The following is a 126,190-nucleotide window of genomic DNA, read 5'->3' as shown; positions in this document are numbered from 1 at the left end:
TGACTATTGGTACCACAATTGTTTCTACCTGATGTATTCACCGAACTTCAAATACAAGATCTTGGTACCTTTCTATCTTCCAATTGACAGCTGTTTTGATGTTTTTGTTGTCCAGCACTGCCACATCTATCATGATCCATTTGCGCTCCTTCAAAACCAACACGATGTCAGGATGGTTATGATCAATTTTCCGATCGGTTATGATGGTATTGTCCCACATCAGTTTCACATCATTGTTTTCAATCAAAGGCATTGGTCAATGTTGATACCATTTCTCAGCACATTGCAGCCTGTGCTTTCTGCTTAATTCCCACTGAACTCTCAGAGCAACCTTGTCATGGCGACATTTACCCTATACTCCCGTTGAGCCAGTTTCGAGCATCCACTAGCTATATGTTGCACACTCTTCAGAGGTTTGGCCACAGAGTCTACAAATTGGGGAGTCAGATGTTTTGTCTATATTGCATTTAACAACATTTGTTCTTAATGCTTGCTCCTGCACTGCAAGAAGCATTCCTTCTGTTTCCTTCTTCAGAAATCCATTACTCAACCATCTCCAAGATTCTGAATCTGCCACTTCTTCAATGTCCTTCATAAACTCTCCATGTAATGGTTTATCTTTCCACTCGCTGACCTTCTCCTCATAGACCCTCTTCTGGTAGTCGACTAGTGATTCCGTCTCGACAGTTACTTTCTCTTCCAATGCAGCTTGCAGCATCCATTCCTCGCTATCCTTGAGGTAGCCATAAAGGCTCTTGCATTCCTTCTCTACACACTCAGTAATATTCATCAATCCTCTACCGCCCTCCTTTCTCAGTAAATACAATCTAGCAAGATTGCCCCTAGTGTGCAAACTGCCAGTCATGGACATAATCTTTCGAGTCTTCCAATCTAGATTTGCAAGTTCTTCCTTTGTCCACTCAACAATCCCAGCGCCATATCTTACCACTGCCAACAGCCAAGCATTAATACCCATCACCAGATTCCCCCCATTCAACTTGGACTTACATAACTTCTTTATACACTGTAAATACTCCTCCCTGATTTTTGTTTTCATTTGGTTGTTCTGGACTTGATTAAGTTGAAGAATTCCCAGGTACTTGTAACTGGCTTCATCAATCTGTCTCATCTGAGTATTGTCTGGGAGTTCAATCCCTGTTCTAGCTACCTGTTTTCCCCATTTCAGTTCAATAACAGCGCATTTGTCAAGTCCAAAAGCCATCCTTATGTCCTGAAATAATTTGTGGACTTTATCCACCAGCTCTTCCAGTTGTTCTTTGCTCACAGCATACAATTTCAGCTCATCCATAAATAACAAATGATTGATAGGTTGGCAACTCTTACTGAGTTTGCACTCATCATTCATCTTTTTCAGAATGAGTGTCAAGGGCAACATGATGATGATAATGATGAATAAAAGTGGGGAGAAAGAGTATCCCTGAACTATTCCACGTTTTATATTAACTTCTCCTAATTCCCTCCTACCAGCAGTTAGAACTGTTCTCCAATTTTCCATGCTGTTTCGAATGATGGCAAGTATGTTTTCTTCTTCTTCTTACTATTATTTTGTACATTCCTGTGAAATATTGTGCTGGGAAAGCAAGCCTTTATTTGTCTTTAATTTCATAGCTGAGAAGAGAGGCCATGGGTAAACCAGAGGACAATGGGATTGTCCTGGACTTTGAACAAGCACTTATGCAACTCGCTTGCACTTCCTTTAGGCATGCTTTATGCAGTGTTTATATATAGAATGTATATTGTGTTGTTGGCAGAAGGTTGTTTCATGTGTTCCAAAATGTACCTCTTGCATGAACATGCCTTATCAGATTGGCAAATTTGTCTTCAATGGAGTTGCAGAAAAAGTCATTTTTCCTCTGTTAGGATTTGGATGCTACTTATTCCTTTTACATTCTTTACTGTGATATTTTATAGTGGTAGGAAAGCAAGCCATTATGATGACGTGAATGTTGATTGTGCTCTCCAAGTGATGTTTGTTTGTATGTATACATACATACATATCACTATCAAGTGGTTTTTGGCTGTGATTCCATTTTCTTTTATTTGCATTTTATTTATTTATTTTTTCTGGCATACTTTACAGTGAGGGGGGAGATACTATTGTCTGGATTTGTGGTCCAGTGCTAAACTCTTTGACACAATACAGTCATGTTAAGAGATGTTTTTCTTTATTCCTTTTTGTTTTGAATTTTGCAGTAAATGAGAAGAGATCAGCTAGGATGTTCAAAATGCATTTATTTAAATATAAATTGGTGTACAGAAATAATTTCAGCATGGAGAATGGATTCACAAAGTATGCAGAAGTTTTAGAACTTAATAGTGTGAGACTTACTTAAACAAGTTAGGTTAATTTACCAGAACAACACTGCATGTATTTTTGTATAAAAACTCATGTTGCTTTAACAGATGTTAATTGAATATACTTAACATTAAAGAAAAGCTTTAACATAATGTAGGGTGACCAGATTTCCCTAGTCTGAAACCGGGACACTTTTGCACGCGACCATGCTCATGCACGCACACCTTTTTTTTACGTAAACGTGACGCTCAGAGAGGTGCTCTTATCATTTTGTTGAAGCTCACATTTATCAACATCTCACATGAAATAAAACAAACAGGCATTTTGTTATCTAGTAGCATGGTGGTATACAGATCAGTTAAATTATGGTCAGACAACAGATTTTGTAATGGCTGAGAATAGGCCAGGCTATGTCCATAGGCCAAATTTAAACTGATTTATTTCACCTGTTTGTGAGAACACCAAGAAGAATGCATATGCACATGTAGGCTATATCTCTAAAATTGTATGCACTATAGCATGAACTTAAAAAGTAGATATGTGACCTCAACATAGCCTAGGTCAGAATCAACCTTACTAACCATTCCCCACAGCTGAATGAATAAAGCAAGAAGATGTGTACAAAAGTGAACACTTTAATGGAAGGTGCAACAAGCTGTTCAACACAGCAATATGGCCAAACTGTCAGAATGGTATGTTAAACAGAAACAAAAAAGAGACAAGTGATTTGAGAATATATACGGAAGCCGAGAGAGGCCCTTCATATAATCCTTTTTTTTTATTCACCTTGTTATCCCGAGATAACGACATAATTAATTCAGGATCTCGAGAAAACAACACAACTAATTCGAGATCTCGAGAAAACAGCTGAGAAATGGTTCATTCAGGTACGCCAAGAGACTTGTGATATGCTGACTTTGGGGCTATTTCTCATTCTGTATAGACGCAACTTTGGCCATTAGAATGTCTGGAATAATCGATCACCTCATAAGGCAATATTTTGATCAGGGGTTGACACAGGGAGAGATTGCATTAAGTCTTTTAATAAGGGATAATTTCAAAATTAGTCCGCGGCACCTCCGCAGAAGACTGGCACGGCTTCGTCTCTACCGACGGAGATACAGTGATCCAGCTGAGATCATGAAATAATTGTTTTGTTTTCTCGAGATCTCGGAGTAACGGTTTTGTTTTCTCGAGATCTCAAATTAGTTGTGTTGTTTTCTCAAGATCCTGAATTAATTATGTCGTTATCTCGGGATAACAAGGTGAATTAAAAAAAAGGATTATATGAAGGGCCTCTCTCGGCTTCCGTAAATATACACTCAAACAAAACAGCAATAAAGGAAGAGAGGGGCGACAGCCCGAGGAAAGCCCCCACAGGAGCGCACAGCATTTGCAACATAGGCTACCCAATTCAGTACAAGAACAAAACACTTACAGTGTGTGCAGTAGGCTTCGTGCACATTGTTCTGCACCTCTCGGAAGAAGGGGTAGGTGCCCTGTAAATCTTTGGAAAAGGTACATTTTCTTTTCGGCATAATTGCTGCGGCATTACTGCTGCTAGCTGCTAGACAAAGAACATTCGCGCCAGTTAATGTTTATTTTATTGTTGCATGGCAACATGTTCTGTTGTCTGGAATAATGTGGCTAAATAAACACCCATGCCACAGGGCCAGGGGGCAGTAACCAGGAAAGTTTGCGATTCCTGTCAATTCATCAAAATAGTAAATGCAGACATTTCTCCGCTAATGATTCTCACGCTGCTCAGTCGCAAACGTCGCGAGTGGTGAAAACCGGGACATATCCGTGTCCTGACAGACTTTTGTCGGGACTCAGGGCACACAACCCCAAATCGGGACTGTCCCGGTAAAACCGGGACGTCTGGTCACCCTAACATAATGTCATGTATTTTAAACATGAGAATTCAACATATTGAATGTGTCATGCTCTGCCCCGGGCATCCACTCCGGAGATTAAGGATCTCCCACATCAGTGCTGATCCAAATCCGGGACGGGAATTCCATCCTGCCTGCTTCCCTGTTCAGCGAGCGCTCACCTGAATTCACTTCCTGGTTTTTACCGCAGCCTATTTAAACGTCGTTCTCAGACTTTGTCAGAACGTCTTGTTCGTTACTCTAGCCCAGGGGTTTTCAAAGTGTGGGAGAGTCAGCCCCCCCCCCCCCCCCCCCCCCCACACACACACAATTTTTGTTGTTGCTATACTTAATGTTCCATTCGTATTTTAAAAAAAATGGTTGTTGTACATATTTTTTTTTTCTTTTCCACATTTTAAACATCTGTGCTTTTTTAAAACATCTTGTTTTATACATTTTAAACATCTGTGCTTTTTTAAAAACCTCTTTTTTACACATTTTAAACATCTGTGCTTTTTTAAAAAAAAACATCTTGTTTTACACATTTTAAACATCTCATAGCATCGTTAGCTAGCACCTCTTGGCAGACAACACACTGTGGCAGTGGAGCATCTTCAGATCCAGTCCATGAAAATCCAAACTTTAAATAATCGTGGTCATACTTACTTCTTTTTTTGCTTGGCCCAGACTCTGTCTCCTCACTCACTGTAGCTTTATGTACTAAAAATCGATCCATTTTGTCTCTGGCAAAGGCTAGCGGAAGTTTGCTAAATGTCCGCAATAGTAACTTATTCTGGTTTATTTTTCCTCACGTTGCGCCCCCCGCTTAAGAACTTTGGCGCCCCCTAGGGGAGGCATGCCCCACACTTTGAAAAGCCCTGCTCTAGCCGTTCTATTTCATACTTCCAGACCGCCAGAGGCAGTTCTTATAGTGGAAATATCATGCGCTCGCGCATGGCAACGAGAACTTATTGATTTGTTGTCATCTCGTGACGTCATGATGCCCAATGTAACAAAACCTGTCAACGAGTCATGATCTGTCTCTTTTTCATTCTCGCAAGGCAGAGAACTATTTTTGTGGACTTCGACAGCTTTTTCTATTGGGCTTAGCTAATTGCTTCCCCACCTAGCTGTTGTCTGCGAACTGGATTGGAGTTAACCGGCGAGTACTTTGGTTGCCCAAAGTTCCCTCGTTCGGTGATACAGACACACTTGCAACACTCTGATTGGATTTTATCAGGTAAGTTATTTACTTTGAATCTACCTTTACCGGCGAGTACCTGTTGGGTTCCAAGGTTCCCTCGCCTGGTGAATTATCTTCCCAACGAGTACCTCTTGGTTTCCAGGGTTCCCTCGTTGGTTGAGTAAGAGTAGGCTAACCCTCGGGAGCGGTTGCCTCCATAGCCGACTGGCTCTCTGGCCTTGTCCACTTAACAACATAACCGTCGTGTCGGCTCTGCATTGTTCGTGGATATATCCTGCTCTCTGTACGCAGTGCTATGCTGGGATGGATATGTTAGATGGGCATGATCGCTGCCCATCCTGCTTGGGACTACAGCATCTGGAAGATGCGTTATCTAATCCTTGCCCCGATTGTAGCATTATGCCGTTCGAGCTCCCCCAGCAGCGTCTTGCTAGCATCTCTCCGAGCGCATCGGAGTTTTTAACTCCTGCTGCAGTTGATACTCGCGGGACTAAACGTAAACGTCCGGATGTTGAGGAGCATCGGAAACTGAAGCGACGTGCTTCTTCTAGTAAGCTAGCGAAGCGTATGGACGAGCTTACTACAACTGTACAAAGACTACAGGCGCTTTTATCAGGTCCTACTATGTCAGCGGTTAATGATAGCATGGATCAGACAGACAATGCAACGCATCTCAATGCTCACGTTCCTCTTTTAACTGAGCATCCACCTAATGTGGAACCAGAAGAGAGCGATGCAATTTCACTGGCAGCGACTGACTCTCTCCTTTCGGAGAGCAATGATCAGCAGGCTCATGTAGCACAACAACCGTCTCGGCCATCCTCCTTGTACACAGTAAGTGGCAGTGGATCTGAATCAGAGAGCGGAGCCTCTGTTGCTATGTCAATGCGTGGTAACATTAAAATGGCGCTTGCAAAGTTGAATTTGGATGTTCCAAATGCTCAGTCAGGCCCTACCAACCTCTTGTGTTGCTCTGTACCTGGCTCAAAAGAGGTGATTATTCCGCATTGTAAGGACTTTACAGAGGTCATGTCTGCAGCTTTCCGATCAGCTCTTTCATTCCGGCCTGATCGTGTTGCACGCATGCTATCTGATATGTCTGCACCAGATACTACTGGCCTTGGCTCAATGCCAGCATTAGAGCCCTGTGTGGCATCCCTCATTGTATCACCAGATGAAGCCCTACGTCCGGACGTGCGATGCCCCAATAAGGAGTGCAGGCGCACTGACAATGCACTGGTCAAAACCTACAACACAGTTGCCAGGTTGGGCCGTATTGGCAATTCTATGGGCCATCTTCTGTCGGCTTTACCTGCTACCTTGGATTCCACTTCCACAGATGACTCTGTCTCTGGTCTGCTGGATGCTTCCCTTCAAGCTCTTGGTGCAATGGCTAGTGATTGTGGGAGGGCTCTGGGCCTCCTTGCTCATGCCAGACGCCAAGTGTGGCTAGCACAGTCGTCCTTACCAGAAGCTTGTCATAACAACCTGCGCCAATTGCCGCTTACGCCGGGCCACCTGTTCAGCCAGCCGCACAGGAGGCCCTGGAGAGAAGAGTGCGGGTTACAGAGTCACGCTCTCAGCATGCTGCACGGCGTTCAGGCTTTGACAACCCTCGAGTAAGTGTACGTCCGAACCGCCAGGCTCCCCCACAGCCGGTGCCAGCACGCAGTCCTAACAGGTTCTTCCGTGGCCAGCACGCCAGGCCTACACACTTGGCCCATCATGGCGCTTCGAACCAACGCTCACGCCCCTGGCCTGCACGGCAGCCTCCACGCCAGCGTCCCCCCAAAGCCAATGAACCAGCGAGCAGACGGCGCTGACTGCCTGGGGTCGACGGCGACTCATTTTTCAGTGGTCCATATTCAGCGCTGGAGAGAAATAACTTCCAACGAGTGGCTTCTCGAGACGCTCGAAAAAGGTTACCGCCTACAGTTTCACCGTCGACCACAACCTTGTGCCCGCGTTTGTCCTACGGTAGTAAAGGACCCAGGGCAAGTTCTAGCGCTTACTGCAGAATTTCAGCAGTTACTGCAGAAAGGCGCCATAGAGGCGGTAGACCCCCAAGTTCAGGTGGAGGGTCTCTACTCCCGTTATTTTCTAGTTCCAAAAAAGGATGGCGGGTTCAGGCCCATCCTAGATTTAAGACATGTGAACAGGTTCCTCAAGCGTTTACCTTTCCGGATGTTGCGCACTATGGATGTTGTTCGAGCCATAGAACCAGGCACATGGTTTGTGACGATAGACTTAAAGGAGGCCTATTTCCATGTGCCCATTGCAGAGGAGCACAGGCAGTTTCTCCGTTTCAGTTTTCAACACAAGGCCTACCAATACAGAGTTCTTCCATTTGGACTCTCTCTAGCCCCCCGGGTGTTCACAAAGTGCGTCCAGGCTGCACTGGAACCTCTCCAAGCGGAAGGCATGTTAGTCCTGCCGTACTTGGACGACTGGCTGCTATGTGCAGCAACCCCGGAACAAGCGATGGCGGACACCAGCCACCTTTTGCGTCATGTCACAGAGCTTGGCTTCAAGGTGAATTGGGAGAAGAGCTGCCTAACTCCTGCCCAATCAGTGAATTTCATTGGCATGCACTTAGACTCCAGGACCATGCGGGCCACTCTCACCAAAGCCAGACGGTTGGCGATTCAGCATGCCCTGGCAAAAGTTCGTCCAGGACGCAGGATCTCATACATTCAGCTTCTAAGACTGGCAGGACTGCTTACAGCAGCAACCACAGTCATTCAGTTTGGCCTACTGTACCTACGGCCGTTTCAACGGTGGCTGATAGAGCTGTGCCTGTCACTGGTTCACAACAGGCATACCTTGGTACAGATGACAAGGAGCTGCAGCTTGCACCTCCAGCGATGGAAACAGGAAGACTTCCTACGGTCTGGAGTCCAAATGGGCCCACCCCCCGCTCGCAGGGAGGTAATCACAACGGATGCCTCTCTCACAGGCTGGGGAGGGGTGTGGCAACATCAGGGGGTAAGCGGTCAATGGGATCCTCACATGAAACGCTGCCATATCAATGTTCTCGAACTACAAGCTGTTTTCCTGACTCTCAAGCATTTCGAGAGTGTTCTGAGGGGAAAACATGTGATGGTGAGGACAGACAACACCTCTGTGGTGTTTCATATAAATCACCAGGGAGGCACAAGGTCCCTTCCCTCTCTTTGTCTGACACAGGCACTCCTGACTTGGGCAGAAACACGTTTCCTCTCCCTCCGTGCAACACACATTCCAGGTCACCTCAATGTGGTGCCCGATGCACTGTCCCGGAGGAGACAGAGGGCAGGAGACTGGCACTTGCACAAGAAGGTTGTGCAGAAAATTTGGAACACTTATGGCACAGCGACAGTAGACTTGTTCGCGTCCAAGGAGACAACACATTGCCCTCTGTGGTATGCAGAGATGGCAGAACCGGAGTCACTGGGCAGGGATGCTCTGACTCACGAGTGGCCGGATGTGCTACTGTTTGCGTTCCCACCTATTCCACTGATCTGGGGTGTGCTCAATCGAGTACGGGAAATGGGCCACAGGGTGCTCTTGGTAGCGCCCAGATGGCCGAGCATGCCTTGGTTTCACTTACTACTGACTCTAACCGTGGGGCCTCCCCGGCCATTACCAATGAGGAAGGATCTTCTGTCCCAAATGGAGGGGCAGCTCTGGCACCCTTGTCCAGACAGGCTGAAACTCTGGGTTTGGCCACTGGGGGGAACCAAAGTGTCATGGACTGTTCAGAAGGGGTTAGGCACACTGTTCTGAATGCTCGTGCTCAATCTACTAGGACAATGTATGAAAACAGATGGAAGCTTTTCACTACCTGGTGCACTACTCATTCTTTGAACCCCCTTGAATGTCCTGTGGTAACAATTCTTGATTTTCTTCAACATCTGCTGGATAATGGTCGCTCTCCTGCCACCTTGAGAGTATATGTCGCAGCACTGGCTGCCTACAGGGCACCAACTGAAGGGGTTTCATTGGGTGCTCACAAGTTAGTGGTAGCTTTTATGAAGGGTGCCCAACGACTACACCCGCGCCCGCGAACGGATTGTGCTTCTTGGGACTTGCACACTGTTCTGAATGGATTGTGTTCTCCACCATTCGAGCCTTTAGAGCAGGCAGAGATTAAGTGGCTTTCTATCAAGACTGCGTTCTTGTTGGCTATCACTTCTACCAAGAGAGTTAGTGAACTTCATGCTCTTTCTGTTAGTGCTCAGTGTATGCGTTGGGGACCAGAAGACAGTCAGGTGACATTATGGCCTAATCCTGCTTTTCTACCAAAGGTGCTTTCCCCTCAGTTTGCTAATCAGCCGATTGTTCTGGCGGCATTCCGCCCTGATGATGAGCCCCGCTCTGAACTGTGTCCGGTGCGTGCTTTGCGCCAGTATGTTTCTCAGACTGCTCAGTGGCGAAAAACAGACCAGTTGTTTATCCGTTTTGGGGAGTGTGGGAAAGGAGCACCCCTTTCAAAACAGAGACTGGCACACTGGGTTTCGGAGGCCATTACCAGTGCCTACCGCTTTGCTGATAAAACAGCTCCTGCTTCTGCAAGATGCCACTCAACGCGTGCTGTTGCGACATCTTGGGCTGCATTAAGAGGAATTTCTCTTGTTGATATCTGTTCTGCGGCTACTTGGTCATCACCGTGTACCTTTTCCAGGTTTTACCGTGTGAATGTGGTGCCACTTCCGCCAGTTTCTTCAGCTTTGCTCCCTAGTGATGTCTAGGTGTGATGCATGCATTGTTTATCAATAAAGGTTTTGAGTTCAATTGAAGGACTGACTGGAGTGTGTTATTCCTCGTGACTTGGTTGTATAAGTCTTCCACTATAAGAACTGCCTCTGGCGGTCTGGAAGTATGAAATAGAACACTGGTTACGAATGTAACCGTGGTTCTATGAATAGTGGAAGACCGCCAGAGTCTTGGGTCACTCGGAATTGCGAGAATGACCATTAAGACAGATCATGACTCGTTGACAGGTTTTGTTACATTGGGCGTCATGACGTCACGAGATGACAACAAATCAATAAGTTCTCGTTGCCATGCGCGAGCGCATGATATTTCCACTATAAGAACTGCCTCTGGCGGTCTTCCACTATTCACAGAACCACGGTTACATTCGTAACCAGCGTTTCTGTTTTTCCTGGTCGCCCCCAGCTGTTTTTCTCGTTCATGGATTTTTGCACTAGCGTTTTTCTTGTCCTTGTCTGCCTCGTTTTTTGTCTCCTTTTTCACCTGGATTATTTTTGCTACTTTTTTCATCTTTTTTGTTTACCTTTTTGCCACGCCCTTTTTCCCTGGATTAAACCCCCTTATTTATTGGATTACTGTCTGAGTCGTGTTCTGCTTTTAGATCCTATTTCACCACATTTCCACCACCCCAACAATGTAAATAAATAAATAATGTTGAGTGAACATAACTTTATGTGCAACTGATGTACATATTATTTCATGTAAATCCAAAAGACGACGACGCCCCCCCCCCCCCCCCCCCCCCCCAAGTGCAGTGAGTATGAGGAATGCAGGCAACACAGATGTAATAGCAGCAGAGAGTTTATTAAGGCAGGGGTTCTCAACCTTTTCTGCTTTGAGGCCCACCTGTTCATACAGTACCAGTCAAAAGTTTGGAAATGCCTCTAATTCAGTGGCTTTTCATTATTTTAAAATTTTCTGAATTATAGATTAATACTAAAGTCATCAACATTATGAAGAAATATAGATAGATAGATAGATAGATAGATAGATAGATAGATAGATAGATAGATAGAATTATTTGGTAAACAAAAAAGTGTTAATCAAACCAGAATATGTTTTATATTTTAGATTCTTCAAAGTAGGCACCTTTTGCTCAGATGACAGCTTTGCACATCTTGGCATTTTCTCAGTCAGCTTTACGAGGTAGTCACCTGGAATGGCTTTCAGTTTACAGCTGTGCCTTGCCAAGAGTTAATTTCTTGACCTCTTAATGTGTTTGAGACCATCAGTTGTGTTGTGAAGAGGTAGAGTTGGTATACAGTGAATAGCCCTATTTGAGTACTGTTCTAATCCATATTATGCCAAGAACTACTCAACTAAGTAAAGAAAAACGACAGTCCATCATTACTTTAAGAAATGAAGGTCAGTCAGTCCAAAAAAGTTTGGGATGAGTTGGACCGCAGAGTGAAGGCAAAGCAGCCAACGAGTGCTCAGCACCTCTGGGAACTCCTTCAAGACTGTTGGAAAACCATTTCGAGTGATTACCTCATGACGCTGATTGAGAGAATGTCAAGAGTGTGCAAAGCTGTAATCAAAGCAAAAGGTGCCTACTTTGAAGAATCTAAAATCTAAAACATATTTTGGTTTGATTAACATTTTTAAAGTTTACTAAATGTTTCCTTACGTGTTGCTGCATAGTCTGGATTACTTCAGTATTAATTTACAATGTAGGAAAAAAAATTAAAAATAAATAAAAACATAGAATTTGAAGGTGTTTCCAAACTTTTGACTGGTACTGTACTTGTAACAAGTCAGGGCCCATTAAAAAAGATCCCCAATTATTTTAGCTGATCTATTCTTTTAGAATCTAATAATCTACTATAAAGTGTATTAATGGGATGCAACATCACTCCCTGTTACAGATGGGAGTCTAGGAATTAAATAAATGCAATACAAATGAACTGTTTTTTAATTGTAGGTATTTAAAACTGTATGGATGTGCCAGAAGCCAACATAAAACCATGCATGCAGGACGCTGTCAGTCGAAAGGGATTAATGATCCAATAGTGGAGTCTGGTCCATTAACACAAGAACTTATTGCCATGTTTGTGTTCAGCAAACAAGCAAGTTATTCAAACCAAGAAGTACACTCAAAAGAAGTGGATATTGAAACCACTCGATGGGATAGATCCTTACACGCTAACAAAGAAGGATTTTTCCTACGAGTTGGAAAATTATCCATCTGTTGAGTTCCCTGACATCTCAAACTACCTAGTGCTGCAGACATCGTTCTGCATGGATAAACAGATGAAAACCTGGAAGACTATGGAGGCGTACAACTTTTTATACGTGGTTGGGTTAAAGATCTGGGGATCAGGACACTACAAGATAGATGGCAGTAGATGGATCTAAGTGCAGAAAACATGTTTATTAGCAGGCATGATATTTAAGTCAAGTTTATTTATATAGCGCTTTTAACAACAGACATCATCGCAAAGCAGCTTTACAAAAAATTAAAGACTTTAAATATGAGCTAATTTTATCCCTAATTTATCAGAATCAGAATTACTTTATTAATCCCTGGAGGGAAATTCTAATTTGCTACCAAGCTCCTGAATCAAAGAAGTAGTAAACCCCAATACCCAGTATCCCCAATAAGCAATCCTGTGGCAATGGTGGCAAGGAAAAAGTCCCTCAGACGACATGAGGAAGAAACCTCAAGAGGAACCAGACTCAAAAGGGAACCCATCCTCATCTGGGTGATAACAGATAGCGTGATTTATAAATAACTCGCTTCTATAACTGTGTCCTTTATAGTCACAAAGTATAACTGTGTAACCAGGAAATTCATTATAGTTTTAACATGAAGTCTGTTTTGTTGAAGTTATAAACTGTTCATTGATGGAAACTTGAGTGCAAAACTGTTCATGATAACTGCAGTCCTAAAGTTATACAAGTTAACTGTAGTCCTCAGCCATAGATGCATTACTCTAAGTGTCCAGAGCCATCTTACAAGTTTTTTTTTTCAAAAGCAAAACAGAAAGCAGAGTATTTAAAAAGTGTTATAAACATGGCTAGAAACAAACGTGATGGTGATAATAATTTGCAAAGCCTCTGTGAAAACAGCTTCTGTATCTGTGCGTGGTGATTGCACTCAAATCAGTATCAGGTGTTCTCCATAATGACTGGGTCCCAAGTGCACGCCCAAAGTGCTCTGTCAGCGTGCCCGGACGCTCGAGCTGTGCCAGACTGCTGCGCCAGCTAAAAGTTGTGGTCACACACTTGCTGTGTGACCACAACTTTTAGCTCGCATGTATGTCGCCATCAAAATATCTCATTTTCATTGGTAACCCATCGCAAAGCATCGTGAGCTGCAGTGTGACCGTAGCTTAATGAGGTGGATGTGATGTCGGATGCAACCCACATTTAAGAATGGTACCCTAAAAATTGAAAATTAGCTTCAACTTGAAAAAAAATTCACGGCCCACTAATGGGCCGTGGCCCGGTGGTTAAGAAACACTGTATTCAGGCAAACAAACCCAAATCGTGAAGGAATATCAAGGTCAAAGAGCAGGCAATGATCAGGTGAGGCCAGGGGCGCAGCCAAGGGGTGGCCAGTGGTGGCCAAGGCCACCCTAAATTAATCTCTGGCCACCCCTCCAGCCACCCCCCAACAGAGCTTTGTCGGCAACTTTTTTGCAGAACTATGTCTGTATGCAGTTGTTCCCATATGGATGCAATTCAACAGCACACTCTCAAACCAGTAGTTCTCCACCCAAACAGTAGGTGGTGGTAATACACTCAACTTGAATATCAGCTACCACCAACACAATTACAAAAGAAGAACAAGTAGCTGTCTATAGATGACTTGCAACCACATGATCAAAATGTGCTATGTCATGAGCGTCCACCATGATGGTGTATATACAAAGCAACTAGGGAGCCAAGATGGCGGCGTGAGTGCATGTTTGTTCGGGAGCTGAGCACCGTCAAACTTACAATTCAGTGAAACATAGTTATTATACCTCATATTACTTAAGGTACCCTAGAGCAGTGGTGAGTACATAGTGTTAACTTGGTAGTGACTTTATGTCGTGAAGAACTGTTGCCATATAACGACATACATTGAGAAAGCAAGTTTCAGCTAATTATGTTACTAAGCTAGTGCATCACAACGGCAGCATGGAGGCACCGATAGCGAGGGAAAATCCGCTTGTGCACAACCTACATGACTACTGCATGGCAGATACACCTGTGATTTCCCTTGTGGACTCACAGCTTCCCTCTCTTCCTATTACACCAACCATAACGCCATCCAAACCCCCTGCAGCGAAAAAGCTGAAATCGCAGTGCTCCCTGGATATGGATAGCGGGGGCATAGTGCAGAAAATTTCAGACATCTTAAACACCAGACTTGATAGTCTGGAAAAAAATATGGAGAAGCTGATATCTGACAATACATTGAAGATAGAGGGGCTTAAGAAAACAGTTGATTTTGCCTGCACTGAGATTCGGGAGGTAAAGGGGAAGCTGACACAAGCTGATGCTTGAGCCTGCGAGAAGGAGAAAAAAGTGACTCTTCTGGAACAACGAGTCACTGAGCTGGAGAACTACTCATGACGCTGGAACCTGCGTCTGTATGGAGTGGCTGAGTGTAAGGAGCAAGACACCCGCACAGAGGTGATACACATCTGTCAGACGATCCTGCTGGAATATAAAGTGAAATTTCCTGATGTAACTGATACAGTGCGTTGACTCAGCCAGCCAAGGAAAGATGTCTCTAAGCCTTGAGGGATTATTCTCCAGTTTACCAACCGTCTCTATTGCAATGCAATCTGGAAAGCTGCAAAGAAGTCCACATTCCTGCAGAACAAGGATCTGCACTTTGCTGAGGACCTGTCACCGACTGTCAGAGAGAGACGGATGCAGCTGTGGCCCCTGGGGGCCAAGGCACGTGAACAAGGAAAGACAGCGTATTTCATTGTAGGAAGAGCCTTTGCTAATGGGACTGAACGGTTCCCAACTACCTGAAGGTTCTAAACATCTCACTGTCTATACGGTATACACCTTTAACCGAGACAGACTGGAGTTTGCTGCTCACTGTCTTACTGTTATTCAATTTAGCTGCTCTAAGTTACATTTTGTTATGTTGAGGGGATGATAAGCACAGATAATAATACTCAGGTATATTTTGTTATAGAAGAGAAGCATATGTACTCTTCATTTATTTTTATTCTTTATCTTTTTACTTATTTTTTATTATGCCTCCGCCACCTGAAGGTGCAGGAGGCATTATGTTTTCGGGTTGTCCGTGTGTCCGTCCGTGCGTGCGTCCGTCCCGAAACCTTGTGAACACGATATCTCAAAGACTAATGAAAGGAATTTCACCAAACTTTCACCATTTGTGCACTTTGGGGCAAACATGAACTGATTAGATTTTGAGGTTAAAAGGTCTAAGGTCAAGGTCACTGTGAGGTCAAATGTCTATCCGAAAACCTTGTGAACACAATATCTCCAAGGCAAATGGAAGGAATTTCACCAAACTTTCACCATTTGTGCATTCGGGAACAAACATGAGCTGATTAGATTTTGAGGTTAAAAGGTCACAGGTCAAGATTACTGTGAGGTCAAATGTCCATCCCCAAACTTTGTGAACACCATATCTCAAAGACTAATGAAAGGAATTTCACCAAACTTTCACCATTTGTGCACTTTGGGGCAAAGATGAAACAAATAGATTTTGAGATCAAATGGTCTAAGGTCAAGGTCACTGTGAGGTCAAATGTCTGTCCGAGAACCTTGTGAACACAATATCTCCAAGGCAAATGATAGGAATTTCACCAAACTTTCCCCATTTGTGCATTTGGGGACAAAGATAAACTGATTAGATTTTGAGGTCAAAAGGTTTAAGGTCAAGGTCACTGTGAGGTCAAATGTCTGTCCGAAAACCTTGTGAACACATTATCTCCAAGGCAAATGAAAGGAATTTCACTAAACTTTCACCATTTGTGCGCTTTGGGACAACCATGAACTGATTAGATTTTGAGGTTAAAGGGTCACAGGTCAAGATTACTGTGAGGTCAAATGTCCATCCCCAAATCACAACTTAATAGGGCGTGTAGTCTACCAGGTGGAGGCATCCCCATCGATGCCGTTGGCATCGAGTTCTTTCTAGTTTATTTATTCTTTACTCTCAACTACACCCAGTCACTTTATATGCAATGCCCTGGAGGCTTGCGCTTTGTGTATAATATGTAAGGACTGAGAAGGCTTAAGTTGCCAAGTGAGAACCTCGGTGCCTCCCCAGTTTTACAGCTTTAATATGTTTCACTGTACACTTTATACAGAATTTAAGATGGTTCAGCTCTTGATAATGAGATTATACTTTCTAAGTTCATTTTATTTTTGTCACATATATTGTTCTGTTTATTGTTGTTAATATGTCATTATCTATCGTTACTCTCAATGTCAGGGGGTTCAGAAATACTGTTTAGCGCAAAGCTTTATTTTTGTTTGCCAAGCAGCACAAAAATGATTTCTGTTTTATTCAAGAGTCACATTCAATTCCTGATGATGGAAGATTTTGGAGATCCCAGTGGGGTAATGATCTATGGCAGGCTCATGGATCTGAACATTCTGCCAGTGTTACTACTCTAAAGGGATTATGTCTGTGATGTTTCAGGTAATTTTATTCTCCAAGTGTTAGCCATTGAAAACTTCCATCCATCCATCCATCCATCCATCCATCCGTTATCTACTGTATAGCTGCTTATCCTGTTCTACAGGGTCACAGGCAAGCTGGAGCCTATCCCAGCTGACTATGGGTGAGAGGCGGGGTACACCCTGGACAAGTTGCCAAGTTATCACAGGGCTGACACAGAGACAAGCTCACATTCACACTCACGGTCAATTTAGAGCCACCAATTAGCCTAACCTGCATGTCTTTAGACTGTGGGGGAAACCAGAGCACCTGGAGGAAACCCACGCAGACACGGGGTGAACATGCAAACTCCACATAGAAAGGCCCTCGCCGGCCGCTGGGCTCGAACCCAGGATCTTCTTGCTGTTAGGCACAGTGCTAACCGCTACACCACCGTGCCCCCCCCGAAAACTTCACATTGGTAATTGTTAATATATATGTCTATAACACGCACAATGAGATTGATATACTGCTTGAAACATTAGAGAAGCATATCCAAAATACCTTTAATAACTCTCCAATCTCAGGTATTGTAAGGGGGAGATTTCAACATGATGTTAAATCACAATTTGGACTGCTGGCCTCCGCATAGCTCTGCCTCAGTCAATGAAAACTTGAAATTCTTTTTGCAAAAATTTAACTTACTGTAGTTGATGTGTGGGGGAATAAATATCCGAACACTAATGCTTTTACATGGAGTAACAGAAATGCCACCAGGCAGTCACAGTTAGACTTCTGGCTGGTTTCTAATAATTTGAACATTGATAATATATCAGCTAATATCACAACACTGTTAAAAGATCATAATGCAGTCTCCATTTTTATCCCCTTGCACACTGCTTCTACTAAAGCATGTAGGAGTGCTTACTGGAAACTAAACAGCTCGCTACTACAACATGAGAAAGTAAAATCAGGCATAAAAAAGGATAATAATGGAATTTTGGAACAAAGCAAGGTCTGAGGATGCTTTTGGTAGCAATTGGGAACATTTTAAATTTAAAGCTGGTCAGTACTTGAGAAATTATGGCAGTACCTTCACCAAAAGTCATAGATTGGAAGAAGAGAGGGTGGTCTCTAAAATAATTTTATTCTCCTAGAAGAACCCTGCTGATATGTTAGAAGAGGAAAGACTAGATTTGATTTCGGAACAAATTAAACTAAACAAAATTTACTTAAATAAGGCTAAAGTTGCCTTTGTAAGGTCAATTAAGAAATGGATTGAAGAAGGTGAACAGAACTCAGCCTATTTTTTCAACCTAGAAAGACATCACAGGAAGCTCAATTTAATCCAGTGACTCAGTATTAATGGCAGTTACTGATGATCCAAGTAGAATAGCAGAATTCTGCTCCAATTTCGATAGCAATTTGTACAAAACCAAATATTGTCATCATTCAACAACTACATCCTTGAACTCTTTGAACAACATCGCTCAAATCACTGAAGATGACAGAGAAATGTGCAATGAAACTATAACTTTACAGGAAGTCATCTATGCAATCGAACATCTCAAAACTAACAAATCTCCTGGAGTTGATGGCCTCTCTGCAGAATTTTATCAGACCTTTACAGAAGATCTAGCTCCCTTTCTACTTAAGGTAATGTTAAAAAGTGTGGAACAGGGAACTCTACTTCCTACACTGACACAAGGCCTGATTACTTTAATCCCCAAACCCAAAAAGGATCCCCTACGTATTGATAATTGGCGACCAAGTCTTTGCTTCAATATTTGGTAAATGGCTTAAAATGTCTTAGACCCAATTATTGACAAGACCCAGTCTGGATTTATGAGAAGGAGACATATCTCCAATAATATTCGGCTTGTTTTAGACATAATCGATTACTCATTCTTATGTCCTGATGACAGTCTCATCTTCTTCCTGGACTTCTATAAAGCCTTTGATACTATAGAACCTTTGATACTTTATATTTCAAACAATTAAATGATTTGGATTTGGTGAATATTTTTGTAAAGCTGTTAAAACTATGTATTCCAAAGGCAATAGCTCCATCAGACTAAAAAATGGGACTTCCCCGAGATTTGAATTACAGCAGGGCATCCGGCAGGGCAAACAAGGCAAACAAGAAAGGACTCAAAGCAGATCCTTGATGAAGTCCCACCTTCACCTTGAACCATTCAGTCGTTCCAACTGCGCACCTCACTGCTGTTTCACTGTTCTCATATATGTCTTGCACCACTCTGCTATACTTCTCATTCACTCCACACTTTCTCATACAATACCATAACTCATCTCTTGGCACTCTATTGTATGCCTTCTCCAGGTCTACAAACACACAATGTAGCTTTCTCTGGCCTTCCCTGTACTTCTCCATTAACATTCTTAAAGCAAAAATTGCATCAGACATGCTCTTCCTTGGCATAAACCTGTACTGCTGTTCTGCATAAACCTTCACCTCTCTTCTCAATTTTGCCTCCAATACCCTTTCTCATAACTTCATGGTGTGGCTCATCAATTTTATCCCTCTGTAATTACTGCAGCTCTGAACATCTCCCTTATTCTTGAATATTGGGATTCTTTCTCCATTCATTTGGCATTTTCTCATTCTCTAGGATCTTATTAAACAATCTCGTTAGGAACTCCACAGCCGTCTCCCCCAAACATCTCCAAGCCTCAATCGGGATACCATCTGGTCTGACTGCTTTCCCAGTCTTCATTCTTTTCATGGCTGCCCTCACCTCATCCTTACTAACCAACTCTGCTTCCTGATTTGCTGTCTCCAGTGAATCTGACCTTTTCTCTCTTGGATTCTCCTCATTTAATGAATCCTCAAAGTACTCTTGCCACCTTCTTAATACACTCTCTTTGCTTGTCAGCACATTTCCATTTACATCTTTCATCACTCTTAACTGCTGTACATCCCTTGCTTCCTTGTTTCTCTGCCTAGCTAGTCTGTACAGGTCTTTCTCTCCTTCTTTGGTCTCCAGTCTTTCGTACAACTCCTGGTATGCATCTGCTTTCACCTTCGCTACTGCTCTTTTTGCCTTCTGTTTCATCTCTCTGTATAACTGCCTGCTGTCCTCATCTCTCTGATCGTCCCAATTCTTCTTTGTTAGCCTCTTCTCTTTTATAATTTCCTGCACTTCTTTCTTCCACCACCATGCCTCCTTGTCTTCCTTCCTCCTTCTCGATTACCACCCTACCACCTTCCTTGCTGCCTCTCTTACTAGTATAGCAGTAGTATCCCAATCTTCTGGCAGACTTCCATTACCACTCAATGCTCGTCTAATTTCTTCCCTAAACTCCTTCTGATGATCAATCTCTTTTTTAGTTTCCACCACTTAATCTTCAGCTCCACTATTTCACACTTCCTCTTTTTCACTTTCAAGCTCATCCTGCACATGACCACTCGATGTTGTCTAGCTACACTCTCCCCTGCCATCACTTTACAGTCTCCAATCTCCTTCAGGTTACCCCTTCTGCAGAGTATGTAGTCCACCTGTGTAGCTCTTCCTCCACTCTTAAACGTCACCCTGTGCTGCTCTTTCTTCTCGAAGTATGTATTGACTATTGCCAAATTTATCCTCTTTGAAAAATCAACCACCATTTGCCCTTCCACATTTCTCTCTCTTACACCATATCTGCCCATCACGCCCTCATCTCCTCTGTTTCCCTTGCCAACATGTCCATTGAAATCTGCTCCTATCAGCATGTGTTCCTCCCTCAGTATGCTTTCTACCACTTCATCCATCTTTTCCCAGAAACTCTTTCTCTTCATTCTCACATCCGACCTGTGGGGCATATGCACACACAACATTGATTACCACTCCTTGAATCTCCAACTTCATGCCTATCACTCTATCTGACACCTTCTTCCCATCAATCACGCTGTTGACCAACTCTCCCCTCAAAACAATACCAATACCATTTCTCTTTCCATTGACTCCATAATAAAACAACTTGCATCCACCTCCAATGTTCTTGGCCTTGCTTCCCTTCCACCTCGTCTCCTGCACACACAAAATGCCCAACTTCCTTCTTTCCATCATACCTGCTAACTCTCTCACTCTGCCAGTCAATGTTCCCACATTCAATGTTCCTACCCTCAATTCTAAGCTTCATCCCTTCCATCTTTCATGCTCTCTCCTAACATCCCTCCCCCTCTCTTTCTCCTTCTCTGTTTTGATGCAACAGTAGCATATTTTCCACCGGCACTCTGTTGACCAACAGTACCGGAGGCGGTCGTTGTTAACCCGGGCCCCAACCAATCCAGTATGGTATTTCTCTTTTCATTCTACATGTTAGATTTGGCACAGTTTTATGCCGGATGCCCTTCCTGACGCAACCCTCTCCAATTTATCTGGGTTTGGGACTGGCACCAAGAGTACGCTTATGCACCCCCAGTGGCTGGATTCGAAAAGGAAACTGAACAGTATATCAAAATAATCTCTGACTCTAAAAAACAAGAAAGCTGCTAAAACTTTTCATTTGTGCTCATTATTTAATATCCTAATTTGAAAACTCCCCCTGGCTCTTGGTTTGTGTGTGTATTAATAACTCATCTCATTTCATTATCTCTAGCCGCTTTATCCTGTTCTACAGGGTCGCAGGCAAGCTGGAGCCTATCCCAGTTGACTACGGGCGAAAGGCAGGGTACACCCTGGACAAGTCGCCAGGTCATCACAGGGCTGACACATAGACACAGACAACCATTCACACTCACGGTCAATTTAGAGTCACCAGTTAACCTAACTGGCATGTCTTTGGACTGTGGGGGAAACTGGAACACCCAGAGGAAACCCATGCGGACATGGGGAGAACATGCAAACTCCGCACAGAAAGGCCCTCGCCGGCAGCTACGGGGCTCGAACCCGGACCTTCTTGCTGTGAGGCGACAGTGCTAACCACTACACCACCGTGCCGCCATACACACACACGTACCATAAAATCTGGGGACCCGGGTTCGATTCCGACCCGAGGTCATTTCCCGATCCCTCCCCATCTCTCTCTCCCGCTCATTTCCTGTCTCTACACTGTCCTATCCAAATAAAGGTGAAAAAAGCCCAAAAAAATCTTTAAAAAAAAGCTTATTATGTAGGTCTTCATGATGTAATTCTACATGGCAGTTACTGCCTGCCCAAATTAATGAGTGACTGAGTGACCAAGAAACACCAGTAGACCTACAGCGACTTGCCACACAGAAAAATAAGATGATATCAGTTTATGTGCCACCCCTGTGTGAACAATGGTCTCAGTCTGGCTACCCCTAGAAAAATTGTCTAGCTCCGCTACTGGGTGAGGCACAAACAGAATATCAGTGGCAAAGAGAAAAAGGCAAAAATCCAAAGTACAACCCCGCTTCCGAAAAAGTTGGCATGCTCTGTGTACTGTAAATAAAAACAGAATGCTATAATTTGCAAATCATGGAAACCCTGTATTTCATTGAAAATAGTACAAAGACAACATATCAAATGCTGAAACTGAGAAATTTTATTTATTTATTTATTTTTAATATATGCTCATTTTGAATTTGATGTCAGCAACACGTTTCAAAAAAGTTGGGACAGGGGTATGTTTACCACTGTGTTGCATCACCTCTACTTTAAACAACCCTCTGTAAACATTTGGGAACTGAGGAGACCAATTGCTGTAGTTTTGAAAGAGAAATGTTGTCCCGTTCTTGCCTAACATACAATTTCAGTTGCTCAACAGTTTGAGCTCTCCTCTGTTGTATTTTGTGCTTCATAATGCATCAAATGTTTTAAATGGGAGACAGGTCTGGACTGCAGGCAGGCCAGTTTAGCACCTGGACTCTTTTACTTCAGAGTCATGCAATTTTAATATGTGCAGAATGCGGTTTGGCATTGTCTTGCTGAAAGAAAGAAGGCCTTCCCTGAAAAAGATTTTGTCTGGCTGGCAGCATATTGCTCTGAAACGTGTATATCATTCAGCATTAATGATGCCTTCCCAAATGTACAAGTTACCCATGTCATATGCACTAACGCATCCTTATATCATCACAGATGCTGGCTTTTGAACTGCGCACTGATAAAAAGTCAGATAATCCCTCTCCTCTTTAACCTGGAGGGCGTGGTGTCCATGATTTATAAAAAGAATTTCTAATTTTGATTCACCAGACCTCGGGACAATTTTCCACTTTGCCTCAATCCATTATAAAAGTGCTCAGGCCCAGAGAAGGTGGCAGTGTTTCTGGATATTGTTTATATATAGTTTTAACTTGCATTTGTGGATACAGTAATGAACCGTTTTCACAGACGATGGTTTTCTGAAGTGTTCCTGAGCCCATACAGTGATTTCTTCAACAGACATGTATCTGCTTTTAATGCAGTGTTGCCTGAGGGCCTGAAGATCACAGGCATCCAGTGTCAGTTTTCAGCCTTGTCTCTTGCATACGAGCAATTCCAGCGTTATGGACGTGACACTTGAACTCAAAATGGCAACAAATGACCCAGTGCATGTTTTATTGTCTCCCAGTATTTAAATAGGTGTTGCATATTTTAAGGCTGTACCATACTGGAGAAGTGATAGAACAAGAACAATTCCCATAGTACATCTAGGGCATGCCAGAAAATGCCAATAAAAGATGCGTTATGGATGTGACAGAAAAAGTATCACTTTTCTTGGGTGACTGTACATTTTTATCAAACTCTGTGAAATTGTAAACCTAATGTCGAAATGGAGATATCCATTTGATAGAGGGGTCCAAGGTGAATATTAAAAAATCTTTGTTTAAAATATTTTGTATTTCATGCAGAGTTTCGGAAGGAAAAGTCAGCGTTATGGATGTGACGAAATTCCGTTATGGATGTGACGTGTCTGAAATAGACATGGCATATGTTTAGAAAATCAGCAATTTATTTAACCACCATAACCCTTTGAAAAACTCTCTAAATATCAGCTAAAACTATCAAAGTTCTTAAATAATATTTAGGATGGCTATTGTTTTGCTGTTTTGTGGATTTTAGCATACATTTCTGTGGCTTGTGGCAATAATATAGAATTGTACATGATCAAAGTTGATTTTAGCTTGGGTTTTACATTATAAGAAAGAAAGATTGACAGTGACATATTAGGTTGGTTACAAATTGGTTCAACTTATTCACATCTGTAAAATACAGGCCTAGGTGATATCTCTGGGAGTGGTTTTGATGTATTACATGCTGCTTTATTTTTGCATGGTGAGGTTGACATTTACATGGAATTGCCCATACAGAGATTTCTCCAGATTCTCTGAACCTTTTAATGATATGTGCCATAGATGATGTGATCCCCAATTTTTTTTTATGATTTTACATTGAGGAACATTATTCTGAAATTGCTGCACTGTTTGCTCACGTAGTCTTTCAGAGAGCAGTGAACCCCTCCCCATCTTTACTTCTGAGAGACTCAGCCTCTCTGGGATGCTCTTTTTACATCCAATCATCTGATTGACCTGTTGCCAATTAACCAAATTAGATTTTTTTTAGCACTACACAACTTTTTCAGTCTTTTGTTACCCCTCTTCCAACTTTTTTGAAACGTGTTGCTGACATCAAATTCAAAATGAGCATATGTTTTTCAAAAAAAATCTCAGTTTCAACATTTGATATTTTCTCTTTGTACTATTTTCAATGAAATATAGGGTTTCCATGATTTGCAAATCTTCACATTCTGTTTTATTTATATTTTACACAATGCCCCAACCTTTTTTGGAATTGGGATTGTACAAAGTCAAAAAACAGAGTATGAACATGATAATAAAAGGCTTGGTAAAGTCAGGCAAGGGAACACTGACCGTTCCTTCTAGGGATGTTAACCGATGACCGTTTGACCGGTGGTTGACTGAATCAATGTCAACCGGTTAATTTTTTTTTTGGCTGTCGGTTAAAAAAAAAAAATTATCGTTTTGAAGCTGCCGATTTTGGAGCATGCCATGCGGTGTAAGGACGACAGCTGATGAATCAGAAACACCCATTCAGTCATGTCCCACCATCCCGCCCCAGTTAAAGACAGCTGACAAATCAGAAACGCCCATTCAGTCATGTCCCGCCCCAGTTAAAGACAGCTGACAAATCAGAAACACCCATTCAGTCATGTCCTGCCCCAGTTAAAGACAGCTAACAAATCAGAAACACCCATTCAGTCATGTCCTGCCCCAGATAAAGACAGCTAACAAATCAGAAACACCCATTCAGTCATGTCCTGCCCCAGATAAAGACAGCTAACAAATCAGAAACACCCATTCAGTCATGTCCCGCCCCAGTTAAAGACAGCTAACAAATCAGAAACACCCATTCAGTCATGTCCCGCCCCAGTTAAAGACAGCTAACAAATCAGAAACACCCATTCAGTCATGTCCTGCCCCAGATAAAGACAGCTAACAAATCAGAAACACCCATTCAGTCATGTCCCGCCCCAGTTAAAGACAGCTAACAAATCAGAAACACCCATTCAGTCATGTCCCACCCCAGTTAAAGACAGCTAACAAATCAGAAACACCCATTCAGTCACGTCCTGCCCCAGTTAAAGACGGCTAACAAATCAGAAACACCCATTCAGTCATGTCCCGCCCCAGTTGAACACAGCTGCCACTCGGCGAAAGAAAAAAGTGTAGACACAGGCTTTTTAGCTTACAAATTACTATTCTGTTTTTTTTTTTTTATTATTATTAGAAGGCACATCGAGTTTAGTCCTGCCTTGGCCAGTGCATTCTGAAAGTATGTTTCGGTCTAGCCAACAATGCATGTTATTGCAGATCATATCTCTCCACACAAACTAAAGGCGCAGATGCCGACTTTTTCACGGCTGACTGCACGATTCAGCCATGAAAAAGGCGGCATCCGCTAAAAGGCGTGCCGTTTGCATCCCTGTTTAAACTCATAGGTTAACCGACTTTAACCGGCTAATGAGGCTCGGTGGTCGGTCAAGATTTTTTTTAGTTTTCACCATCCCTAGTTCCTTCATAGTTGGAAAGTGCAAACTACAGTCCTTATATACACAGTGGTGATTATGCGAGATGGGGAACAGGTGTAGCGCTAATCAGTATTCAGTAGATGGAGGGTGGTGCAGGTTGGTTATGGTAGTCCATGGTGGCCATGTTTTTGAGTCCATTGTGAACTCTGAGAAGTGGAGTCTTGAGTGCGAGTGGGCTCAGAAATGGCCGCCTCCCCTGCAGAGCTCATGCTGGGAGTGTTGCTTTTCCTAGGACGGCCCCGGGGCTGGTTTGTTGGAGTGCTTGGCATGAAAATTATGACAGAGAAGTGGGTCTAAGATGTCTTTAGCTGGAAGCCAACTGCATTTCTTGGGGCCATAGCCCTCCCACTCCATTAGGTATTCTGGATTGCAGTATTTCGGATGAGAGTTGAGGATGTTGTACACAATTGTAGGTGCAATAGGCTTATCAAATCAGTCTCATGTAAAAAGGGATCAGTCTCATAAATTCATTAATCATTAATTCAAGTGTCTAATAGTTTATAGCTAAACTATTAAAATCAATGGAATAACTTAGTGGTGATGTTGCTATAGTTTATTGAGTATTATAGCTCTAATGTAATATGTTTACTCTAGATCTATAACATTCATATAACAACCAAATGGGCAAAGGCAATTAGAATACTTGTTTGGCAGAGGCTGGCACTCAGTGGATGTTGTAGCAATAAACAGGACACAGTTTATTCCAAAGATACCATTTATTGAAATAGCTGACATGAATTAGCAAACTAATACTGATCAGATATAGCAAAAATAGCAGCCAAGGAATAATTCAATATACGGTAAATGGTGATACAATGTATACAAATAAGAATCAGTAGTGTATATGATGATAATTAAGGCACTAATGGTGATCAGAAGTAATAAGCTATATGCCAGTGTTACAGTGTAGGGGCGAGTGGATGTTAAAATGTGAGAGGGAAATCACATGTTTGTGAGAGTGTGTCTGTGAGAGTGTGTGTGAGAATGTAGGCATGTGACACGAAAACACTGTTCTGTCGGGACAGAGAAGAGCCGCTGCGTGTGTGTGCGCTGCCATCTTGAACTTGCAAAAAAAAAAAATTTAATCAAACAACACATGGTCTAAGACCGACTTTCATATGAATCAAAATGTGTACATTTAAACCATAAATGAATTCAAATAAACAACACTCTTCACATTAACTAGTCACAACTAAGACTAACAATTGCCCAGATGCCAGCCTTACTTAAGATCGCTCTTGCTTGGTGACTGAAAGTGTGCCGTCTGTTATCTGAAGACAGTGCGGAGCGCAGGTCCAGGGAGAAAACAGTTCTGTTCCTTTCACTTTTACAGCTCGTCAGCTGAAGATCTTCGGTGTCCTGTCGGTCATCCGATGATCTGGAAGGAATCTTGTTTATAGTTTGTCAACATTGAGAAAGGGAAAAGGGATCTGGTTGCCTTTTCTCTTTGAAATACTGTGTGGGCTGCAGTAACTAACCGGTTCAGTTATTATTACAACTATGCGAAGATCAAATACATTGAACTTTGACTAAAGGTCCTGTATCAATAGCTTGTTATTTGTTCTCTGTTCTCCTGTAGCACAGATGCAACGGCTTCTCTTTCATGTGTGGAATCCACCGCCAGAGAGAAAGAATTTCGATTTCACCGCGGGTTTTAAGCACAGCCATGACGTCACTGTATTTGGTATCCGGTATCATCCCTGTATCCAATACCATTACAGGGAGTCAGAAGAATGGGCGGAGATAGAACATGGCATTGAGTGCAGGGATTGGTGTGTTCAATGCTGTACAGTGAAAGGGGGAAGATGGTTACTATGGTTACGGCATGGCAGCCCCCCCTACATCCCCCCTTTTGGTCTCAAGACTGGGGTACTTCCATAGTCCTTGAGAGCAACAGAAGACTGTATAGTCCATGTCCGTAGTCCACTCGCGCTCTTTCAGTCCTGAAAACATTAGCAGTTTATACAGGCTTTGGCATCTGGGCACATATAAGGCTGTCAGCATCTGGGCAAATGATACGTCTACTATTCGTGTAACAAAGCAACACTAACTATGAGGTATTCCACACTTTAAAAGGTTACATTTCAAATACATTTTCAAATACATTCAACATTTCAAGTATATTTTCAAGTATACCTGGAAAAAAAGAGGCATAGGCGGTTTTAAACGGGGGCCAGGGGGGGCCAGTGCCCCTGTAAAATTGCTCCTGGCCCCTGTTGTGGCCCCTGTGCTGAACAGATAATAAGCTTTATTAATTTCGACGTGCGCTGGCTCGAAGATCGGAACTGACATGACAGAGTGTTCTACATGGACTCCTTAAAGCGCTACACACACACTGTTACCTGCAGCAGAAAGATCAGCAGCAGCGTTAATTGTAAACTTCGGACATGAGAGATAACAGCTGCAGCCCTGCAAGAACTAGGCTATTGCAAAGGGGCGAAGGTAAGGAAAATTATTCAATTTTGTAACATCAGTGTTTGCACATATCCGTGTTTTACTGTTGTTGTTCACTACAATAATAAATCCGTTTTATTGCGCTTTCTTAAAAGTGCGTTGCACAGCAATAAGTAGCCTAACTTAATATTTTTGGGAAATGGGTAAAATAACCGACAGTGTTTAACCTTCTTGTAAAACTCGAATGGCCTTGTGATATGTAGAGGCTACATTCCTCTCCGTTTACTTTTTAGTATAGACCTACTGTAGGCTATCATCATGAAAAGGAGCAAGAAGGACATTATGTCCTTTTTTGCCCCTGTTGGCAAAAAGCAACATAGAGAGAGTAAGGAAGATGAAGATTATGAAAGAGGAGAGAGAGCCAGAGGTGGAGAGAGAGCCAGAGGTGGTGGTTGGAGAGGTGGAAAGTGAGGCATCTGAAAGGCAATCTGAGAGTGAGGATGAAGACATTCAGGATCAGATTGAGGGACAGAATGAGGGACAACCCAACAAGTCATTGGGACAACCAGATTCACCATGCATATCAAGTACAGCACCATCAGGTTTGTGATGTTGAACAAATGCATGTGTGTGAGCAGTGTTGGCCTACAATTCATATAGCCTACCCTGAAAGTGTGAAGTCTGAATAATAATTAATAAATATAAAATATAAATAGATATAATAATAAATTAATAAATGAATAATGATAGATAAATGTTGTTCTCAGTAGCACTCTCATTTACTGTATTCATCTTTCTCCAGATATCAGCAAGTGCTTGGACGACACTCCAGTGCAGCCACATCTGAAGAAAAGATTCATTGTATGCAAAAATAGAAATCTTATTTTACAAAAAAGAGAAACATGGTTTTAAGATTTATTGAGCACAATTTATTTTATGTTTAGGCTATTGAGACAATATTTCTCATTGTATTTATGCTCAATGTATTTTGTTTTGGTTTTAAATAAACTAAACTAAACATTGGTCTCCTATCAAAAGGATTTCTCTGCAGCTCATGGGGGTAATACTCTTCTTGTTGATTACTCTTCTCCTGGTGGGTTGGTTTCCTTCGTGGGTGACAGCCACCCAGCTTGCTCGGGTTGTGGGTACCATAACCAACAGCTCTCCTGGGCTCACCTTGCTGGCTCTTCCGCCCACCCTGTTAGTGGCTTTGGGTGGTTGGTTTTCCGGTTGACCCTTCTGACAGTACTTTGCAGCCCTCCAATTCCAACGGTGCGCTACCCTGAGATTGTATGTTGAGCACATTTACGTCCTCATCCAGTTTGTCGGTTGGGCGCACAACTGTCTCCCATGTCATCTGGGCCATCTGTCTGATTTCCTGCATTGTTTTCTCACCTTGTCAGCACGTTAGCATGAGGTGAGTGCACAAACATGGGTGAAGATTGTACAGAAACATGGATCTGAAACCTCAGTCTTCTTCCAGGCCTGGTGCATTTCTGCCTTGGAAGTAGGCGTTCCTCAGTCGCCTGTAGTACTCTTGCGGGGGTCTTGTAGTACTCTTGCTCGTTTATGCTTAATTTGAATAGCACTGATAGTCGCCAACGTCTTGTCTGTGTAAGTCGAGTACTCTTCATGCAGAACCTTGCAGAGTCTGGAGTACTTGTTGTAGATATGGGGCGGCTGGGTTTCGATGAACGCATGAACACTTCTACTGGTTGTCTTCCAGATAAGCTTCAATTTCTTCCTTGGTGTGGCCTGGGGCAGGTCAGAGAGGCAATGTTCCACTTCCCTGAAGTAATCTTCAATGTTGGAGTTGTGGCTGTCGGGGTCGAATCGCTTGATGTCCTTTGCAAAGGAGTCAAGCTGGCACATATGGAGGCTAGGGGAACAGTTCCTTTGGGTCCTCCTGGACTTTTGGGGAGGTTCGTTCTCTGAGCTACTTGATGATGAGTTTGATGGAGGGGGATACCTCACATGGTACTCATCAGAAGAGGAAGAGGAAGAGAACGAGTGTTTGTAGGTGGCAGTGTTGTTTTCGTTAACGATGACAAAATGATTTCATTAATGCACCTTTTTCATGACTAAAACAAGACAGTGACGAGCTAAACATAACTCTTTGATCACGAAAATATGATGAGATGTATCTGTTGTTTTCATTGACGAGACGTTAGTGGGTTGGCTATAGGACTATCAAAATGCATGGTGTTTCCTCCAACGGCGCGTGCACCCTGTCTGCCAAATGCTGAAAATATCAGCAATGCACTGCATCCTATTCTTGTTTGGCCACGCCCACCAGGCACAGTGCATGGACCATGGCGGCGGCAACGCCAGCACAAGGGCTTGATGGGTGGAAAAGACGCGATGATTTATGGACATGCTTCACATAATCCAGCAGAAATAAAATGGAATGCCTTGTAGTGGGAGACAGAGGTACATGCTGTAGCTATAAACTATGTGGCAAGAATACGACCAACCTCAAGAGTCATCTAAGGGCTCACCATGCTGCTATTTCTGTGACGGTAAGTTAACGTTACAAGAAGTCCTTAACAGATCATGTATACATTTGCTAGCTTTGGTTAATGTCACTCAACAATCGGTCTGTGATGAATTTCCTATTAAGTTTTCCAAAACACCGTGACCTGGCGAAAATGAATGGGACCGCTAGCTTCATGCTAAAGTTGGCTTGGTTAAGCTAACTTAAATTCAATTAATGTCATGAGTAAAACTTGTCCTGCAGGGATTATTGGTGGGACAGCAACTGAATTCTTTGTCATATATTGACCCATATTTGAGTTACTATGAAACATATGGGAGGAAATGTAGCTTTTCAGACCTGTTGCTGTGCCTTAATATATTGCGACATGTTAAACGGAGGCAGAAACACGAGTGTGAACAATGGAGCATGTGCACCAGCAGACATCCCAGCCTGCAGAAACTCATTTCAGGGAGGTGTCGTGACGCATGACTTTTTTCCCCATCAGCGAGGGGGGGGTGTCTATGGGTGTCATGACACCTCCCTGAAATGAGTTTGGATGTCTGTAAACCAATCAGGATGTTCTTTGTCTAGCATGCGCTACATGAACAGGCATGCACGCAGACTCTCTCGTGCTCCCTCGCGCACTCCGTCATATGCGCGATGCAGACATTGTTTCGTGTGCACGCGCTTGCTTGCTTGCTGTAGGTTCCGGGAGATATTATCCAATTTGCGGGCATCAGGGAGCCACTATCAATATGCGGGAGACTCCCGGAACTTCTTGGAGACTTGGGATGTCTGCACTAGACAGCGTTTATGTAGAGAGCATGCGCACTTCAATCAATCTTTTATTTCAATTACATATAAACATGTACTACACGAGTCTGCAAATAGCGCACTGCTAATCAAGGCAGACTCATGTTTACAAAGAAAAAAAATATATGAATTAATATAATACTTAAATATGTACGAAAAAGATAATAAAACATACTTGACAAATTAACAACTATTTGGTAACAAAAAGAAAAAGAGGAGACAATACTTGTTGTTATTCGATATAAAGGTACAGTAATATATCATTCAATAACACTGAAAAAAAATATATAGAGAGAGGTATACTTGTCATACTGAATTCATGTATGGTATTAAATAATATTTAAAGTTAAAACTAAGATAAATATATATATAGCTCTTAATTATATATAGAAATAAAGTTATGTAGAAAGAAAGAGTTTGGAGATGTCAACATTATATCCATATCTACTTAAATCAGAAAAAAGGTGGTGTCTGACTTTTTTTCTTGAACGACAATTTAGATGATCTTATAGAAGTTGGAATCTGGTTCCATACCCTAACACCAACATGGGAAAATTAGTTCTTTTGTAGATTTGTACGAGAATACTGAGTATACAAGTTTTTGGAGTAAGATGACCTAGTGTTATAAGAATGGATACTAGAAATAGAAGAAAATAATTTACAAATGTTTGAGGGTGCACTTTAACAACGTCATACATTAATTTAGAAATACATTCATAGAAAAGAATATTTACTGATAAAATATTGGTTTTGGAAAACAATGGAAGGGCACTTTCTCTATTATCAACAAAATGGATTAATCTTAAAGCTCGTTTTTGTAGGATTAATACTTTATTTATATGAGTTTTACAAGCCTGCCCCCAAGAACTAAGGCCCTGGTCACACCGCCCGAACTTTGCTGGAGCGTTCCTTGAACGGTAGGGAGGGGGGGGCGAATTTCGACAACGCTCGTCACCGCGCACAAAATGGGAAAAAAAATCGAAAACACGGGCGTTGGCTTAGCGGTGCACCGCTGAAGCCGGCGTTGCTTTAGCGTTGGTTTAGCGGTAGCAAGCGGTAGTATAGCGGCGTTCTGCGCATGCGGGCTTTGGCTTGGCGGGGGTATAAAGTTGGTTTAGCACCAATCATAGCAAGTCTCTCAGCATCCACGGTGATACAGTTTTACTGTAACTTTGAGCAAATTCGATATAGATGAGGTCTGAACTCAATGGCAGCTCGATTCCAAATGAGCTCCTGGTCCATTTCTCCCCGTATTCACGGGCGCAGATAGAGGGGGGGACGAGGGGGATTCGTCCCACCCAGATTTAAATTCACTTCGTTCAGTCCCCCCCACTTATAGGGAGGAAAAAACGTCTATGCTGTTTTTCTTTGCATAAGGCAAACCTCACGGAAAAATCAAAAGACTAATTACCATTCGGTTTATTGAGGTGCACAGCAGTGTATACATAGTTGCAACAACTCACATAAAACAAAACAAAGACTGATATTCGGTTGGTTGAGCTGCGCAGACTGCACAGGTTGCGAGCTCGAGCTTGGTTGCTATGGTAACCCACAAGCAGCTTGACGGGCATATCGGGGTTGGGGTTGGTTTGCTGGCAGCTTTGTCCCCCCCCAGTTTTTTGTCCCCCCCAGTTCAAAAAACGTATCTGCGCCCCTGCCCGTATTTATAGCCAAATTCTGGTCCCGCTCCGACACCTCTATACCAATGCCAAACCAAAGTTCATCGCCGCCATGGATAGCTGCTTCAATGCCCGACACCGTTCCAGCAACCCTGTGTCCGCTCGTAAAACGCTTAGAACCGCTCCACCGAAGTTTGTGCAATGTTTAATCACCGCCCGGGCAACGCTGGCGAAGCAGCGGTGGTCCAGCGTTCAAGATTTCTGCGTTGGCCTAGCGGACCCAAGCGTCCACGAACTTGCGTCTAGCGGTGCCAAACTTTGACTGGGCGTTGGTGGAGCGGGGGTGAACTTTGCCGGGGCAGAAAATTGCCCCGTCCTCACCACTCGCAATATTTTGTGCAGCTCAAAACTTTCGGAGCGGTAGGAGGGCCCTCGAGAAACATCAGCGGTGGCCGAGCGTATACGGCGTTGCTTTAACGGGGGCCAACTTTTGTTAAATGGTGGTGAACGGTTACGAGCGGTGATTAATTTTTTTCACCGCTCCAGGAACGCTCCAGCAAAGTTCGGGCGGTGTGACCGGGGCCTAAGACCATATGTTAAATAAGGTTGAATCAGAGAGCGATATAATGTCATAAGGGTATGTAGTGGAATAAAACGTCTAAGCTTGGCCAAAAGGCCAACAACCTTGCTTATTTTGTTGCAAATAAAATCAATATGAGGCTTCCAAGAAAGATTGCCATCGATTATTAAACCCAAATATTTGACATACTTTTTATGTTCAAGTGAAACAAGTTTGTTTTGAGACACTGTTTTGAGAGTATGTTATGCACAACCTGTCAACCTCGATTACAATTTCCTATCTCTGTATTGGCCTAATTTAAAGTAATTACGTATTTTTTCGACTAAAATTAATGACTAAAACTGGACTAAAACCCTTTTAGTTTTTGTCGACTAAAACTAGACCAAAACTATCAAGGATGGAATTGACTAAAATGTGACTAAAACTAATAAGCATTTCATCCAAAAGACTAAGACTAAAACTAAATAAAAAATGGCTGCCAAAAACAACACTGGTAGGTGGGGTTTACTGCTGAATACTACTTCTTCTTCTTCTTCTTCTCCCTTTTAATGGTCAGGAGCTTTGGGGGCCCCTTGAGTGCAGGTGGGCATGATTCCACTCCACCAGGATTGCGAGAGGGGGCAGCAGCCTGGCGCTTTGGTTTGGAAAGGGGGGGCCTTTGGTGACCGACTAAGAAATCTTCGGAGTCTATGTCAGACTCGGCCCCTCTCCCAGCTCCTGGCTCTATTTCTGCCTTTGCCTCCATGGATGGTGCCTGAAGCACCGCTTGGGCCCTGGTGCGCGTTTTGCGACATTCTTCCTGAGCCCGGTCATTGGCAGCTTTCCTGCTAAACCATTCAGCTAGCTGGAGTCTATTGGCAAACTCCTCTAGCAAATCGTTGGTAAGCTTGAGTTCATCGTGCAGGGTCTGATTCATTGCGTCTAGCTGGTAGCGGCTAGCGCTCAGCTCCCTGTTCTCCCCCGGAGTGTTTCCAGCTTCAAACAGGTACGTTGGTGATGGAACAGAAATAACTTGCGTACCACCTCTTGGATGATGACGACACCGCGTTGGGGATTCTGCACGTATTTTATCAAGCTGTCAATCTCTGTCTGACACTCATCCTGGGTTAATTGCCCAAGTTCTTCCCTTTCCTTAGGAGAGATTTTGAGGAGATCAGAGACGAAGTCAGAGAGGGGAATAGGTTCCAGAGGAAGAAGGCTATCCTCCTCACCTCTCGACGTATGTGGGGTATTACGGTGACTCATCCTGACTGCCTGGTTCAGGCACGGACCTATACCTGACAAGCTAGTGATGTGGGCACTATTTCTCAGTCTACCCCTTTTAATGTAAGATAATGTTGTGGCTACGAGGCGATGACAGACAGGCTGTGCTCAAACAGCGAAAATAAGAAAATGCACAGGTGAGGCTTCTAACCTGTGGCTCTTGTTTACTATCACTCTCTCTCAAAATATGCCAACTATGGCAACTGTACTTGTTTCTACCAATGGCTATTGGTGATACAGTCACTTACTCCCTACTAGCTGTGTTTACAGTATGACTGACACACAAGACTGTTAGTTAAATAACACTGTCACTCACACAAACCGGCGAGTGGGGTGAGTGGATTTTAAAATGTGAGAGGGAACTCACATGTTTGTGTGTGTGTGAGAGAGAGAGAGAGAGAGAGAGTGTAGGCGTGTGTGCATATGCGCAGCTGTGCACTAATGGGATGAGGATCTAGGGAGAGAGAGAGAGAGAGAGAGAGTGTGCAGGCGCACGACAAGGGGGGGGAAGTGAAGGAATGAGGCGGTGCGCGCGGGAGAGTAACAAAGGAATCTGTAGCTTAAACTAGTCCAGCTAGGCCTTAAACCCCAAACTTCTACTCAACCCATAGCTACCCCTGAAATACCAATGTTGAGGGGTGTAGTGCGATGGAGGGAGTTAAAAAGAGAGAGAGAGAGAGAGAGAGAGACAGAGAGCACATGCATGATCTAACTAAATACAGATAGTAAACAAAGTAAATCAAACAACACATGGTCTAAGACTGACTTTCATGTGAATCAAAATGTGTACATTTAAACCATAAATGAATTCAAATAAACAACACTCTTCACAGGCGGCATGGTGGTGTAGTGGTTAGCGCTGTCGCCTCACAGCAAGAAGGTCCGGGTTCGAGCCCCGTGGCCGGCGAGGGCCTTTCTGTGCGGAGTTTGCATGTTCTCCCCGTGTCCGCGTAGGTTTCCTCCGGGTGCTTCGGTTTCCCCCACAGTCCAAAGACATGCAGGTTAGGTTCACTGGTGACTCTAAATTGACCGTGGGTGTGAATGTGAGTGTGAATGGTTGTCTGTGTCTATGTGTTGGCCCTGTGATGACCTGGCGACTTGTCCAGGGTGTACCCCGCCTTTCGCCCGTAGTCAGCTGGGATAGGCTCCAGCTTGCCTGCGACCCTGTAGAACAGGATAAAGCGGCTAGAGATAATGAGATGAGATGAGAACACTCTTCACATTAACTAGTCACAACTAAGACTAACATTTGCCCAGATGCCAGCCTTACTTAAGATCGCTCTTGCTTGGTGACTGAAAGTGCGCCGTCTGTTATCTGAAGACAGCGCGGAGCGCAGGTCCAGGGAGAAAACAGTTCTGTTCCTTTCACTTTTACAGTTCATCAGCTGAAGATCTTCGGTGTCCTGTCGGTCGTCCGATGATCTGGAAGGAATCTTGTTTATAGTTTGTCAACATTGAGAAAGGGAAAAGGGATCTGGTTGCCTTTTCTCTTTGAAATACTGTGTGGGCTGCAGTAACTAACCGGTTCAGTTATTATTACAACTATGTGAAGATCAAATACATTGAACTTTGACTAAATGTCCGGTATCAATAGCTCATTCTTTGTTCTCTGTTCTCCTGTAGCACAGATGCAATGGCTTCTTTCATGCATGGAATCCACCACCAGAGAGAAAGAATTTCGATTTCACTGCGGGTTTTAAGCACAGCCGTGACGACACAGTATTTGGTATCTGGTATCATCTCTGTATCCAATACCATTACAGGGAGTCAGAAGAATGGGCGGAGATAGAACATGGCATCAAGTGCAGGGGTTGGTGTGTTCAAATGCTGTACAGTGAAAGGGTTACTATGGTTACAGCATGGCAGCCCCCCCTACACAATGTATGCTAGTTGTCCTTCCAGAGTGAGCAGTGCAGGGGGTGAAGTAGATGGGAGATTGGTAGCTAAAGGACCAGGGATGGCAGGTTTCAGGCATGATGCGTGAAATGTGGGTGAGAGGTGGCTGTGTTGGCGGAGATCAAGCTTATAGGTGACATCACTGACCCTTTGTAATGCAACTCCGATTCCAAAAAAGTTGGGACAAAGTACAAATTGTAAATAAAAACGGAATGCAATGATGTGGAAGTTTCAAAATTCCATATTTTATTCAGAATAGAACATAGATGACATATCAAATGTTTAAACTGAGAAAATGTATTATTTAAAGAGAAAAATTAGGTGATTTTAAATTTCATGACAATAACACATCTCAAAAAAAGTTGGGACAAGGCCATGTTTACCACTCTGAGACATCCCCTTTTCTCTTTACAACAGTCTGTAAACGTCTGGGGACTGAGGAGACAAGTTGCTCAAGTTTAGGGATAGGAATGTTAACCCATTCTTGTCTAATGTAGGATTCTAGTTGCTCAACTGTCTTAGGTCTTTTTTGTCATATCTTCTGTTTTATGATGCGCCAAATGTTTTCTATGGGTGAAAGATCTGGACTGCAGGCTGGCCAGTTCAGTACCCGGACCCTTCTATGCAGCCGTGATGCTGTAATTGATGCATTATGTGGTTTGGTGTTATGTTGGAAAATGCAAGGTCTTCCCTGAAAGAGACATCATCTGGATGGGAGCATATGTTGCTCTAGAACCTGGATATACCTTTCAGCATTGATGGTGTCTTTCCAGATGTGTAAGCTGCCCATGCCACACGCACTAATGCAACCCCATACCATCAGAGATGCAGGCTTCTGAACTGAGCAGTGAATAACAACTTGGGTCGTCCTTCTCCTCTTTAGTCCGAATGACACAGCGTCCCTGATTTTCATAAAGAACTTCAAATTTTGATTTGTCTGACCACAGAACAGTTTTCCACTTTGCCACAGTCCATTTTAAATGAGCCTTGGCCCAGAGAAGACGTCTGCGCTTTTGGATCATGTTTAGATACGGCTTCTTCTTTGAACTATAGAGCCTTAGCTGGCAACGGCGGATGGCACGGTGAATTGTGTTCACAGATAATGTTCTCTGGAAACATTCCTGAGCCCATTTTGTGATTTCCAATACAGAAGCATGCCTGCATGTGATGCAGTGCAGTCTAAGGGCCCGAAGATCAAGGGCACCCAGTATGGTTTTCCGGCCTTGACCCTTATGCACAGAGAGTCTTCCAGATTCTCTGAATCTTTTGATGATATTATGCACTGTAGATGATATGTTCACCCTCTTTGCAATTTTACACTGTCAAACTCCTTTCTGATATTGCTTCACTATTTGTCGGCACAGAATTAGGGGGATTGGTGATCGTCTTCCCACCTTTACTTCTGAGAGCTGCTGCCACTCCAAGATGCTCTTTTTATACCCAGTCATGTTAATGACCTATTGCCAATTGACCTAATGAGTTGCAATTTGGTCCTCCAGCTGTTCCTTTTTTGTACCTTTAACTTTTCCAGCCTCTTATTGCCCCTGTCCCAACTTTTTTGAGATGTGTTGCTGTCATGAAATTTCAAATGAGCCAATATTTGGCATGAAATTTCAAAATATCTCATTTTTGACATTTGATATGTTGTCTATGTTCTATTGTGAATACAATATCAGTTTTTGAGATTTGTAAATTATTGCATTCCGTTTTTATTTACAATTTGTACTTTGTCCCAACTTTTTTGGAATCGGGGTTGTACTTTAAAGGGACTGATGAACTTGGTACTCAGCTTTCTGCAGACTTGAAGATCTCTGATGTCCTTGGGGACAGCCACACTCTGTCACCTGGGTTATATGGGGGGGGGGGGGGGTTTCCTCTGCTGTTTCCATTGCTGTAGGCAAGCCTTATAAAAGGATGAATCTTAGAGATTTGGAGAAGCGTTTGATGATGACCATGGTAACCATGTAGTTTGGAGATTTGGGAAGGTCAGCGATGAAGTTGAAGGCTATGTGGGACCATGAACGTTGAGGTGTGGTTAATGGCATGACTTTACCCACTGGAAGTGCCCAGGGCACTTTAGCCTGTGCATATGCAGCACATGGGGAAATGAATTGGTTGATATCTGTGAGCATGTTAAGCTACCAGTATTTACCTTTGACCAACTAGTAAGATTGCTGGCTGCCCAGTAGCAGGGGTAGTATGTGCCTAAGTGATCAGCTGGCCTTAGAGACATGAAGGAATATGTATGAGATTGGGAGGGCAGCTGACAGGAATGTTGTCTGGTAAGGTCTGGGCAAGCTCTTGATCTATGTCCCAGGTGAGGCCATTGATGAAACAGGCAGGAGCGATTATGGGTTCTGGGTCCTGAGCTGGGGCTGAGGGAGGGTATACATGTGTTAATGCATCAGCCTTGGTGTTTTTGGAACTGGGTTTGTATGCGATGGTGGGGTGAAGAATAAAGCCCAGTGTGCTTGGCAGGGGTTCAATCTTTTGGCCGCTTTGAAATATTCCAGGTTCTTGTGGTCAGTGTATATTGTGACTGGGTAGGTTGTGCCTTCCAGCCAGTGTTGCCACTCCTCCAGTACCAATTTAACTTCCAAAAGTTCTCGGTTACCAGTGTCATTCTGTTCTGGGAGCATGAGCTTTTAAAAAAGAATGCCACAGGGTGTAATTTAGGCTTCTCACCAAAACACCGTGGGAGTACTGCTCCCACCCCAGACTCGGAGCCATCCACTTCAAACATGAAGGGTTTCATGGGATCAGGGTGTTTCAGGATGAGAGCAGAGGTGAATGAATGAATGAATGAACCCTTTATTATCACTGTACCAGTGAAATTGACCATCAACCTGTCCTTACAGAGGGGGAACAGGACAGGAAGACAGGGATAAAAGAAAAAGAAACACAGTAGTAACATGAGGAAAGATGAGGAAAAAAAAGAACACCCCCCCCCCCCCACTATGCTCCTATCAGGAGTACAGTGTGGGAGCATTTAAAAAACCTCCACACATAAGCACACAATAACACAAGTACACTTTAAAACATGGGACTTGAGGGGAGGGGAGGAGGTAGAGGTAACCCAGTGCAAGCAAGCAGCCGTCCGCTCCTGCAGCCATGAGGGCACTGGTCACGCACCCGCTTGTCACACTGGGGGTGAAAAACGGCAACCGTGGAAAATTGGGGAAGGAATGCAAGAGTGTCTCCCAGCAGTGACCTTTTGGGGGAAATGTTTCCCCAGCAACAGCCTTGATCGAGGCTGGTGCTGTTCAGGGAGCCGAATGTCGATAAGATAGAAATTGTTTGGTCTTTCGAACAGACGCAGTCTTTACACGTCCACACCACTCGTCCATACCTGTCCATTTCGTCCATTCTGTTCAATTCAATTTGGTCTCCGAAATACTTATTCCTTGCAAAGCCGAAAGCGTCTCCAAGATGACAACCATGTTATGGTTCAAGTTCTAATAGCCACAGTCTGAGTGCCGACAGCTTTGCCCACTGCTTCAATCATATCGGGCAGCTTTGTGGGGCTTTGAATAGCTGTCACCGTTGTCTGATTTCCTCAATATACCAGGGCAATGCCTAATCCAATCAGCAAAAGTCCGGTAATCATGGTTCCGAATAGGTAGATATCTTCAATGTCCTCCACAGACGTTCCGGCAGGACAGGCGGGTTCCCCTGAACCCAGGCTTCTAGTCGAGAAAACTGTCAATTTCATTAGGAGACCAGTTTATCAAGTCCATGCTTTTTTAGTTTAGAAATTCAATGCGGAGAGAGTCTCTCAAAAAAAAAAAGTATAGGCATACGAGACGAAACAAAGAGCACAAGCAGGAAAAAAAAAGGAGAGGAGAGCAGAGAAATGCGACCGCCTTCCGTGAGAGCACGGAGAGAAAAGCCTGAAAAGAGAAAAGGTGAAGGCTGTACCCAGATAGCAGAGGGACGTTGAAACGGCACCAATTCTTGGTCAGAATGGTCGGTTTCCGTCGTAAGTCAGAAAATCAACGCTGAAACGGCGCCGTGAAACGTCGATTTCTCCGCCGTCGGAGAAGGTCGATTTATCACTGTTGAATCACCGTGGGTAAAGGTTGATCTGTCGACCATCAGAGAAGGTCGAATATACGATGTTGAACCATCGTCACTTTTGCCGGCCAGTTTTCAACATTGGTAGGATGAGCAACTAATTGTTCAGAATATAAATTCTGGCCCGTAGCCAGGGGGGATCGGAGGGTTCGTTCGATTCCCCCCCGGACACACACGCCCCTCAAGATTACTCAAGATTTATTCATTTGTTCATGTCTGATGAATATACATTGATTCACATTTAAATTTACAATATCAAATCCAGACTAATCAAAAAAGAAAAGTAGACTAAGTGAGGACGAGTTAGAAAAACGGGTTCATTTCTCCTATGTTTATGTTTACACGTTTTGTTCAGACTGCTTTACACCCCAATCCAGTGGGTGGCGGTAATGCCCCCATTAGACCCCTTTCACTGACGTCACCCGAAACCAGAAGTAAACAAACCCTGCGCCATATTGGAAGACCAACAAACTCGTGATTAGGGGGAAATAACGGCAGCGTGCGGTATGTGAACCCACGAGGCACTTGGTTCATCAAAAACCTACAATGGTAAACTTTTGTGCTGTGTTAGGGTGTTCTAACAAAGCTGATGGGAAAGGTGAAAAGAAGTCTTTCTACAGAATACCAGCTGTGATTGAGACACAAGCAAACCAAGGAGCTTTCTGCCAGGAGACAGAGAGAGGATTTAGCTGCTTTATGCAGAGCGGATCTGAATACTTCAAGTCTATTTTGTTACTGGTAAGTCACTAGGCTAGAGTGTTGTAGAACATTTTTTTAAATGTCTAAATTAGAAGATTTGAAGTGTGCTCGTGTATTTGGGGGGTACGGGAGTAGGGGGCCAGATGAAGTCCACCTTTGGGGGAAAAAAGATCCCCCCCCCCCCCACACACACACACACACAATGCTGGCTACGGGCCTGAAATTGCCACTGTTTGTCTTATCCTGCTTACACATAGATACGAGTAAATGATATAAGTATAAGTGATAATGATAAGTAAATGATAAAAAAAAAGAACAAAAACCAGTTTACTTTCTTAACTCAGTAATGGATTTGACCTTCTATCTTTGAAAGTTTTTTTGCAAATAACTTAACATTTCCAAGATGATCATAAATTAATTCTAAGAAGATTGAAAGTGTTACAAAACCTGCATCTTATACCTAACTGGTGGGAATGGTGGTGTTACAACTTATCCTGGTGTTACTTTCATACCCGGTGTCTCTCATCTCTGTTGTATTGACTTTCATTTCAAGGCATGATATAAAAAAGGGCCAGTACGTATATGTAGCGATATGTCGTTGGATGTCCCACGCTGTCCCATAATGCAGTGTGATTACCACTGCTGTTTACTGGATGACGTCATTTTCGTTATATACCTGGGTGCACGTGAAACTCCCACACCACTCGGTTGGATCGCGACTCTCTTGTGGATCGGCCTGCTGTTACGCTTGGACCATTGAAACAACATTGAGAAAAACACTGGACCACGCTACGTTTTCATTCATCCCTGGACATCTGGTACGTACCATTATTCATTCACTATTAATAAAGGGAATTTCGAATACAATTTCAAGCAGTTTAAGAAGTTATGATGAACTTCAGTCATATCACGCGTTGGAGAAATTTCCCTCAACTAGTATCCATTTGAAACAACAACAATGCAGATGCATTATTCAATCGAAAAACGAGTCGAAGTAGTTGTCTTGTTGGAGTGAAAACTTAGCATTGGTGTGAAAACTTAGCGTTTAAATCGAGCATGTAGGCCTAGGTCACATGTCGTTTTGAGCTGACCTGTTCTTTTGTGTAGCCTCATTATTGTCTTCATGCTACATTTTATTCTATCAGGTGTCTACCTTAGCCCTTTGTGGAGGAACCGACGTAGGGGTCACAGTGAGGCGGATGCTGCGTAGCCTCCTGGTCAACAGCTTGGCCAGCCAATTTAACTGGGCTGGAAAGGGGGAAAAAACTGCGTTTAAGGACACCAAGATCCATGATGTCCTATTTGGTAGGTTATGCATGTGCACAAAGCTGTAAAAGAGGGCAAAATAGTAAGCTGTCGCAAGTACTTGCACACTACTTCTAAACGTTCTTTGATAACTCCTTCACTAACTGTAACATTACGATTATAACGACAACGACAAACATATTGTGAAAGATGCAAAGGATTAAAAAGGATTAAGAAACTCACCAGGCGCCTTACTCAGAAAAAGCAGGTGTGCAGGCAAGTCCAGGGAGGCTGACTGAGTGACGAACGGTCCGGTAGTGGCATTTCTATTTCCGCTTTGTGTCAATGGGGAAATTAAAATGTTTTTTTTTTTAATCCCGTTTAAATTGTCACAAGATTCACATCTATGGTTTCTGATTTTTACATATATTTTCTGTACCAGTACCATTACTTGCCACCTACCACTAGAGTGTGACGTGCATAGTCTTAACAACTCAAACTTTAACAATTATCACCATGCAAAGTCTCAATGTTGTTTTGTTCTTTTTCTTTCAGATGCTCTACAAAAGCAGCTGCCAGGGAGCACACACACTACTTTTAGTGACGCAATCAAGAAGTGGCTTAAGTATGTGCCAGAGAGAGAGAGGGAGGGATGAGGAGACGTGAGGTAGGGTGGCATTTAGAAACCCATAGCCTACTGCTGACTTTCTTTATCAATGCTGCATCAAATTAATTTTGGTTATGTTTTTCTGTTTCCATGTACAGGTGTCTGCGCCGCAGGAGGAATAGGCCACAATTATAAATTATAAATAAATCATAAAATGTTTCTAAGAACTTGTTCAAGTGTGTTCTGTTCCTTATAAATGTTAAAAGTTATGCCTCATTAGATAGCTTGACAAACATTAGGAGAGGTGCATTGTTGCATGCATTTTTATATCCTGTTGTACATAAAACAGGACGTAGCCTACGCACATTGATATAAATTAAGTTTCACTTTCATGGTTGAAGTATGCATGTGTGTGTTCATCCTAGGCAAGAGCCCCGATGCTTTATTGTTAGCTAATTTAATTTAGCCTGTTTTGCTTAATTTGTAGCCTTCCTGTTGTACATAAAACAGGAAGTAAAGTTGGATGAATCATCGCCGAAAATTAAACTATAAATCGACCGAAATCCGTAGTTGAATAAAGGGTGAAAGGGGGTCTATTCTCTGTTGGCCACCATCCACTTTTCAACGTCGTTTCAACGCAAACTCGTATGAGCAAAGCGGTGTTGAATCAACGCCGGTGATCCATGATGATTCGACGGCGTATGGTCAAAGAACATGCCGATGATTCCCCGTCGAATCAACGCCCTTTTGCTATCTGGGTATTGAGCTGTCTGAAGGTCTTGTCTGCCTCAGGGTTTTATTTTAAGTGTTTGGGTACTTTTTCAGTAGGGCAGTGAATAGGAAGGTGATACAGCTGAAACCTCTGATGAATCACTGATAGAAGATAAAGAATCCCAGGAACTGTTGGCATTCCTTGACAGTGGTGGGGGTTGGCCATGTAGTGACTGCTACATGGTCCATGGTGACTCCCTCAGTGCTGATGATGATGTCCAGGAAGGAGAGTTGAGTAATGTGAAACTCACACTTTTCTGCTTTGACACACAGGTGGTTGTCCAACAGTTTGGCTAAGACCTTCCTGATGTGGGCCTCATGACTTTCTAAGTCTGGAGAGTAGATCAGGATATCTTTAATGTATGTATGACGTCAACAGGCAAAGTCGAGGTTCCGTTTTACTGATGTTTATTATGCACAAACACAAGCACACCAACACTGTCGTGTAAACACCGTAGAACTAAAGAAACACAAAGAAAACAATAGGCTAAATCATATACTCTCACACACAAAAATCTTAAGATATAAACAAAATCATAATTCCACAAAGACATAACATATACCACTTTTCCCGCTTGTTGACTAAGGAAGGGTTCGCTGACTTGGTTGAGGTTGCCCGTCTTAATGTTACAGTTGTCTTGACTTAAAACCTTCCAACTTTAGTCTGGATACTTAGAAAGGTGACAATCGTAACGCTTCGTAAGCTCGTGTGGGCTAACTCACTTATATAGAATACTGCTTCCATTCACAAACTTTTTGTACAAAACAGGAAGTGACATATATAACAGGACGCAACACAAAAGACAGGACCATGTCAAAATAATTGCACCATCAATGAATATCGTGACAGGAAATGTATACATAAATATTAAATACAGTACAAATATATAAACTCTTTATGCAATTAAATGTTAAATATGACTAAGTGTACAAAATTAATGTTTTACTTTATTCACCTGCTTTGACTATAACCCTTTGTGAATACAAACACACTCCCACCAATCACACAATGTGTGATTAATAAACCCAAGACATCTCATCCATACAGTATAGTAATCTCCAGTACCCATTCATTCACACACATTAAAGATACACTTAAATCCTTTCATATTAAAACCTACACTTAATTTCTTTAATTAAAACTCTCATCACTTAATCACTTTAAAGTAATAATACAGTCTTATGTATGGGTCTTTCTAGGAAAATTGGCTTATTTCTGCATGTGCCTTTACTGTCCAGTGTTGTATCACTAACCAAGAGTTTGACCTCTCTAACCCGGTCATCAGCTCCTGGGAAGACTTCTACCACCTTGGCAAGCTTCCACTGACTACGGGGTGCCAGATCATCTTGGAGTAATACAATATCATTAATCTTGGCATCTCGTCGGGTCTTGTTCCACTTTTTCCTCTGTTGCAGGTTCATGAGATATTCCTTTTTCCATCTGGCCCAGAACTCGTTCGCCAGGAATTGAACTCTTTTCCATCTCTTTTGCAGGTAGAGGTCATCTTGCCTAAACTCACCAGGTGGAGGTGCAATGATGGTTGATTTCATGGTAAGTATATGGTTGGGTGTTAATGGTTCTGGCCCCACTGGATCATTGAGATGTTCAACTGACAGAGGCCTGCTGTTGACAATGGCCATTGCTTCATACATGAATGTCCTTAAAGAGGCACTGTCCAACCTCTTCGCAGACTGATCCAGAATTGATGTCAGAACATTCTATACACTTCGGATCTGCCTCTCCCAGACCCCACCCATGGGACTTGAAGCAGGTGGATTCATCACAAAGTTGCAGCCTAATTTCTTCACACATTCAGGCTCCAGCCCCTTCATTAATTTTGCGAACTCATTCTTTGCGCCAACAAAGTTGGTACCTTGGTCGCTGTAAAGCTGTCTCACATTACCACGAATTGCAATTAAGCACCGCAGTGCATTAATGAAGGCGTCTGAGCTTAAATCATCCAACACTTCCAGATGAACTGCCCGTGAGCACATGCAAGTGAACAAGAGTCCATATTTCTTCAACTCCTTCCGTCCCTCCTTCACATAGAAGGGGCCAAAACAATCCATTCCAACGTAAATGAATGGGGGTGTGGCCTCTAGTCTCTCAGGTGGTAGGTCGGCCATTCGTTGGTCTTGGGGACTCTTACGATACCTGTGGCACTTGACACATCTGTAGATGGAAGACACTTCTGAACTGCATCCTACAATCCAAAAGCCATTAGAGCGAATTGCATTCATGGTCATACCTCGACCTTGATGACACACCCTTTCATGAAAGTGCCTTACAAGTAAGCGAGATACATGATGGCCTTTTGGAAGGATGGCAGAATGTTTGACATGAGGATGCAGTGTTGCTTGTGTGAGTCTACCTCCCACCCTCAAGGTACCATGAGCATCAACAAATGGACTGAGCTTAAATAACCTGGACGATCGTTTGGCTTTAACCTCTTTGTTTTGTTTTAGAGACTTTATTTCCTCCTTGAAGACTTCTTCCTGCACCTTCTGAACAATGAACATCTCAGCATCCTTTCTCTCCTCAAGCATTGTAGAGTCATTGGGTGTTTTCTCCAGACCTTTGGCACTCCTTGCACAACGTTTAAGTCTTGCTATGGCCTGCAGAGCTCTGCTCCAATCAGAGAACTTCTCCAAGCGGTCTAAGAGAGATTTTTGCTCCTTGACCTTGGTTGTGTGGACTTGTGCTCTTCTGACCTCTGGATCTTTGTCAATTTCTCCCACCATAACTACTTCTTCTGGAAGCTCTTGCTGCCATAGGAAACTTGGTCCTGCAAACCAGTTGGATTCTACAAGCTCCTTTGCAGTGAGCCCGTGAGAAGCGTGATCAGCTGGGTTGTGCTCTGACGCAACATATCTCCACTGATTAGGCTGAGTACTTGACTTTATCTGCTGAATTCGATTTGCCACGAATACATGGAACCGTCTCGCTTCATTATTAATGTAACCAAGCACAACCTTGGAGTCGGTCCAATAGTATTCACGGATCTCTTCCACCTCCAACTCTCTTTTCAGCAGATTTCCAATTCTTGTGGCCACAACCGCAGTAGAGAGCTCCAATCTTGGAATTGTTGTGACTTTAGTCGGGGCAACCCTAGCTTTTCCCATAACAAGAATGCAGTGTACTTCACCTGACACAGACACAGCTCTCAAGTATGAGCATACGCCATAGCCTGTTAGGCTCGCATCAGAAAAACTGTGCAGCTCATATTGCTGGACCTCTTGAAATGATGATGGCAGATAGCAACGGGGTACCTTCATGGCAGACAGGTCTGGGAGGTCTCGAAGCCAAACTTCCCAATGCGGCCTAAGGTCATCGTGAAGTGGATCGTCCAACCCTACCTTGTCACGGCACGTTTTGCAGTATCTTCTTCCCAACTAAGATGAAGGGTGACACAAACCCAAGAGGATAAAAAATTGAAGCCACTGTTGACAAAATTCCTCTTCTGGTAAAGGGATTCTGCTTCATAATCACTCTGAATTGGAATGTATCAGAGATAATGCACCACTGTATCCCCAGGGCATGTTTGATTTTCGGCTCTCCTAACGCAAGGTCAAAGTCAGCTGCACCTTCTGCACATTCAGTCTTTGGAATAGTAGCAACTACCTTCTTATTGTTCGAGATGAACTTGTACAAGCGTAGCTTCCCAGAAAGGCAGAGGTCTCTGGCCTCTCTCACAAGCTCAATAGCCTCTGCTTCTGTCTTCACACTCGTCAACCCATCGTCTACATAGAAGTTGCACTGAACAAAGTTTACTGCAGCTTGACAACTTATCTTGACCTTGGGCAGCCAGATGTTTCAAGCCAAAGTTTGCACATCCTGGAGAGGAAGCAGCTCCGAACAAATGGACTCTCATTCGGTACACAGCTGGTGGAGTGTCCAATTCACCATCTGTCCACCACAAGAAGCGGAGGTAGTCTTGGTCTTCCTGTGCGACATGAAACGGATGGAACATACGCTCCACATCACACATGATTGCTACTTGACCCTTCCGGAACCGGCACAAGACACCTACAAGAGTATTTGTGAGGTCGGGTCCTGTCAGGAGATGTTCATTCAGGTAAGTTCCTTGGAATCTTGCAGAACAATCAAAGACTACCCTGATCCTTCCGGGCTTGTGGGGATGATAAACCCCATGATGAGGGATATACCAAGCTGGCTCTGCTGAGCTCTTGCTTAGGAACCCTTACTGCATCGCCTCTTTCAATATCACTCATAAAGGTCGTGTAGTCTTTGTAATAACGCTCATCTTTCTTAAAGCATTTCTTAAGACAGTTGAGTCTATGTTCTGCACATGCCTTATTATCTGGCAGCATTGGCCTCTTAACCTTGAATGGCAGTGGCATCTCAATGTCCATCTTTGTTTTGCTTGATGCCTTCCTTCAGCCTGATCAGAAACATCACATCTTCTTGTGACATAGGGTCTTCTCTATTGGTCCTCTCTGCAAAATCAGACTCGAACACCTTCACCATGTCCGCCGGGCTAAGTATCTCCTTTACCTTGCACCTGTACACATAGTGGACTTCAGACTTGAGTTCAGACTTGGAATTCACGGTCAGGGAACCATGAGTGGGTTTAATGACAGGTAGCACTTGCTTGGTGATGATGCGATGACTAACACCAATCTCATCCTCAAAGTCCATGGCAAGGTTGTTGTAGCCGATGATGCTCCAACCCAGGACAGACTTCTGCACGAATGGCTGGCCTTCTTCACCACTCAGCACATCTCTGGGGAGCAAAACCTGAGGGCAGTTATAGCCAATTAACAATCCCACTTCACAGTCTAGGTGAGGAGGCATTTCATCAGCCAGGTGTTGTAGATGAGGCCAATTCCTTGCAGTTGCACAGGTAGGTATGTGAGATCTATTAGCAGGTATGTACTCTCTGGTGTATGTTATGGGGAGTTTAACTCTTTCTCTGGACATCATACCTCTTATTTGCAAACCTTGCAACTTGAAGCTGGAGACGACCTTTGTTTTTGATGTTATTGTGGAGATTTCAAGTCTGACTGGTTCTTGGTTAATATGCAGTCCATCCACTATATCCTTTAAAATAAAAGTGGTGTCGCTTTGAGCGTCAAGTAAAGTATACACCAGAATCTCTTCATGCGGATTAGCTTGAGTGGAGACAAACACTGGAAGGATGGATGGATGATGTATGACTGCTTCTCCCTTCTTGGATGACCCTATTAGATGCAACCTCTGCTACCTCTTGCCGTATCTTGGATGGAGCCAACTTGTCAATGACTTGTGTGATCTGTGGCTGTACTTGGTTACCTTTATACCCTTGCTCTTTCTTTGCACGATCTGCATGCAAACAAGTTGGATGATGTTTTCCACACTTATCGCAGACACTCCTAGCATTACAATTTCTGGAATTATGGCCAGGCTTGAGGCAACCAAAGCACAACTTCTCAGACTGTACAAACTTCACTCTTTCTTCAACTGCCTTTTCCATAATCTTCCGGCACTTATGAAGAGTATGGCCATACCTTTTACAGAATGCACAGGTGTTAGTAGAACTTTCACTAGAGCTAGTAGTGAATGTCTTGGCAGTTGAGCTACGACTTCTTTGGATCTTATGACTGTCGTCATACTGCTTGGATTGCTCATGTTCTATTGGCTTTATTGCTTGGAGTGACGAGATAGGGTTGCAGGCGATTCTAGCCTCCTTGTTTAAAAACTGAACAAAATTTTTAAAGTCAGGGAAAGCCTTATGTGGGTGCAATCAGTTAATTATTGAAATTAAGTGATCAATCTCATTAAATCAGTCTCATTAAATTTTGAAGGTCAATAATTAAAATGAATCAATCCCATTGAATCGTTTAATTTGACTCATTTGAATTGAATCATTTAGTGAATCATACCATTAATCCTGGATAAATTACCAAACAGCTAGATTATGGTATATTTCCAAATTATTACAATCACTTACCATATTACATAACTCATATGCACCCTTTTGAATTTTTTGAGAAGATTGGGGACTTCATATATTGTTCACACAAATAAAACACAGTTTGTTTAATAAATGAATTTATTATAACAAAGATAAAATTAATAAATCAATATATACAAGCAGTGAGGTGTGTATATACATGTGTGGTGTGTGTGTATGGCCTAGCTTGTTGCTAGCTAAAACAAAGGAATGTTATCTAAATAGAACAAAGGATTAGCTCTGTTGTTAAGGTGTGCTTGTGTGTGTGTGTGGGGGGGGGGGGGGGAGGAGGACTTGACCATGTGTTTAGCCTCGTGTAGCTAACCACACGGGAGGCCTAGATTAGCCTTGTGTTGCTAGTGTGTGTTTGAAAGGCCCTATGGCCTAGCTAAAGTGTGTTTGTTAGGCCTGGTGAGGCCTACTGAGCACGTGTCGCTAAAGACAAAGGGAAGCTGTCTAAAGTGTATCAGGCCTGGTCAGGCCTGTTGAGCACGTGTTTTCTCAGTAACAAAAAGATTCCACACTCATAACATTACCAAACTCACTGAAGCCTTGATAAGGTCAAAATGTATGATAAGGAAATTAAAATGTTAGTAAGCAAAGAAAAGCACGCGCAGCCTATCTATTAAACAATTGAGAGAACATAGAACCAAAATAAATCAACACGCTGCGTGTCTAACAGTGTAACAGATAAACCTGGGTTTAAATTCACACTATTTCAAATAAAAGCAAATTCCTAAGACTATCTTAATTATGCCCAAATGCCAAAATCTTACTTAATCCTGCCTTTAGCAAGATATGAAGAACTATTTGCCGGTGTAGTTTCGGGCCTCGCCGTGGGAGCACGTGAGCCGCTTGTGATGGAGGCGTAGAAAACTTTCGGGTCCAGCGGAGCACTTGGGTGGTTCCCGTGGAAAGCAGAGGATTCTTGGTCCGAACCTCAGCATTCGTGAGGAAAAGTCTCTGATCAGAATAAGATGCACAGCGCTTTTGAGTTAAAAAGGATTCAATCGCTTCTTAACTTTTAACTGCCTGGGCTGCAGTCGTGACGTCACTTCTAATACGAGTAAACCGGTTGTAACTCAGGTTGAGTTTAAAGATCGCGCTATTCTGGACTTTTACCTTGGCTAGTGGTTAGGCACAGAACGCGCTGGATGGTGAATCTCGCAAGAAAGAAGTGTCTTCGGGTTTGAGAGCATCTCTTTATGTGTCTAGCTCCCTTGAAAACCGGACGCGAGAGACAAAGATGGAAGCGTTGTCCCATTGTTTTATGCTTCCTTGTATGATGACGTAGATGATCCCGCCCCGGCGTGACGTAGGTCAACGCGGAAGTAGGCTGATGGGAAATGTAGTTTCTTAAAAAGACAAAATGGCGGCATGATACCTACACTTATGCTTTTCTTGGAACATGGTGACTTCTCTGTTCCAACGTAAACTCAGCCACTCTGGCAACTTGGCCACTATTCTTTGATTTTCAATGCAGTCATTTAAAGCTTGTAAGCCTTGCACATGTGGCATGGCTGTCTCAACACTGCTCAGGAAGTCCACAAATTCACGGAGGTCTTTGCTGTCTTTAGTAGCAATCTTGTGCCATGACTGTATTTTGTCACGATATGCTTTGCCCACAACAAAGGCATTTCCAAAGCGGTCTTCCAATATCTCCCAGGCAGCATGGTAAGTACTTTCAGTTCCAAGTAAAGAATACCCTTCAATGGCTTTCTTCACTGAGCCCCCTACATATTTGCGTAGAAAGAAAAGTTTTTCTTGAACTGGGAGATTCTTATGGTCAATCAAGGTCTGAAAAGACAACTTCCAATCTGTGTACTGCAGGGGATCTCCAAAGAAAACAGCAGGCTCTGGGCTCGGAATCCTATTGGCAGTTATTGCTTCAGCGAGAATTTTCATGAGATCGTTAGCAGCTCCATAAGAAGACACTGCTGTATCTACTTGAGATACACTGGCTTGAACAGTCTGCACTTGTTGAGGAGAGGGAGGAGAGCTGTTTAAAGAGGCTTTGCCCTGAGTGTAAATTAAAGGCTGGGTAAAAGAGCTAGGGAAACTTAAATGAAGAACATGACTACTTTGGTTTTCTTGAGGAGCGGTAGTAGCTTCACCACCACTGATGCTCTCATTATAAACTTTTAGCTTAGCTTGTGCTGCATTATGTTCTTTCAATCCCTCCAATCGTTCCACTTCCTTTTCTTTCTCCTGAATTTTAATTTTCCTTGCTACACTTCCTGACACAAACTGAGCTCTTTTTCTTGCAATCTCTGCTTCTAGTTCTTTTTCTTCAACCTCTCTTTCAGCAGTCTTTCTCTTCTCCTCTGCCTCAAGCTCTCGTATCTCCTCCTCATACTGATGCTGTGTCTTCATTATTTTGAGCACTTCTTGTGTTGCCACTACTTCAGCTGCTGCTTGTTGTTTTCTCAGTGACGACTTGCATGACAATCTTCCTGATGTCCTTGAAGTAGACATTGACGGCACAGAGGCAACACTGGATTCAGTAGCGTCAAACACAGAATTTGAATCAGGCCAAGGGATGTCTTCCACATCACCTTCTGAATTGATAAAGCATTGAGCTTTTTCGTTGGCTGTTTGAGTGACTGCATGACATAAATCATTTTTCCTGCATCTCTCATGTTCAGGAATCGCAACTGACCTAATTTTCTCATAAGTGTTGCTTACATCTGCTTGACTAGCATTTATAGCGTTCACAATTTCTTTAATAAAATCTGCATCTTTGTTTTTGAGAGACCTTTTTAGACCATTCATATGATATTTCCAATGCCTGTAAATTCGCTCAAAGGCTTTGTACAATTGATTTAACTTAGCATCTTGCAACGCTTTCCCCTTTTCAGTAAGAGTTCATGTGCGCCCACTTCTTGTTATGTCTGGGATATTTGCACGCACTAGAGATTGAGGTTGACCTTGTATAGCCCCCTCATCTTGTTCATATACTTCAATTTGCTCTACTGTATTAGGAGTTGTATTACTAACCCTTGTGGAAAGCAACATACTTTCATTTGAGTCTGACATGATAGACTACAATAGGTGATGGCAGTATACTAAGGTACCCTTTTTTTTTTTAGCAATCTAGATGCATTTAACCTTCTAAAAAAGAGATTCATTTAAAATGAAGTGCTTGCAACAACAGTAAACATCAAATAATCAATTTTCAAACATTGTTAATAAATTCAACCTTTAAAACATTGTTTGACGACCTTAAACTCTTTGTGCAAATATAGGCAATTGAAACAAAGTAATTGTCATATCAAACAAAGAAACTTCAGCAATCAAACCATTTAAGAAAAGTGCATGTCCATTGTTTCATCTCCTTTTAGTTTGCTTTGTCTGTCTTTAAAGTCACCTTTGTATCCAGTACATGTTGTTTAAGTGAAATGTCCACGATTATCCAAGTACATAAGAAGAGAAAAATGGCCTTGTTTTTACCTTGGAGTAGATCAAATACTCGCATCACTTCAAAGACGCGAATACAACTTGCTTGCTTGATGGCGCCATAATTACCCACTTGCTGTTTCTGTCCTTCGGGCAAAGTAGTTCAAAACCAAATAGCCACCACTTCTCACGAAACAAAAGTCTCTTGCCGACTTCAGACCGCAGGTGTAGACAATCGCCTTGTCCTCATCTTCACCGAAGCAGAAGTGTTCTACTATGACGTCCCCAGTCAACAGGCAAAATCGAGGTTCCGTTTTACTGATGTTTATTATGCACAAACACACCAACACCGTCGTGTAGACACCGTAAACACCGTAGAACTAAAGAAACACATAAAGAAAACAATAGGCTAAATCATATACTCTCACACACAAAAATCTTAAGATATAAACAAAATCATAATTCCACAAAGACATAACACATACCACTTTTCCCGCTTGTTGACTAAGGAAGGGTTCACTGACTTGGTTGAGGTCGCCCGTCTTAATGTTACAGTTGTCTTAACTTAAAACCTTCCAACTTTAGTCTGGATACTTAGAAAGGTGACAATCGTAACGCTTCATAAGTTCGTGTGGGCTAACTCACTTATATAGAATACCGCTTCCATTCACAAACTTTTCATACAAAACAGGAAGTGACATATATAACAGGACGTAACACAAAAGACAGGACCATGTCAAAATAATTGCACCATCAATGAATATCGTGACAGGAAATGTATACATAAATATTAAATACAGTACAAAAATATAAACTCTTTATGCAATTAAATGTTAAATATGACTAAGTGTACAAAATAAATGTTTTACTTTATTCACCTGCTTTGACTATAACCCTTTGTGAATACAAAGACAGTATGTGATGACTAACTTGCAGATCACGTACCTTAGCACATGATTAATTAGGCACTGGAACATGCCTGGCATGCCAGATAGCCCATATGGCATGACACAGTACTCAGAGTGGCCAGAGGTGGCGCTAAATGCTGTCTTCCACTCATCGCTCTCACAGATATGCACCAGGTTGTAGGCGCTATGAAGCTCCAGCTTGGTGAATATCTTAGCAGAGTGATCTTATTTCAGGGCTCATGGAACTAGAGACAAGGGATATGGGTATTTCACTGTGAACTGATTTAGGCCACGGTAGTCAATGCATGGCCTGAGACCCCCTCCATTTTTCTCCATAAAGAAAAATCCTGCAAAAGCATACAATGTGGAGGGACAGCTGTACCCCTGCTGTAAAGCCTCCTGCACATAGTCCTCCATAGGTTTTTGCTCCAAGATAAGCAGAAGGTAGATTCAGCTTTGAAGTGGCATGGTGCCAAGAAGAAGCTCAATGACAATCATACAGACAGTGAGGAGGGAGCCCACTAGCTTTACCCTTGCTGAAGTCTTCCATGCGCGCCGGGTAACATCCAGGAATGAGAACCATAGTGGAGACATTTGGGCTCTCCATGGTGGTAGAGGCTACTGTGAGCTTGGGTAGAAGGAGACAATGTTGCCTGCAAGTGTAAGATGTGGGCCACTACAGAATTTCTCTGTCCTGCCAGGAGATCTGAGGGTCATAATGTTGTAGCCAGGGGAACCCCAGGATGATGGCCTGGTTTTGGGTCTTGGTAAGGAGGAAGGAAATGGGTTTTTTATGTAAAGCACTGACTTGGAGAGTGAGGGGTTCAGTGCGTGTGGTTACAAACCCCTCTCCAATGGGTCTGCTATTGATGGCCCTGATGATCAGTGGTTGCTGAAGTTTTTGCATGGACACCTGGAGTTTTTGAGCAATCTGACTGTCCATGAAGTTGCCTGTGGCTCCTGAGTCTCTCAGGGCAGAGAGAACATGGACTGACTCTGCAAGCTTTACCAGTACATCAATCTTGAAAGATTTAAAAGAGAGGTGTTTAGAGGGACTCGTTGAGAGAGGGTTAGCTGTGCTCAGAGATCTCGTGGCACCTGTGGAATGTCCTTGAGCCTCTTGAGCGAGAAGCGCTGTGTGCCAGAAGATGTGTGGCTTCCCCACAGTAGAAGCACAGGCCCTCCTTCCATCTCTGTTCGTGTTCTGAGTGGGCCACTCTAGTGTGAGGGATTTCCATGGCTACTGAGGTTTCAGTGATGGGGATTTCAGATACAGAGCCTTGCAATGATGTTCGGTTTCAGAGGAGATAATCGAGTCATATGGACATGTCAGTGAATGAGTCTAATGTGGCTTGCTTGTCTTGACATGCTGGTTCGGTGAGAACTTGAAAGTAGAGCCCTTGACAAAATGCTGCTTTAAGGGCTGGTTCATTCCATCCACTTCCAGCTGTGAATGTGCAGAACTCCAGCGCATATCCTGCCACTGGTTTACTCCCCTGCTTATATGGTGAGCAGCTGTTCGCCGACCTCCATGCCTTCAGGACTATAATCAAAGACCCAGCAAAACAGTTCAATGAAGTGCTCATAGAATGTCATCAGTTCGTTGTCCTTCTCCCAGACAGTGGTTACCCACTTGAGCACATTCCCAGTGAGCAAGTTGATAAACTGAGCTATGTTTTGATCAGTGGTCCCTGTTTGGGCTGTAAAAAACAGGGAACATTGCAGCAGGAATCTCTTGTAGTCGGACACTCCTGAGAAATTGTTAGATTATAGAACAAGTACTGGGTGTGCTTCACGAATCGTGAAGCAATGTCAAGGCCAAAGAGCAGGCAGTGGTCAGGTGAGGAACGAATAGAATATCAGAGACAAAGACAAAAGGGCAAAATCCAAAGTCAAAAAACAGAGTTAAAACATGATAACAAAAGGCTTGGTGAAGTCAGGCAAGGGAACGCTGAGCATTTACTCTGCAGCTGATAAATGCAAACTAGAGTCCTTATATATACAGTGGTGATTTATGTGAGATGGGGAACAGATGTAGCGCTAATCAGTATTCTGTAGGTGTAGGGCGGTGCAATGCAGGTTGATTATCGTAGTCCATTGTGGCCATGTTTGGAGGCCGCTGTGAACTCCGAGAAGTGGAATCTTGAGTGCAAGCAAGTGCAGACATGACAGCAAGATGAAGTTCTACCCCAATATTTGATCAATGAAAACATACATTATTAAAATATTAAATTTGAATATATTTAAAATATTTTATTGTACTGTGAGTTGGCCTGGTGGTTAGCGTGTCCGCCTCTCAATCGGGAGATCATGAGTTCTAGTCACGGTCAGGTCATACCAAAGACCATCATAAAAACGGTACCTACTGCCATCTGCCAAGGCATGCTGCAATACAGATGCGAGTGGGGAGTCAAACTCTCGTGGTTACCAGAGGACTAGCCCCCCACTGTAACCCTAGCTATGTAATAGGCAAGAGGCCAAGGGCTACGGAGATCAGAGCCACATGCATACATGTCAACCTTTGGTCAATCAAACCTGTATAACCAACCTCCAAAATCCGTATTTCCCTTATAAAATCCGTATAAGATGCAAATTAAAACAATTTACCTAAAATTTGAATGATAATTAACAATGATATATCCCAGTTACTTTTTATTCAATATTAATAACAATAAACCTTCAGAATGAATACAAAGCTCCAATGTTTGACAAAAACACAAAGTGTTATCAGCATAGTTACGAAGGAAATACTTCGTTGTTTGGAGACAGGTTTCACCGAGCGGCTATTATGCACGAGACTTCATATTAGCCACAAAGTCAGGAAAATCTGTTCATAAAATTACGTTATAATGACCAAATACAATGAAAAGTATTTTTCCAGTCTCACCTGTGAAAGGTAATCCCATGTGATCTCGTTTGGACGGTAAACCTGTTGGTACAGTTAAACGCAGCACATGAATGAGGCATCTTTATTCTCGGCTACTGTCTAGACGCTATACCAGAGACGGCTGAAGAATCTCCACTTTGCCACATCCAATATGGCGGCGAGGATGACGTATGAGTCTATGCAGAAGGCGGCGTCTATATGTCTATGACTTCACGGTTGGCGGGATTCTCGCAATGCGGTGTGCGCATGATCAAAAGTGGAACGAAGTCTCGCTACCACAAGATAACGCGCGATTTCATAAGACTCTTTACTGGCTGGCTGTTGTGTACAGTATGTTTGTAAATGTTATGCATTCTTTTATCATCGTGGGAATTGATTATAGCTCTAAATAAATATTGAAGTTTTTTTTAAAGAATCCGTATAACTTTATTTATACGCCCGTATACTACGTTTATTGAATCAAATCCGTATAAAATACGGACATTCCGTATAGGTTGACATGTATGCACATGGCATGGGAAGGATTTTGATTTGAAATTTACAGAGAAGGGCGGCACGGTGGTGTAGTGGTTAGCGCTGTCGCCTCACAGCAAGAAGGTCTGGGTTCGAGCCCCATGGCCGGCGAGGGCCTTTCTGTGCGGAGTTTGCATGTTCTCCCCGTGTCCGCGTGGGTTGCCTCCGGGTGCTCCGGTTTCCCCCACAGTCCAAAGACATGCAGGTTAGGTTAACTGGTGACTCTAAATTGACCATAGGTGTGAATGTGAGTGTGAATGGTTGTCTGTGTCTATGTGTCAGCCCTGTGATGACCTGACGACTTGTCCAGGGTGTACCCCGCCTTTCGCCTGTAGTCAGCTGGGATAGGCTCCAGCTTGCCTGCGGCCCTGTAGAACAGGATAAAGCGGCTACAGATGAATTTACAGAGAAACTTCTTATGGTGATGTATTTATCTGCCTCGTTATAGTAGCAATATATTTTTTGTCCAGCTTCTTCTAATTATACTTACAATATACTCATATACACAACAACTTCTAAATATACTCAAAATATACTCGTAAGTAAAATGCCAGGTCATTATTGACATTTGATATAATTCATTAACATTATCAAATGTATTCCATTATCACAGTGAGAAGGGGAACCAGTAACCTTGACAAAAAAAAAAAGTTTGGTGTTCCGAGATTAAAGCTCCAAAAGCATTCAAATGAAACACATGAAAAAAAAATTCCAGTTTATACAACAAGATATTTCTTACTTAATCATTCCTTTATCAGCTTAAAATGGAAATGTAAAGTAAGGAGACTGTAGTCTAACAGCATATAAAGCACCAGGTCTCTCTGTGTGTTATTGAATACAGGAGAGCCTCTGTGAAGACAATGAAACAGATTCTGATCCTGTGTGTGTTGGTAGCACTTTCGCAGTGCATAAGGTAAGACTTGAAGTATTATACATTAGTGTAAAGACAGAATTTGGTGTTATTTAAAAAAAAAAATGCCTAGACACTTAAATGTACTATTTGTAAGTTACTGAGGATAGGACATTTTAACTGTGCACTGATATAACAATACAACACTTATTTTGTGTTCAATTTTTTTTATTCTTATGGGCTCTGTGCTTTCCAATTATAAAGCTATTCTGGGTTCTGGTTTGTGTCATTTTCTAAGAAAGCTATATAAATGACATAATAATTTATGGTACAGGATACCATTGATCAAGGGCAAAACTACACGGCAGAAGCTGCAGGAGAATGGTCTGTGGGAAGAATACAGAAAGAAATATCCTTACGTCCCCTGGGTCAAGTTTGATCAGACTGGCCAAGAGCCCATGACCAATGATGCTGATGTATGTTAACCAGCACCTGTTTTCTAAGTAGGATTTTTAGTTAATTTGTGTATTTTATTTGTATTTTTCTTTTATCCATAAATATTCAATATATTCATCAAGTGGAAGTTAAGGTGATGTACACTATAAAAACTGATGTTCTGACATATATTCTTGTCTCTTTTAGCTTTCCTACTATGGTGTGATTACCATTGGGACTCCTCCTCAGCCATTCAAGGTGATTATGGACACAGGCTCATCTAATTTGTGGGTGCCGTCTGTGTACTGTTCAAGCCAAGCCTGCCGTGAGTATTATAAGTCTTGAAGCTGCTGAATATCTAAAGAAACCTGTGTTTCCATCAGGTCAGATGAAATTTACATCCATGGCATATAAAGTGAGACTAGATTATGCTTATATTTTTCTTTAGAGAACCATGATCAGTTCAATCCACACCAGTCCAGCACATTCCAGACCAGCAATCAGTGTATCTCTATTGCGTATGGCACAGGCAGCATGACCGGTTTCTTGGGATATGACATTGTGACGGTAGTTATAATTTCTTTGACACATATACTAATCATTGAACCTCTTTCCAGACAACAAAGGAAATGTATATGCTTACTTTTAAATAATTTTAAAAAATCTTATTAGAACTTAATATCTTAGACTTGTGGTCCTTAACTTGAGACTTAAGTGTACCTGTAGTGAATTTTAATTACTAGCTATTTCAAAAGATCATGTATGATACCAGTGGTTACATCATGTAACGTTCGTCATAAGCTTGTCAAGTACACGCGAGTTTTAAGTCACTGCTCTGCCAGTCAGGCACGGTCAGCGACATGTTGCCTCCTTCACGGGCTGTTCCAGCACGGTGATGCAGAGTCGTTGGTTTGTCCGACTGTCTGGGCTGGAGTGGACTGGTCACTGACCCTGTGTTGCAAACACCAGTCTAAGATAACTCATTATCAGCCAATCTGCTCATAAGACATATTTACACTTATTCAAGCTGATCTTTGGCTGGATCGAGCCAAAGTTAAAAAAAAAAAAAAAAGGAAAAAGGCCCCATTCATCATCAGTGTTACAGTTCTCAAGATTGAACCGACTCGCTGTCCTGAATCATAAAATGAATCATCCAAAGCGCATAAAATCCGCATGCCATCTTGCAACAAATTTTACCTCCAAATAGCCCAAGTATATCCCTATGTTCCCTAATGCCTAATGGGATGTCAAACAGATTTTATCCTGTTTACGGTGGGCGTTCCCGCTGCGAAAGAGAAACCAATCAAAACCGAAATAGTGAAAGCTATTATCATGCCCTTACCATCCCTGTGTCCAAAATCGCTCACTCGTTCACTACTCCCTATTCCCTGTGAATGCACTATATAAGATGTAATAATCCTCACTATCATTTTGGACAGCACTACAAAATGGCGTCCTGACTATATAGTGCCTTATATAGTGAGTAGGGAGTGATTTCGGACACAGGGCATGTGAATAGCCTTTTATGAACGCGGAAGTGCGTGCTCTGGTGTGCCTGAGTAAGGTGACAAGTTTTATATTTCATCTAATTTAGGTAATTTAAAAACTATAATATTATTTGGCAGTGGGCACATAGGAAAGTGTAAAGTATAAAGTTTGTCAATATGTTTATCATGTTTGTATGATAAAAAAACTTGAAGATATTTCTCAATACATAACCTACTCATTCTAAACCTGCTGAGCTTCACCAGCAAAGCTCTCAACCCCAAAGTACAACCAAATCTACTTGTACATAATGCCATGAAATAATAGATCTCATCTCATCTCATCTCATCTCATCTCTTTATCTCTAGCCGCTTTATCCTTCTACAGGGTCGCAGGCAAGCTGGAGCCTATCCCAGCTGACTATGGGCGAAAGGCGGGGTACACCCTGGACAAGTCGCCAGGTCATCACAGGGCTGACACATAGACACAGACAACCATTCACACTCACACCTACGGTCAATTTAGAGTCACCAGTTAACCTAACCTGCATGTCTTTGGACTGTGGGGGAAACCGGAGCACCCGGAGGAAACCCACGCGGACACGGGGAGAACATGCAAACTCCACACAGAAAGGCCCTCGCCGGCCACGGGGCTCGAACCCAGGACCTTCTTGCTGTGAGGCGACAGCGCTAACCACTACACCACCGTGCCGCCCCGAAATAATAGATATGTGCCATAAAGATCTATTACAAGTATTAGATCTACAGTATATTTATTCAATGTGTTCTGAAGTTACTTAATTGGGAACTGGGAATCTCAACCCACAGAACACTGCTTGTTTACTTGCACCCAATAACCCAGAATCAACAATTGTAGGCCACTTCCGGCCGGCAATGACTGCTCCCCATGGTTCTGCCTCCACGGGTAATTCACGGAATAAAATTGTCCACAAAAGTGCATTTACGGTGTTTTTTTTGACTGTGTGTGTCTTTTGTCTATAAGCATACATGTCAACCTTTGGTCAATCAAACCTGTATAACCAACCTCCAAAATCCTTATTTCCCTTATAAAATCCTTATAAGATGCAAATTAAAATAATTTACCTAAAATTTGAATGATAATTAACAATGATATATCCTAGTTACTTTTTATTCAATATTAATAACAATAAACCTTCAGAATGAATACAAAGCTCCAATGTTTGACAAAAACACAAAGTGTCACTCTAATGTTCTGAATTGTACTCCATGACAGCTTTTTTAGCACTCTGCACCAATACCTCACTAGGCTGCACGTCACAGCAAGTGTCTGTGTGTTGATCTTACACTGCAGTAGGCCAGGTCAGTGTGTCTGCATTCAGGTTCTTTCTACTCTCTGTGTGTATCTTCCTGACTTGAGAGAAAACTCTCTCACAGTCAGCCAAGGGCGCAGATGGCACTGGGGACGGGGGGGACATGTCCCCCCCAGATTTATAGTGACCCCTATCTGTCCCCCCCCTCCACCGTCCCTACGTAAGGCGCCAAACATAGGTAGAAAAAGTGAGGATTAATGTTCTGTTAGTTAGACTAACTTACATTGCAGCACAAAGTCGAAATGGCAGCAGCAGTAGCCTTGTCTGTGATCAATCCACATTACACCGATTCAAGAAGGGGAAAGGCTGGAGCAGATCCTTGCAGAGTTGGGAAAGTAAGGTGTTCAATTTTCCACATAATTCTCGGTTAATAACACTGCACAGCTCATCCATTTGGTGTTTCTGCTACGACTAATGGTGCGTTCAGTTGTACTCCTAAGTTAGAAGTTTGAAGTCGGAAAAGCATTGAAATCTAGCATCTACCAGCATAAACGTTGGGGTTTTCGTTTCATTTCATTAACTGTCCATTTTTTTCAAATTCCATGTTCCATGATGTCCCAGTTTTTAAACTGGGAAGTGGCGGAGAGATGTTTTTGGGACCTATTGAGTCTGCTTCGAGACAGTAAATTTGTTTGGCTGCAGAGGGAATTTTTTTTTTCTATCAGTTTTGTTTATTGGAAAAAATACTTTTTATTTTTTTATTTTTATTTGTGTGAATCTGTTGTTCAAGTGTTTATACTTCTGTTTTCATACACATTTTATGTTTCTAATCATTTACATGAAGGCACGAGTGTGAATCATTTCAATTTTATTTTGTTATTAATTTTTGGACATTTCCCTTTTTGTTAGAAGTTACAGTTAAAGTTTCTGTGATGACATTCTTCATCCTGCTGAGATCAGCAAATGTTTAAATAAAACATGCAGGCGCCAAACATGAAGTTTTGGAGCGTGATTAACATACCAGACAAATAACAATTTGATCATGTATGGCTAGTGTTGACCAGGTAGGCCTTTGTCTACCAATGTTCATTCAGTTAGAAAACTCACAATTCTAATGTATATTGAAGCTTCAGTACATATATATATGCATTTACACAAAATGGAATCATTTGCTGACAGCTCAGTCCCCCCCAGTTCAAAAATCCTATCTGCGCCTCTGCAGTCAGCATTATTGTGGGGTAAAAAGAGCACTGCCTAACTTGAACTAAAACGCCCACTACCTTGTGTTTTCTGTCTTTTCCAGTTGTTGGCATATCAGTTTTTGAGCACGCAAATACTGTCATCAGTGGCTGATTTTGCCTTTGGCTTGCATTCCGCTGATGTAGTTTCGATTTGAAATGTTCTTTCACATCATACACTCCCGATGCTGCAACTTTGATGTCACGCACACACAGTGTGCAGTGCGCGTATTCTTCATTTTTTGGAGGCTGCCGGTTGGATTATGCCATTGAAAAGGTCCTTCCATTCAGGGAGAAACCTACCGCTGTATTGTGTTTTGAATTTCTTTGCCGGAGTGCCCATTCAGAATCTTTTCAGTCGCTATTGAAAGTCGCTCAGGTGGAAATACGCTTTTCAAACAAAATGTTACTTCACGGTTGGCGGGATTCTTGCAATGCGGTGTGCGCATGATCAGAAGTGGAACGAAGTCTCGCTACCACAAGATAACGCGTGATTTCATAAGACTCTTTACTGGCTGTCTGTGCTTTCTGTGGTGTACAGTACGTTTGTAAATGTTATGCGCTCTTTTATCATTGTGGGAATTGATTATAGCTCTAAATAAATGTTGAAGTTTTTTTAAAGAATCTGTATAACTTTATTTGTACGCCCGTATACTACGTTTATTGAATCAAATCCGTATAAAATACGGACATTCCGTATAGGTTGATATGTATGTCTATAAGTAATGCATAAAACACGATTAATGTTGTAAGCATGACCAGTATTGGTACACTCTAAGATCACTAAAAATTACAATGTAAAAATAAGTTGCATTTTTGGTTCAGTGGCATCTCTTAATTATTGGCCTATTTTGATATTTAGAATTTTTTTCACAACCCCAAATCAGAAGTTGGGACAGTATGTGGAAATTTAAAATAAAATTGTAAACAGTGATTTGAAAATAAGCTTTGATCTGTACTACACTCAGAACAACACAATAGCACATAATTAGATGATTGGCCTTATGAATGTTGTTGTTTTTTTTTCAAATTAAACACATTTGAATTTTGATTCTTGCAACAAATTTCATAAAAAGTTGGGATGCTAAAGTATTTACCACTTTAATAATGTTTCTATTCCTTTTCACAACACTTAAAAGATGTTTAGGGACTGAAGACACCAAATGATGAAGCTTTTCATGTGTTATTTTGGATCATACTTCCTGCAAACAGTTCTTAAGGTGTGGAAAAGTGCAGGTTCATTGTTGTTAGATTTTTTTTGTTTCAAAATTTGCAATACATTCTCTATTGGGGACAGAGGGGACAGGCATGCTCTTCTTCCACAGCCATGTCTTTTACATTACATTACAGGCATTTAGCAAATGCTCTTATCCAGAGCGACATACAAGAACTGCAAAAGTCAGGTACAAGAAGTGTTGAACTTCTAGACAAGAAAGTTCTAGTGACAAACAAACCAGTGACAGAATAACACTTAGTGTAATGTCCTGTTGAAGTAACAACAATCAGCAAACAGCCAAGGAAATATGTGTAATGTGTGTAGTGTGTTGTTTTGCATTGTTTTGTTGAAGTGGGCATAGGCGTACCTGGAAAAGATGTAATCTTGAAGTCAGCATATGTTGCTCCAAAAATTCAATCTGCTTTTCTACATTAATGCTGCCATCAAAGAAGTGTCCAAGTCACTGACACAATCCCATACCATGACAGACCCTGGCTTTTGGACTTGTTGCTGGTAACAGTCTGGATGGTCCTTTTTGTCTTTGGTCCAGAGCACACTGCATCTATTTCTTAACAAACAAACAAAAAAACAGAATAATGATTTCTGACCACAATAAACATTTTGACTGTCCATGGTCCGTCCCAGATGCCTCTGAGCCCAGAGAAGTCGACACTGCTTCTGGACACAGTTAACATAAGGCTTCCTTTTTGCACAGTAAAGTTTTAACTGGTATTTGGTATTGTAGTGTTTCACAAAGGTTTGCCAAAGTAATCCTGAGCCCAGGTGGTTATATCAGCTATAGATGAATGGTGGTTCTTAATGCAGTGCCATCTGAGGGACTGAAGATCACGGGTGTTCAGCTTATTCTTGCACCCTGTCCTCTATGCACTGAAATTCCTCTAGATTCCTTCAATCATTTAAGAATATTGTGTGCCATAAAGGGTGAAATATCCAAATCCCTTCACATCTTTCTTTGTGGTACAGTGTCTTTGAACAGTTCAATAATTTTCTCATGCATTTGTTGACAAACTGGAGAGCCTTGGCCCATCTTTGCTCTTCAAAGATTAGGGCTTTCCTGGATACTGATTTTGTACCAAATCATGATGACAGTCACATGTTGACATCACCTGTTTCAAATCACATCATTATTTAATTGCTTTACCTCATTAATAGCCTTAAATTGCCCCGTCCCAACTTTATTTGTGTTGCAAGCCTGAAACACAGGAATGGATGTATATTAACAAATGAAGTTGATCAGACAAAACATGAAATATCTTGGATGCATATCATCTGTAAAGAAAATTTTACAAATTACTGCTTTTTTCTGATTTGCATTTTCCATACCATCCCAACTTTTTCTGATTTGGCATTGGAAATAAATAATACAGTCATCACCATATAAATGTCTTGTCTAGTACAATTTACAAATTCATGTTTGTCTTGTGGGTGGCATGGCATTGCTATCTGAGTTTCTCATGTTTGTGTAATGAGCTCTCGTGTTTTTGAAATTCTGGCTGACATGCTTCAATACCTCAACAAATATACATATAACAGTATTAAATAACAAAATATAATTTAAATTTACAAGACCAAAAATGTTCTGTATTATAACACTTAAACAATACAGGGCTGTTTTGGAGGTACAGTACAGGGTTTTTATCTGAATATCTCTATCTTTTAAGTTGTTAATTTAAAAAAAAAAAGTGTGCTTTCATGTAAAGATCTAAATGTTTATTATTCTTTACCTATTCCTCAACCCTTTCATTAAATTCAATTAAATTGTAAGATTTATTAATTACTTAAAGTCAAAACTAAATAACATAATGTTATGTTACTGGTGAGTGACTCCTAAGCGTTTCTGCTGTAGGTTGGTGGAATTTCAGTGCGAAATCAGAGCTTCGGACTGAGTGAGACTGAAGCACCCTTCATGGCTAGCATGACGGCAGATGGTATCCTGGGTCTAGCCTACAAATCCATATCTTCCGATGGTGCCATTCCTGTCTTTGACAACATGATGAATCAGAGCTTGGTTTCCCAGGACCTCTTCTCAGTCTACCTGAGCAGCAAGTATGGTGATCCCTAATTAATAAATAAATCTCATTTTCTAGTTTATTAATTCCCTATATTTATACAAAATAGAAATAAAATCAAGGGCGGCATGGTGGTGTAGTGGTTAGCGCTGTCGCCTCACAGTAAGAAGGTCCGGGTTCGAGCCCCGTGGCTGGCGAGGGCCTTTCTGTGTGGAGTTTGCATGTTCTCCCCGTGTCCGCGTGGGTTTCCTCCTCTGGTTTCCCCCACAGTCCAAAGACATGCAGGTTAGGTTAACTGGTGACTCTAAATTGACCGTAGGTGTGAATGTGAGTGTGAATGGTTGTCTGTGTCTATGTGTCAGCCCTGTGATGACCTGGCGACTTGTCCAGGGTGTACCCCGCCTTTTGCCCGTAGTCAGCTGGGATAGGCTCCAGCTTGCTTGCGACCCTGTAGAACAGGATAAAGTGGCTAGAGATAATGAGATAAGAATGAGAGAAATAAAATCATAGCAAGACCTGTCATTTCAACCTGCTTACCACTTCAATTTAAAATTCTTAGGCTCTGAACACTTTGAAACATCTTCAGCCAAATTTATATAAAATTGTAATGTCTCAAAACTTGGCTAGCTTTGTTTTTGATAAAGTTAATGGGTCTATTTAAATCTTTTAGTGAGCAAGAGGGCAGCATGTTGTTCCTGGGAGAGATTGACAGCTCCTACTATACTGGCAGCATCTACTGGATCCCTCTTTCCTCTGAAACCTACTACCAGATCACCATGGACAGGTAGGCAGGCGATGAACCAGATGTAATCATATAATGTATGCAAAACTATGTCATTGTGTTGTGAGTTGGGACATTTTTTTGGCTTCTAAAGGCCTCCAGAGACTCTTTTTGCTTTTAGTTTGCCTTACTACAGTATGTGTCTTGTATTTATTTTTGTTATCCATGTGTTCCTGACCCTGCTTCACATTCTGCCTGTTTTCCTGCCTTTTTTCTACACAAACCTTTAACTCATTATCAATGCATCATGTGATTAATTATCCAGTGTATTTATACCTGGTCCTCTGTTTTTTGTCTTTACTGAGTCTTTGCGTTTTCTGGTGAGAAACTTTATTTTTTACTCTTGGTAAAGAGCTTATTCCTGCCTGATTTTCTGCCTGTTTTTACAGATTACTCTTTTTGGTTTGTTCCTTTGGATTGTTGCTCTCCTTGCGTGAAGTTTGTTCCTGACTTTGGACTGTTTTCAACTTCTCTTTTAGATTTTCCCCTTGAATTGTCTGCCCTGTTCAAGGATTTGTGTTTTAATGGATTTTTTGTTTTTGTGTTTGGATATTCTGAGCTTTTTGAAGTGTTATAAAACCTAACTTTGGAAGTTTACCTTTAAATTTAGGTCTTCTACCATAGGCAGGGGCATAGCTGGGGGTGTTCTGGGGTGCCCGTGACCCCCCCTTGTCAGACCATACATTTTTTCAATAGCCGCATAAGAATATTAGAAAAGCACCCACTGTAATTTTTCTAACATTTTTTTTTAAAACTAGATCATCATCTCAGCCTCATTAGGGTTTCTATAACCTTGTATGGACTTCCTGTGGTTTGGGCGCAAAAACCCAGTTCTGCACAAGCGCAACACGATCGCACTAGAAAGCATGGTCAAGCTGCCAGTGTAGCTGCAGTCTTTTTAGTTGCAAATTATGAGTATTTCCTCTTGTGTTAATAATTTGCCATGTCAAAACAAGTGAAACTTTCCTCCTTCTTTTGACATAAAGAGAGGTAAACAATTTATTATATATTTTTTTCCATCAAAGTTGCATTTTGTGACTTCAAAGCTAAGTTTTAGTGTGCCGTTTCTAGTACTCAGTTCTAATGTACTCAGGCTGCCAGTCAGTGTGTGACCCCCCCCCGAAAAATCCCTAGCTATGTCCCTGATAGGCCTGTGGTAACGCACTGGTTTTGACCACAAAATGGCTTTGAATACTGATCCATGGCAGTGCGTGCACATCTCATGTTAACCCTTCTGTACTACTAATGATTTGGCGGAATTACCATCAAACTAACTTACCAGGTAAGTCTTGTTTAAGTCTTAATTATGCTATAACCTTCTGAACACTCGCTTCTGTGAGTGGATGGAACGAGAATGCTCTTGTCTCCACATTCTACCATGGCCTGTTGGACATATCGAAAGATGAGATGGCTTCTATAGGTTGCCCCAGTGATCTTGAGCCTTTGATTGGCTGTGCCATATACATTGACCGCCATCTTGGGGAGCACTACAGAGACCAGGTCTACTTCCAGAGATCTCTTGATACTCCAATCCCTTCCTGGAGTCCCTCATCACTGCTCCCTGAGGGTCTGGAACTCATGCAATTTGGGCACACCCACTTATCTGCAGTATACTGGCTAGTGGCCTAGTGGTAGCGTGTCCACCTCTCGATTGGGAGATTGTGAGTTTTATTCACGGTCGGGTCATACCAAAGACCATCATAAAAATGGTACCTACTACCATCTGGCAAGGCACGCTGCAATACAGATGCAAGTGGGGAGTTAAACTCTCATGGTTACCATAGGACTAGCCCCCCACTGTAACCCTAGCTATGTAATAGGCGAGAGGCCGAGGTGTGCGGAAACGGAGATCGGCGCCGCCCGATGCGCCATACGGCGTGGGAAGGACTTTAACTTTTTAACTTTAACTTATCTGCACCTGAGAGGGACTGCAGAAGAAGCGAGAGGTGCTGTATTTACTGCGGAAAACCTGGCCAATTTTGAGCATCCTGCCATGAGCTCTCAGGAAAAGAACAGGCCCATCCAGCTGAGGGAGGGTTGTGATGGGCGTTAACTTATCTCCTGAGTCTTCTGGCCAGGGAGTTTACTGAGGGGAGTTTAGTCACTCTTGCCAGGCCTTGGTAGACCTGGGCATGGCTGGGAACTTTAAGGACATTAACCTAGCCCACAGACTTCGGGTGCCCCAAGTCATTCTTAATACCCCACTTTCATTGACCACTTTTGATGGTCGCTGTCTGGGTGATGGCAAGGTAACCCTAATTACTTCCCCTCTATGTCTATAGTCTGAAGCCCATTGAGAAGAGATCTCTCTGCACCTGGAGTTTCCTGTGGTTCTGGGTTTTCCCTGGCTTAATCACCATAGTCCTCATATTGATTGGATGACTGGCCATATACTAGAGTGGGGCCCCACCTGTCATGCCAGCTACCTCTTTTCCAGTCCTACCCTTTTGCTTCCCAAGGTTCTTGATCCTGCCAAGTTGTCCCAACTCCTCACCGAGTATCTGGACCTAAAAGAGGCATTAGGTAAGAGTTAAGCTGCTATACTGCCGCCTCAAAGACCTTACGATTGCTCTATTGACCTCCTCCCTATTACTAGACCTCTACATGGGCAAATCTCACTGTCTTTATCTGAATGCCATGTCATGGATGCCTACAATAAGGAAGTTCTTGCTTCCAGTTTCATCCACCCAGCCACATCTCCTGCTGGTATTACTTGTAAGTAATACACTGTAACCCCACTATAACAAACTCCTTGGAGGATGTCCACATAATTTATTATACCGAAAAGTTTGTAATACTGAAATGGACCCACTTGTCACACCACTCACTCACTCTTATGTAAAACAAGACCAACTGTGTTTAATTTATATTTATGCTTAATTCACTTACATGTTTATGAAGTAAAGGAAATAAGTCACTCTTAACTAAAGGAAATAAGTTACACTCACATTGTTTGATTGCTGCAGCTTCTTTCTTTTCAGTGTTGATTGCAGTTATGGACGAACTCTCAGCTCTTTTGCTTTTGTGTTAAAAGTTGAAATTGATTTTTTTGGGACACCATATTCTTTAGACAAATTCATTGCATTCTGACCACACTTTAGATGGTCCAGGATATGAAGTTTGTCTTCAGCAGTGTTGCATCTACATGCACACAGGAGCATGCCTCAGACTGCTACTCCCATACATGTGCACAACGCCATTAGGACTAATTACCATGTACTTGTTCCAGATTAGAGCATAATCACAGTGCATGCCTATAAGGACTCTCACTACACACAGATTTTGCAAAGTATAGTGCTGTACTTTATGTCTCACGTTACCAAGTCTTTTGTAGCACTGTGTTGATATTCTGGTTTTCGGCTCCATTTTGTATGTTGCCCTTTGTCTCTGCCTTTGATATCCTGTCTGTGCTTTGCTTGACCACTACTTGTTTCTCAATTCTGATTTTTGATCACTGATTTTGATCTGGTTGTCAGCATGTTTTTAAATAAATCTCTTCCAGTGACTGTCCATCTATCGTCTGCATTTTCTGACAGATGGAAAGTATTTTATGTTTACAAGTAGCACTGACAACAGTGCTTATGGAGTAAAGACTCCAGTAAAACTGCTTTTAGCTCATAAAATAAAGTCTTTTTAAAGGATTTTTTTGAAGTCAATGATTGCCATTGTCGATAATTGTTAGTTATCAAAACCTTAGCTAGGCTAGTTAAGCCTTTGTTTTATGGTGTTAACTTTGTCTCTGGTGGAAAGAGGAGTGCATGACTCAGTGATTTTTTTTTTAAAAGACTGCCAAACTAATGTTTAATCATGTGTTGTAAGTGTTTGGTTTTCTCCAGGATATTGTATCTGATGTCTCTGGTATGATGGGCATTCTGCAAACTCATCTGGCCCACTACCAGTCTCCTCTGACTTCCACTCCAAATCAAATGGGCAGACGGAGAGGGTCAGTCAAGAACTTGAGGCCACCTTGAGATATCTGGCACTGGAGAATTCTTGCTCTTAGCTGCCATGAGTGGAGTATGCCCATAACACCCTCCAGTCTTCTGCTACCAAGATGTCGCCATTCCAGTGTCAGTTTGGATTCCAGCCATCTCTGTTCCCTGAACAGGAGAAAGATATTGGAGTGCCCTCAGTTATTCACTTCATGAGACAGTGCAGGAGGACCTGGGGGAAAAATGCTCGACAGGCATTGCTGCAAACCTCCAAGGCAAACCAGTTTCAGGCCAACCGATGTCACAGGCCAGTCCTGAATGTTCTCCCTGGTCAGAGAGTTTGGTTGTCCTCAAGGGATCTCCCACTGCAAGTGGAGTCCTGCAAGCTTGCCCCCCAATATATTGGTCCTTTTAAGGTGGTCTATAGTATAAATCCAGTCACTTACCAGTTCCAGTTGCCCTGTTCACTAAGAATCAAGCCCACCTTTCATGTCTCCCTGCTGCGACTTGTGCTCTCAAACACCCCTTGTCCCCTCTCCCAAAGTTCCTACCCTCCCCAAATTATCAACAGCCAGCCAGCCAGTGTTTACATTTCACCAGTTGCTGGACTCCTGCTGGGTATGGAGTGGAATTCAGTATCTGGTGGACTGGGAGGGCTATGGTCCTGAGGAACATTCATGGGTCACACCCTGGGATATTCTGGACAAAGATCTCCTCAGAGACTACCACCATCAATATCCTGACTGCCTGAGGAATGTCAGGAGACATTCCTTGAGGGGGAGAGTCCTGTTACGAGTTGGGACATTTTTGGCTGCTAGAGGCTGCTAGGGACTCTTTTGGCTTTTAGTTTGCCTTACCATTTGTCTTGTATTTATTTTCATCCATGTGCTCCTGACCCCACCTCTCATTCTGCCCGGTTTCCTGCCTTTTTTCTACACACACCTGTAACTCATTAGTGTATCATGTAATCAATTATCCTGTGTATATCTGGTCCTGGGTGGCACGGTGGTGTAGTGGTTAGCGCTGTCGCCTCACAGCAAGAAGGTCCGGGTTCGAGCCCCATGGCCGGCGAGGGCCTTTCTGTGCGGAGTTTGCATGTTCTCCCCGTGTCCGCGTGGGTTTCCTCCGGGTGCTCCGGTTTCCCCCACAGTCCAAAGACCTGCAGGTTAGGTTAACTGGTGACTCTAAATTGACCGTAGGTGTGAATGGTTGTCGGTGTCTGTGTCAGCCCTGTGATGACCTGGCGACTTGTCCAGGGTGTACCCCGCCTTTCGCCCGTAGTCAGCTGGGATAGGCTCCAGCTTGCCTGCGACCCTGTAGAACAGGATAAAGCGGCTAGAGATAATGAGATGAGATATCTGGTCCTCTTTTTTTTGTCTTCTGAGGAACTCTAGTTTTTTACTCTTGGTAAAGAGCTTATTCTTGCCTGAATTTCTGCCTGTTTTTATGGATTACTCTTTTAGATTTGTGCTCTCTTTGCCTGAACTTTGTGTTACGCCCTGGCCTAGGGGAAACTTCTGTGTAGCAAAAAAAAGTAACTTCCCCTTTCCCCACTCCCAAGGACGACCAGTGCCACAAGCAATTGCAGTCCAAAACACAACTGGTTTATTTCAGCACAGGTGAAATTAGTATCAGGGTTTGCATGGCCCACAATAACAAACAAAACAATCTTTTTTAAATGTCCACTAACTTACCTGGACAATAAAAGAAAACAAAATAAAACACAGGTAGCTTACCCAACTCCCTAACATAAACAGGAGAAAATAGGGTGCAACAAAAAGGGGCTTCTTACCCCTACAGTTACCTGGACTGCTTTTAGGGAAGTATTCACACTGGTGACAACTCAACCACTTTACTCAGCTGCCACCACAAAGCACAGTCCTGTTAGGAATCAGGAGAAAATAAAGCACATCTACTTCTTCTTCTTCTTCTTGGATTTTTATGGCGGTTGGCAACTTAACGTATGAGGTGCATTACCGCCACCTGCTGGACAGGGGTATGGTTCAAGAGCCTATTCTACAACTAACCTGGGTGATTTAAAAAAAAAAAAAAGATTGGTGACACTAGATCCTCTGAATAAGCCCTGTATCCCTCAGAAACTTAAAAACATAATTATAGCAGACATGGCCTGAGCTTACTTTCAAAAGTTCCTGTATACTCAAACTTAGTTTTTCTTTTCTCAGCTGTTCCATTAAAACATTCCTTTCTGCTTGATATTCAGGACATTCACACATGACATGTTGTACAGATTCTGGGCTACCACAAAACTCACATCTTCCATCTACATGCTTACCCATAAGTGCTAGGGTGACGTTCAGCCTAGTGTGCCCAAATCTCATCCTTGAAAGAATGTCTTCTTCTCCCTTACTCCTGTTTGAGGATCTACATCGACCTATACTATTTTGTATGCTGTATAAATGCCTTCCAGTACGTCCACTGTCCCATAGAGACTGCCATGATTCTCTAGTTTTTCTTTTGACTTCAGCCTTGCTGTAGTCCACTTCTAACTCAACATTGCTGTTGCTGGCAGCTTTTTTGGCACAGCTATCAGCCATTTCATTGCCTGCTACTCCTATGTGAGCAGGTACCCATACAAAAGAAAGTTTTACTCCGTTTTTTAGCAAGGTGTTGCAGACTTGTGATATATTGGACACTACATCCTGCCTTGATTTTGACTGCCAGGTATCAATGCTGATCAGCGCAGAACTGGAGTCTGAGGCAATAACTACCTTGTCAGGCCTATTCCGCTCCACCCACTGCAGTGCAATCCACACAGCAACTAATTCCGCCGTGTAGACGGCCAAGTCATCCGTGACTCTCATGCCTACTTCAGTGCTGTATTCAGGGATGACAAATGCAACCCCAACTGATCCATCTGTTTGTTTGGAGGCATCTGTAAATATTTTAACCTCATCCCAATATTTCTCATTTAAATACTCTTGCACTCTGTATTTATCCAGTTCTTCACCTTGTTTTTCTTCCAGCAGCAGGAAATCAGTGGGCACCCCTTCCATAACCCAAGGCGGAGTAGGTGGAATAAACACAGTAGGGCTGATTTTCAGGTCCCCAATAGCCATACCTTTCACCCTTTCACCAATCGTCCAACCATAACTCCTGGAGTGTGCCTGCAACCTTTCTTGACATGGCTGTAATACACACTGGCTTATGTGGTCAACTCTATGTCCTTTCAGATTTACCCAAAATACAGAGGCAAGCTGATCCCTTCTGAGATGAAGGGGCATGTCCTCCATCTCAACTTGTATGGCCGCCACAGGGGTGGTGTTCATGGCACCACAACACAGCCTTAATGCTTGGTTCTGGACCACATCCAGTTTCTTCAGTAACGTATTGGCTGCTGAGCCATAAATGAAACTACCATAATCCAGTACAGACCTTATTAGGCCAGTGTATATTGACCTCAAGGCATGTCTATTTGCTCCCCAATCTGTACCACGTAGGCATCGCATCACATTAAGGACTTTTTTGCATCTTTCCAACATACTATCAATATGCAGTGCCCATGACAGCTTTTGGTCTAGCCACATGCCCAAATACTTAAAAGAGTTAACCCTTTCCAGTTCTAGACCAGATATTGCGATTTTAATGTCTTCCACCACCTTCTTTCTAGTAAAGATCATTGTTTTTGTTTTTTGCACAGAGATTCTGAAGCCCCATCGAATGGCCCATGTCTCCACCGCAGTGACTGCCTGCTGAATTTTCCTGCCCACAAAGTCAAGATTTCTCCCTCTTTTCCACAGGGCACCATCGTCAGCATATAGGGCAACCTCCACATGGTTCTCTACTTCGCTAAAAATCCCATTTATCATTATGGCAAACAACAGGGGGCTGACTATGCTTCCTTGTGGAATGCCATTTTCAATTGCATAGCTCTGACTAAATAAACCATTTATCCTAACCTTAATGGTTCTGGCTGTTAGGAACTCCCTGATCCAAATAAACATTCTCCCCTTAAACCCCATTTTTTTCAGCTTAATCAGCAGTCCCTCTTTCCACAACATGTCGTAGGCTCTCTCAATATCAAAGAACACAGCTACAACATTCTCCCTGTTTGCCTGCGCTCTCCATATAGCGTCCTCTAGGACCACTAATGGGTCCATTGTGCCTCTGCCCCTTCTGAATCCACTCTGGTAGCCCTGTATCAAACCTTTCGACTCAATTATATAGTTCATTCTGTCATTTATCATTTTCTCCATAGTCTTTCCCATCTGTGAGGTTAGAGCTATCGGCCTATAATTACCTGGGACTTGCGGGTCTTTGCCAGGTTTCCTAATAGGAATAATGATGGACTCTTTCCATGCTTTTGGAATTACTCCCTCTGTCCAAATCTTATTATATAGCGCCAATAGCACTTCTTTTCCCTTATCTGTTAGATTTCTCAACATGGAGTAGCATATCCTATCCCCCCCAGGAGAGGAGTTGCCTAACTTCCTGAGAACATTATTCAGTTCAGTAATAGTGAACAGTGCATTCATTTCCCATCCTATCACATCTGTACTGTTCTCTGTTCTCACACTTTCCTGCTGATGATTCTGTACCGTCTCATCTCTTGCCATCCTTTCCTGTTGGGAGAGGTTTTCAGAGCTATGAACTTTGCTCAGCGTTTGGGCTATAATCTCTGCTTTTCCAATGTCGGTTGTAATTACAGTATCCCCATCTAACAATCCAGGGTATCCATATTGCTTCCCACTCCCCTTCATCCTCTTTATCATACCCCATACTTTCCCCATTGGCATATCCCGCCCTATCGAATCGCAGAACTTTCTCCAACAATCTTTCTTGGCCTGTTTGATAGTTCTCCTCACATTTGCCTGGGCCTTTTTAAACAAAACCAGATTCTGAAAATTATGAGTTCTCTTCAACACTCTAAACGCTTTATTTCGCGCTTTAATTGCCATTCTACATTCGTTAGTCCACCAAGGGACAATCCTACCTAGGCTCCCAGGTTTAGTTTTAGGGATTGCTGCTGTAGCTCCTCCAACTATGCCAGCACTAATCCGTAAACACAACTCTTCTACATCTCCATTTATATCTACTAGGGACAGTAGAGCATCACTGACCTCTTTAAATTTTTTCCAGTCAGCTTTTCCCAGAATCCACCTCTCATTGTGAACCACTTGCTCTGCTGTATAATTCATTCCCACTTCAATTTTAATTGGGAAGTGGTCACTGCCCACTGCATTAACTCTCAGCACTTCCCACCCACACTTGTCTGCCAATGTTGCTGTAACCAGCGTTAAGTCAATTGCAGACTCTGTCCCTCTTGCTATATCCATTCTAGTGCCTGACCCATCATTTAGACATACCAATTCTTCCCCATCCATAAATTCTAGAATTACATCCCCATTACCATCACTCTTATCTCCCCATAATGAGCTGTGCGCATTAAAGTCACCACACCATATCACTCTCCCTTTTGTACCCTCCCAAATTTTCTCCAACTGACTCAATCGTAATTTCTGACATGGGTTGTAGAAATTAATAATTTCTATAGATTCTTTCCCTATCCAGACCTCTATCATCACATATTCTAGTTCTTTCCCTCTTTTGACCTCCCTATACTGAGTGTCTGTTCGTATAAATGTCATAACTCCCCCACCCCTACCATAATCTCTGTCTCTCCTAACTGACGAGTATCCTTTAATACAGAAGTCAAGCTTAGGAATCAGCCATGTTTCTTGGACGCAAATAACACTGGGTTTCACACTAAGCTCATCAACATATTTCTTAAACTCTTGTCCATTTTGTATTAGACTCCGTGCATTCCATTGCAGAATGACAATACCCATTATCCAGTACCACCACATCCTTGAGATCGAGGTATGTCATCAGTCAGATTTAGAGCATCTCTGACCGCTTCCCACTGCATATGAATACCTAGGAACTTACTAGCTCCTTTAACTACGTATTGGATTTTCTTAGTTCAGCTATCAGTTTGGGCTGCACAGTTGATAGCATAAGCCATAAATAGCACAAAGTCGTTTTTAGGTACAATAAGCGTCTCTTCCTTGATAACTTCGCATTTCCTACATTGCTCACTTACTCTGGTTCTCTCAACTGGTTCTGTTTCCACCTTCCTGACAGCCTTCGTCGCTTCTGCGTAAGTAATGCCATGAGTGACTTTAACTCTCTGTACCTCTCGCATCCTTTTATTCACTTCACACCCACCGTAGGCTGAACTGTGTTCACCCCCACAGTTACAACACTTCAGTTTTGCATCCTTCTTACATTGGCCATACTCGTGTTCTTCACTACATTTACTGCACCTCTGTTTCCCTTTGCAAACCGCCGCAACATGCCCAAATCGCTGACATTTAAAACATCTGAGGGGAGGTGGGACATACAACCTCACTTCGTAGCTCATGAATCCAATAAACACCCTCCTGGGGAGTAGGGGTTCATCAAAAGTTAACACTATAGATAGACTATCCGTAAGCGCTCCATCTCGCTTGGTTTTCAACCTCTTAGCCTCCTTAAGCTTGACATTTCTGATACTAGATTTGATATTATCCACAGATTCGGCTAATGGGATACCTGAGATTACCCCTCTCACCAGCATCTTATCATGTGCCACCGTACATTGAACTCTATGGCCATTTAACTTTTTTACCGTGACTGCGCGCTTTTGCTGTTCTTCATTTTTGCACATGATTAGTAGCCCGCTTCTTATTTTCTTTGCACTCACCTCCCCAAACTCCTTTTGTAACGCGCTGGTAAGCAGAGATGGACTCCATTCGTCGAAGTTGGCACCTTCCTTTAGCAACTTCACAAGTACTTTGTACTCCACAACTTTACTATCAACTTTCGCCTTTTTCTCACCATCAGCAGTACTGTGCCCCTTCCCGATTTTGCGTTTAGTTCCTAGTGTACTCCATGGACCTTCCAGATTTACCAAACTGTCAGTTTCAAACCTCCCGCTAACATCCATACCCTCATCTTCCACCTCACTGCCTGACGCGTCACTTCCTACCTCCTGACCATTCCCAGCCCAGTTGCCACCAACCGCCTGCACGCCACCACGTCCTCCACTCCTCTCAGCCATCCTCCTCCGTCTCGAGCGCCGAGATCGACTCTGCTCTTCTCTCTGTTGTGTCACCTGTCATAAAGCACATCTAGCTTCTCCAGAAACCGTTTAAAGCAGGTGCAGTCAACCATCGTCCAATCAGCTGCCACCACCTACAATTGAAAATCCTGAAAGAAAAGTAACAGAAACATATGAAAGGCACCCCCCTCAGGCAAGGAGAGAGAATAGCAACAACAAAAAGAAATCAATAATAGTACACATTTCTTGGGGGAAAAAAAATGTTTGATACTTAAAAATCTGCACAGGACAATGCATCAGCCACAATATTCTCAGTTTCTTTTAGATAGTGAATCTCAATGTTGAAATCCTGCAGTAATAATGACCAGCACATAAGACGCTGATGATGGTTACACATGAGGGATAGGAAAATGAGAGGACTGGTCTGAATACAGAAGAACTGGGGTAGAGCTCGAACCAACATAAACTTCAAAATGCTGCAAAGCCAAAAGCAATGCCAGGGCTTCCTTCTGAATGGTGCTATAATTAACTTGTTTATTGAATTTTTTTTTAAATAGTAACACATAGGATGATCAATTGCATGATTGTCCTCTTGCAAAAGAATAGCGCCCACAGCATAAGCACTAGCATCTACCTCTACCTTAAAGGGACATGTAAGATCAGGCACAGACAACACAGGCACACTACAAAGAAGAGCATTGGCAGAATCAAAGGAGTCCTGGCAAACTCTTGTCCAGACAAATGGACTGGAAGGACTCACCATACCAGTCAGTGTCGTAACTACACTGGCAACATTTTTACAGACCCCATGGTAATATCACATTCCTAGAAACCAGTGGAGTTGCTGCTGCATTTCTGGCACTGTAAAATCCAAAATGGCCTAGACCTTGGCCATCAGAGGACATACCTGCTCCTGACCTACTTGCTTTCCCCAGGTATGTAACCATAGCCTTACCAAACTCACATTTAGCCAGATTCAAAGTCAAAGAAGCAGCCTTTAAATGACAAAACACTTACCACAAAGTGTGTACATGTTCAGACCAGGTGGAAAAATAAACAACTATATTGTCTTGGTATGCCTCAAAGTTTAACACCAGAAAGTACTGTGTTCATCAGTCTTTGGAAAGTTGCAGGAGCATTTCTGCATGACTGTATACTGGAGAAAGTGATCTGGAGTGACAAAAGCAGAGATCTCAGATGCACAATGTGAAAGGGGCACCTGCCAGTATCCCTTCAGTAGGTCTAACTTGGTGATGTATTTGGCAGACCCTACATGGTCCACACAATCATCCATGTGGGGGAGAGGAAACGAGTCTGGCTTAGTCACAGCATTCACCTTGTGGTAATCATTACAAAAACGAGGAGTTTGGTCAGATTTGGGGAGCAGAAGCGAGGGTGAGCTCCATGGGCTGGAGTTTGGCAGAGCAAAGCCATTTTCCAGGAGATACTTGACTTCCTTTTGCATTATAGCTTGCTTTGCTGGGTTGATGTGGTAAACGTGCTGTTTAATTGGCTTGTGATCACCGACATCTGTCATGATCCATAACTGCATTTTGGGTGGGGTTATCACCAAACAGCACTGTGTGGCAACTGATGATGATGATGATGGACTGAGCCATCGTGTCGACGGATCTCCTCTCCCTTTATTTGTGTTTGGCCCTTTGATGGCTATGCAGCCCAATTCTTGAGCTGCACTCCGTTGGCATTCAGGGCACTTGAAGGTTTGCTGGTCTCTCCTTTGTTCTGCCTTTTGCAAGGCACGTCGTTCCTTTAACTTCTCAATACAGCGACTTTCGAATCCTAGGACACCAGAATAGCAGATGGTGCACCATTGGTTTCAGCTTTGTGCCTGATGTTCCCAGGTTTTGGATGGGATTCGGCATGCATTAAGATTGGATTTAAGGATGTCCTTGTACCGCTTGTACTGTTGTCCTCTGAGTCACTGTCCGTTTGTAAGTTCACCATAGAAAAGGGCTTTTGGTATTCGATTGTCTTCCATTCGGACCAGATGTCCTGCCCAGCGAAGCTGGAATTTCACTAGGATAAATTTGATTCTATCCTAATGAGGTAACTAATGAGGTAATCCTAATGAGGTAACAAATATCACTTTTGGCAGACTCTGATACATATGACAAATGTTCTTCCAGGTTTCTGCAGAATGTTAGAATTTTCTTAGCATGCACATGGAACTAAAATAAGCTGGTCACACAGCCTGTCCTCTGCGAGACTGTAAGCAGGTGAGACCACAGTCACTACAGGAGTGATACATGGCACAGAGGTCACAGATTGCTCACCGGAATTAAGACGAACAAGGTATTATTTCAACATATTGACATGACACACATGGGACTTTTTCTTCCTATCCAGTGTTCTAACAACATAATCTGTGTCACTCAATCTTCGCTCAACCTCTTAGGGGCCAGAGAACTTTGCCTGGAGACTGGAACCAACAACAGGTTATATGACTAAAACATGGTCACCTGCCTGGAAATGGTGACAGTTTTCTTATCATATTGTTATTTTTTATCTTGAACTGCGCCGTGGAAAAGGACCTGCGTACCAGCTCACAAGCTGTGTGCAACCCCTCTCTGAATGAACTCACATAATCCAACAGATTGTGCACAGGACTGGGCTTGTCTGCCAGCCACCTCTCTTGCAGCAAGAGACCACGCACAGTGTGCCCAAGAACCAGCTCCACTGGACTGAATCCAAGAGACTCCTGGATGGTTTCATGAATGGCAAACAGTAACAAATGGCAGATCCTCATCTTACTCCCTACTTGACTCAACACAATATTTGTGAGGCATGGACTTTAGCATTTGATGAACTCTCTCCAGTGCACCCTAACTCTTGGGATGATATGCACTGGATACCTACCTGATGCTTAACAGTCAGCTCTGCCATAACTTGTGCAAAAACTATGGACATAAAGTTAGACCCTTGATCACTCTGAATGCGTCTTGGCAAACCAAATGTGTGTGTGTGGGGGGGGGACTTAGGCTTTCACTACTACTTTAACCCTTAATGTGCACAGTGGAATGGCCTCAGGAAAACATGTGGTTGCACATATAATGGTGAGAAGGTATCAGGCTTGTAGTACTCGAGTCCAGGACTTGGACTCGAGTCCAACTCGTGCCCTAATTTTAAGGACTTGTGACTTGACTTGGACTTGAGCACTGATGACTTGGACTTGGACTCATGCATTAACTACATTTGGACTCGTAAACTGGAGACAAGGACTCAGATTTTTTCTTTATTTTTTTTGTAACATGCCATAATAATTTACCATAAAATATTTATATCTACATTAATTTTTGTACTAACTTTGTGCAAGAGTGTCACACCTGCGCATCTTGGCATGTGCATCAGATAGACTCTTGGGTGCACTCCGGACAGTGTGTGTGCCAAATGGACTCTTGCACTGTAAACGACTCGCACCTGTACAGGATTAAGGCGCAATCAGCATGCCTATATAAAAACTATGAAAACACACTTACTTTGCAAAGTATTGAGTTGCATTGCTGACACATTACCGAGCCTTATTTCCTTGTTTGGTTTCCTGATCCCTGATTTCCTGTTTATCGTATTTGGTTCTGCCTAGTCTATGATAGTCTGTTTGTGCCTCGCTCAACCTATTGCCTATTTCACTGTTTTATGATTTTGCCTGTCGTCCTGGATTGTTTATCTGTCTTCACTTGTATTAATAAACACACCTTCTGCACTTACATCTGTCTCCCAATCATCTCTGACAGAATACATCACACTCCCTGATCAAGAGAATGCATATTCACCTGTTCATACATCATGTTCAGGAACAAGCTAATGTTAATGGCACTGAAACAGCCACTGTCAAATGGTGCAGTTGGAGTCTTGTTCTCAGACTCCACTTGGATCAATAGTGGACTTGACGGACTCGACTTGAAATTTTTTTTTAATGACTTGGATTTGACTCAGACTTGAACACTGGGGACTTGAGACTGGACTCTGACTCAAGGTTTATTGTTTAGTTACAACACTAGCAGATACTGGTAACCAGTTTTGGTCTTTGGGAAGGAACTGACACAGTCAACTATGACATGCTCGAAGGATTCACCAATTACTGGGATCAGGTGTAATGGAGCAAGAGGAATAACCTGGTTTGGTTTTCCAGTTATTTGGCAAACACAACAAGACCGACAAAACTTGGCAACATCGGATTTTAACCCTGGCCAAAAAAGTACTGAAGGACCTGATGGTATTTTTTTTTGTTTAATTCTTAAATGCCTGTACAGTCTGTGATCGTGGGCCAAACACACTTGGAAACAGAACTCCTTTGGCACAACTACCTGAGTAACCACATCACAGTCCATTCCAGATACCGGGAGCCATTTCCACATCAAAATGCCATCATCAAACAAGTACGTCACGGGCTGTATAACGTTTCCCTGTTTCTGAGCAGCCGACAGACATGTGGCTATTGAGCTATCAGATTGCTGCACCTCGAAAAGCTGATCTTTATTTATTGCTAAGCACAAATCTGCTTCATCTGGTAACACATCAACAGAAACAAGCAAAATTTTTAATTCAGAAGAAGGGCTGTCCAAGTCATCAGATGGAACAAAAGAATCAGAAAGATCCACTAAATCACCAAGCTTATGAGCCTGGGCATGTGTCACGACGCATGCTGGAAAAACAGAAGGTGAGTCAAGCATAACGGGGGCAACGCACACACATGTGCAGTAGGAGTTTCTATTACATTGGGAATAGCAGGAAACATTTTTTCACCAGCCAAGTCATTCCTGAGAATGAGCTCAACACCTGCAACAGGCAGCTGATCTCGTACAGCAACTCGCAGTGTGTCAGACACCAAAGGGGAGGAGAGTGTAACTGTGTGAAGTGACGCATAAAACACTTAGTTTAATTCCCCACACCAATACGTCCGAACCACAGTATGATTGGGTGAAAAAAGGCACAATGCCACATCGAGCCACAGAATACTTTGTGCCGGTATCTCTCAGAATAGTAATCAGACCCTGGTCCACCTCACTGCCAGTCAGAGAAAAGAAACTGTGCAAAATGAAAGGCTTAAGCTCATCATCAATTTTTCATAATGGCAATTCATCTGTCAAAATTTCCTGCTGGCTAGAGATTGACTCACACTGAATTAGTCCTACGGCAGATGGACCTTGGCTCTTAGACTGTTTCTTTTTTAAGATGGAACAGGCCACAATGAGGTAACCAGGTTTGCGACAATAAAAACACATGGTTTTCACCAGCTGCAGAGGACATGCACAAGGAGAATTTAGGTGATGGAATGGTTGTATTCGAAGCAGGTACTGAGGATCGACAACATACAGAAGACAAAAAAAGTTCTTGTGTGTTAAAGCAAACTCATCTGCAAAGACAGCAGCTTCGGCAAGAAATGCAACCTTTTGCTCATTCAAATAAAGTACAATACACTCCAGCAGAAACTTTTTAAATTCTTCCAAGTGTAGGTATCATGCCGCCATCTTGTGTCAGAACTACAATTCCCAGGCAACTTCCGTGTGACCCATGTCACGCGTGGGCGGGATCATCTACGTCAGTCCAACATGCACGCATAAATCCAAGCGGAAGCTCTTCCATCTTTGTCTCTCACGTCTGGCTTCCGATGAATCTGGACGTATAAAGAGGCGCTCTCCACCCAAAAAGACGTCTTCTTTCTTGCAAGATCCATCACTCAGCGCGATTTTTCTTTCTTACCCTTGGCAAAGGTAAACTCTAGAGTCGCGCGATCTTTAAACTCAACCTGAGTTACAACCGGTTTACTTGCATTAGAAGTGACGTCACGACTGCAGCCCAGGCAGTTAAAAGTTAAGAAGCGATTGAATCCTTTTTAACTCAAAAGCGCTGTGCATCTTATTCCGATCAGAGACTTTTCCTCACGAACGCTGAGGTTCGGACCAAGAATCCTCTGCTTTCCACGGGACCCACCCAAGTGCTCCGCTGGACCCGAAAGTTTCTACGCCTCCATCACGAGCGGCTCACGTGCTCCCACGGCGAGGCCTGAAACTACACCGGCGAATAGTAGTTCATATTTTGCTAGGATTAAGTAAGATTTTGGCATTTGGGCATAATTAGGATAGTCTTAGGAATTTGCTTTTATTTGAAATAGTGTGAATTTAAACCCAGGTTTATTCATTACACTATTAGACACGGAGCGTGTTTTATTTTGGTTCTATGTTCTCTCAAGTGTTTAATAGATAGGCTGCGCATGCTTCTCTCTCTCTCTCTCTCTTATTCTGACTAACACTAATTTCTTTATCATACATTTTGACCTTATCAAGGTTTCAGTGAGTTTGGTAATGTTGAGTGTGGAATCTTTTGTTACTGAGAGAACACGTGCTCACCAGGCCTGATACACTTTAGATAGCTTCCCTTTGTCTTTAGCAACACGTGCTCAGTAGGCCTCACCAGGCCTAACAAACACACTTTAGCTAGGCCATAGGGCCTTTAGCAAACTCACACTAGCAACACAAAGCTAAACACAGAGCTAATCCTTTGTTCTGTTTAGATAACATTCTTTTGTTTAGCTACCAACAAGCTAGGCCTCCACCACGTGTAGTTAGCTACACGGGGCTAAACACATGGTCAAGTCCTACACACACACACACCCCTACCTCACTGCTTGTATATATTGATTTATTATTTTATCTTTTTATCTTTGTATAATTTCATTTATTAAACAAACTGTGTTTATTTGTGTGAACAACAATATCTGAAGTCCCCAATCTTCTCAAAGAATTCAAAAAGGGTGCATATGTTATGTAATATGGTTAGTGATCGTAATAATTTGGAAATATACCATAATTTAGCTGTTTGGTAATTTATTATTAAGCACCAGGATTAATGGTATGATTCACTAAACGATTCATTGAATGATTCACTAAATGATTCATTGAACGATTCACTAAATGAATCACTAAATGATTCATTGAATGATTCACTAAATGATTCACTAAACGATTCACTGAATGATTCACTTCAAATGAGACTGATTCTATGGTATGATTCAATTCAAACGAGTCAAATTAAACGATTCAATGGGATTGATTCATTTTAATTATTAACCTTCAAAATTTAATGAGACTGATTTAACAAGATTGATCACTTAATATCAATAATTAACTGATTGCACCCACAGTTAAATTGGTGCCCCGTGTGAGGAAGATTGGTTTGTTGACTTCTGGGATATTGTTCAACAACAAATAAACTATAAGTTGATTCAGCAACTGCTAAGGTATATCCCCAGGTGTGTTAAAACGGTTAACAGTAGTGTGATAACCATATCACCAATACTCATAACCTATTCAACTTAGGATAAGAGAGCATTTCCAAATAAACCTTATTAATTAATTACATAGTTAATTAATGATTAAATTAATAATTAACTTGATTAATTATCTAGTATCCAGCCTAAGTAAAATGGCATCCCCTCGTGTCTCAAAAATGGAAGACAACGCTTAAGATGTGTCTCTCCTTGAGGTCATCGCAGACCTCATTCACTGCTCTGCCTCCGAAAAGGCAAACATTAAGTACACGAGTGAGTGTGAATACCAAAACAACTTAGATAACTCAAACAAATATATGAGAGATCCAAAAAGAACAACTTTTAGTGTCCAAGCGGCACTAGGTAAGCTATTCCTATCATACTTCCAAGATGCTGATTCAGAAATCAGATGCCTCCATGGAGAGGTTGAAAGGCTGACCACCAGCAACGCCAAGCTGACAGCCGATAATAATGATTTACATAGGGAGTGTGAGCTCTTGAAGACCTCCCTTGATGATTGCACCGAACGGCTAGAGAAAGCCGAAATGGTTGCTAAGAGGGCTGCCCAGGAGCAGACCCCCCAAGAGCAGCGCGAGGGGCGTGAAAGACCCCCAACAATGCGCCAAAGCTCAGAGCGGGAAGAGGCGTCCGAACCGGACACCGTAAATGATCTGGTCGAGAACCAGACATCCTGCCAAACTCCATCAACTCGCTACACGAGTCCATCGTCGTCTAGCCAGGATGGAGCCGCCCTGCGCTCATCCCGAGCCCAGGCCCGTAGCACACCTAGGTCAGTGCGCTTCAGTGTCCCTGATCAATCTTCAGATGAATTAGACCACGCATCTCGTGCGAAGCGGGAGCGATTCCAGAGTAGCTCAGACAGTGAGTACTCAGGAGAGCAAAAGGAGTCGCGTAAGGACGCGCACCAAGCCCTCCGCCTACGGCAAATTGACCTACTTGCCCAAGATGTCGAACAATTCGATCCCGACAATCAAAGAACTAATGTAAATAACTATTTACGAGAAATTGATCGATGCCTGATGGACCTGCCGAACGCCACAACACGTGAAAAACTGAGACTAATCTGGAAGACCTCCAGTAGTAGCGTTCGTGCCTTTTTAGAGACACTACCCCCAAACATTCGCGATAGTTATTCGAAACTTCGCAATTACATGAGGGAAGAATATGCGCCATACACGGACGAAACCTCCGCGATATTGTGTGCATTACAAATCAAACAGAAACGGTCTGAGGCGCCTCGTGAATATTACAGACGGCTACGTACTGCCTATTTCCAAGGTGGTAGCGCACCAGGGTTGGAAGAAGATAGAGGTTTCATATCTCTCTTCTTACATAACCTCCACCCAAGCGTGCGGACCCATGTCACACTGACGTGTCGACAAGGTCGCTATTCGATGAGGGAAATTAGGCGACTAGCCCAAATGACCTGGGAGACCGTCAAAACCGCAAACGGAAATGATGAACCCAGAGTCCTTAGGCTCCAGGATGCAAATGGGCCTCCGCTAACCTTAGAAGGAGGTGAAGCTCCAAAAGGGGGACCCACCTGGAAAAATTCCGGTCTAGCCCGATCCTTGCCGAGCCATCACAAGGGTGAGTGGAAAAATCGACAAGGTAAGGCCAGGAGGGACCGAGGGCGAGTCCACAGTGACGATGGCAATCGCCCATCACGTGAAAAGGGTCGTAGGGAACAAAACGGTTGGCAGCAAAACCGTCATCCCCGCTCTGACCAGAAACGGCAGAAGCGTTCCGACCGTAGCTCTAAATGTAAGGGTAGAGACGACCAACACAGTGACTCAGACCAACCTGGTGAGTTCCCCTCAGAGCTGGACTCTTTAAAAGCCCAGTTGGCTGAGATTAAAGAACTGTTACAGGAGACGTCAGACCCCTCAACAGATAAAACAAAAGAGCCCAAGAAAAATGGCAAAAAGCTATTTGCTGGCATGACTAGGCCAGGAACCATGGGTATATCTCGTGAAAGGGGCAGGAGATCCCTCTGAAACAGCAGGCGAGGGTCAGGATGTAGGGCCCCCCCCCCGGTGGTGAAGGCAAACACAAAACGCACCTCTCATGTGCGCTAAAGTCTTCACCACCATTTCTCAGACACACGGCTCTCACAAGGCGACCCAATCCCAACCAAGCCCTGCGACATAAACTTAGTCAGCTTCACACAAAACCCCACAGTCGTTGGATCCCACAAAATATGCACAAAACCGTTGTGACGAGATTAGTGCGAACACCGATCAACCGAGTGCCACGCAAGATCAAATTTCTGATGAACTTCAGTTCATGTCTTTGCGCACCGAGTCCGGTGTCGAAACACCCGACATCACGATTCCCCCTAGTGGCCACAACTCTTTGAAAAACCTCCCTCTATCCATCGACTCAGAAACAGACACCCATTTCACCACTGGTGTAATGGCTGCGCTGTGGAACATGTTAGGTGTCGAGGCGAAATTCCATATCGCGTACCACCCTCAATTCTCTGGTCAGGCTGAACGAGCCATTCAAACCGTTGTGAACATGCTGCGAAAGTATATCACAAACCATGGTAAAATTTGGGACGTGAAACTTCCCTTGGTGCTAAGGGCCATTCGGTCCACCCCTCATTGTGCCACTGAAGTCACACCCTTTGGGATGATGACTGGGCGAGAGTCGGTTCTTCCCCCGCATCTCCTATACAAACCAGAGGCCATGAGCGTCGCGATTGCATACACCGCACATCATGTCGCCGACCTACGACGCCACCTACAGTCAACCGTTACAGGTGCCCAAAAGAATCTCAATTCGAGAGTAGGAGGACACAAAGCCTACTACGCCCGAATCTCAGAGAAGTTCCTACCACCCTGGTCGAGACCTTTCGATCGTGGGAAAACCGTTCCCCGTCGCGTATCACATTAGGATATCTAGGCCTAATCAAACGCTTTCATATCGATTTCCATGATAATCGAATCAAACCTTTTGAACAGTCCTCACTCCAAAAGGGGGTGGACGACAGCTAGGCCCATCATGTCCACCTAGCTTGTACGCATCACTCAACTATAAGCGTACACTAACATTCCCGGTCAGACTTCACCAACCCAATGAAGTAATAACCCTTCAGTATAACATGGTAGATAAATACTAAAATCCGCTATTATTACTAGTGTGTATTCATCGCAAATACACCTGGCATATAGTCTTGGCAGTGCTATCCTCACTTTTGTGAATCCACAAAACTTTGAGATGTGCACCTTCACTAAAGACATCCACTGGGTCTGCCCAGGCAACCCATACATAACACTACACGCCTAGCTAGATAAGATGGTCTGTGTCCCCGACAGCTAGCCGCAGTAGCGCACGCTTTCTAGCCAGACCACCCACTGCTATCACCTTCCCAGAAGATTAGGTTTGCCAACCCAAACACTAATACTTCTTTCCTTCCTTCATTTCTTCTCTTTTTCTTTTTTTATGCATAGGAAATTAAATGCTACATGTTTCATGTTCAATGTTTAATTTTTTTTTTTGATGTGGTTTTGATCTAGTTAGTTAGTGATTATATGCCCAAAATGCCCATAGTGATATGCCCAAAATGCCTCTGTCTCCAACTGTCTTACTGGAACTCACAAGTTTACACAGTCTTCGCAGGACACTATGAACTGCACAGGACAAGTCTACCTCAAGGACTATGGACACGGCGATGATACGATACGGTGCTCTCAGTGCTACGACTCCGTCATACCCCTGAGACCAAAAGGGGGACTGTAGGTATCATGCCGCCATCTTGTGTCAGAACTACAATTCCCAGGCAACTTCCGTGTGACCCATGTCACGCGTGGGCGGGATCATCTACGTCAGTCCAACATGCACACATAAATCCAAGCGGAAGCTCTTCCATCTTTGTCTCTCACGTCTGGCTTCCGATGAATCTGGACGTATAAAGAGGCGCTCTCCACCCAAAAATACGTCTTCTTTCTTGCAAGATCCATCACTCAGCGCGATTTTTCTTTCTTACCCTTGGCAAAGGTAAACTCTAGAGTCGCGCGATCTTTAAACTCAACCTGAGTTACAACCGGTTTACTTGCATTAGAAGTGACGTCACGACTGCAGCCCAGGCAGTTAAAAGTTAAGAAGCGATTGAATCCTTTTTAACTCAAAAGCGCTGTGCATCTTATTCTGATCAGAGACTTTTCCTCACGAACGCTGAGGTTCGGACCAAGAATCCTCTGCTTTCCACGGGACCCACCCAAGTGCTCCGCTGGACCCGAAAGTTTCTACGCCTCCATCACGAGCGGCTCACGTGCTCCCACGGCGAGGCCTGAAACTACACCGGCGAATAGTTCTTCATATTTTGCTAAAGGCAGGATTAAGTAAGATTTTGGCATTTGGGCATAATTAGGATAGTCTTAGGAATTTGCTTTTATTTGAAATAGTGTGAATTTAAACCCAGGTTTATTCATTACACTATTAGACACGGAGCGTGTTTTATTTTGGTTCTATGTTCTCTCAAGTGTTTAATAGATAGGCTGCGCATGCTTCTCTCTCTCTCTCTCTCTCTCTCTCTCTTATTCTGACTAACACTAATTTCTTTATCATACATTTTGACCTTATCAAGGTTTCAGTGAGTTTGGTAATGTTGAGTGTGGAATCTTTTGTTACTGAGAGAACACGTGCTCACCAGGCCTGATACACTTTAGATAGCTTCCCTTTGTCTTTAGCAACACGTGCTCAGTAGGCCTCACCAGGCCTAACAAACACACTTTAGCTAGGCCATAGGGCCTTTAGCAAACTCACACTAGCAACACAAAGCTAAACACAGAGCTAATCCTTTGTTCTGTTTAGATAACATTCTTTTGTTTAGCTACCAACAAGCTAGGCCTCCACCACGTGTAGTTAGCTACACGGGGCTAAACACATGGTCAAGTCCTACACACACACACACACACACACCCCTACCTCACTGCTTGTATATATTGATTTATTATTTTATCTTTTTATCTTTGTATAATAAATTCATTTATTAAACAAACTGTGTTTATTTGTGTGAACAACAATATCTGAAGTCCCCAATCTTCTCAAAGAATTCAAAAAGGGTGCATATGTTATGTAATATGGTAAGTGATCGTAATAATTTGGAAATATACCATAATTTAGCTGTTTGGTAATTTATTATTAAGCACCAGGATTAATGGTATGATTCACTAAACGATTCATTGAATGATTCACTAAATGATTCACTGAACGATTCACTAAATGATTCATTGAACGATTCACTAAATGATTCACTGAATGATTCACTTCAAATGAGACTGATTCTATGGTATGATTCAATTCAAACGAGTCAAATTAAACGATTCAATGGGATTGATTCATTTTAATTATTAACCTTCAAAATTTAATGAGACTGATTTAACAAGATTGATCACTTAATATCAATAATTAACTGATTGCACCCACACAAGAGTACAAGCTCTCGCAGCTGCGCAAACTCCATGATTTTAGTGGCGCAACACCATTTATCAAATAGCACACTTTTGTCATGTGCAAACATAAACAGGAGAAAACAGAGTGCAACAAAAAGGGCTTCTCACCCCTAGAGTTACTTGGACTGCTTTTAGGGAAGTATTTACACTGGTTACAACTCAAACACTTTAATCAGTTAACAACACAAGGCACAATCCTGTTGGGAATCAGGAGAAAGCGAAGTACATCCATTTTCTCTAGAAAGTTTTCTAAAGCAAGTGCAATCAACCATTGTCCAATCAGCTGCCGCCACCTAAAACTGAAAATCCTGAAAGGAAAGTTACAGGAACAGATGAAAGGCACCTCCTTAGGCAAGGAGGGAGAACAGCAACAACAAAAAGAAATCAATAATAGTACACATTATGACCCAGGGTCAGAACATTTGTTCCTGACTTTGGACTGCTTTCAACTTGTTTTTTGGATTTTCCTCTGGAATTATTTGCTCTGTTCAAGGATTTTTGTGTTAGTGGAATTTTTATTTCATCTCTCATCTCATTATCTCTAGCCGCTTTATCCTTCTACAGGGTCGCAGGCAAGCTGGAGCCTATCCCAGCTGACTACGGGCGAAAGGCGGGGTACACCCTGGACAAGTCGCCAGGTCATCACAGGGCTGACACATAGACACAAACAACCATTCACACTCACATTCACACCTACGGTCAATTTAGAGTCACCAGTTAACCTAACCTGCATGTCTTTGGACTGTGGGAGAAACCGGAGCACCCGGAGGAAACCCACGCGGACACGGGGAGAACATGCAAACTCCACACAGAAAGGCCCTCGCCGGCCCCGGGGCTCGAACCCAGGACCTTCTTGCTGTGAGGCGACAGCGCTAACCACTACACCACCGTGCCGCCCGGAATTTTTATTTTATTTTTTTAATTATTATTTATTTTTTTGTAGTGGGATCGTCTGAGCTGTTTGATGTGTTATTAAACCTAACTTTGGAACTTTGTCTCTGTATTTGGGTCCAGTTAGCCCTGTGGTTAACTCACAGATTTTGTAATCAAGTGGCCTGGGTTCAGTCCCTGGCCTCACATGTTGGCTTATACAAGTATTGACACTGAGGTATTGTTCCTGGTGTGGTGACATGAAAGAATGTTTTCTGAACATTATTTTTGTTTTTGGAAAGTTTTGTTTCAAGAATTTTCAATTTCAAATTGTTTTCCCCCCAACATACAGTAATGTTTATAGTGTTTAAATGTGTGTAGATGCAGCATTATTACCATGTTATATTTTGTCTAAATAAGAGCAATTAAACAATTAGTTGTTCAAATAAACTTGTAAAGCAAACCATTATTAAAGCAGGAATGTTATTTTGGAAATTTTACAACCTAAAAGTCTTAGAACATTTTGAATACTTATACTGTCATGCTCTGTTATAGCTTGCATAAGGTGAAACATTTAAACACTACAGATACAAAACCACATGAAAAATCAAATACACTTTGAGCTCACTGTACACCTTTCTCCATTTCATACATTTATGCATTATGTATATATACATGAGCTGTAATAAACAGCCTTCTTCTTCTTCTTCTTCTTCTTCTTCTTCTTCTTCTTCTTCTTCTTCTTCTCAGTAACACAGTAGCACAATTGCCAGTCATTTCAGATGCTTAAAAAAATGCTCATCACAATTACACTGATATCACTTACAATAATTTATTTTTAATGTTTGCAGTGTATCTATCAATGGGCAGGCTGTTGCATGCTGTGGAGGATGTCAGGCTGTTGTTGACACTGGCACTTCCATGATTGTTGGCCCAACATCAGACATCAACAACATTAATGCTTGGATGGGCGCCACAGTAAACCAATATGGAGATGTGAGTTAATGTTTAAAAAACATGATTAAAGTCAAAACAAATTTATAATTCTGCCTAGGTAAATATTGATTGATTGATTGATTGATTGATTGATTGATTGATTGATTGATTGATTGATTGATTGATTGATTAAAAACTTTGTCACACTTTCCTTGCAGTATAATGTGAACTGTAACAACATCCAGAGCATGCCTTCAGTTACCTTCACCCTTAATGGCTACTCCTTCACCATCCCTCCTTCATCCTACGTCAGTCAGGTAAATTTAGACAAATTTCTCTTTCATGTCATCAGCATATTTAAGTCAACCTTTTCAAATTTCACAGTTGGACATTTTAAACCTCAAAATAATATATATATTTTTTAAACATAGCACATTATAAACACAAGTGACAAAGAATGCAATTTAAATGTTATATTTACTATTTCATTTTTCCCCCCCTCAAGAACTCTTATGGCTGCATGACAGGTTTCAGTGGCAGTAATGACTTTCTATGGATTTTGGGTGATGTTTTCATCCGAAACTACTACACCATCTTTAACAGGCAGACCAACAGTGTTGGCTTGGCTCAGCTTGCTTAAAAGAGTGGAAAATGTAATTTTTCAAACTCTGTATGATTTATTGATCAATATACCTGAAATGAAAATCAATAAAGTGTACACTCACTGGCCTCTTTAATAGGAACCTGTTCTTGATTCTAAGCTTCCTGTTCTTGGCTGGCAACCCAGTGGAACACAATGTGGTCTTCTGCTGTCTGTTTTTCTGCTCACCATGGTTATAAAGAGTTGCTATGAGTTGCTATATCGTTCCTGGCAGCTTGAACCAATCTAGCCATTTTCCTCTGACTTCTCAACAACAAGGCATTTCCACCCACAGAACTGTCACTCACTCAATGTTTTTTGTTTTTCGCATCTGGCACCAACACCCATGCCACAGGGAAAATCACAGAGATCACAATTTTTCCCATTCTGATGTTTGAAGTGAATATTAACTGAAGCTCTTAATTTGTTTCTGCATGATTTTATGCACTGTGCTACTGTCAAGGGATTGGCTGATTAAATAAATCCTTCATCATTAAATATAATTAAAGTAGATCATGTATTTAATTGTATGTACACAAAACTTTAAAAAGTATGAAAACATTTACATCTGTTTTTATATGAAACACATTTACATAAATTCTGAGTTGACACCATTAAAGATTGTCATGAAAGCAATACAACCATTAAAGCAATACAATTACAACATGAAAGTACTAAGTATTAATAGACATTTTTTCCAGCATGAAACTACATACCTGTTCAGTTCATTTTCCTCTAATGACCATGAAACTCATCTTTTAAAATCATATGTTTTTAATAATATGGTCAGATCATTTTGCCAATATGGAAACAAGGTAAAATAGAAGTGTTGTACATAAGTAAGGTGATCAGATGTCCTCTTTTTCAGGATTAACATATGATTCCAATGTGGATTTAGTTAAAGTTAATAAAAATAATTTTATAATTACTATGGAAATAAACTTAAGCTGCAACAATCCCATGAATTTCTATTTGCTCCATGCAGCTTGTGGACAACATCACTCACTGTGCATAATGTATACCAGACAAAGATTAAAAAAATAAATAAATAAATAAAAAATTTTTAAAGTGGGGGGTGGGGTTAGGAGGACACGATTAGATTAGATTCAACTTTATTGTCATTGCACATGTCACAGGTACAAGGCAACGAAATGCCGATTGCATCCAACCAGAAGTGCATTGTAGTAAATAACGTGTAATATACAAATATAAATGTACAGGAATTACAGGGTATGTAATGGTATAATGATATGATAGATATTTACAGTATGTACAAATGTGCAATATGAGTGCAATGGTATGATATAGATATTTGCAGTATATACAAAACGGTATGAATAAACAGTAGTGCAAATGGTGATAGTGGGGTAATAGTGCACTGAAGTCAGTTCAAGTCAATTCAGTTTGGGGGGGTTGGTGTGTGTGTGTTTAGGGGGGAACCATGGGGGGGGGGGGAGTTCAGCAGTGAGACAGCTGAAGGAAAAAAAACTGTTCCTGAACCTAGTGGTTTTGGTCTGAAGGCTCCTGTAGCGCCTTCCAGAGGGCAGGAGAGTGAAAAGTTTGTGTGCTGGGTGGCAGGAGTTTTTGTTGATGTTTATGGCTCTCCTGAGACATTGCTTCCTGTAGATGTCTTCAGTAGCAGGAAGTGAGGCTCCCAGGACACACTGGGCAATTTTCACCACCCTCTGTGGTGCCTTCTGGTCCGAGACAGAGCAGTTCCCATACCAGACTCTCATACAGTTGGTTAGGATGCTCTCAATGGTACAGCGGTAGAAGTTCACCAGCATGTCTGAAGAGAGGTGGTTTTTCTTCAGAGTTCTCAAGAAAAAGAGATGCTGGTGAGCCTTCTTAACCAGGTTGGAGTAGTTGGTTGTCCAGGTGAGGTCCTGCAAGATGTGGATCCCCAGGAATTTGAAGCTGGTCACACGCTCCACTGCTGCACCATTGATGTGAATGGGTGTGTGTGTGTCAGCATTCCTTCTGAAGTCCATGATGAGCTCCTTGGTCTTACTGGTATTGAGCAGCAGGTTGTTCTTGCTGCACCACACAGCCAGGCAGTCCACCTCCTTCCTGTAGGCTGACTCATCATTGTCCTTGATGAGGCCTATCACTGTGGTGTCATCCGTAAACTTGATGATGGTGTTAGTGTAATGCACAGGTCTGTGGTCATGAGTAAAAAGGGAGTAAAGGAACAGGCTCATCACACAGCCTTGAGGTATGCCGGTGTTTAGGATGAGGGTGGAGGAGCAGTGATAGTCTAAACGAACATGTTGGGGCCTGTTTGTTAGAAAATCCAACAACCAGCTGCAGATGGAAGCACTGATGCCCAGATCTGTGAGATTAGTGATGAGCTTAGAGGGGATGACAGTGTTAAATGCTGAACTGAAGTCTATGAACAGCATTCTGGCATATGTGTTGCACCACATGCAATACCCTCCCATGTTAAACAGTTGTGACAATGTGATCCAGGAAGTTGTGAATATTTTCCAGTTCTACATCACATCAAACAAAATCAAACAGCTTAAAATATCACATTTTCTGTGAAAGGAAATCCCATAACAACAGTGACTTTCTATTTCACCAAGTCATCCCATGTGGAACAATGACACATATGGACTGAAAAGGAAAATGTGGTTTTGTTGAGCAGGTTACCTTTAAGATGAGATATATTGGGGAGCAGAAATTTATTGTAAACCTACGTATGAGGGGTTTGTTTAAGTGATGCTTGTGCTGTAGTTTAAAAGGATGGAACTGGCCACACTAAATACAAAAGAAAGATGCAAGCAAGATTTCCAGACAAGATTTAAATAATAAATAGCCTACAGTTAGCCTTCAAAGTCAATGCAGCCACAGAGAAGCTGACTGTGCACCAGGAAATTTAACAAAAACTAAGATTAAAAAAGATGGCATGATTCAGTCTTAAATCCATTGCAATTAACATAGCTTTAAATATTTGCATTATTTATCCTGAGGTCTCTTGAGCAGTCTGTGATTGAAGCTCCCAGTAACTTGCAGGGGTAGAAAGCTATTGCTGTTAAATTGTTCCTAAGGGTTCCTAAAAAATGTTCAAAAATTTCCTGATTTTGAAATGTGATATAATTGATGGAGCATACTAATTCATCCCCATAAATTCAACATACATATATTCTTCCAAACGCATCTAAATAGATGAATTACCAGCTTTCAATCAGTAATTTCTAGTTGTAACATCTATTTGGCTACCAGCATGAAAACCGCCTGTGACAATTATTTTCATTATGGAATTTTACCGCCTTTGTGTATTATATTATTAAATATAACACCTAGAGCAGTGGCTACAATTATCGACAGTCCATAATTATTGACACCTTTTCAGATTTACCAATAAAAAACAATTTTACAAAGGTGAGTTTCAATTACAACAGTTATCCTTGGTTATTCAACCGGAAGTCTCCCCTTGCCCTTTAATCTTGTAGTCTGATGACACAGCTCATTACCTGAGATCGAATTTTTTTTTTTTAGCACATTCAGCAATTTGAGGAAAACCCGGATGTTATCATTGCAGGTAAGCATGGTGGAAAGATCATGGACATGTTTTTACTTATCAAATTCACTGATATTTCATGATATCCTTGTCGAAACCTACTTTGTCTCTTATTCTTTCATTTGACAGTTGCCATTTTGTATCTAAACATACGTTGGAGAAATCATGTGAGTTGTTGATAATAGTGATCTCTTTCACTGATGTCCACCATTATTGATACCCTGTGGAATTAAGTGACATTTACAACTGTTATGTATCAATCTTTGTATAACATTGTTGAAGTAGATGAAGTACTTTAAAAAATAAAAGTGTTGTGATCTATAATATTTTTTTCTGATTCATAACAATGTAATGCTTATAGAGTATTTGGAATCCTATTGCAGTAGGAAATCGATTCAGAATATATATATATTTGCAGTTTGTTGTAACTATCTACCACATATTACAATATCAGTCGACATTTTATATTTTTAGATGTAAAAATATAATGTTTGGATCGAGGAATGGCATGCGACCTTTGACCTGGATATTCATGTGGTTACATGTCAACTGCCTGTTGACATTTACTGGTAAACTATCCATCCATCCATTATCTGTATCTACTTATCCTGTTCTACAGAGTCTCAGGCAAGCTGGAGTCTATCCCAGCTGACTATGAGCGAGAGGTGGGGTACACCCTGGACAAGTCGCTAGGTTATTGCAGGGCTGACACAGAGACAAACAACCATTCACACTCACATTCACACCTATGGTCAATTTAGAGTCACCAATTAACCTAACCTGCATGTCTTTGGACTGTGGGGGAAACCGGAGCACCCGGAGGAAACCCACACAGACACGGGGAGAACATGCAAACTCCACACAGAAAGGCCCTCGCCAGCCGCTGGGCTCGAACCTAGGACCTTCTTGCTGTGAAGCAACAGTGGTAACCACTACACCACCGTACCGCCTATTGGTAAACTACAAAACTAGAAATTAATACATACGCCAACGAATGATTAACAAAATATGATCTATGAAAATGCTTAGAAAGTGGGTAGAAAATGGAACAAAAACCTTTCTGACAAAGGTTAAACATTATCAGTTCATTTGTTTAAAAGCATTAGAATTATTTCCTCATTTACGTAAGCACCAACATCAATATATAAAAAATATTTTGTACTAAATATGTTTTGTTAACTTAATACCACATACCATTTAGTTTTTTATAAATAATCATCTGGATGTCGATAATTATGGAACGGTGTCAATAACTGTGGACAAAGGTGTCAATAATTGTGGAACGGTGTCATGTCATCTGATACGCTAAGTAATCATGAATCAATTCATTTTTTTTCCAGTGGAAGTTTGAGTAATTATCCATCCATCCATTATCTGTAGCCGCTTATCCTGTTCTACAGGGTCGCAGGCAAGCTGGAGCCTATCTCAGCTGGCTATGGGCAAGAGGCGGGGTACACCCTGGACAGGTTATCATAGGGCTGACACAGAGACAAACAACCATTCACACCTACGGTCAATTTAGAGCCACCAATTAACCTAATCTGTATGTCTCTGGACTGTGGGGGAAACCGGCGCACCCAGAGGAAACCCACACAGACATGGGGAGAACATGCAAACTCCACAAAGAAAGGCCCTTTCTGGCCACTGGGCTCAAACCCAGGACCTTCTTGCTGTGAGGCGACAGTGCTAACCACTACACCACTGTGCCGCCCAGTTTGAGTAATTATTCATGCACAATTTATGAATTGAAAGTATTTTCTACTTTTGCAATGGCCAAAAGATTGTTAAAGGTCCCATGGCATGGTGGTTTGTTGATGCTTTAAACGGGCTCGTGGAGGCTTCCGGATGTTATATCCGCAGCCTTTCTCGAAATGAACCCTCGGCACGTAAATATAGCCTCCTGGGAGAAAGCCCCATTTCAGCGCTTTTCCCAGTGCGTCGTTTTGCTAATGAGAAGCAGGAGGTGGGGAAGGGTAGAGGGTGGGGGCGGGCCATGGGGGGAGGGGGAGGGGGAGGGGCTTGGCCAAGCTGCGCACACACATACTCGCTGCTATCAGCGCCTGTAGCCACGCTGTTAAGACAAAACCCCGTTCTCCTTCTGACTCCTTTCGTAAACTCAACGTGACACAGAGAACAGAGAGTGAGAGTGTTCAGAGTGGTAGTTTACGAACGTATACTGTAATACCCTAGGCTTGAACACGCACCCCATAACCAAAAAGGATAGAAGCAGCAACTACAGCAACATAGCGCTTATCCAACAGAAGACATGCATTGCGGAGTAATAGTCAAACATAAGCTCATAAGTTACAGTCAATTTCCAGACTAAACTCAGTTTAACAGAGCATGCTGCATGCTCTTTAGTTTTGTAGCGCAGATTACCTGGCTAACTGCAGGAAGCGGTTAGCTGCACAGCTAATGTAGCCATTGCTAGGCTAACGCACCGATTTTAAAACATGGCAAAACAACCAGTTATACACTTACTTGTTTGGTGTTTGTTGCTGATGCGGCAGGGATGCTTGGTACGGACCCAGGCTTCAGTGACAGTTGATGTGCAAAACCTGCCCTGTACTGTCCCAAGTTGTGGAAACATTCCTCAGGAAAATGCTTCTGACAAACATACACCATCTTAGGTAGACTCGACAGCGTATTATTGAAGTAAATAAAATTAAGCCACTGCGTCTTCAGGGGCTCTCCCGTCGGCAGTAAAAACAGACTCTTTTCTGTGTCGTCACATCCATGTACAGCGCAATTTCCATGTTTCGCTCGCTTAGGTGATGCCATGTTGTTGTGTCCTCTATGGTCTCCTCACTACAACTGGGTGGGGCAATCCATACAGTGGGTGGGAATCCAGACGGGGGGCATGGGGATCATCTCCCTTGCTGACATAGTAAAGGGAAGAGCTTATCAACCCGCCTTTTTGACGCGCCATTCTCAAATGTTGGGCATAGTTTGGTTTACACATTATGAAATTTCTAGCCACTGGGGTGACTTAAGAAGGTCAGAGGAACTCATTTTAACGTTAAAAAACCTCAGAAAGTGAAAATTTCATGCCATGGGACCTTTAAGATGTTGATAATTGTAGCTGCTGCTCTACTTAAAATATGTAAGCTTATTTTTAGAATTTCCCTTGTTTGGATGGATTTATTCTTTTTTTTGACAGTAGCCTTGCAGTTTCTAACAATATGCTTCAATCGTCAAATATATACAACAGAATTTAGTCTATAGATTTACTCAGAGGTAACAAGATCAGCTGTTAGCTACTGCTCACTTACATATCCCCCCACTCTCACTTATATCAGAATGCAAGCAATCGAAGGAATAGGACACTTATTATGAATGCTGACTTCAACAAATAATTAACCCTGAAACAAGTAAGTAAAGGGCAGTGTTCTCCCCGGGTATTTCAAATAGCATCCTGGTAAACTGTGATTTTGAAATAGCATTTTGCTTCTTGAAATGGTGTCAAAATCCGCCCTATATGTTTCATAAATACATTCAGTCAGTAAACAGGAAGTCAATGTAGGACAGGCCTGAAAATGGTATACACGGTATAGAACCCCAAGCTGAAGCTCAGTACCAAATATCAAACAGTTGTGATTTGTAGTTGCTGAGAAAAATGCTATGAAAATTTTGTAAATCCACACTATATGTTTCATAAATACATTAAGTTGGTAAACAGGAAGTCAATGTGCAACAGACCTGAAAACAGTATACATGGTATAGAATCCCAAGCTGAAGCTCGGTACTAAATTTCAAGCAGTTGTGATTTGTAGTTGCTGAGAAAAGTATTACGAAAATTTTGTAAATCCACCCTATATGTTTCGTAAATACATTCAGTCGGTAAACAGGAAGTTGATGTGCGCTAAACCTGAAAACGGTATACACAGTATAGAACCCCAAGCTGAAGTTTGGTACCAAGTGGCATGATCTGTGGTTGCTGACAAAAAGGGTGTTTCGGATGGACAGAAATACGGAGATACGGATAGACAAAGGTAAAAACCAGTATACTCCCCCTCCTTTGGAGCGGGGGTATAAAAACCTAAATAAATGAGTGGAGAAACAAAACGTTCAGATGCTTCCAGCCAGGGGAATTGAATGAGAAGATTGGCATGTAGAAAAAGGCTGAGAAGGTCTGAGTGACCTGGGTTAAAATGGAAAGAGTGACTGTTCTTCAGGTGACTGAGAATGGCAATGCAGGACATGATCAGACTGGCAGCAACAATAGTTTGTTCACAACTCCAGTAGAGAGATAACAGATTATAGTATAGGCTGTATTACATAAAGCCCTAATCACAAAGAGAAGTAGAAAATGTAAGTTCAGTGGGGGAAAACGTAGGTCTACAGAGATATGGAGGGGGGAAATCATATGGTCAGGTGATTCTTCTTTTGCCATATTCTTGACAGCTGGGCACAGTACATGTGTGGTGTAAACTCTACTATGCTGTGGAGGCATTTTACTGGCATCATTTAGGTTCACTTTTTCCCTTAGATGGAAACGCCACTGCAAATGAACACGGGTTTTTTCTCAGTTTTATCCTATGATAAAACAATTTTAACCTAAGGGGAGTGGTCTCTTCCATGAAGATAATCCTCCCATCCATAGGGCAAAAGAGCTCACTGAATGGTGTTATGCATGTAAAAATGATGTCAATTAACCCAAATGAATGCCTGTGGGAACTTTTGGACCAACATGTTTGCCACCACCATCATTAAAACAACAACTGAAGGATTATATTTTGGAAGAAAGGTGTTCAGCCTTCTAATAAAGTCACAGAGACTTGTACAATAGACTCCAAGGGACACAAAGTTTCTTGCTTCTCCTTCTTCTTGTAGTCTTTGGCACTTCCCAGAAAACTGAATACCTATCTATATCAAGACTCAGCCAACTTCAAAGACTCACATGATGGCAGAGAAAGCCAATGACCCACAGATCACCCTAATGACCTTCTAGGCTGTTAACACCGTTCACACCCGGCCTCCAGTGACCCTAACACCTACAGGATAACTGAGCGTGTCCAGGGGCATATCAAGCTTTCCAAAAGTGGGGGTGTTCTGGAATGGGGAAGCCATATCATTAGAAATCGGTTTATGGCTATATACACGCCCGGCATGTACACTGTGATGTACTGTCAATGACCGATATGGAACTTTTTCATACCCATGGTCCATGGATGCAAATGAAAGGGAGGACAGCAGAAAGCCTATAAATCCAGTTGACTCCAGCCAAGTTCTGCATTTCATGCAGAGATCTATCATGTTGGGTTTTGGTGTTGTTACTGCCAGGGCTATGTAATTATTAAGTGAAGGCAAAAAGTATTGAGTGATAATTCTAGGTACTGTTCTATAACAGAGATGTCAGTATTGCTGCCTACACTGGTATACACTGATATAAACAAAACCAAAAACTTCACATAGCCCAAGAAGTCATACACAGTGTATAGATCATACACCATCATGCATAACAGTTTGGACTGGGATCGCTTTAGATAGCAAAAGGGCGTTGATTCGACGGGGAATCAGTGGCATGTTCTTCGACCATACGCCGTCGAATCATCGTGGATCACCGGCGTTGATTCAACACCGCTTTGCTCATACGAGTTTGCGTTGAAACGACGTTGAAAAGTGGGTGGTGGCCGACAGAGAATAGACCCCCTTTCACCCTTTATTCAACTACGGATTTCGGTCGATTTATAGTTTAATTTTCGGCGATGATTCATCCAACTTTACTTCCTGTTTTATGTACAACAGGAAGGCTACAAATTAAGCAAAACAGGCTAAATTAAACTAGCTAACAATAAAGCATCGGGGCTCTTGCCTAGGATGAACACACACATGCATACTTCAACCATGAAAGTGAAACTTAATTTATATCAATGTGCGTAGGCTACGTCCTGTTTTATGTACAACAGGATATAAAAATGCATGCAACAATGCACCTCTCCTAATGTTTGTCAAGCTATCTAATGAGGCATAACTTTTAACATTTATAAGGAACAGAACACACTTGAACAAGTTCTTAGAAACATTTTATGATTTATAATTGTGGCCTATTCCTCCTGCGGCGCAGACACCTGTACATGGAAACAGAAAAACATAACCAAAATTAATTTGATGCAGCATTGATAAAGAAAGTCAGCAGTAGGCTATGGGTTTCTAATGCCGCTTTTCCACTACAAACGCGGCTGAGCCGTGCTGAGTCGGGCTGAGCGGGGCTGTTGGAGTTGCATTTCGACTACAAGCGCGCTGAACCGTGCTGGCTGGAAGTGGGTGGACACATTGGGTGGAGTTAGCGAAAGTGGGTGGACGTCACGTGATGTCGTTAAGCAGCGCAAACAGTGACATCAGTGACAGTGGCGGAACAAATCAGAGCCGGGCCGGGGGCGGGGCAAATGACCGGGCCCTTTATTAAAGCTTATCATAACATCATTTTAGGCTACAAAATGTCCGCAACTGCGGTGTTTACCAATTTCAACACTACCGGGTGCAACTATGTTATTTAGTACATCAAGTCCTTCAAACGAACATGTAACTCAGAAACAAAAAACATTAGGATACTGTACATGGCTCATAATAAAACATCAATAGCCTATACTGCGCACATTATTTGAAGGGCATACGAATGAGCGCTCAGAGGTTGCAACGGTGACAGGAAGAGTCAGAAATAAAAGGAGGGCGGTGCAAACCTCACTGAATGCACTGTGTTTACCAATTTCAACACTACGGGGTGCAACTATGTTATTTTGTACATTAAGTCCTTCAAACGAACATGTAACTCAAACAAAAAAACATTAGGTGACATACTGTACATGGCTCATAATAAAACATCAATAGCCTACTGCGCGCATTATTTGAAGGGCATACGACAAGCCTTGCGCTCCGCGAACTCGTCCACGATGCTCTGTATGTCACTGATTCAGTGAGCTTTTAAGCGGTAGTCTCACGACCCGGATAGTAAACAATAAACATGGAGGACATGGAGTCGTTAGTGTTGCTGGTCTTGGTGCTGTGGCTTGTTGTCACCGACAACGCCAACAGATACTGGCAAGAGCGTATAGATGAGGCGAGGCGCATAAGGCTTCAGAAATTCTCGTAATTATTATTCTTCCGGGTTTGCGGTGTTTACAGATCCCAGCGCGCTCGCGGGGCGTGTGTGGGCATGTGAGGACACTCCTCCTCACCAATCAGTGCACAGGGGAGTGTCTGCTCACGCCCCCAACCTCACTCGGCACGGCTTGGCTCGTTTCAGCCCCACTCCAAAACGGTGCAAGTTTTAGGGGCTAAGCAGGGCTGAAACGAGCCGAGTCGTGCTGGTTTTTGGTAGTCGAAACGCGAGCCGTGTCGGGCTGAAGTGAGCTGAAGCGAGCTGAAGTGAGCTGAAAAAGGGTAGTGGAAAAGGGCCATAAATGCCACCCTTCCTCACGTCTCCTCATCCCTCCCTCTCTCTCTGGCGCATACTTAAGCCACTTCTTGATTGCGTCACTAAAAGTAGCATGTGTGCTCCCTGGCAGCTGCTTTTGTAGAGCATCTGAAAGAAAAAGAACAAAACATTGAGACTTTGCATGGTGATAATTGTTAAAGTTTGAGTTGTTAAGACTATGCACGTCACACTCTAGTGGTAGGTGGCAAGTAATGGTACTAGTACAGAAAATATATGTAAAAATCAGAAACCATAGATGTGAATCTTGTGACAATTTAAACGGGATTAAAAAAAAAAAAAAAAAAAAAACACCACATTTTAATTTCCCCATTGACACAAAGCGGAAATAGAAATGCCACTACCGGACCGTTCGTCACTCAGTCAGCCTCCCTGGACTTGCCTGCACACCTGCTTTTTCTGAGTAAGGCGCCTGGTGAGTTTCTTAATCCTTTTTAATCCTTTGCATCTTTCACAATATGTTTGTCGTTGTCGTTATAATCGTAATGTTACAGTTAGTGAAGGAGTTGTCAAAGAATGTTTAGAAGTAGTGTGCAAGTACTTGCGACAGCTTACTATTTTACCCTCTTTTACAGCTTTGTGCACATGCATAACCTACCAAACAGGACATCATGGATCTTGGTGTCCTTAAACGCAGTTTTTTCCCCCTTTCCAGCCCAGTTAAATTGGCTGGCCAAGCTGTTGACCAGGAGGCTACGCAGCATCCGCCTCACTGTGACCCCTACGTCGGTTCCTCCACAAAGGGCTAAGGTAGACACCTGATAGAATAAAATGTAGCATGAAGACAATAATGAGAAAGTATTCAGTGTTTATCATTGTTTCATTGATTCACAATGATATTATTTGTGTTTCTTTTTGCAGGTGTTGCAGATGACTGGAAAGGAAAGGTAAGACTCAATAAGTACCATTAGCTGCTGTTGTTTGGCATCTTCCTTCACCAGGGCCTCTGCTGCCAAAAACTCCTCCATGGTGGAGAGTGGGAGCTTGATTAGGGGCAATGTCTGGGGTGTGTCTTGTCTCCCCATCTCTCTCCTTAGGGCCCTGACCTCTTGCGCCAGCCTTCCTACTTCCCCCTTCAGCTCCGTTTTCCTCCCTCAGCTGGCCAAGGAGAGCGATGACTGTGCTGATGCCCATGTCTGTTAAGTAACACCAAACATTAGGACTTTTATTTCATATTGCTGGTCATTTTTGAACAGTGATTACAGTTGATGACTCACCACGCAGCAACTGATTGTTCCCCTGTTGCGATGGCAGAGGTGTGGCTGAAATATCAGAGAGTACAATTTAGTTCACTACAAGGTGCGCCTTAATTTAAATTTCTGTTGTAAATTTACAATTTTCATGTTGATTGATTGATTTCCTCTTTGACTTAATGGAAGCGGTGACGTGGCTGGGATGAATCTGAAAAATTGTATAGTCAGTTGATCAAAACGCATCTACATAGATATTTGTTTGTTGTTTTGTTTTTTTAGTCGTTTATGGCATAAATCAAGGCAATGCATAGTTACCATGGGTTAGTGGCTGGCTGTGAAGGAAAGGGCCTGGCGGGGTTTCTGAAGACGGTGAATCTGAAAAATAGTAAGCAGTCAGTTTTCCTCCCTCAGCTGGCCAAGGAGAGCAATGACAGTGCTGATGCCCATGTCTGTTACGTAACACCAAACATTAGGACTTTTATTTCACATTGCTGGTCATTTATGACCAGTGATTACAGTTGTGGACTCACCACGCAGCAACTGATTGTTCCCCTGTTGCGATGGCAGAGGTGTGGCTGAAATATCAGAGAGTACAATTTAGTTCACTTCAAGGTGCGCCTTAATTTAATTTCTGTTCTAAATTCACAATTTTCATGTTGATTGATTGATTTCCTCTTTGACTTACCATGGAAGCGGTGACGTGGCTGGGGTGAATCTGAAAAATTGTATAGTCAGTTGATCAAAACGCATCTACATAGATATTTGTTTGTTGTTTTGTTTTTTTAGTCGTTTATGGCATAAATCAAGGCAATGCATAGTTACCATGGGTTAGTGGCTGGCTGTGAAGGAAAGGGCCTGGCGGGGTTTCTGACGACGGTGAATCTGAAAAACAGTAAGCAGTCAGTTGATCAAAACATATCTTCACTTACTCATTGGTATTTTAATTTCTGGCATAAATAAAGGAAATGCATAGTTACCATGAGTTAATGGCTGGCTGTGAAGAAACAGGTCTGGCTGGGTGTCTGAAGACGGAAATGAAAGCATTATTATTTCAGACAACTTCTAGGTCTTTAGTAGAACAACAACAAGTGGTAAAGATAGTCACCTTCATTAAGGGAGGGGAATTGCCACTCGCTGTCCAGCTGAGTGGCGTCAATAGATGGTGGCCTCCTCCCCCTACAGCTTGGTTCTGCCTCCTCCTCGCTGTCCTCCTCCAAATACCTTTTGTTTGGTCTTTAAAATAAACCCAGGACCTTACTGACACAGCTCAAAACACAAACGAAACCGTAATTGAACTTATAACTGCAAGTTGTGATTTAAAAAAGAAAACACTTTTACCGTCTTTTCCTTGGCCCCATCTCACCATCATCCGATTGCAGGTCTGCTGTAAGGCAGCCTTCCTCAAGCGATCGGGTCAGGTAACGTCTTGCTTTGGCAAAGGTGCCTGAAAGGGAAGGCAGTCTTAATGAAACTGGCTTAATGCAGTATTGAAGTATTGTCACTGGTTTAATGAAGTAGCTATGCAGCTCACCACAGGTTGCCAGCACCCTTATTTTTTGATGGAATCGCCATCCTTGTCCCGGGGGGGTGCAGTTCATGGCGGCCTTCACAGCTTTGTTTCCGCCAAAGGTTGGCCAGTAGCATCCCACTTCTCCGTCAACATCTACCACCCAGCTGGACGGCACAACTGCTGCACTCCGGTCTTGGAAATCCACAACTTTCCAAATCTATGCCATCTATAATAAAAAAAATAAAAAAAGTACTCCATGGAAAGGATAGTTAGTGCCTGCCATCCAGCTGGAGTACTCAAACTGTCCAGATTCCTTCTAATGCATAAGTAAAGATGTGTTTCTTTGTGTGTGTGTGTGTGTGTGTGTGTGTGTGTTTTTTGTGTGGGTTTTTTTTTTCCTTCCCATATAGGTTTACGAATGGTGACGAAGAGGGATTGCCACAAAGGTCTCTCCATCTGGGAACAACACACATTTGCCCTGGACAACCTCAAGCCGGTCAACGTTAAGGCAGCTGTCTATGCCAAATACTCTGTAGCAGCCAATGCTTGTGGAGGGGCAAGGATAGTGGAAATATGACTCCCTCCTCTTGAATTTCATGTAAACCACAAAGACAGAGTCACCATGTTTAATTATGTTTTTCACCATTACGATTTCATTTTTAATCACTAGGCAATCATCGCCCTGCTTTGAAGAAAAACAGAAATCATTGAAATGCACTTTTTTAAATTGCTGGCCAGAACTTAAGTGTTGGGGTAATGGGCCCTCCTGGTGTGGGTGTAACAACTGTGGTTGTGTAGGTGGTGGTGGAAATAAACAAACTGGCTCCTCTGAAAGGCGTTTGACAACCTGTTGTAAAGGTTGAGATGGCTTGCGTAGCATTTTTTTTAGTTTACCCAAATAATTCTCGTAAGGAAAGGATGAGATGTCTAGGGAACCCTACTGGCGGTACTCATGTGTCAGATGTATTGTTTGATGTACGCTAAACACAATCTCGTCTTTACCATACACCTCTCCAAAATGCTTTACAAAAGCCATTAACAATTTTTCGGAAAAACCATACTTTCAGAAATGTTTGGTGTGAGTAGCAAAAACATGGCCACAGAAAACAACATGAAGTTTTCATAGAGATCTTGTGGAAGAATGTCCCTCAGAACTAATGGCCCACTGTAAATCATAAATTGGCGCAGCTCTGCCGCTTTCCACCTATCAATTTCGGCGAGTTCACGGGGTTTCCGTGCAAATTCAGCTGGAGTATAGGGACGAAGCTGTATTAACTTTTCGGAGATGGCTTTAATGGCTCTTGTAGGCTGCTTTGTAGAGTTTTTCCCCCTCATCCAAAAATGTATCAACTTTTTCATAACGCCAAGGCAACATAAATGCATATAATCTATTGGGAAGGCAGACACCATTTTCACCAGACCCGTCAGAGGACTTCTGTTGATGTGGTGGTCCTCATCTACCATATTTTCAAACTCCTCGTCTGACCTTAGCCTAACATCAGTCTCAGGATACGTCATTTTTTTCTGCCAAATACCAGTCTGATGGCATTTATCGCATCCGGAGTACCCATTATGGCATTTAATTTGTTTTACAAATGCTCAAGCAGGAGCATCACAAATGAAGGATGAAATGGCCACCCTCAGCTTTCTACCTCCAAATGTTACCCCATTGCAAAGCAGATCAGAGAGGTCTTTAACAAACTGCGTCAGATAATCAAACACATTGGAGGGTTTTCCAGGGCCACAAAAGATGCCAACTAAAAACGGTGTTCTGGTGTAATCGCAATCAATCAGTGCCAAAATAGGCCAAAACTGAGGCCTGGTGCTTTTGAAAATAGGGAAACCATCGATGTTAAATTGAACTCTTACTGTTTGAATAACATCTGGTAAATTGATGGTGCTTAATTTGGACAAAATTCCCTTTGCCAAGCTAAAATGGAAGTATTCCCCATTACCTACGGTCTGTAATGGTACTGCAGGCTTAGTGCCCAATAAGGACCTAGCATCCTTGGGCAGTTCAGGGTGGCTTGTTCTCAAAATGGTCAACAGAGCAGTAATGGCAATCAAAGGCACAGAGAATGATGCAGCCCAGTGTTTTAATTTTTGGTGAAGCCCTGACTCTTCAAAAGACTCACCATCAATATGACTGTCACTGTCACCCTCTGAAGACATGCTACTGCTGTCAGACTCTGCATCACTGCACCCTCCCAACTCAACCGAATCCCCACCATCCTCATCTAAACCCATTGATGATGCAGGCCTGGGTGATGCAATTGAAGGAGAGACTTGAGCAGCAGGATTACCCAGAGCTGACTCAAAATCGGACAGAATCTGCCTTTCTGACATTTCAGTAGCTGTCACAACACGTCTTCTTTTTGACCAATAAGAAGCCATGTTCTCTCCCCTAAAGAAATAAATGTCTGCAGTACCTTTTGAGGGAATAACGGGGTAGTGGTCTTCAGGTTCCATTGAGGTAAACATGGGGGGAACAAAGATAACATTTACGTCATTACATTTGAAATAACCTTACACACACACACACACACACACAGTTCAAACAATTGTTTTATAGAAAGTTCTGTTTTAATACCAACAATGTTTTAACAATGTCTGGAGTCATGTTCTAATGGCTGCGACCCATACTGCCCTACAAAGCCAAAAGACCTTAATATCACTTAAGGTCAACATGAGTTATTGCCATTTTTGGAACAGAGGACATCAGTTGTATCATGTGATGAATTATTTCGAGTCATTGCTGTTTTTTTCTGGTAACAATAAGACGTCGTTTTTACCGTAACTTCCAAAAGCAAAGGGAAAACCAAGGCAGAAGCCTGTAATGAGTCTGATGAGTTAAGGTCTTTAGCTCAGCCCCCTCAAGCCGGGTATATACTCGATTGAAATGCTTTGTTTTCACTCCATCAAGACCACTACTTTGACTAGTTTTCGACTAAACAATGCATCTGCATGTTTATTGTATTAGTTGAGGGAATATAAGCAATTTCGTTCGTGGTACCTCAAACAAAGTGGTCACTACAGAAGCGTTGGTAGCCTGGATAATCTTTAAAGTTCATGGCCGCGAGGCGCGACCCATGGCTACACAAAAGAACAGGTCAGCTCAAAACGATATGCGACCTAGGCCTACAATACTCGATTTAAACGCTAAGTTTTCACTCCAACAAGACAAGTACTTCGACTCGTTTTTCGATTGAATAATGCATCTGCATTGTTGTTGTTTCAAATGGATACTAGTTGAGGGAAATTTCTCCAACGCGTGATATGACTTTAGTTCATCATTAAACTGCTTGAAATTGTATTCGAAATTCCCTTTATTAATAGTGACTGAATAATGGTACGTACCAGATGTCCAGGGATGAATGAAAACGTAGCGTGGTCCAGTGTTTTTCTCAATGTTGTTTCAATGGTCCAAGCGTAACAGCAGGCCGATCCACAAGAGAGTCGCGATCCAACCGAGTGGTGCGGGAGTTTCACGTGCACCCAGGTATATAACGAAAATGACGTCATCCAGTAAACAGCAGTGGTAATCGCACTGCATTATGGGACAGCGTTGCTCATCCTACCAATGTTGAAAACTGGCCGGCAAAAGTGACGATGGTTCAACATTGTATATTCGACCTTCTCTGACGGTCGACAGATCAACCTTTACCCACGGTGATTCAACAGTGATAAATCGACCTTCTCCGACGGCGGAGAAATCGACGTTTCAGCGTTGATTTTCTGACTTACGACGGAAACCGACCATTCTGACCAAGAATCGGCGCCGTTTCAACGTCCCTCTGTGTGAGCAGGAGGCGCCCAGATAGCAAAAGGGCGTTCATCGGCATGTTCTTCGACCATACGCCGTCGAATCATCATGGATCACCGGCGTTGATTCAACACCGCTTTGCTCATACGAGTTTGCGTTGAAACGACGTTGAAAAGTGGATGGTGGCCGACAGAGAATAGACCCCCTTTCACCCTTTATTCAACTACGGATTTCGGTCGATTTATAGTTTAATTTTCGGCGATGATTCATCCAACTTTACTTCCTGTTTTATGTACAACAGGAAGGCTACAAATTAAGCAAAACAGGCTAAATTAAACTAGCTAACAATAAAGCACCGGGGCTCTTGCCTAGGATGAACACACACATGCATACTTCAACCATGAAAGTGAAACTTAATTTATATCAATGTGCGTAGGCTACGTCCTGTTTTATGTACAACAGGATATAAAAATGCATGCAACAATGCACCTCTCCTAATGTTTGTCAAGCTATCTAATGAGGCATAACTTTTAACATTTATAAGGAACAGAACACACTTGAACAAGTTCTTAGAAACATTTTATGATTTATTTATAATTTATAATTGTGGCCTATTCCTCCTGCGGCGCAGACACCTGTACATGGAAACAGAAAAACATAACCAAAATTAATTTGATGCAGCATTGATAAAGAAAGTCAGCAGTAGGCTATGGGTTTCTAAATGCCACCCTACCTCATTATTTGGACATGGGGAAAAACTATATTTAAAATCCAAAAAGGGATGGAGGGAGGAAAATTAAAACAAAAGAAAGAAATGAAATATAGAGTAGAGAATATTTGATAAAATTAAGGATGTTTTTATTCAGTAAACATTTAAAAAAAAATGTTCTACAACACTTTAGCCTAGTGACTTACCAGTAACAAAATAGACTTGAAGTATTCAGATCCGCTCTGCATAAAGCAGCTAAATCCTCTCTCTGTCTCCTGGCAGAAAGCTCCTTGGTTTGCTTGTGTCTCAATCACAGCTGGTATTCTGTAGAAAGACTTCTTTTCACCTTTCCCATCAGCTTTGTTAGAACCCTAACACAGCACAAAAGTTTACCATTGTAGGTTTTTGATGAACCAAGTGCCTCGTGGGTTCACATACCGCACGCTGCCGTTATTTCCCCCTAATCACGAGTTTGTTGGTCTTCCAATGTGGCGCAGGGTTTGTTTACTTCCCGGTTTCGGGTGACGTCAGTGAAAGGGGTCTAATGGGGGCATTACCGCCACCCACTGGATTGGGGTGTAAAGCAGTCTGAACAAAACGTGTAAACATAAACATAGGAGAAATGAACCCGTTTTTCTAACTCGTCCTCACTTAGTCTACTTTTCTTTTTTGATTAGTCTGGATTTGATATTGTAAATTTAAATGTGAATCAATGTATATTCATCGGACATGAACAAATGAATAAATCTTGAGTAACCCGATCCCCCCTGGCTACGGGCCAGAATTAGTTGCTCATCCTACCAATGTTGAAAACTGGCCGGCAAAAGTGACGATGGTTCAACATCGTATATTCGACCTTCTCTGACGGTCGACAGATCAACCTTTACCCACGGTGATTCAACAGTGATAAATCGACCTTCTCCGACGGCGGAGAAATCGACGTTTCACGGCGCCGTTTCAGCGTTGATTTTCTGACTTACGACGGAAACTGACCATTCTGACCAAGAATCGGCGCCGTTTCAACGTCCCTCTGCTATCAGTTCATGTTGGAGAAGCGCAGCATCCTGGAAGGACCTCTTTAGTATAGCATTCAAATAAGGCGGGGCAGTTCCTGCTTTTAATGTCTTTAATTATTCAAACTCGTGTACAAAACTTGTTTGCATCATGCATTACATCAGGTTTAATGCATAAAATTTGAAAATGATGCAATAGACTACACATACAACAAACACTTAATGGCCAAATAACATTACTGTACAACAATTATTGAACATTCATTCGATTTGAAATGCCTTTAAATCTCAATTGAAAAACTCTTCTAAAAAGTGATAAGCAGATATAATGCATGAAAAGTAGACTTGGTACACACACACACACACACACACACACACACACACACACTCGTAATAAAAAACTTGCCTCAACTGACTTTACAATAGTAACTACTACTATTTAACATCACTGTCAACAAATCCTGACAACCTTACTTTACCCTGACACACTATTTGTGTTTGAAACAACCAAATGTGTTTTTTTTTTCTTTGCTCCTTATAAGAAACAAATTGTTGATCGCAAGCGCTTTAGGGTCTGTTTGCAGAGCCGCAGAGCCAGGCACAGTAAGCACCGCATGCGACGTCAAACTTGGAACGGTGAATGAGGAGCGGTAAAACTGGTGTTGGCTCTGCAGCTCTGCAGACAGATACTGTATTATTGAGCGCTTTCGGCACGCTACGCAAACTGGCTATTATATTCACGCAACTGCTGATTGGTCGGGTGAGAAAAACTGTTTTGAGTCCATTGCGTGGCTGTTTTTTGTCTAACGTTATGGCAATATGTTACACATTTTATAGTAGCTGTATAATTTTCATATGTCATTTTAATCTGACAAAAGTGCGGGGGATGAAATTGTGTTTCAACAAAAGTGGGGGTGATAAAACGTACGCATCCCCCGCGGGTGATACGCCCCTGAGCGTGTCAGTGACCCAAGTGACTTCAATGACTCTCCTTAGGGTTGCTTTTGGTCCACTGAAAGACAAATACCTGAAACTCCCCACTAGTCAGACAGAACTGAAGAAGCCTTTCAGATGAGAGGTGAAACATCTTCAAGAATTTCAAGCAAGTCCAGGTGACTTCTTTAGCACCTACGGTTTACGATGACCTGGATGAATGAGAACCTTCACAGACTCTTCTTCTTCTTCTTCTTCTTCTTCTTCTTCTTCTTCTTCTTCAATAAAGTGTATATGCTCATTTTATTCATTACATGGTTCGGAAAGTTTTGCAAAAAAAGTCACATGTATTAAAGTTCTGCTACATTGATTATTTTCTCCTCTTAAATTAGTTTAGAAAATACATAGGTAGAATGAAAATAACACTACATTATGTAGTAATTACACATTAATAGGTTATAATGGACATTGTACTATTACAGTCTTAAAAGTTAAAGTTCAGTGGAATAATATTCTTCCTTATCAGAATGATTATAAACAATCCACTGTATGTGGAAAATAAAGTCACAGGCATCCAAATATGGCACTATGTTTACATGGAAACTACTGATAACACAAAACATATAACTCATACAACAAGTTATCATTGTTTAAAATAGATTACATTTTGAATCTCATATCTTGATTTCCGCACACATAAACATAGCACTTCTTTTAACTAGTTTGATTTGTCACATACTCTTTAGTGTTAATCATCGTTAATTTCCTACTTCTTACTATTTCAAAACTTAACTTTTTTTATTATAAAAAAACAATACCTTTCTAGCAAACCATCAGTTAATAGGTTTCAACCAACAAATACATGGAGACAGTGAGATGAAGCCCCAATATTTGATCAATGAAAACATACTAATTTATATATCATTAATTTTACAGAGAAATTTCTTATGGTTATGTATGTATGTACAGGTATGTATGTATGTATGTATGTATGTACCTTGTTATGGTAGCAATTATTTATTTTGTACAGCTTCTAATTATAACTCACAATATACTCATATACACAGCTTCTTCTAAATATATCCATAAAATATAGCCATAATTCTAACTGTACTCAAAATATACTATCAAACTAGAAGCACTCGGAGAGCGCAGACCTCCGCCAAGCAGCTCATCTCGCAATGATAAAGAATCCTTTAAAAAAATCCTTGATCCAGAAGGTGATCTGGATCACCGCCAAAATTTAATGAATTGTTACTTGTGCCCAGTCACACCTCTGGAAAAAATTTCAGAGTAATCCGTTCATAACTTTTTGCGTAATGTTGCTAACAGACAAACAAACCAACGCTATCACTGTAAAAAATGTCCGTAGAATTAACAGTGAATTTATGTAAAATCATGACATAAAAAAACTCATCTCATCTCATTATCTCTAGCCGCTTTATCCTTCTACAGGGTCGCAGGCAAGCTGGAGCCTATCCCAGCTGACTACGGGCGAAAGGCGGGGTACACCCTGGACAAGTCGCCAGGTCATCACAGGGCTGACACATAGACACAGACAACCATTCACACTCACATTCACACCTACGGTCAATTTAGAGCCACCAGTTAACCTAACCTGCATGTCTTTGGACTGTGGGGGAAACCGGAGCACCCGGAGGAAACCCACGCGGACACGGGGAGAACATGCAAACTCCACACAGAAAGGCCCTCGCCGGCCCCGGGGCTCGAACCCAGGACCTTCTTGCTGTGAGGCGACAGTGCTAACCACTACACCACCGTGCCGCCCTCATAAAAAAACTGTAAATACAAAAACAATGAAGCAGCATGTAATTTACATCAATATACTGTAAAACTCCTAACCAAATACCACTGTTAATTTAACAGTAAGAATATGTTGAATTGATCATATTTTTTGTAGAATTTACAAATTGTTGTAGTTTAAACACAGACAGACTGTAATACTAAAACAGAATGTGATAGTTAAAATTACATCATTGCCCTGTTAAAAAAATTTAAAAAATGTCAGTAGAGGCTCTCCGGCACATTTCGTAAAACTCTAAATCAAATAAAATGTCTGTCTAGTAGATCATTGCTTGTAACCATCATTTTGGAGCCACAAAAACCAATAATCAAGAACACTCGCAATTCATTCCTAGATGCTTTTTTATTGTACAATGAATATCCGTAATATTAACAGTTATGTATTGATTATTGTACGTTGAATACCTGTAAAGTTTACATTTAGTTATCATTAATTGTACATGGAATCCCAGTGAAATGTACAAGTTATTCTGTAATGTTGTTTACATTTCACTGTATTTTTAACAGGATTATTCTGGCAACCACAGCTGCCAGTATTTTTCCGTAAAAACAACGGATTTTTTTTTTTTACAGTGTACCGAAAACATAACCTCCTTGGCAGAGGTAACAAAATGGCAGGTTATTATTGACATTTGATATAATTCATTACTTTTATCAAATGCATATCACAAGGGGAACCAGTAACCTTGACAAAAAAAAAAAGTTTGATGTGACAAGAATAAAGCTCCAAAAACATTCAGAAAAAGAAAACACATGAGAACAATCCCAGTGTTATTCAACAAAATATTCCTCATCTAATCATTCCTTTATCAGTCTGAAATGGAAAAGTAAAGTAAAGAGACTGTAGTCTAACTGTATATAAAGCATCTGGTCTCTGTGTGTGTGACTGAATACAGGAGAGCCTCTGTGAAGAAAATGAAACAGATTCTGATCCTGTGTGTGTTGGTGGCACTCTCACAGTGCATCAGGTAAGACTTTAAGTATTTTCAGAAGTATTATACATTAGGGTAAGAACAGAATTTGGTGAGTTTTTTTTTTTTAATTTCCGAACACTTAAATATACTATTTGCAAGTTAATTAGAGTTGAACATTTTAACTGTGCATTGATAGACTGATGCAACACTTATTTTGTGTTCCATACTTTTTTCTTTTTTTTAAACTATTCTTATGGGCTCTGTGCTTTCCATTTGTAAATCTATACTGGGTTCTGTGTGTCATTTTCAAAGAAAGCTATAAAAACAATATGAATATCATAATAATTTATGGTACAGGGTACCGCTGATCAAGGGCAAAACTGCACGGCAGAGGCTGCAGGAGCAAGGTCTATGGGAGGAATACAGAAAGAAACATCCTTATGCCCCCTGGGTCAAGTTTGATCAGACTGGCCAAGAGTCCATGACCAATTATGCTGATGTATGTTAACCAGTTTTTTTTTAAAATTAGGATTTTTATTTAGTGTATTTTGTTTTTGTTTTTTACCCATAAATATTTAATATATTCATCAAGTGGACATTAATGTGACATACACTGTAACTGATGTTCTGGCATATATTCTTGTCCTTTTTAGCTTTCTTACTATGGTGTGATTACCATCGGAACTCCTCCTCAGTCCTTCACAGTGGTTATGGACACAGGCTCATCTAATCTGTGGGTGCCGTCTGTGTACTGTTCCAGCCAAGCCTGCGGTGAGTATTATAAGTCTTGAAGCTACTGAATATCTAAAGAAACCTGTCTTTTCATGGGGTCAGATGAAATTAACATCCAATCACATGTAAAGCGGGACTATATTACTTTTATTTCTTCTTTAGAGAACCATAAGCAGTTCAATCCACAGCAATCCAGCACATTCCGGAGCACCTATCAGTCTCTCTCTATTGCGTATGGCACAGGCAGCATGACCGGATTCATTGGAAATGACACTGTGACGGTAGTTATACTTTCACTGACACACATACTAATTATTGAACCTCTTTCCAGGCAACAGAGGAAATGCATATTTTTATTTTTAAATAATTAAAAAAAATCTTATTAGAACTTAATGTATTAGACTCATAGTCTTTCAATTGAAACTTAAGATCACTATTACAACATAAAACATTGCATTTTTGGTTCAGTGGCATCTCTTAATTAATGGTCTATTTAGATGTTTAGACATGTTTTTTTACAACCCCAAATCAGAAGAAATTGGGACAGTATGTGGAAATTGAAATTAAAACTGAAAACAGGGATTTGTAAATAATCGTTGACCTGTACTACACTCAAAACAATACAACAGCATATGATTTGATGTTACATCATGAATTTTATTGTTTTTTCAAAATAAACATACAATTTTGATTGTTACAACACATTTCACAAAAAGTTGGGATGGTAAAGCATTTATGATTTTATAACATTTCTATTCCTGTTCACAACACTTAAAAGATGTTTAGGGACTGAAGACACCAAGTGATGAAGCATTTCAGGTGTTATTTTGTCCCATTCTTCCTTTAAAAAGGTCTTAAGGTGTGCAACAGTATGAGGTCATCATTGTCATATTTTTTTGTTTGTTTGTTTAAAAGTTTGTGATTCATTTTCTGTTGGGGACAGAGGGGACAGACACGCTGTTCTTCCACAGTCATGCCTTTGTAATGTGTGTAGAATGTGGTTTTGCATTGTCTTCTTGAACAATGCATGGGTGTCCCTGGAAAAGATGTCGTCTTGAAGGCAGCATACAGTATGTTGCTCCAAAATCTCAGTGTACTTTTCTGCATGAATGCTGCCATCACAGAAGTGTAAGTTACCTTTGCCAAGGGCACTAACACACCCCCATACCATGACAGACTATGGCTTTTGGACTTGTTACTGGTAGCAGTCTGGATGGTTCTTTTTGTCTTTAGTCTGGATCACATGGTGCTCATTTCTTACAAAAAAGACCTGGAATGCTGACTCGTGTGACCACAGTACACATTTCCACTGTGTGATGGTCCATCCAAGATGCCTCTGAGCCCAGATAAGTCAACAGTGCTTCTGGACACAGTAAAGATGAGGCTTCCTTTTTGCACAGGAAACATTTAACTAGCATTTGTGGATGTAACTCCATATTTTAGTGCTTGACTAATGTTTTCCAAAGTAATCCTGAGCACATGTGGTTATATCAGCTATAGATAAATAACAGTTCTTGATGCAGTGCTGTCTGAGGGATTGGAGATCACGGGTGTTCAACTTACTGTAGTCTTGCACCCTGTCCTTTTCGCATTAAAATTCCTTGAGATTCCTTGAATCGTTAATGATATTATGCCCCATAGAGGGTGAAATATCCAAATCCCTTCCTATCTTTCTTTGTGGAACAGAGTCTTTGAATATTTCAATAATTTTCTCATGCATTTGTTGACAAATTGAATTCTTCACCCATCTTTGCTCTCCAAAGTCTAGGTCTTTCCTGGATACTAATTTTGTATCAAATCATGATGGCAGTCACCTGCTGACATCAGTTATTTCAAATCGCATCATTATTTAATTGCTTTACCTTATTACTCGTCCTCAGTTGCCCATGTCCAAACTTTATTTGGAATGTGTTGCAGGCCTGAAACACAGGAATGGATGTATATTAACAAATGAAGTAGACCAGACAACACATGAAATATCTTGGATTCATACTGTCTCTAATGAAAATTTTATAAATCACAGCTTTGCTTTTTGATTTGCATTTTCCATACTATTCAAACTTTTTCTGATTTGGCCTTGGAAATAAATAATACAGTTATCACCATATAAATGTATTGTCTAGTACAATTTACAAACTCATATTTGTCTTGTGGGTGGCACAGCATTGCTATTTGAGTTTCTCATGCTCGTGTAATGAGCTCTTTCTGAAATTCTGCCTGACATGCTTCATTACCTTTACAAATCTACAGATAACAGGATTAAATAACAAAATGTAATTTAAAATCACAAGACCATAAAAGGTTCTGTATGATAACACTAAAACTATACAGGACTTTTGGAAGTGCAGGGTTTTTATCTGAATATTTTTATATCCTCCTGAGAACCAACCCATAGACTTGTGTCCTCTGTAGTTGACATTTGTTTTACGTGCACACTCTCTTACTCTTTCAAGCTTTTCACTTGAATCCTGGTGTGTTGTAAAGAGTACATCCTGGGCTTTCCAATGATATATCATGTGACTAGGAGGGTTGCTGGGAAATTCCTAGTAAGGAAATCACAATAAGAGAAATTGAGAGACACATTTTTTTCTTGGTTCGCAGGAGGTTACTTTAAGATATTATTTTAAAAAAGTGTGCTTTCATGTAAAGATGTAAATGTTTATTATTCTTTACCTACCATACTACTCAATCCTTTCAGAACATTAAGCTCAATTAAATTGAAAGATTTATTAATTACTTAAAGTCAAACCTAAATAACATAATGGTATGTTACTGGTGAGTGACTCCTAAGCGTTTCTGCTGTAGGTTGGTGGAATTTCAGTGCAAAATCAGGTCTTCGGACTGAGTGAAACTGAGGCACCCTACATGGCTAGCATGACGGCAGATGGTATCCTGGGTCTGGCCTACAAATCCATTGCCTCTGATGATGTCACTCCTGTCTTTGACAACATGATGAGTCAGGGCTTGGTCTCCCAGGACCTCTTCTCAGTCTACCTGAGCAAGTATGGTCATCCTTAAAACAGCTCTTTTTCTAGTTTATTATATAATCACAGCAGAACCTGTCATTTCTATCTGCTTACCACTTGACTTTTAAATTCTTAAGCTGTCAATGCTTTAAAACTTCTACAGCCAAATTTATATAAAATGTTAATGTTGTCTCAAAGCTTGGCTAGGTTTGTTTTGAGAAAGTGAATGGGTTTATTTCAATATTTTAGTGAGCAAGAGGGTAGCATGTTGTTCCTGGGAGAGATTGACAGCTCCTACTACAATGGCAGCATCTACTGGATCCCAATTTCCTCTGAGACCTACTACCAGATCAACATGGACAGGTAGGCAGGCTCTGAACCAGGTGCAATCAGTGGTGCTTGAAAGTTTGTGAACTCTTTAGAATTTTCTATATTTCTGCATAAATAGGACCTAAAACATCATCAGATTTTCATGCAAGTCCTAAAAGTAGATAAAGAGAACCCAGTTAAACAAATGAGACAAAAATATTATACTTGGTCATTTATTTATTGAGGAAAATGATCCAATATTACATATCTGTGAGTGGCAAAAGTATGTGAACCTCTAGGATTAGCAGTTAATTTAAAGGTGAAATTAGATTCAGATGTTTTCAATCAATGGGATGACAATCAGGTGTGAGTGGGCACCCTGTTTTATTTAAAGAACAGGGATCTATCAATGTCTGAGCTTCACAACACATGTTTGTGGAAGTGTATCATGGCATGAACAAAGGAGACTGCTGAGGACCTCAGAAAAAGTGTTGTTGATGCTCATCAGGCTGGAAAAGGTTACAAAACCATCTCTAAAGAGTTTGGACTCCACCAATCCACAGCCAGACAGATTGTGTACAAATGGAGGAAATTCAAGACCATTGTTACCCTCCCCAGGAGTGGTCAACCAACAAAGATCACTCCAAGAGCAAGGCATGTAATAGTCGGCAAGGTCACAAAGGACCCCAAGGTAACTTCTAAGCAACTGAAGGCCTCTCTTATATTGGCTAATGTTAATGTTCATGAGTCCACCATCAGGATAATACTGAACAACAATGGTGTGCATGGCAGGACTGCAAGGAGAAAGCCACTACTCTCCAAAAAGAACATTGCTGCTTGTCTGCAGTTTGCTAAAGATCACGTGGACAAGCTAGAAGGCTATTGGAAAAATGTTTTGTGGACGGATGAGACCAAAATAGAAATTTTTGGTTTAAGTGAGAAGCATTATGTTTGGAGAAAGGAAAACACTGCATTCCAGCATAAGAACCTTATCCCATCTGTGAAACATGGTGGTAGTAGTATCATGGTTTGGGCCTGTTTTGCTGCAATTGGGCCAGGACGGCTTGCCATCATTGATGGAACAATGAATTCTGAGTTATACCAGCGAATTGTAAAGGAAAATGTCAGGACATCTGTCCATGAACTGAATCTCAAGAGAAGGTGGGTCATGCAGCAAGACAATGACCCTAATCACACAAGTCGTTCTACCAAAGAATGGTTAAAGAAGAATAAAGTTAATGTTTTGGAATGGACAAGTCAAAGTCCTGACCTTAATCCAGTCGAAATGTTGTGGAAGGACCTGAAGCGAGTAGTTCATGTGAGGAAACCCACCAACATCCCAGAGTTGAAGCTGTTCTGTATGGAGGAATGGGCTAAAATTCCTCCAAGCCGGTGTGCAGGACTGATAAACAGTTACCGGAAATGTTTAGTTGCAGTTATTGCTGCACAAGGGGGTCACACCAGATACTGAAAGCAAAGGTTCACATACTTTTGCCACTCACAGATATGTAATATTGGATCATTTTCCTCAATTAATAAATGACCAAGAATAATATTTTTGTCTCATTTGTTTAACTGGGTTCTCTTTATCTACTTTTAGGACTTGTGTGAAAATCTGATGATGTTTTAGGTCATATTTATGCAGAAATATAGAAACACAATGTTTATAATGTTCAAATGTATGTAGATGCAGCATTATTACCATGGTATATTTTGTCTAAGCGAGAGCAATTAAACCATTAGTTGTTCCAAGAAACTTGTAAAGCAAACCATTATTAAAGCAGGAATGTTATTTTGGAAATTTTTCAACCCAAACATCTTAGAACATTTTGAAAACTTACACTGTCATGCTCTGTTATAGCTTGCATTGGGTGTAACATTTAAACACTACAGATTCAAAGCCACATAATGTCAACACCACATAAAAATCAAATACGCTTTGAGCTCACTGTCCCAGTCATTCCAGATGCAAAAATAAATAATTTTTAAAATAATGCTCATCACAATTACACTGATATCACTTAAAATTACTTCTTTTTAATGTTTGCAGTGTTTCTATCAATGGGCAGGCTGTTGCTTGCACTGGAGGATGTCAGACTATTATTGACACTGGCACTTCCTTTATTGTTGGCCCAACATCAGACGTCACTTACCTTAATTCCAGGCTGGGCGCCACATTAGACCAAGATGGATATGTGAGTTAATGTTTTAAAAACTTTATTAAAGTCTAACCAAATTTATAAGTCTGCTGGGTTAAAAAAAAAGCTTTTTAATTAAAAACTTTGTCACACTTTCCTTGCAGTATAAGTTGAATTGTGACACCATCCAGAGCCTGCCTTCAATTTCCTTCACCCTTAATGGCTACCCCTTCTCCATCCCTCCTTCATCCTATGTCAGTCAGGTAAATTTAGACAAATTTCTATTTCATATCATCAGCATATTTAAGGCCACCCTTTCATATTTCACAGTTGGACATTTTTAAAACTCAAAATAGTATATTTTAGTGAAACATAGCATATTTTCATATAAAATACAAGTGACAAAGAATGCAATTTAAATATGTTATATTTATTATTTCATTTTACCCCCTCCAGGACTATTATGGCTGCACAACACGTTTTGGTCGTAGTGCGGGCTCTCTATGGATTTTGGGTGATGTTTTCATCCGAAACTATTATACCATCTTTAACAGGCAGACCAACAGTATTGGCTTGGCTCAGGTTGCTTAAAAGAATGGAAAATGTAATTTTTCAAGCTCTGTATCATTTATTGATCAACCTGAAATGAAAAACAATCAAGCATATATTGTAGAAAAGAAATTGGTTCTAGGGCTTCTTTGTATTTAACATTTAATTTATCATAAATATAATCAAAGTATCATGTATTTAATCACATGTATACAAAACTTAAATAAAACAAGGCATGAAAACATTTACGTTTCTTTTTAATTCATCATAACAGAAAACACACAAATTCTGAGTTGACACCATTAAAGATTGTCATTAAAGCAATACAAACATTTAAAGCAATATAATTACAACATTATAGCAAGAAATATGAATAGACATTTGTTTTCCAGCATGAAAATCGATACCTGTATAAATGTATTTAGTTAATTTTCCTCTTATGACCATGAAACTCATCTTTTTAATCTTTTATTTACTTAAATCAAAATATTTATATGTCTGTTTTTAACTGATTATAGCATGGAACACTCTTAAATTCTCTGAGTTGACACCATTAAAGATTGTTATCAAAGTAATTCAAATATTAAAGCAATACAAATGTGACATTAAAGTGCTAAATATCAATAGACTTTTTTTTCCAACATGAAACTACATACCTAAGTTTAGTGAATTTTCCTCTAATGACCATGAAACTTATCTTTTAAAATCACGTTACTTATAATATGGTCAGATAATTTTGCCCATACTGAAACAAGATAAAATAAAAGTTTTGTACATACAGTAAGTAAGGTGATCAGATGTCCTCTTTTTCAGGATTAACATATGATTCTGGTGTGGATTTCGTTAATGTTAATAAAAATAATTTTATAATTACCATGGAAACAAACTTAAGCTGCAACAATCCCATGAATTTCTATTTTCTCCATGCAGCTTGTGGACAACATCACTCATTGTGCATAATGTACAGCAGACATTGTTAAAAAAAACCCAACCAACCAACCAACCAACCAAACAAACAAACAAACAAACAAACAAACAAACAAACAAACAAACAAACAAACAAACAAACAAACAAACAAACAACCCCATGGGACTTAAGCGAAGTTTGCCCTGCAATTGGACACAATTAACCACTTGCAATACCCTCCTATGTTAAACAGTCCTTTTATAACAACCATGCACTCTGGTAATTTCTAGCTATAAACTCTAAAAGTATGCAGGCTGTGTGAAAGAGATTTGTTCTCCAGGTGGACGTGGACATTTTCCAGTTCTACATCACATCAGGCAACAAAATCAAACAACTTAAAGTATCATGTTTGCTATGAAATGAAATCCCATAACAACAGAGATTTTCTATTTCACCAAGTCATCCCACGTGAAACAATGACACATGCACTGAAAAGGAAAATGTGGTTTTGTTTAGCAGGTTACCTTTAAGATATTGGGGAGCAGAAATTTATTGCAAACCTTGCTATGAGGGGTTTGTTAAAGTGATGTTTGTGCTGTAGTTTGACACAGTTGACAGCTAAGAGGATGGAACTGACCATGCTAAACACAAAAGAATGAAGGTAGGCAAGATTTCCAGACAAGATTTAAATAATAAATAGCCTTCACAGTGGAGGCAGCCACATAGAAGCTGACTGTATGCAATAAATTTAATAAAAACTAAGATTAAAAGATGACATGAGTCAGCCTGAAGTCATGAGTCAGGCTATTATTGACACTGGCATTTCCTTTATTGTTGGCCCAACATCAGACGTCACTTACCTTAATTCCTGGGTGGGCACCACATTAGGATGATCCCATCCATGAGTCAGCCATTGTAATTAACATAGCTTTAAATATTTGTGGCTTTTAACCTGAGGTCTCTTGAGCAGTCTGTGATAGAAGGTCCCAGTAGCTTGCAGGGTTAGACAACTATTGCTGTTAAATTGTTCCTAAGGTTATTATAAAACAGTTCATAAAAAAAAAATCCTGATTTTGAAATGTGATGTAATTGATGGGAGCATGCTAATTCATCCCCATAAATTCAACAAACATATATTCTTCCAAACCCATTTAAATAGATGAATTCTTATCTCTCAATCAATAATTTCTAGTAATGATATATTTGGCAGGCGGCACGGTAGTGTTAGGATTGCGCTGCGTGCTGTTCAGATGCGTTACCAGGAGTACTCCGAGGACAAAAAGAGAGCAAACCACATGACTTAAATCAATCTGGTTTATTCTCAGTCGTGCCCCAACGCGCAGCTGCGTCGGGGCTTTATATACACTCTTCGTAGGGAGTATCAGTAGTGGAAAGTTACGGAATGTGCTTTGCACACTCAGTATCAAGGTCACACAAGAGTTATGCACAGTTCAACAGGATGTTTCACACAAAAACATAGACAAAATCAGGATATGAAACGGGAACAGAACATGTGGAAATGCAAAATGTACAGAGCAGCACGTACTGTATTGTAGCTGGCCTAAAGTAAACCCTAAACTGCTACACTAAACGACAGTCACCCTTGGGCCGCGCATTTACAAGAGTAGGTTTAGGAGTATTCAGGATTATATTCTTACAATCCCCTCTTTAATACTCTGACACAAGCCCAGAGTATTATTCACACCCCAGTCTTGGCCGACACAGGGACATAACCTGTGTGCGAGATCATCATATTATATATACGATCCATGCAACAACGGAAAAGAAACGGGCCACAGGCTGAGCCATGTCATATTAACCTCAGAGTAGTTAGACGGGGCTATTCGGACCGGAAAGGGAGCGCTGCTGTCATGGGGTAACAAAGAACACACATAACAGGGTTTACTCATATTCATTGATGTTTTTACAGTGAAGTTTACATATTTCCAAAACTCGTTATCCCTTGGGTCCCGGTGTATTGCTTGTGCGGGTAACCCTGCCCCAAGCATTGAGATCAGCACGATGATGAAGAAAGTCATACTGGTCACTGACTTTGTTCTCTAATGCTCACAGGGTGCAGACGGCGAAAAATGTCACAGGCTCCCGTGCATTTCAGACTCTTCAGCCCAGAACTTTGCAAGACTCACCAACCATCCCCTCTTTGTAGATCAGCCGAAACTGGATTGCTCCAGATGCTGGAAGGGGATCCCTGAAAAGGCCGTCAGCTATTGTCACAGCAACTTTCTGAAACACAAAAGTCTGTTAAGCATCAACAATATAGATTTCTATTACATTGGAGCCTTCTTTATTCTGCTGGCATGGATCCACTGTGGAAAAAGGTCCGTTAGCACAGCCGTGCGAGTTACAGCGAGTACATCGGTGGGCCCACTGTAGGGTGACTCCTCCATGGGAGCGTTTAGT

The 126,190-nt window shown here is 41.9% G+C and overlaps 2 protein-coding genes and 2 long non-coding RNA genes across 4 annotated transcripts; 2 read left to right on the top strand and 2 right to left on the bottom strand.

The window, feature by feature from the left end:
* The first annotated feature begins 58,679 nt into the window (after positions 1-58,679).
* On the top strand, positions 58,680-93,351 carry LOC132892552 (pepsin A-like). The gene is made up of 9 exons (XM_060930834.1): positions 58,680-58,732; positions 59,004-59,145; positions 59,312-59,429; positions 59,553-59,671; positions 66,202-66,401; positions 67,035-67,148; positions 92,627-92,771; positions 92,930-93,028; positions 93,217-93,351. Exons 1-9 carry the CDS (start codon positions 58,680-58,682, stop codon positions 93,349-93,351), a joined length of 1,125 nt encoding a protein of 374 aa, XP_060786817.1.
* Positions 93,352-105,532: 12,181 nt separating this feature from the next.
* On the bottom strand, positions 105,533-106,509 carry LOC132892551 (uncharacterized). Its single transcript, XR_009655458.1, has 6 exons — positions 106,480-106,509; positions 106,325-106,384; positions 106,188-106,217; positions 106,033-106,077; positions 105,818-105,877; positions 105,533-105,571 (listed from the first exon to the last, which is right to left on the bottom strand). It is a non-coding gene; the product is annotated as an uncharacterized LOC132892551 (long non-coding RNA).
* Positions 106,510-106,693: 184 nt separating this feature from the next.
* Positions 106,694-107,165, bottom strand: LOC132892550 (uncharacterized). Its single transcript, XR_009655457.1, has 3 exons — positions 107,034-107,165; positions 106,841-106,946; positions 106,694-106,735 (listed from the first exon to the last, which is right to left on the bottom strand). It is a non-coding gene; the product is annotated as an uncharacterized LOC132892550 (long non-coding RNA).
* Positions 107,166-116,169: 9,004 nt separating this feature from the next.
* On the top strand, positions 116,170-122,904 carry LOC132892549 (pepsin A-like). Its single transcript, XM_060930833.1, has 9 exons — positions 116,170-116,222; positions 116,526-116,667; positions 116,822-116,939; positions 117,063-117,181; positions 119,706-119,902; positions 120,116-120,229; positions 122,226-122,370; positions 122,478-122,576; positions 122,770-122,904. Exons 1-9 carry the CDS (start codon positions 116,170-116,172, stop codon positions 122,902-122,904), a joined length of 1,122 nt encoding a protein of 373 aa, XP_060786816.1.
* The last annotated feature ends 3,286 nt before the right edge of the window (positions 122,905-126,190 follow it).

Source organism: Neoarius graeffei, chromosome 10, assembly GCF_027579695.1.
Source record: "Neoarius graeffei isolate fNeoGra1 chromosome 10, fNeoGra1.pri, whole genome shotgun sequence".
Taxonomy (NCBI): Eukaryota; Metazoa; Chordata; class Actinopteri; order Siluriformes; family Ariidae; genus Neoarius; species Neoarius graeffei.
This window is presented reverse-complemented; position numbering and strand designations above follow the sequence as displayed.

Bases quoted from the DNA above. Each gene is read 5' to 3' on its own strand.
- LOC132892552 (XM_060930834.1), top strand. From the start codon at position 58,680: ATGAAACAGATTCTGATCCTGTGTGTGTTGGTAGCACTTTCGCAGTGC. The intron at 58,733-59,003 runs GTAAGACTTGAA...TTTATGGTACAG, and splicing joins GCACTTTCGCAGTGCATAAG to GATACCATTGATCAAGGGCA. The intron at 92,772-92,929 runs GTGAGTTAATGT...CTTTCCTTGCAG, and splicing joins CAGTAAACCAATATGGAGAT to TATAATGTGAACTGTAACAA.
- LOC132892549 (XM_060930833.1), top strand. From the start codon at position 116,170: ATGAAACAGATTCTGATCCTGTGTGTGTTGGTGGCACTCTCACAGTGC. The intron at 116,940-117,062 runs GTGAGTATTATA...TTTCTTCTTTAG, and splicing joins CTGTTCCAGCCAAGCCTGCG to AGAACCATAAGCAGTTCAAT. The intron at 122,371-122,477 runs GTGAGTTAATGT...CTTTCCTTGCAG, and splicing joins CATTAGACCAAGATGGATAT to TATAAGTTGAATTGTGACAC.